The following is a 121,896-nucleotide window of genomic DNA, read 5'->3' on the forward strand; positions in this document are numbered from 1 at the left end:
ATGCTCAAAAATGCAAAATTGACTGGTATGATGGACACAGGATGGCCGAGCAGTGATAGTTGTACATTTCCATCACTCGTTGTGTTGATTTCATCATGTCCATTAGGTGATGTTTTTACACTATAGAATCATATTGCAAGTGCGCGCATTTGCAATATGTTTCAATGTGCATTTACCATATGAAATTTGACATGCTCAAAAATGCAAAATTGACTGGTCTGATGGACACAGGATGGCCGAGCAGTGATAGTTGTACATTTCCATCACTCGTTGTGTTGATTTCATCATGTCCATTAGGTGATGTTTTTCACTATAGAATCATATTGCAAGTGCGCGCGCATTTGCAATATGTTTCAATGTGCATTTACCATATGAAATTTGACATGCTCAAAAATGCAAAATTGACTGGTCTGATGGACACAGGATGGCCGAGCAGTGATAGTTGTACATTTCCATCACTCGTTGTGTTGATTTCATCATGTCCATTAGGTGATGTTTTTACACTATAGAATCATATTGCAAGTGCGCGCATTTGCAATATGTTTCAATGTGCATTTACCATATGAAATTTGACATGCTCAAAAATGCAAAATTGACTGGTCTGATGAACACAGGATGGCTGAGCAGTGATAGTTGTACATTTCCATCACCTGTTGTGTTGATTTCATCATGTCCATTTGTTTATGTTTTCTCACTTTTGCAAAGTCACTGTGCATTTGCAATATGGTTCAATGGGCAGGTACCATCACGAATTTGTCATGCTATAAAAATCCTGCAGGAATGTGAAATTGACTGGCCCGATGAACTCGGGATAGCTGGGCAGTGATTCTGGTTCATCTCCATGGCTCGTTAGGGTTGATTTCAGAATGTCACTTTTGGTGATGGTCCCTCTCCGTTTAAACATATTGCTAATGTACAAAAGTCAACTAGCAAGTCAGTGTCCATCAGTCAATTAGATGTCATTTTGACACCAAACTGATACCAATTGACACCAAACCCACTTTTTCCAACTCATTTAGAAGCCAACTATCATATATGTCAGAGCAGGCCCATAATTCACAGCGCCTTTAGTTTAAAACATAATAAAAACGTAAAACACATAGTTACGTTCTAGCTGCGGGTCCAGGTCAGACATTATGTGAAGGCCTATGTGAGGCGACCCCGAATCCCGAGTTTCGGCTCGATAGGTCCTTCGGTGCCCGAGTAAAACCCTAATTGGTGCTGAAAATCCACTTTTTTCCATGCCTTGCTATGGGGTCCTTGAATGAGCTATCGGACCGAAACGTTGGGGTCCGTCTCTATGGGCCGAGCCGGTTCCAATGCACCTAGTCTTGTGTCTCTGAGACTTTTCTAAATGTCGCCATTTTCGTAATGGTCAAAATGAATTGAAATCATTGCAAATGTACGAGGCTATTTCTCGGTCCGAGAACCTTCTAGAGCCACCTAACTCACCACGCACTATCGACCCGAGGTCTAGAACAGGTTTCTAAAGTTTCGGAACTCTAGGTCTGACGGTTCTTTTAGCTCGAACAAAGCTAACTATTGGAGGCACTGTCTGTCTCTACAACCCCCAATACGTCCCTCCTTCCAAGTTGTGTGTCTGTGTGATTTAGTTTTCCTTTGAAATTTTATGGGAAAAATGACTGATTTACAGTTCATGGGGGTTGCCTAATCACACATATGAAGTTTTGGACAGATCTGACTTTTTTAACCCCTCGAAACAGCCCCTGAGACACCAATTAAGGCACTTCCGGTTGGCACAGGAAGCTATAAGTCAACACATATCCTCACTGGGCTATGCTTTTACAGAATCCTGTGTTTTAAGTCCTTACGTTAAGAATTGACTGATTTACACAGGGTTGAATGCACTATGTCTATCAAACTGCAGGCAGGTAATGGAAAAACACTTTTAGGGTGATTTTAACCACTTCCGGTTGGTCCAGGAAGCCTAGAATCAACACAGGTAGACCTCATACTGGCCTGATGGACTGTTATCAAAGACAGGTTCATACGGCATTCATAACCCATATAGACTTCAGGTTGAATTTAGGGGTGCAGGCAATGTATTCCTATGGGGAGAGAAGTCAATGCAAACTATTTGAAGTAAACACCTTCTTTTAACTATTAAGGGTTAATGCCACACGGTCAACGTTAGGCTTGCACGGATCGGAAGGACCTTAGGAACGTACCTGAGGTCGAATTGTGCTTCTCACCCTAACGGTTCTCTCACTGTCACCCAAAAGCAAATGACGTTGTGGGGCAGGCTTCATTTTGGGCCTACTTTTCTAATGGTCGCTGCGCTCAGACCGAGCGAGCTACGGTCAAGCGGGATATCTCGTTGAACTCGGCACGGCCTAGACATTATGTTTATGCCATTGCCTGCTCTCTGTGTCTTTGAGAACCGCACTTTTCACTCCAGCCTTGCTGTGTGTGCGTGTGAGAGCTTTTCTTTGACATCTGTTGGGAGAAATGACTGATTTACAGTTCATGAGGGTTACCTAGTCACACATATGAAGTTTTGAAAAGATCTGACCTTTTTAACCCTTGGAAACTGCCACTGTGACATCATTAAAGGCACTTCCGGTTGGCACAGGAAGCTATAAGTAAACCCATGTCTTGATTGACATAGAAACTTACAGAATCCTGAGTTTTAAGTCCTTACGTTAAGAATTGACTGATTTACACAGGGTTGAATGCACTATGTCTATCAAACTGCAGGCAGGTAATGGAAAAACACTTTTAGGGTGATTTTAACCACTTCCGGTTGGTCCAGGAAGCCTAGAATCAACACAGGTAGACCTCATACTGGCCTGATGGACTGTTATCAAAGACAGGTTCATACGGCATTCATAACCCATATAGACTTCAGGTTGAATTTAGGGGTGCAGGCAATGTATTCCTATGGGGAGAGAAGTCAATGCAAACTATTTGAAGTAAACACCTTCTTTTAACTATTAAGGGTTAATGCCACACGGTCAACGTTAGGCTTGCACGGATCGGAAGGACCTTAGGAACGTACCTGAGGTCGAATTGTGCTTCTCACCCTAACGGTTCTCTCACTGTCACCCAAAAGCAAATGACGTTGTGGGGCAGGCTTCATTTTGGGCCTACTTTTCTAATGGTCGCTGCGCTCAGACCGAGCGAGCTACGGTCAAGCGGGATATCTCGTTGAACTCGGCACGGCCTAGAGATTATGTTTATGCCATTGCCTGCTCTCTGTGTCTTTGAGAACCGCACTTTTTCACTCCATCCTTGCTGTGTGTGCGTGTGAGAGCTTTTCTTTGACATCTGTTGGGAGAAATGACTGATTTACAGTTCATGAGGGTTACCTAGTCACACATATGAAGTTTTGAAAAGATCTGACCTTTTTAACCCTTGGAAACTGCCACTGTGACATCATTAAAGGCACTTCCGGTTGGCACAGGAAGCTATAAGTAAACCCATGTCTTGATTGACATAGAAACTTACAGAATCCTGAGTTTTAAGTCCTTACGTTAAGAATTGACTGATTTACACAGGGTTGAATGCACTATGTCTATCAAACTGCAGGCAGGTAATGGAAAAACACTTTTAGGGTGATTTTAACCACTTCCGGTTGGTCCAGGAAGCCTAGAATCAACACAGGTAGACCTCATACTGGCCTGATGGACTGTTACCAAAGACAGGTTCATACGGCATTCATAACCCATATAGACTTCAGGTTGAATTTAGGGGTGCAGGCAATGTATTCCTATGGGGAGAGAAATCAATGCAAACTATTTGAAGTAAACACCTTCTTTTAACTATTAAGGGTTAATGCCACACGGTCAACGTTAGGCTTGCACGGATCGGAAGGACCTTAGGAACGTACCTGAGGTCGAATTGTGCTTCTCACCCTAACGGTTCTCTCACTGTCACCCAAAAGCAAATGACGTTGTGGGGCAGGCTTCATTTTGGGCCTACTTTTCTAATGGTCGCTGCGCTCAGACCGAGCGAGCTACGGTCAAGCGGGATATCTCGTTGAACTCGGCACGGCCTAGACATTATGTTTATGCCATTGCCTGCTCTCTGTGTCTTTGAGAACCACACTTTTTCACTCCATCCTTGCTGTGTGCGTGTGAGAGCTTTTCTTTGACATCTGTTGGGAGAAATGACTGATTTACAGTTCATGAGGGTTACCTAGTCACACATATGAAGTTTTGAAAAGATCTGACCTTTTTAACCCTTGGAAACTGCCACTGTGACATCATTAAAGGCACTTCCGGTTGGCACAGGAAGCTATAAGTAAACCCATGTCCTCACTTGGCTATGAAACTTACAGAATCCTGAGTTTTAAGTCCTTACGTTAAGAATTGACTGATTTACACAGGGTTGAATGCACTATGTCTATCAAACTGCAGGCAGGTAATGGAAAAACACTTTTAGGGTGATTTTAACCACTTCCGGTTGGTCCAGGAAGCCTAGAATCAACACAGGTAGACCTCATACTGGCCTGATGGACTGTTACCAAAGACAGGTTCATACGGCATTCATAACCCATATAGACTTCAGGTTGAATTTAGGGGTAAAGGCAATGTATTCCTATGGGGAGAGAAATCAATGCAAACTATTTGAAGTAAACACCTTCTTTTAACTATTAAGGGTTAATGCCACACGGTCAAGGTTAGGCTTGCACGGATCGGAAGGACCTTAGGAACGTACCTGAGGTCGAATTGTGCTTCTCACCCTAACGGTTCTCTCACTGTCACCCAAAAGCAAATGACATTGAGGGCCAGGCTTCCTTTGCGCTTCTTTTTTTTCAAGGTCGCTGCACTCAGAGCGAGCTACGGTCAAGCGGGCGTCTCGTTGAACTCTGCACAGCCTGGAGACTATGGTGATGCCATTTTTTGTGTTGATTTCAGAATGCCATTTTGGTGATGGTCCCTCTCCGTTTAAACATATTGCTAATGTACAAAAGTCAACTAGCAAGTCAGTGTCCACCAGTCAATTAGATGTCATTCTGACACCAAACTGATACCAATTGACACCAAACCCACTTTTTCCAACTCATTTAGAAGCCAACTATCACATATGTCAGAGCAGGCCCATAATTCACAGCGCCATTAGTTTAAAACATAATAAAAACGTAAAACACATAGTTACGTTCTAGCTGCGGGTCCAGGTCAGACATTATGTGAAGGCCTATGTGAGGCGACCCCGAATCCCGAGTTTCGGCTCGATAGGTCCTTCGGTGCCCGAGTAAAACCCTAATTGGTGCTGAAAATCCACTTTTTCCATGCCTTGCTATGGGGTCCTTGAATGAGCTATCGGACCGAAACGTTGGGGTCCGTCTCTATGGGCCGAGCCGGTTCCAATGCACCTAGTCTTGTGTCTCTGAGACTTTTCTAAATGTCGCCATTTTCGTAATGGTCAAAATGAATTGAAATCATTGCAAATGTACGAGGCTATTTCTCGGTCCGAGAACCTTCTAGAGCCACCTAACTCACCACGCACTATCGACCCGAGGTCTAGAACAGGTTTCTAAAGTTTCGGAACTCTAGGTCTGACGGTTCTTTTTAGCTCGAACAAAGCTAACTATTGGAGGCACTGTCTGTCTCTACAACCCCCAATACGTCCCTCCTTCCAAGTTGTGTGTCTGTGTGATTTAGTTTTCCTTTGAAATTTTATGGGAAAAATGACTGATTTACAGTTCATGGGGGTTGCCTAATCACACATATGAAGTTTTGGACAGATCTGACTTTTTTAACCCCTCGAAACAGCCCCTGAGACACCAATTAAGGCACTTCCGGTTGTCACAGGAAGCTATAAGTCAACACATATCCTCACTGGGCTATGCTTTTACAGAATCCTGAGTTTTAAGTCCTTACGTTAAGAATTGACTGATTTACACAGGGTTGAATGCACTATGTCTATCAAACTGCAGGCAGGTAATGGAAAAACACTTTTAGGGTGATTTTAACCACTTCCGGTTGGTCCAGGAAGCTTAGAATCAACACAGGTAGACCTCATACTGGCCTGATGGACTGTTACCAAAGACAGGTTCATACGGCATTCATAACCCATATAGACTTCAGGTTGAATTTAGGGGTAAAGGCAATGTATTCCTATGGGGAGAGAAATCAATGCAAACTTTTGAAGTAAACACCATCTTTTAACTATTAAGGGTTAATGCCACACTGTCAACGTTAGGCTTGCACGGATCGGAAGGACCTTAGGAACATACCTGAGGTCGAATTGTGCTTCTCACCCTAACGGTTCTCTCACTGTCACCCAAAAGCAAATGACGTTGTGGGGCAGGCTTCATTTTGGGCCTACTTTTCTAATGGTCGCTGCGCTCAGACCGAGCGAGCTACGGTCAAGCGGGATATCTCGTTGAACTCGGCACGGCCTAGACATTATGTTTATGCCATTGCCTGCTCTCTGTGTCTTTAAGAACCACACTTTTTCACTCCATCCTTGCTGTGTGTGCGTGTGAGAGCTTTTCTTTGACATCTGCTGGGAGAAATGACTGATTTACAGTTCATGAGGGTTACCTAGTCACACATATGAAGTTTTGAAAAGATCTGACCTTTTTAACCCATGGAAACTGCCACTGTGACACCATTAAAGGCACTTCCGGTTGGCACAGGAAGCTATAAATAAACTCATATCATGATTGGGGTATGCCTTTACAGAATCCCGAGTTTTAAGTCTTTACGTTAAGAACTGAGTTATTTACGGAGGGTTTAGTGAGTGTGTGTTATTTCAGAAAATCATAGAAAATCACAGAAATCTCGCAGAGCTCCGCAGCACACTTTAAAAAGATTCGTAAGAACAACCTGCAACTGGATCTGTAACCGTTGAAAAAAAACACCTATCCGTGAACATCACCAAGGTGTCGTTGTACGATTTCTCTTAAATGACGATAGATAAATGGCTGGTTCTTTTTTATTGACACCGGAGGCTCCTTGACTTTGACGTGAAGTGGAAAAATAATTTCTCTATTTTCATTTTGGACCTTTAATCCCAGATAAATGGCCATAACTCAAAAACCGTTGAGGCCTAGACGCCATCTTGTTCGGGGCCAACTGCCCATTATGCCGCCCCTACGCTCACCGAGTTTCGGCTTCTAAATATTTTCAGTTTTCGAGATAAGGCCCCGTCGTGAATCGTGATGTTTTGTAGCAATAGCCATATGATTGCTTATGCCCTCTTGTGGGAATTTCCGGGACATGGGAAAAATGACATAAATCTTATTATTTTTGTAAACGGAAACCGAATGTCCGACAACGTTCATTTGATGACTTCCTGGTAGGTCCGGCCCTGCCGCTCGGCCCGACGCCGTCCGCGAATTTTACAAACGATTTCGGACGTCTAGTAAGGGACCGTACATTTGCAATATGGACTTTCTCACTAACCATACAGGTACTGCCGAATTCTTCCCTTATGTATGTTAGGACTACAAAAGAAGAAAGCCTGGCAATGTAATGTGTATAAAGCATTTGTTATGCTATTTGAGAAAATGCAACAACATCAGTAACATTTATTGCTGGGCATAGATAGTATTTCCTGTTCCAAAATCATTCCAAAAAATATACCTATGTGAACCTAGTTTTGTTAATAGCATAGCTAATCCACATCTCCATTTTGCACGTGTCCTTAGATATTTGCAAACATCTCATTAAGATATTGAATATTATTATTAAAACAAAGGGGTTATTCATAACACCTGGGCTGTGTTCATTAGGCCCCAACTGGAAGAAAACTGACTGAAACAAGAAGGAACGTTCTGGACTTGTCCAATAATGAACACTTGGTTTTGTGTTCCTGTTGCAAAACATTTTTGCTCCTGGTGTGCCCTAATGAATAAGACCTGTTGTGTTCAATTTAAAAAAAAATCTGTTGTGTGCTGTAATGATCACAACCCTTGACTGCCGTGGTCAATTCGTCATTTGCATTTCTGCACCCAATTCTGAATGAGAAGCATCCATTTACTCTCCTGTGTGGATTGTGGATTATCCCGTAAACATTCTGAAGGTGATATGCATAAGGCAAATGAACTACATATTTGAGAAACAATTTTCATTAAAACATTTTTTTAATGATGTTTTATTGTCACATACACCAGAATGATGATGATAGTATGATTATACATTTATGGTGGCGGTTATATTATGACTAACTCATATTCTTGGTGTCCTCCACATTATTCACGTCCTTTAGAACAAATTATTATTTACACTGACTTGCCAAAGCTTAGCATTAGACCATTGTTCCTCCCTCTAAGTGCTTTCAATACAAAATGTATACATTTCTACTGTGCCAATTATGGCCAGATAGTTATATTGTTAATACCGCAAAATGAAAAAAGAATGCTTCATAATTTTTCTGGTTGCGAAAGCATACCCGATACTTACTGCGACTTCTTATTTAAGTATAGTATAGTATATTTGGTGGACCGTTTTGTTTACACAGTACACAAATTACATAATCTAAATGAATGACTAGAACTGAAAATGCCCAAACTTAACATTGATCTAAACTGTACATCTCTTGTACCTGCTCTCTTCCCATATACAATCCACCAAGTCATTTGAGCCTGAGTAAAAATTAAAATAACATTTAAAAAAAGAAATATTCTATGGTATCCAGGATGCCAATTTCCATTGTCAGTAGTAACGATCTCCTTCGGAAAAATGTAAAATTTCTGCAACCCGTTCTTATCTTCCCCGGATGATCGTTCTTTGGCTGCTATGGGGCATAAGGTCCCAGAACTCGTGACAGAGGCACTGGCAGAAGCCATAGACCATGATCATGACGAGGCTTGCCGGGACCAGGCTTACCAGAAGGACCCCCAGGGTGGTCTTCTGCATGATGAGCAGGTAGACTCCCATGGGCAAGGAGCTGAAGTAGAGGAGCCCCAACACCCACACCAGCGCCCGGGCGGCGCAGTTCCACACCGCCCACCTCTGGGTGATGGAGGCCATGGAGTCCAGACTGGAGGAGTGGTAATCCCTACCCTGGATGGTGCCCACTCCAGGGGGGTGGGAGTGAAGTTGGTAGGGGTGGTGGTCCTGAGGGGATGGAGGCGGTTCCATGATGGTGATGACCATGTAGTTGGGTGAGCCGCGGATGGAGGAGTAGGTGTGGGTGGTGGTAGTGGTAGTGGAGGAGGATGGGGAGCCGCTGGGAGGGTTGCCCATGAGTGAGCTTAGGTGCCTGGGGCTGAGCAGTAGCTCGGTGGGGCCCTCATTGGGGTAGTGCAAGTTCCTCTGGTTCCGGGTCTGGAGGGTCAGCGCGGCCACCAAGTTGCAGTCATCTGGCAGGTTACCCACCGCCTCTCCCGGGAAACTAGTGACGAACCGGCAAAACGGGCACACCACAGCATTGGGTGGTGACTCGCCCAAGTCTAAGATCTTGGCCAGGCACTTGGCACACAGGCGGTGACAGCACTCGAGAACCTTAGGTCGCCGGCTGCCCAGGCTATATGGGCAGTAACAGATCATGCACTCCAGCTCCTCCGTGCTGAAGCCCTCCACTATCCCCCTTCCTCCATATTCTGTAACGTCCCCATCTCTCTCTCTCGCTCTCTTCTTTCTTTCTTTATTTCTGTCTGTCTCTGTCTGTGTCAGCTCCCCGCAGGATCAACGGAAGAAGATGACAGTCCAAAGCTTTTGGGGAAATTCAGCGTTGGAAGACATGACGAGAGGCGGCAGCAGCCTTCTGATGGCGACGACAGTAGCTCCACTCCGGAGGAGGTTTCAGGGTCATCCTGGTTGTCTGTGCAGCTCCTGTGGTGTGTGTGTGTGGGAAGCCTAGCGCGTTCTAGCCTCCGGGGTACGCGCCTCGGCTCAGTTTGGGGTAGGCCTAACTACGCGTCATGCGGGGCCAAAAACCTTTCATGCACCACAGAGAGAAAGAGAGCGAGAGAGAGATGGAGGGGAGAGAGGCCATCATTGAAAAAAAAGATTTGTGTTAACACAGCATTAGAACAGAAAAAACAGGGACAATGAACAACAAAGCAGGGCCTGTACAAACCAGGACTGGAATCTTCGAGCCCCAGCCTTTTGTTGCCAGTTTAAATTCAGTCCAATTAGTGGTGGGTTCTCTTTCGCTTTCTGGTACTGTGTCTGTTAATGGTCTCTGTGTGTGTCATGAAGAATCTTCCAAAGAGTTTTCGGTCTGAAGGAGATGACAGGATGTACTGATCAACTCAATGTTGATGATCATTTTTCTTGAAGTGAAGATAACATGGAGGAGGTGAAGATTTATGGGCCAGTAAAGACTTCTGTGATTGGGAGGGAAAATGGAGCATGTCATTGTTGGGGATAGTGATTTGGCAGTAAACTCTTGTGCTCTCTTTGAAAGAACTTCTAACAATGATGTTGGTCCGAATGCTGAAGAGAAAAGACAGTCAAAGATGTTATTTTCGGTTATTTAAAAAAAAATAAGTCATGGAAGTCTTTTCTAGCAGTAGACAACAAGAAATCTACAGGGGCAAACCAATTGGATCCTGGTCTGCTTAAGTGTGCAGCACCTAGCATTGTTGGCTCAAGAACCCACTTTAAAAAAAAAAATCTAACATTGTTATCAGGAAATATTCCAAAAGTATAGAAATCAGCTCTTGTGCTGCCGCTCCATAAGGGAGGGGGTAGTAGGGATCTTAGTAAGTATTGCCCCCATTCAAGGCTTTTTTTGTCTTGCTCAGATTTTTGAATCCTTGGTAAATGTACAACATTTTTTATCTGAGAAATGTATTTTGAATGTAAACCAATCAGGGTTTAGGCCTGGGAATAGTACTATTACTATAGTACTATGGTAAATAGCCCATCCAACCAACTACCTACCTCATTCCCATATTTGTTTTTTGTTGTTTATTTCTGCTCTTTTGCACACCAGTATTTCTACTTGCACATCTTCATCTGCACATCTATCACTCCAGTGTCAATTGCTATATTGTAATTACTTCGCCACTATGGCATATTTATTGCCTTACCTCCGTACTTCATTTGCACACACTGTATACAGACTTTCTATTGTTATTGACTGTATGTTTGTTTTACTACATGTGTAACTCTGTGTTGTTTTTGTCGCACTGCTTTGATTTATGTTGGCCAGGTCGCAGTTGTAAATGAGAACTTGTTCTCAACTTGCCTACCTGGTTAAATAAAGGTGTTCTCAACTTGCCTACCTGGTTAAATAAAGGTGTTCTCAACTAGCCTACCTGGTTAAATAAAGGTGTTCTCAACTTGCCTACCTGGTTTACATTTACATTACATTTAAGTCATTTAGCAGACGCTCTTATCCAGAGCGACTTACAAATTTAAATAAAGGTGTTCTCAACTGGCCTACCTGGTTAAATAAAGGTGAAATATTTTCTTTTGAATAAGTTGTCCTCGATAGGCGTGAGCTCTGGCGCCTGTTCATGGTTTCATGATTATCTTAGTGACAGAACTCAGGCCATAGTGATTGATTAAGTCCGCATTTACATTTACATTTAAGTCATTTAGCAGACGATTTCTGGAAGTACATAAAGGTGTTCTGCAGAGGTCGATACTCGGACATGTTCTTTTTAATATTTATAAATATCATATTTCAGGAAAGACCCATGTGCAGACTGTTGAAGTAACAATGTTTATTGCAACAACACAGGCAGGCAAATGACAGGTCAAGGCAGGCAGGGGTTGATAATCCAGAGTTGTGGGGCAAAGGCACAGGACACCAGGCAGGCTCAGAGTCAGGTCAGGCAGAGGTCAGTAATCCAGAGTAGAGGCAAAGGCATAGGACACCAGGCAGGCTCAGAGTCAGGTCAGGCAGAGGTCAGTAATCCAGAGTAGAGGCAAAGGCACAGGACACCAGGCAGGATCAGAGTCAGGACAGGCAAGGGTCAAAACCAAGAGGAAGAGAAAAAGTGAGACTGGGGAAAGCAGGAGCTGAGACAAGATGCTGGTTGACTTGAACAGACAAAACAAACTGGCAATAGACAGAGAACACAGGTATAAGTACCCAGGGGATAATGGGGAAGATGGGCGACACCTGGAGGGGGTGGAACAGACAAGACAAGACTACATTCAGTACGGTCGTTGTACAGGAAGTCCGATTTTGCAGTTGTACAGGAAGTCCTTACTGATTTAAAACTCATACTTAATACGGGTATGATAAATGTTGTTTCCAAGTTCTCGTACGATTGTCTAAGATGGATTACATCTTAACTTATTGGATGGTTCTTGCATAACAATGCCTAGGTATTTGGATTGACAATGATTTATTGTTCTTAAAACACGACTGAGCTTTTACTTTTTAAGAAAACATATAAACATATATTGTCTCTCTCTAGTCAGCGGGGAGCAAATTGTGCAGTCAACTTTTCTACCTGTTCTTGAATATGGTGATACTATTTGTCAAAGTGCAGCTGTCTCTACTCTTAAACCCTTGGATGCCGTTTTTCATACCTCCCTTAGTTTGATTACTCATCACTGTATTCTGTACCAAAAGATTGGCTGAACCTCTTTGAAGTCAAGTAGATCACATCACGTCAAGCAAATCCTGCTTCGCAAACTCCCGACTTGCTGAGTACACTGTTAAGATTTTAAATGAAAAGTTATCAAACCCGTAAATCAGCCTGTAACGTCCGTGCACCTTTAACAGTGGAGTGATTTACAATACACCTTCAAATTGGAGGAATTGGTGCCTCTAAGCGATTTCAGACGGTTGTCAGGGGACGTTTTTTACTGGAGAATTGTCTGTTTTTTATGATTGTGTTTAGCTTTTTGTGTCTTGTTGTGCACAATGTGTATATATGAATGTGTATTTGAATGTGTTTGTTGTATTTTGATTTTGTATTGTGGTGCTATACAGGGCTCATCTGGAAAAGAGACCTTTGTCTCAGCATTTACTCCCTTACAAGCCCTTAACCAACAATGCAGTTCAAGAAATAGAGTTAAGAAAATATTTACTAAATAAACTAAAGTAAAGAAAATGATAAAAAGTAACAAGAAAATAACAAGGCTATATAAATATATATATACAGTTGAAGTCAGTTTACATACACCTTTGTGAAATACATTTAAACTCAGTTTTCACAATTCCTGACATTTAATCCTAGTAAAAATTCCCTGTCTTGGGTCAGTTAGGATCACCACTTTATTTTAAGAATGTGAAATGTCAGAATAATAGTAGAGATAATGATTTATTTAAGCTTTTATTTCTTTCATCACAGTGTATATACACTCAATTAGTATTTGGTAGCATTACCTTTAAATTGTTTAACTTGGGTCAAACATTTCGGGTAGCCTTCCACAAGCTTCCCACAATAAGTTGAGTGAATTTTGGCCCATTCCTCCTGACAGAGCTTGTGTATCTGAGTCAGGTTTGTAGGCCTCCTTGCTCGCACACGCTTTTTCAGTTCTGCCCACACATTTTCTATAGGATTGAGGTCAGGGCTTTGTGATGGCCACTCCAATACCTTGACTTTGTTGTCCTAAAACCATTTTGCCATAACTCTGGAAGTATGCATGGGGTCATTGTCCATTTGGAAGACCCATTTGTGACCGAACTTTCCCGGTTTGCTTATTTCCTTATACAGCTGACTGAGTGCGGTCTTAGTGCCAGCATCTGTCTGTGGTGGTAAATAAACAGCCAGGAAAAGTATAGCTGAAAATTCTCTAGGCAAGTACTGTGGCCTGCAATTAATCACAATATACTCTACTTCAGGCGAGCAAAATCGAGAGACCTCCCTAGATTTCATGCACCAGCTGTTGTTTACAAATATGCACAGACCGTCCCTCCTTGTCTTACCGGAGCTGTTCTATAGCCGGAGCAGCATGTATTCGGCTAGCTGAATATCCATGTTGTCATTCAGCCACGATTCCGTGAAACATTGGATATTCCAGTTTTTGATGTCCCATTGGTAGGATATTCGTGATCGTACCTCATCTAGTATTGAATCTTAACCTTTTCCGGGTCCTGATCAGGCATCCGGGTCTTTGTCCTCTGTACCTGCATCGCTTCCTCTTGCAAATAACGGGGATGTCGGCGCCAGTCAGGTGTTTGTAGAATGTCTTGTGTGTCTTGCTTGTTGTAGAAAAAAACCTTTGTCTAATCCAAGGTGAGTGATCGCTGTCCTGATATCCAGATGCTTTGTTTTGCCGTAAGATACGGTTGCAGAAACATTATGAACAAAATAAGTTTTTAAAAAACGTGAAAACCCCCCGCACCATTGGTTGGGCACCCGTAAAACCGCTGCCATTTCTTCTGGCAACATTTTGCACAAGCTATACAGAGGGTGCTCTGGCAAGCAAATAGCAGAGACCTGAGGACATCGTCCAACCTAGAACTGAGACAGACCAGATACAACTTCAATTAGTACGGAGGTGTGAAGTGAGAGGTGTCGAAGCATGAGCCCAACAAATGGCAAGAGTCTCTCACAGCCTCTACCCCAAACAAATCCAGAGGCCTTTGAAGCCCTCTCTCGCTGTTCAAAGATCATCCACTGGCATTTTCTACAAGAAATTTGCCTCCAGAAATAAAGCTTCTCCCAAGTGGGTGTGACACCTACTCCCATTGCCTGCTGCACTGCTGCTTGGATTCCACCTGGCGATCTGTTCACCGTCTGCCCTGGTCTATCTCCCCTTGTCTGGTACAGGTACCCCCAAGCCGTTATAGATTTTTTTCTTGTGCATTTTGCTACCTGTGACCAACCGGCTCAAATCGGTCTTATGTAGCAAAGTCTGAAATGGTGTTTTTTTACATTGGATAAAAGTAGAGACTCAGAGCTACAAAATAAATTGTATATCATACTCTGCAATATGAGAGTATGCAGAGAGTTGAAAGTTGATATGCTTGTAAACTCACTTTTGAGAAAAGGGCCTTGTTTTGGCCACTGCAGTTATCACAATTCAGGTCCACACGTGTTTCCCCAACTGCGGTTGAAGGCCGAGCAATTGCCGTACCAGGCAGTGATGCAACCAGTCAGGATACTCTCGATGTTGCAGCTGTAGAACCTTTTGTTGTGGTATTCCTTCCCAGCAGACACCAAACAAGACACACTTGAGTGGAGTTAAAAAGTAGATGAGACATTGCTGCATAAGGTCAGGATAGTGCACCTGCAAACAACAAAATAACATTAAGATAAATTACAATTAACTGTCTCACCGTTGTCAGTCTTTACACAGCTCAGTGAAAGGCTTCTATATGAACTCAGCAAAAAAAGTAACGCTCCCCTTTTCAGAACCCTTTCTTTCAAAGATAATTCGTAAAAATCAAATAACTTCACAGATCTTCATTGTAAAGGGTTTATACACTGTTTCCCATGCTTGTTCAATGAACGATAAACCATTAATGAACATGCACCTGTGGAACGGTCGTTAAGACACCAACAGCTTACAGGAGGTAAGCAATTAAGGCACAGTTATGAAAACACTGAGGCCTGTACTCTGGAGCCTAGGGATCAGATTTCGCAGTGGCAGGTGTAACAATACCTGCACAGGGGTCCGACCATCAGATGCGGGACAGGTCTGGGGTGGTACACCAGGAATGTCAGTGCAGCATCTGAGAGAGGCTCGGACTGTTGAGATTCACTGGCAACAAGTCACCTTGTCATGGCGCTGACTGGCTATCTCGGATTTGAGTTTATGCTGCTACACCAAGGCCTGTACTCTACGGGGAAGACATCATCATCGGACTGAGATTGTTGTCTGCTGGCCTCATGTACAGGAAGTTCACCCTTCCTGCAGGCTCATCCTGACATGACAATGCCACCAGCCATACTGCTCGTTTTTGTGTGTGATTTCATGCAAGACAGGTATGTCAGTGTCCAACCATGGCAAGTGAAGAGCCTGGATCTCAATCCCATTGAGCACGTCTGGGACCTGTTAGATCGTAGGGTGGGAGCTAGGGCCATTCCCCCCAGAAATGTCCGGGAACTTGCAGGTGCCTTTGTGAGGAGTGAGGTAACATCTCACAGCAAGAACTGGTAAATTTGGTGCAGTCCATGAGGAGGAGATGCACTGCAGTACTTAATGCAGCTGGTGGCCACACCAGATACTGACTGTTACTTTTGATTTTGACCCCCCATTTGTTCAGGGACACATTAGTCCATTTCTGTTAGTCACATGTCTGTGTTATGTCTCAGTTGTTGATTCTTGTTATGTTCATATAAATATTTATCATGTTTAGTTTGCTAAAAATAAACGCAGTTGAGAGTGAAAGGACATTTCTTTTTTTGCTGAGTTATATATATATTTATTTATATTTGAGTGTATATCTATCTATCCATCTATGTCCTTAATCAGTGTAAAGGAGGAAATGTTGCTTACTTGTTGAGCAAAATCACCATGGTAATCCATCCTGATGTATTGCTTGCTGGTTCAGTAAGGGCCCCCAGAGACAACTGCAGGTCTTGACTGGTGGTCTTGCAGTCAGCAAACATCTTCTGGTAGACCGTCACTCTGAACAAGCAGGAGATTCTGTTCTTGCTTCTTCAGTTTGGCTGATATAACAACTTCTGTCAGATTGGCAGATCTGAAGACCTGATAATTGTTCTTCTGGCACTGCCAGCACAGGTCTGTCCTGAGCTTAGTGCTTGAGATGTGGGGCAGCAATTTTCTCCACAAATCCCTGAAGGAAGACAGCTCGACTACACGTACCTCTGGAAAATACAGAAAAAAATGTGAGATCAATAAAAGTTGTGCTAATCATGTTAGAGGTCAATTAAATAATCAAAACATGTTAATGCTTTACATACCAAGTGTTGTCATCGATTCCTTGTAGAAATGCCATACTGCTCCTTTTGTCACATGGGATGGCAGCAGCTTTCCACCAAAGTGTTTGTGTCCTGGGTGGTGTCCTGGTAATACTGTTGCATTATCCTCTGCGTAGTTGTTGATGAAGTTCACCACTCACTGGAAGTCCTCATGCTTCAGGCGTAACCTGTGCTTGCTTTGGCCAGCTCTCTTTTTGATGGGAGGCATTAGACCATTCCCCTTGTGTGACTAGTGGAGGAGAGTCAGGCGTGTTGTACTGATGCTGAAGGACAAATTCCAAATACACATATTTTAGTATTATTATAAAATAGATGTGAAATGGCATTCTGAGATAACATCAATACACACAGTTCATACACGTAATGTTAGCTAGCTAGCCAGCCATCTAACGTCAACTAACGTTAGTTAACAAACAGCAAGCTTTAACTTGGGGTCTTTGGTTTAGACATGTAACATTAAAGTTAGCTAGCAAAACAATGAATTATAATCCCAAGCCATAGAGTACTAGCAATACAAACAGATTGTCATTGCTAGCTAAAGTTAACCAAATCTATTGAGAGCAGTCGCAACATATTTACAGTTCTCCATGGCTAACGCTATATCTTTCAAACAAACTGCAGTAGAAAGGATTATCTACGAGTAACAAGCAGGTCACTTTATGGACACAAGGTGCTACACCGCAGACCAATCTGAATCATCTCTCAGCATGTCCAGCCGACTCATTATCTCAGCTAATCATGGCTAGTGGGAAGGTTCCTGACTTTTTCGTTGGCTAAACCAACTAGGCTGGTAATTTCACAACTTTATTTGTATTTACAGATGGCATAAAGGTTTGTTATTAAGGCACATGAAAGTTCTATTTGCCTCATGACTCCTGCATGCTTTGTGGACTATGAACTTTCTTGTTTATCCAACCGTGGGACAGACTATGTTTGTTCCCACACTCGGGACTCTGACTCTCTATTGGTTACACAGACTGTTTGTTCCCACCCTCGGGACTCTGACTCTCTATTGGTTACACAGACTTTAAGGAGCAGTTCTCTCTCTCTCTAACCCCAAGAAGTTCTGGAAAATGGTTAAAGACCTGGAGAATAAACCCTCCTCCTCACAGCTGCCCATGTCCCTTAATGTTAAGGATGTGGTTGTTACTGACAAGAAGCACATGGCTGAGCTCTTTAATCACCACTTCATTCAGTCAAGATTCCTATTTGACTCAGCCATGCCTCCTTGCCCGTCCAACATTTCCTCATCTCCCACCTGATGCTCCTCCCTCTTTTTCCCCTACAAAGTCTGGCTTCTTCATTCGCGTGATGATATGAGACCAGCCACCTGGACAGCTAATTAAACTGTTTCTGTCTGTATTAAAGCCCTGTTGTGGGGAAAAACTCATTCTGATTGGCTGGGCGTGGCTCCCAAGTGGGTGGCCTATGGCTGCGCCCTTGCCCAGTCATGTGAAATCCATAGATTAGCGCCTAATGAATTTATTTCAATTGACTGATTTGTTTATATGAACTGTAACTCAGTAAAATCGTTTATATATTTGTTGGGTATATTTGACTTTTGTCCCAGTCACTTTAGACCAATAGACCATAGTAGCCCCACTCAGCGCCGCCGGCAGGCTGTCGGTGACATTAATGACAGGACAACAACAACACAAACGTTCATGTTCCACGGCCAAGTCAGAAAGGCAATACGGGCACAACCTGGTAGCCAATCAGTTCAGTTCAGTCAGTCATCCTGATGAGCCCTTCCTAGCTATCTAATTTACGCTTGTGGCTAGAATCGCCCAGCAAGAATTTAAAAACTTGTCTGCCGAAGTTGGGAGTGTTCAGAATCATCCAGATTTTATCGGAGTAATTGTTCATCTTTTTTTAACCACAATGTAATGTTAGACATTAAGGCCTTAGTTATACCCAAATTTTTATCGCTGACAATCACAACAATAAAAAAAGGGATCGGTAGCTGTTACGTTCCCCAGTTTATGTGTTGTAGTTTGTATGTTTGCATGTGTTTATTTCAGGAAATGGCTTCCTGAAATCCCTCAAGCAGCTGATTGGTCGACTCCAGGGCTAATTGGAGAGCTGACCCCGCCCCCTCGTCAAGACAGCTGTCTCCAATTACCCATTCAATCTGAAGCTATATAAAAGCCAGTGTTCTGTTCAGGAGAGAGATTTTGCTGGAGGTAGATTTGCTAGAGGTTTTCTGGGAGGTCATTGCAGAGATTTTGCTAGAGAGATTTGCTAGAGTTTGAGGTAGGGATTGCTGAGAGAGATTTCGCTAGAGGTTGATTTTGCTGGGAGTTCATTGCCGGGGAAGTTGGTATGTTTTGTGAGTTTGTTGCTCAGATGGAGCTTATTTGATGTCCTTTTGTTTCTTAGTTTGTTTGTGAAATTGTTTAATATTCTGTTTCATTTGTTCCCAGGGGGAAAGGGGAAAGCACCTAGGGAGTGCTTAGGCAAGAGGCCCGCGGGCATACATATACCCGTAGCATATTCGCTGTCTTGGCACACTAGGTAAGACCTGGGCGGACCACCCCCTGTATTTTGGTTAGGGCACCAGGTGGTGTTAAATTAGGTAAGTAGTGGGTAGGCAGGTAAGAGAGAGGGGGGGCTTTGAGATTTACTTTATTTGCTTTGGTTCCGTCCAGCCCCTTTTCCCCATATTACCATGTGAAGGAATAAAGTCCTTGGAAACGGTACCACATTCTGCCTGTTGTCATTCTTACTTGCACCTACAGTCCATACCTTGTTCACTTCACGGAGAGTTTAGTTGTAGCAGGGTGTTGCGTTCCCTCTTCATAGAGGCGTGCGTAACAGTAGCGACGAGTAGACCGGCGACGCTGAGCGCCGAGCGCAGCCTGAACAGGGAGAGAGGAGTTACCTTCGGTAGAAGTCGTGACAAGGGTACTAGGGGGTAACTGCTTAGGAAACTAAACTATAAAGGGAAATGAATGGCCAAGGTAAAAATGTTTTTGGTTATTTCATGAAATTTTATTTTTATTTTTTAGAAAAGGTACCGGTGTAACTGCTCCCGGCGTGCCAGTTACTCTGGTAGGAGATTATGGCAAGGTTTCACACGTTTGTTAAAATCCATTCAATCATTTTTTATTTTGAAATTCTTTAGTAAGTAATACTTGAAAGCTAAGTGTAGTTGTCTTATTTTAATTTAATGATTTATTACACGTCACCATTAATATCCGCACTGTGAGGAGATTTGATGTAAACTCCCCCTTTTTAAATCATCATCACATTAATTTTATTTTTTGTTCCTTTTTTATATAATCCTTTTTATATAATCCATTATGTACAATTGCACTAAATATTTCTTGAATAATGCAATATTTTAAATTCCATCAGTCTTTAAATGACATTCAGGAGCAAAGGGTTTTCAATACTTTTTTTTTATGAAATAAAAACTATTAATTAGAATATAATTTAACTAATAACATTGGAATATACCATTTAAAAACAATAACTTTAACTAGCTCAGTGTAACATTGATGTGGCAACTCTCTTACTCTCTGCCATTAAACAATTCTAATTTGTACATAGGTCAAAAATAAAGCTATCCCCAGTAAACTCATGAGCCCACCTCCAGCACTGCTCACACCTAATCCAGTCCCCACTTGTGACTAAAAACCGGGGGAGAGAGGCCAATTGAAAAGCTCCCCCTTACAAACGTAGCTAGCTATCCAGCAGTATGACATAATGCTGTGTAAAATATCAAAACTGCTATAAAGTAACATGAACTGTAAAGCTATCAGTCAATAGTTGAAACATTTACAACTGCAATTCATTTACGTTATCTTTTTAATGTATTTTTACCTGTATTTTTACGATCTGGTTGTAAGGTTGCTAGCAGCTTATGCTAACTAGCTACTTATTGTCTTAATGACAGGTAGAAACACATTCATAACCATACCAACATATTACTACTTAACAAACAATTATCTAAATTTCTCTCTAAACAAGTGGATTATTTGTCTTAAGGCTTTCCTACTTGTATATTTAAAAAAAACATTCATTGGAATCTATCTTCAACTTTTTCAAAAGTTCCAAAAATGTAATAAACTTACCACAATAATTTGTTGAAATATACATTGTGATGACACAGAACATTGTTTGTTGAGCAAGAGCTGTGACGTGCGCAATAGTGCCGGATACCAATGGTCGCATAATGCTTGGACTGGAAACGGAGAGGAGAGTGGGTATGAGGTGATGTGCAGGGAGGAGGCAAGGGCCTGGTCAATAAAATCCCCCATGGCACTGGAATTCACTAGAGCTGTAGAAACAATAGACAAGGGACAGCCAGCTTGTGAAATCGTTACTAAAAAAGGTTTGTCGGAAAGTGATGATGGATTACTCACACCTAACCCAAGAGGCGGATGATCAAGGTGCCGTTCCTCTGCTCTCGTGGATTTCGGGTTGGGACGTACGGGACACCGGTGAAGCTAGTGCACCTCCTGGCCACAAAAGGGACAGAGCCCTAACTGTCTCCAACGGCATTGCTCAACCGCGGGGAGGTGCGTGGCCCCTACCTCCATGGGTTCTGACTCAGGAGGGAGAGAGGCGATGGGGCTGCCGATGCTCCCAAGGAAGGTCATCCAGCCGGATGGCAAGGAAGGTTATCCAGACGGATGGCAATCGCGATTAGTGTGTCCAAGGTTAGATTGTCGTCTCGGCACGCCAACTCCGTCTGGACCTCTTCGCAAAATCCTCTTCTGAATAGGGTGCAGAGCACCGGCTCATTCCATCCACTGGATGCTGCTCCTGTCCGCAGTGGTCTGGCCATACTGCCGTAGTTGGAGGAGGCGTTCACCCACCTCTCTGCCCTCCGGTGGATGGTCAACGGCCCTCCTGAACAGAGCCATGAACCCCTCATAGGAACCCAGCTTCTCCTCTCCTCTCTCCCAGGCAGCCATAGCCCAACCGTGGCAACATTGGACCTCTTGGTGGTGGGGGCTCCCATCTGATGAGTGAAATAGAGGGAGCACTGGAGTAGGAAGCCATGGCATTTGGATGGAGACTTGTCATATTTGTCCGGGAGGGACAAACGGGCATCGCTGACCTGGGCTGACTATTGGGGGATGGGCTGGAGTGCTGACTCGACTTGCGGTAGAGAATCCTCCACTTGTTGGAGGCGACGCCCCTCTGGGAATGTCGAGATGTTGAAGAACACGAAGGCTTTCATCCATAGCCGTCCCCAGTTGTGCTAGCTGGTCGTGGCGTAGGCGAAGTAGGTGTTCCTGTTCGCAACCATCTGGGAGATGTCCTAATAAACTGCTGCTTCCATTTGTTGAGGTAGTATTCTGTAACATCAATGCAGTGAGTCAGGAAGCAGGTGCAGTTAGTGAGTTTAATAATAATGGACACAGAACGATACAAAACAAGAGAAATAACAGACAAGGAAACATAACCAATACTACCTGATAACTGAAAACAAAAGAGGGCTAAATAATGGGTAAGTAATCAGGGAGTAATGAAGTCCTGGTGTGACTGATGAGACGCAGGTGTGTGTGAAGATGGGTTGCCAAGACCGGTTTTAGTAGACCGCCAACATTGAGTGCCGGAGAGGGGGAGCGGGAGTAGACATGACAGCTGTCGATTTGTAGTGCAAACTCTCCCCATTTAGCAGTGTAGACTATGTCGCAGTTCCATTCCATTACATTACACATAAAAGTCATTGGACAAAGGCATCTCCTGTACAGGGGAGTTTTGTTAAGAGCCCTGACACTCGATCTGATCATTAACGCGCATTGGTTGGGGTACCGTTTTGGAAGCATGAGGAGGTTTAGGGTTGGTTCGTGTTTCCACATGGCCATATCTCCATTGTTACAGGCATGTTTACAGAAGACAGACGGAAGATATATGGTCCACCTGTGCCAATTAGCTATCTAGCATGCTCCGAACACCTGTGTGTAATGTAAGAAGGCCTCCAGAAACCTGTTGTCACTGAAAAATACTGTCGGCTGCAACTGTGATAAAGCTGTGTATTTATGGATGGCTTCCCCCAAATAATTGACTAAGAAAAAAAGTTAAAACATACCAAATAATTTATCTTTGTCTCTGTGTTTAATAATTTTCCTTAGATTCAGCCTCTTGTGAATTGATCTCACCGGAGAAAGCATCCAAGTGAGCCTCCCTTAATAATAAAAAATAATACAATAATAGCCCATCAGCGTAGAGATAACCGAGTGAGCTCAACTGTGATTGGTCCTGGCAGACCAAAAAAATGGTGTCAAGGGAAGCCAATTTGGATTTGGCTTCACACCAATCACATCAAAAGCAAAACGTCATTGGTGAAAAAAAATACGTGAATCGTTGCGTCTCGTTGTGTTGTTGTCCTCTGGTGGCTAGCTAGCTAAAATGGTCCCTTTCCTAAATTAGACATGGATGGAGTTAGAGATTTGTGCCCCTGGCCTGAGAGGATGGAAGTTCAATATGTAGCTAGATGTAGCTTGTAAGCTAATGTTAACTAGCTAGCTAGATCATCTTTGCTCATGAAAGCGGGCAAGCATTTTAGCCAGGTAGCCAACAACAACTAAAAGCATGTATTGAGTCATAGACTGTTTCAGCAACTTGAAAGAGAATGGCATTGGAGTTGCTCTAGGGTGAGTCAGCATGTTTTTTTTTTTGTCTTCAATTTACACACACACACACACACACACACACACACACACACACACACACACACACACACAAAAATCAGAACCATGGACAGCCAAATAATTTTTAGCTTATGTTGATTGGACTAAATTGTTTTTGGTTTCTTTTAGTTGTCACTGTATTAGACTAAGCATAGGTCAGTTGAAATGGTGCCGGAATAGTGGAGGCAGCTCCTGTTTTCTTTGAGACGTGCGCTAAACCCTGTGGTTCTAAATCAATAGTTATTTAGTCGTCCGAAAATGTCGAAAACATGAACTTGCTTGACCATGCTGTAGGTCATGTAACTGTTTGTTACATGCGGTATGCTTTGTGGACATCACCAGACAGAGGTTGCTCTCTGGCTTTGTGATGAAATAAAGGCGTGGTTGAATTTATTCTGCCACTGTGTCTTCTTATGCCTTAGTCTCTGCCTTAGTCCTACATATCAAGGTGACATATGTACTAACAGGATTTATAGAGCAAACAACACATTTATTATAACACATACAGTAGCTTGTAATTTGGCTTTTTTTCTGGTTTTTGTCTTCCCCAGTGATTTTACCCACGCACTGCTACTGTGTACAGTAAGTGTATATTTTGCACTTGTGAAATTATTTTGATGTGATTTGAAAGTAAAGTGCTTTATGTTTCTAGAACCATATCGCAATTAAGAATCGATTCACGTAAAGATGGGAGTATTTGGCCGTTTCGGCTGCCAGATCCAGTCTACCTCTGAAAATAACATATACGGAAGGTCCTTGGACCTTAGGGAGAAACGTCCGCCTCCTTTTGAGTACATCTTGGGCTAGCTAACATCCAGATGGCTACTACCAATGTTAGAAGGTATGTAGTATCATGTAGGCTACTCTCCTACTGGAAATAAAAAATAACGTCAGACGGTACAAACTACAGATGGTGTCCGAATCCAGATGGTGACTGGATAAGTTGTTCCATCGAAATGAACATCACTTTATTTTTGGTAGCACTATGCTGTTGTTGTTGTCAGCTAACCAGCATAAACTATATGGGAAGGGTTTTTATCAGAACGACTTGACTGAACCGAATACATTCGGCTCCACACTTGACTCAGATGCGCGACATACGTCATCTGATTGGGCACCAGGCGAGTCCTTATAGCTTCTCTCCCACGTCAGAATCGGCACGAGGATGCTGCGGTAGTGGCGGCGCCGGAGGCTGCAGCCGTGAGTCTGGCCAGGGCTAGACACTCAGGTGGGGCGATGGCGGCGGCTGGGCACGAGGAAGAGCAGGCTGTTATAGCGGACTGTCGCATTTCAAACGTGATCAACTGGAATAAACCTTTTAGGACCACGACACTCTTTGCTGCCACCACTGCTGTGTACTGGTAAGCATGACGTGGTGGAAATGATGTGACCGTCGTTGAAAACGACCTATAGAAACCATTGAGTGCTTTTACAAATGGTTCTCCTCTATTATTATAGCATATCTATAACATTCTAATTGTGGTGAAATGTAGTGTATATTATAGCCTACAGTATCATGATTAACAAATAAGATATTTGATTTGGAATGAGTGCATATTGAATGCAATTGCAATATGATGCAATATCATGACTCCCGAGTGGCGCAGCGGTCTACGGCACTGCATATCAGTGCTAGATGCGTCACTACAGACCCTGGTTCAATTCCAGCCTGTATCACAACCGGCCGTGATTGGGAGTCCCATTGGGCGGCGCACAATTGGCCCAGCGTCGTTAGGGTTTGGCCATCGGTAGCCCGTCAGTGTAAATAAGAATTTGTTCTTAACTGACTTGAGTAGTTAAATAAAGGTTAAATAAAAAATGACCTGGCTGTGTATAATGACAAATTCATAATTTGTGTTGGATAGGGAGTGGGAACAACAACAAGATCGACTCTGTGCGTGTGCACGTGCGTGCCTATTAGTGTTATGCATTGAATAAGCAACTGTCCTTTCCCACTTATAAATTATTCTAAAATTAATTATGTCTGCAGGACATTTTATGCAATAATGCAAATGCTCAAGTCCTGTTTTGTTCCTCACAGTAGGCTGTTGCAAGGATTATGAACGTGTAAAGATTATAGCTGTGCTATTACCTTGGCCAAGCAAGTTTAACTCAACTTCAACAACACAAAAACAAGGCATGTTATGACTAGAACATGGGAACAGAAGAGAGAAAGTGAAAGAGAGGTTTCCATAGTCACGGTTTTACAGTGAAGGGCATTGAGTGGTATTGAATGCATATTGCCCTTACAAAAAAAGATTGCAGTTTTGAAACTGCGGTAAAAGTGCAATAACTGCAGTTGACTGTGGTATTTTGGATGAGGTAATTGCAGAATAACTGCTTTGTACTGCAATCTTTTTCCAGAAGGGTGATGATCATGTGTAATGCATTTCTCTCGCTCAGCCCAACATCAGGTTTAGACAACTAATCACTTCTCAATATCTAATTATCAAATTAAATGTATTTATCAAGCCCTTCTTACATCAGCTGATATCTCAAAGTGCTGTACAGAAACCCATCCTAAAACCCCAAACAGCAAGCAATGCAGGTGTAGAAGCATGGCGGCTAGGAAAAACTCTCTAGAAAGGCCAAAACCTAGGAAGAAACCTAGAGAGGAACCAGGCTATGAGGGGTGGCCAGTCCTCTTCTGGCTGTGCCGGGTGGAGATTATAACAGAACATGGCCAAGATGTTCAAATGTTCATAAATGACCAGCATGGTCAAATAATAATAATCCCAGTAGTTGTCGAGGGTGCAGCAAGTCAGCACCTCAGGAGTAAATGTCAGTTGGCTTTTCATAGCCGATCATTAAGAGTATCTCTACCGCTCCTGCTGTCTCTAGAGAGTTGAAAACAGCAGGTCTGGGACAGGTAGCAGGTCTGGGACAGGTAGCAGGTCTGGGACAGGTAGCAGGTCTGGGACAGGTAGCAGGTCTGGGACAGGTAGCACGTCCGGTGACCAGGTCAGGGTTCCATAGTCGCAGGCAGAACAGTTGAAACTGGAGCAGCAGCACGACCAGGTGGACTGGGGACAGCAAGGAGTCATCATACCAGGTAGTCCTGAGGCATGGTCCTAGGGCTCAGGTTCTCCGAGAGAGAGAGAGAATTAGAGAGAGCATACTTAAATTCACACAGGACACCGGATAAGACAGAAGTACTCCAGATATAACAAACTGACCCTAGCCCCCCGACACAAACTACTGCAGCATAAATACTGGAGGCTGAGACAGGAGGGGTCAGGAGACACTGTGGCCCCATCCGATGATACCCCCAGACAGGGCCAAACAGGAAGGATATAACCCCACACACTTTGCCAAAGCATAGCCCCAACACCACTAGAGGGGTATCTTCAACAATCAATTTACCATCCTGAGACAAGGCCGAGTTTAGCCCACAAAGATCTCCGCCACGGCATAACCCAAGGGGGGGCGCCAACCCAGACAGGAAGATCACGTCAGTGACTCAACCCACTCAAGTGACGCACCCCTCCTAGGGATGGCATGAAAGAGCACCAGTAAGCCAGTGACTCGGCCCCTGTAATAGGGTTAGAGGCAGAGAATCCCAGTGGAAAGAGGGGAACCGGCCAGACAGAGACAGCAAGGGCGGTTCGTTGCTCCAGAGCCTCTCCATTCACCTTCACACTCCTGGGCCAGACTACACTCAATCATATGACCCACTGAAGAGATGAGTCTTCAGTAAAGACTTAAAGGTTGAGACCGAGGGTAGGCAGACCATTCCATAAAAATTGAGCTCTATAGGAGAAAGCCCTGCCTCCAGCTGTTTGCTTAGAAATTCTAGGGACAATTAGGAGGCCTGCGTCTTGTGACCGTAGCGTACGTATGTACAGCAGGACCAAATCAGAGAGATTAGGTAGGAGCAAGCCCATGTAATGCTTTGTAGGTTAGCAGTAAAACCTTAAAATATGTTTGTCTGTTTCATTTTGTGACTTGGTTATTTGGTTAGTTAGCTGCAATCCTTAATGATTTGTTTAATTCTTCTCCATGTACAGTGCAAGCTCACAACAAGGCATCAGGATGAGAGATAAAAGAGAGATAATGACCCATGATGACATTGTTTATTTCTGATCCTCTAGGTTTGTGGCCCTCAGTTCCTATAGAGCGTACTGTCTTCTTGCCCTTTCCTTGGCTCTGATGGGGACAGTGCTGCTTGTTAAAGATGTGGCTCTCTCCAGATGTGTCTCTTTCTCTAAAGGTATGTAAGTGCATCGCTCAATATTTAAGGGATAAACACCGATGTTCTGTACATTACCTTGGAAATAATGGACAGAGCAGAATCCCTTTGCAGAGTTCATTTTTCCAAGGTAATGTATAGAACATCAGTGTTTATTTGTTTAAATGTTTAGTCATTTAGCCAGAGCGACTTACAGGAGCAATTAGGGTTAAGTGCCTTGCTCACAGGCATATTGATAGATTTTTCACCTTGTCGGCTCGGATTCAAACCAGCAACCTTTCAGTTACTGGCCCAATGCTATTAACTGCTAGGTTACCTGCTGGTATTATACAGAACTGAGGCGTTTATCCCTCTTATACCACAGCTGCCCCAAAAAATATATGAAAGCACACATTTAGTGATATAAATGCTTTTTTTTCCATTTATATTTTATTTTTTAGAAGCAAATTCATGCTTTCTCATCTTTTGGTTGCTAGAGACACGACCCAGTCGTTCATTCGATTAGTTCGGTATTTATGGATGCGACCCAGTCGTTCATCCCTTGCTTAGCTACACAGTCACGACCTCTGCAGCCAAAATAAAAGCAAAGTAGCTATTTACATTTACTCCATAGAAATGAGCTAATATTTCCCGATTTTTGCCTGGAATAGCTAGAAAAGTTTGCCTTTTCACCAGGACACTCGACACTGTTTATTACGAGGAAATCGCGTTGAATATCAAACACTAGACTAGAAGCTAGGTACATTTTTTTTTTGCTACCAAACAAGCTAATTAAAAAATAGCAGTTGCTGAGAACAGCTGGTCAAACTACAAACGTGGGAGGATTTGACAGCATAGCGAAACTTGCGTCATAACTGCAACAGATCCACACTTCAAGATTGTTTTGATCACGCAGACTGAGATATATTCCGGGCAGCGTTGACGAATTAACATTGACGAATTCACTGATACGGTGACTGAGTTTATCAGGATGTACCCACTGTGACTATTAAAACCTACCCTAACCAGAAACCGTGGATAGAAGGCAGCATTCGCGCAAACTGGAAAGCGAGAACCACCACATTTAATCACGGTAAGGTGACTGGGAATATGGCCGAATACAAACAGTGTAGTTATTCCTTCCGTAAGGCAATCAAACAGGCAAAACGTCAGCACAGAGACAAAGTGGAGTCGCAATTCTACGTCTCAGACACAAAACGTATGTCTACAGACAATCAGACTACAAAGGGAAAACAACACCTCCATTTCACTGATCCTCAACACTGGAGCCCCACATTGGTGTGAACACAGCCCCCTCCTGTACAGACGACACAACAGTAGTAGTTTGATTACCAACAATGATGAGACAGCCTACAGGGAGGAGGTGAGGGCTCTGTGAGTGTGGTGAGTGTGGTGCCAGGAAAACAATCTCTCACTCAACGTCAACAACACAAAAGGAGCTGATCGTGGACTTCAGGAAACAGCAGAGGGAGCAGGTGGAAAGCTTCATGTTCCTCGGCGTACACATCACTGACAAAAAGAAATGGTCCACCCACACAAACAGTGTAATGAAGAAGGCGTAACAGTGCCTCTTCAGCCTCAAGAGGCTAAAGAAATTTGACTTGGCACCTAAAACCCTCAGAAACTTTTACAGATGCACAATTGAGAGCATCCTGTAGGGCTGTATCACTACCTGGTATGGCAACTGCGCCGCCTGCAACCGCAGGGCTCTCCAGAGGTTGGTGTGGTCTGCCTAACGCATCACTGGAGGCAAACTACCTGCCCTCCAGGACACCTACAGTACCCAATGTCACAGGAAGGCCAAAAAGATCACTGAGGAGTGTCACTCTCCCATAAAGGCCTGATTGGTGGAGTGCTGCAGAGATGGTTGTCCTTCTGGAGGGTTCTCCCATCTCCACAGAGGAACTCTAGAGCTCTGTTATTAGTGACCATTGGCTTCTTGGTCATCTCCCTGACCAAGGCCCTTCTCCCCCAATTGCTCAGTTTGGCCAGGCGGCCAGCTCTAGGAAGAGTCTTGGTGGTTACAAACTTGTTTCATTTAAGAATCCATTTTACAATTCCTTCGACCTCATGGCTTGGTTTTTGCTCTGACATGCACGGTCAACTGTGGGACCTTATATAGACAGGTGTGTGCCTTTCCAAATCATGTCCAATCACTGGAATTTACCACAGGTGGACTCCAATCAAGTTGTAAAAACATCTCAAGGAAGATCAATGGAAACAGGATGCACCTGAGCTCAATTTCCAGTCTCATAGCAAAGGGTTTGAATACTTTAAAAAAAATGTCAACTGTTTTATTTATTCTACAATGTAGAAAATAGTAAAAAATAAAGAAAAACCCTTGAATGAGTAGGTGTGTCAACTTTTGACTGTTACTGTATGTGTATTGTGTGCCCCAATGAACACAGCCCAGAACCATTTCATTACTTGCATTTGGATTGATATGCATACAGTAACAGTCAACTGTTTTAGATTAAGGTTGTAAACGTACCAAAATGTGGAAAAAGTCAATGGGTCCAAATACTCTCCTAAGACATTGTATATACAGTACCAGTCAAACGTTTGGACACAGCTACTCATTCTGTAACGTCTGCTTCTAACTCACACACTCAAAACACGTAGATCCCCTGAACGCAGCTCACTTTCCAGCCCACTTTCCAGCTCACTCTCGAGAACACCTAGATCCCCTGAACGCAGTTCACTTTCCAGATCCCAATCACCTGAATTCTAATCACCTGTTCACACACCTGTATGTCATTATCACACACTATTTAGTTCAGTTTTTTGGCACCCCATCACTGTGAGATATTGTTTGTTTTGTGACACACAGCTTTCGGAACTCTGTTTTCCCGTGATTTTTCTCCTCCCGTGTATGATAGCTTTTGCCTGCCTCACTAACGACACCTTTAGCCTATTCCCTGCCTGTACTTTAGCCTATTGGATTTCCTATTACCCATCTGTTTCCTGATCTCCCGGACTACGTTTACTAGCCTTTCCCCTGCCTGTACTGTTTCCCTTTTGGACCCCCTGTGTATGACCTGTCTGCCCCTTGACCCAGCTACCTGCCTCCTCCTGTGGTCCTTTTCAATAAACACCTGCTGCGCCCTGCGCTTGAAACCAGTGCTCTGTCTCCTCTCGTGTTCATTACACATTCAAGTTTAAAAAAAATGTTTTACTATTTTCTACATTGTAGAATAATAGTGAAGACATCAACCCTATGAAATATCACACATGGAATCATGTAATAACCAAAAAGTACTTTATATTATTCAAAGTAGCCACCCTTTGCCTTGATGACAGCTTTGCACACTCTTGGCATTCTCTCAACCAGCTTCACCTGGAATGCTTTTCAACCGTCTGGAAGGAGTTCCCACACATGCTGAGCAGTTGTTGGCTGCTTTTTCCTTCACTCTGCGGTCCAACTCATCCCAAACCATCACAATTGGGTTGAGGTCGAGTGATTGTGGAGGCCAGGTTATTTGATGCAGCTCGATCACTCTCCTTCTTGGTCAAATAACCCTTACACAGCCTGGAGGTGTATTTTGGGTCAATGTCCTATTAAAAAAACAAATGATAGTCCCACTAAGCGCAAACCAGATTGGATGGCGTATCCCTGCAGAATGCTGTGGTAGCCACATGAAGACATGAAGGCCTGATTTACGCAGTCTCCTCTGAACAGTTGATGTTGAGATGTGTCTGTTACTTGAACTCTATGAAGCATTTATTTGGGCTGCAATCTGAGGTGCAGTTAACTCTAATGAACTTATCCTCTGCAGCAGAGGTAACTCTGGGTCTTCCTTTTCATGAGAGGCATTTTCAACAAGTTCTTGAAATGTTCCGGATTGACTGACCTTCATGTCTTCATGTCTTAAAGTAATGACGGACTGTTGTTTCTCTTTGCTTATTTGAGCTGTTCTTGCCATAATATGGACTTGGTATTTTACCAAATAGGGCTATCTTCTGTATACCACACCTACCTTGTCACAACCCAACTGATTGGCTCAAAAGCATTAAGAAGGAAAGAATAAACAAACAAAATAACTTAACAAAGCACACATGTTAATTTAAATGGATTCCAAGTGACGATGTCATGAAGCTGATTGAGAGAATGCCAAGGGTGTGCAAAGCTGTCATCAAGGCAAAGGGTGGCTACTTTGAAGAATCTCAAATATACAATATACAGTTGAAGTCGGAAATGTACATACACCTTAGCCAACTACATTTAAACTCAGTTTTCACAATTCCTGACATTTAAACCTAGTAAAAATTCCCTGTATTAGGTCAGTTAGGAGCAACACTTTATTTTAAGAATGAAATGTCAGAATAATAGTAGAGAGAATGATTTATTTGAGCTTTTATTTCTTTCATCACATTCCCAGTTTGGCAGAAGTTTACATATACACTCAATTAGTATTTGGTAGCCTTGGGTCAAATGTTTTGGGTAGCCTTCCACAACCTTCCCACAATAATTTGGGTTAATTGTGGCCCATTCCTCCTGACAGAGCTGGTGTAACTGAGTCAGGTTTGTAGGCCTCCTTGCTTGCACACACTTTTTCAATTCTGCCCACACATTTTCTCTAGGACTGAGGTCAGGGCTTTGTGATGGCCCCTCCAATACCTTGACTTTCTTGTCCTTAAGCCATTTTACCACCACTTTGGAAGTATGCTTGGGGTCATTGTTCATTTGGAAGACCCATTTGCGACCAAGCTTTAACTTCCTGACTGATGTCTTGAGATGTTGCTTCAATATATCCACATAATTTTCAATCCTCATGATGCCATCTATTTTGTGAAGTGCACCAGTCTCTCCTGCACCCCCGTGCTTCACGGTTGGGATGATGTTCTTCAGGTTGCAAGCCTAACCCTTTTTCCTCCAAACTTAGCGATGGTCATTATGGCTAAACAGTTCTATTTTTGTTTCATCAGACCAGAGGACATTTCTCCAAAAAGTACAATCTTTGTCTCCATGTGCAGTTGCAAACCGTAGTCTGTATTTTTTTATGGCGGTTTTGGAGCAGTGGTTTCTTCCTGGCTGAGCGGGATTTCAGGTTATGTCGATATAGGACTTAGGACTCGTTTTACTGTGGTTATAGATACTTTTGTACCTGTTTCCTCCAGCATCTTCACAAGATCCTTTGCTGTTCTGGGTTTGATTTGCACTTTTCGCACCAAAGTACGTTCATCTCTAGGAGACAGAACACATCTCCTTCCTGAGCGGTAGGACGGCTGCGTGGTCCAATGGTATTTATAATAGCGTACTATTGTTTGTACAGATGAACGTAGTACCTTCAGGCGTTTGGAAATTGCTCCCAAGGATGAGGTCTTGGCTGATTTCTTTTGATTTTCCCATGATGTCAAGCAAAGAGGCACTGAGTTTGAAGGTAGGCCTTGAAATACATCCACAGGTACACCTACAATTGACTCAAATGATGTCAATTAGCCTATTAGAAGCTTCTAAAGCCATGACATCGTTTTCTGGAATTTTCCAAGTTGTTTAAAGGCACAGTCAACTTAGTGTATGTACTTAGTGTATCTTCTGACCCACTGGAATTGTGATACAGTATCAAATAATCAAGTAATCTGTCTGTAAACAATTGTTGGAAAAATTACTTGTGTCACGCACAAAGTAGATGTCCTAACCGACTTGCCAAAACTATAGTTTGTTAACAAGAAATGTGTGGAGTCGTTGAAAATTGAGTCGTAATGACTCCAACCTAAGTGTATGTAAACGTCCGACTTCAACTGTATTTTAACCCTTATTTTGTCACTACATCATTCCATATGTGTTATTTCATAGTTTTTATGTCTTCACTATTATTCTACAATGTAGAAAATAGTAAAAAATAAAGAAAAACCCTTGAATGAGTAGGTGTGTCAACTTTTGACTGTTACTGTATGCGTATCAATCCAAATCCAAGTAATGAAATGGTAGTTCTGGGCTGTGTTCATTGGGGAACACAATTAAAATGTTTTAAAAAGGCAATGGAAACCAAAATGTTTTTTTTTTGTGTTTTTTTTGCCCATGTCGTTTCTGTTTGTCATTTTTTTTGCTGTTTGGGTGCATAATGAACATCACCGTGCTTTGTTTCAAGCTGCCTGTTGTTGCAAAACCCCAGTTCAGCTGGGAATAATAACAAAAGCAATAAGCCCCTGCTCCAGGGTGAAGTTTCCCCTAGGTACAGATCTTGGATTAGTTTCCTCTGCCCCAATCCTAACCTTAATCATTAGTTGGAAAAATGCTAAACTGGCAGAAGATCAGCATCTCGGGGCAACTTCACCCTACACTGTAAGCCCCTTGTCCAAAACAAGCCCCTTGTTACACCACGTTCTTGAATTATATTGACTACCGAGAAGCCCAGTACAATAAATGGTTATAACATCTACAAAAATGACAGAAATGCCCAGTGAAGCGGTCTATATTCAGAGCCACATTCCTGTAAAGCTTAGAGCGGATCTAATTTTAAATACTGTTGAATTAATATGGCTGCAGATTCACCTGCCTCACCTATAGCCCATTCTGGTGGCAAGCTGCTATAGACCACCAAGTGTTAACAGTCAGTATCTGGATAATGTGTGTGAAATGGTTCATAATGTATGTGATATATTTACTGGGTGATCTTAAAATTGACTGGCTTTCATCAAGCTGCCCACTCAAGAGAAAGTTACAAACAACAGGTGCCTGCAACCTGGTTCATGTTCTCAGTTAACATATCAGGGTAGTTACACACAGGAATGAAGTCATCACATTTTTAAAATGTTTTATTTTACCTTTATTTAACTAGGCTAGTCAGTTAAGAACAAATTCGTATCCCAATCACGGCCTGTTGTGATACAGCCTGGAATCGAACCAGGGTCTGTGGTGAAGCCTCTATCACTGAGATACAGTGCCTTAGACCGCTGCACCACTCATGTATTGATAACATCTTTACTAATGCTGCAGAAATCTGCTTTAATGCAGTGTCTCAATCCATTGGCTGTAGTGATCACAATATAGTAACCATATCTAGGAAAACCAGAGTTCTAAAAGCTGGGCCTAATATAGTGTATAAGAGGTCATACAATACGTTGTGTAGTGAGTCATATGTTGATAATGTAAAGAATATTTGCTTGTCTGTGGTGTGTAATCAGGAGCAACCAGATGCTGCATTTGACACACTTATTCCAGTTACTAATAAGTATGCACCAATTAAGGAAATTACTGTAAAAACTGTTAAATCCCTGTGGATTGATGAGGTACTAAAACACTGTATGAATGAGAGGGATGAGGCAAAAGGAATGGCAAATGAGTCTGGCTGCACAACCAATTGGCAAACATATTGCAAATTGAGAAATCATGTGACTGAACTGAATAAAAAGAAGAAACTATACTATGACACAAATGCAAAAGCTTTGGAGCACCTTAACATTTTGGGTAAAAAGGCAAACTCCGCTCCATAATTGATTGAATCAGATGGCTCATTTATCACAAACCCCACTGATATTACCAACTACTTTAATCATTTTTTAAATCTGCAATATTAGCCAATTTAGGCGTGATATGTCATCAACAAATGCCGACACTACACATCCAAGTATAACTGAACAAATTATGAAAGACAAGCATTATCATTTTGAATTTCTGGCTGTAATCCTGAATTCCTGGAATTCCTTTACTGGCTCAAATAGCTAACCAATCAGCCTGTTACCAACCCTTAGTAAAAAAGAAAATAAATTGTTTTTGACCAGATACAATGCTATTTTACAGTAAACAAATTGACAACAGACTTTCAGCATACTTATAGGGAAGGACATTCAACAAGCACGGCACTTACACAAATGACTGATGATTGGCTGTGAGTGATGCATGATAAAAAAATATTGTGGGAGCTGTTTTATTGGACTTCATTATGGCTTTTGACATTATCGATCATAGTCTGCTGCTGGAAAAACGTTTTTTTTTTTTATAGATTTATACCCCTGATATATTGTGGATAAAGAGTTACCTGTCTAACAGAACACAGAGGATGTTCTTTAATGGAATCCTCTCCAACATAATCCAACATAATCCAGGTAGAATCAGGAAATCCCCAGGGCAGCTGTCTAGACCCCTTACTGTGTTCCATTTTTACTAATGTCATGCCACTGGCTTTGAGTAAAGTGTCTATGTATGCGGGTGACTCAACACTATACATGTCAGCTTCTAAAGTGAGTGAAATTACTGCAACACTTAACATGAGCAGCAGTCCGTTTCAGAATGGGTGGCAAGGAATAAGTTAGTCCCAAATATTTATAAAACTAAATGCCTTGTATTTGCGACAAATCATTCACTAATCCCCAAACCTCAACTAAATTGTAATGAATAATGTAGAAATTGAGCAAGTTGTGGTGACTAAACTGCTTGGAGTAACCCTAGATTGTAAACTGTCATGGTCAAAACATGTTGATGCAACTATTATCTAAGCTGTGGAAAGTCTGTCCATTATAAAGCGCTACTCTGCCTTAACATTATCAACAAGGCAGGTCCTACAGGCCCTAGTTTTGTCACACTACTGTCCAGTCATGTGGTCAGGTGCAAAGAGGGAAAAAATTACATTTGTCTCAGAACAGGGCAACACGGCTGGCCCTTAAATGTATACTCGAGAGCTAACATTAATAATATGCATGTCAATCTCTCATGGCTCAAAGTGGAGGAGAGATGAAATTCATCACTACTTGTTTTTGTAAGAAGAATTGACATGCTGAATGCACCGAGCTGTCTGTTTTTAAACTACTAGCACACAGCTCGGACAAACCCCACAAGACATGTCACCAGAGGTCTCTTCACAATCCCCAAGTCCAGAGCAGAGTATGAGAGGCGCACAGTGCTACATGGAGCTCCACATCAGGAAACTGATGCAAGCAGTAAAATCAGATTTTTCCTTATGGAAAAGCGGGACTATGATGAGACACACACAGGCACAGACACACACTCTACACACACGTACACATGGATTTTGTATTGTAGATATGTGGGAGTATAGGGAAAACACTTAATGTGTTGTGAAAAATGTTATGAAATATAATGTCATGTAATATTTTAAATTGTATATAACTGCCTTAATGTTGCTGGACCCCAGGAAGAGTGATGGGGATCCTTCATAAATAGAAAAACTGCCACCAGGAAATGGAAGTGACTGTCTCACTCTGGGCTGCTTTGCAATCTGAATCCCAAATGGACCCCTTAACCATAGTCCCTAGCCAATCCCGTAGTTCTGAAAAGGTCAGAAAAGATAGAAGCAATATGGGTATTAAACCTTTTTCACAGCTGAGCGTTCTACTGTAGACGGCTCGAACAGGTAGCTGATAAACAGCCTATTGGACAGAACATGTTGACCAATAAAATGTCTGTTCTCTCACTTATAGGGGCCCACTTATGGAGCAGTATGACTGTAAGGTAGGAGCTCTGTTGCATTATCAACACTGTGTGTGTGTGTGTGTGTGTGTGTGTGTGTGTGTGTGTGTGTGTGTGTGTGTGTGTGTGTGTGTGTGTGTGTGTGTGTGTGTGTGTGTGTGTGTGTGTGTGTGTGTGTGTGTGTGTGTGTGTGTGTGTGTGTGTGTGTGTTCACAATATGGCTTGTATTGAATACTCCCCGTAAAGGGACACTTGATCTACTTCCCCAGAGTCAGATGAACTCATGGATACCATTTTTATGTCTGCGGTTTGAAGGAAATTGCTAACCAGCGCTAGTGCAATTGCTAACTAGCGTTAGTGCAATGACTGGAAGTCTATGGGCTTCCATTAAATGAGCTGACACTAGTTAGCATTGGCTCACAAAACTACTACCTTAATACTGGACACAGAGACATAAACATGGTATCCACAAGTTCATCTGACTCTGGGGAAGAAGATGAAGGGCCTCATTCCTTTTAATGTTCCCTGTGTGTGTCCGCATTCCGTTATATTTGCTCAGCTGTGAGACAAGGCACCTGACAGTGTTGTGTTCGAGACCATCTAAAGCTAGTCCAGTTCAAGACCATGATTGTAATTGTTTCATATCACCACCATAATAAGAGATCAAAATGTCCAGTATTTCTGTGTTCATATTTCAGAAGAACATATAGATTCTTTAGACGTTCTGAATGCTGAAAACATTATTACTCACCCAAACGGGTCTCTAAATAATAGATAAAAATACAAAATATGTAACAACTTCCTCGGTCTGACCTTACTAATAGTGAGCACTCAACTTTCCCCACTCTTTCCTACTAGCTGCATGGAGCAGGTTGATGTTTATTGGGATGAAGCTTGTCCTGGAGGCAGAGCTGAGCGATTTCCACTAGATGGGCCAGCGGCAAAGTCAAAATTGTCTATGTCGTAAAAATGTATGAAAACAAATATTTGCTTGGTCTTAATTTAAGGTTAGGGTTAAGGTTAGAATAAGGCATAAGGTTAGCAGTGTGGTCAAGGTTAGGTTTAAGGTTATGGTTAGCTTAAACATTTTGACTGTGTAGCTGTACCAGCTAGTGAGTACCCTGCAGAGCTGCCTCTTGTACATGTGTCATCCCAATAAATGCCACTAGCTGAGCAAGGAAATTCAGACTAGCGAATCAAGTTTTTTTTAGCTGTTTTGAAACTAAAGTAAAGTACAGTAATGTTATGAGTAAAGTAGAAAGCTCAGCGTTTAATAGGCAATGGTAATGTATCATGAAAGGAGTGTGGATATTTTGCCTGGCAAAGCAATTTTATGCGCTGACTGAAGTGGGACCTGATAATTATGAGGCTTCCATGTCTAGCCAAGATTCTCGAATCTTTGGTAAATAAGCAACTTTGCTCTTTTTTTATCTGAGCATGGTATTTTGAATATAAATCAATCTGGGTTTAGGCTAGGGCACAACACTATTACAGCAACCACATTAGTTGTTAATGATATTGTCAATGCTTTAGCATAATTGTGCTGCCTTGTTTGTGGACCTGTCCACAGCGTTCGATACTGCTGATCATGCTATTTGGCAGTTGTTGATGTGTGCAGAGGGTCCCTGTTTTGAGCCCAGGTAGGGGCGAGGAGAGGGACAGAAGCTAAACTATTAATGCTTTGTGGGAGGCAGTTGTTTATGTGCAGAGGGTCCCTGGTTCGAGGGCCAGGTAGGGGCGAGGAGAAGGACGGACAAGGAATGGGTGAGGAGAGGGACGGAAGACTGTTAACAGCTTAGCTACCTGGGCCCCTACCTGGGCTCGAACCAGAGACCCTCTGCACACATCGACAACTGCCTCCCACGAAGCATCGTTACCCATCGCTCCACAAAAGCCGCTTTTCATACCTCCCTTAGTTTGATTACTCATCACTGTATTCTTTACCAAAAGGTTGGCTGAACCTCTTTGAAGTAACATAAACCACATCATTAAACCACATCATTTTTGTTTACAAAGCCCTGCACCACAAGCTTCCACAAATCTTCACTGTTAAGATTTAAAATGACATGTTATCAAACCCGTTCACAGGGTTGGTTAACTCTGGAGACTCCTTTTGTGTCTAAAGAGTTATGTACGTTAGCCTTTAGTTTTGTTGTTTGGAATAATCTCCAAAATACATTTAGAATAGATGCGTTAGTGTATCTAGGGCAGTTCAGGCAGGGGAAAGATGATTTTTGTAATGAAGAATATGTTTGTTTTAGTTGACTGTGTTTTGTGTACATTTATGTTTGTCTGTGCAATATGTGTTGTGCTGTATTTTATTTGTTTAATATTGTATTTTATTTTGTATGTTTTTATCGAATTGAATATGGAGGTCGAGACCCTGGTCTCAATGGTGACTCCCTTATCTGGTCTTGGCTGGTCTCGGGAATAAATTACAAGTCCTCATTGTCCGAGACCAAGTCAAGAACGAGTCAAATGTATCTGAAACAAGACAAAGACACTCAATATGTGGTGTCCAGACGGTCTCAGTCTACAACAAGTACTACAACATTGACACCTGATGTTACTTTTTACAACAGGTCTTTGTTACTGGTGTTTGAGTTACAGTGATACACTTAAAGGACTCATGCTAGGAAAAATGCCACATGGGTCGTGTTCATTAGGCAGCAAACTGGGCACTTTGTGTTTCTCACAAAATTGACAATGAAGTATTCTAAAGCCAGTCTCACAATTCGCTAGAGAACAGGAGGGGAAACTTGGAGATTGAGGTTTTCTGTACTTTTACTCATTTTTGTCTCTCTGAGCTGGTTAGTTGTTACGAACAGGTTTCTCTGTATTAGATTCCTGGCATCCATCATGTGATATCACTGTAACATGGAGTTCACTGTCAGTCAGGACTAATATCCAATCACCAGGCCTTGGACATGACATCCAAAAGTTTGGGGTCACTTAGAAATGTCCTTGTTTTTGAAAGAAAAGCACATTTTTTGTCCATTAAAAAAAAACATCAAATTGATCAGAAATACAGTGTAGACATTGCTAATGTTGTAAATGACTATTGTAGCTGGAAACTGACGATTTATTATGGAATATCTACATAGGCATACAGCCCATTATCAGCAACCATCACTCCTGTGTTCCAATGGCACGTTGTGTTAGCTAATCAAGTTTATCATTTTAAAAGGCTAATTGATCATTAGAAAACCCTTTTAGAATTATGTTAGCACAGCTGAAAACTGTTGTATTGATTAAAGCATCAATTAAACTGGGCTTCTTTAGACTAGTTGAGGTATCTGGGGCATCAGCATTTGTGGGTTCGATTACAGATTCTTCTGAATCTCATCAGTCTATTCTTGTTCTGAGAAATGAAGGCTATTCCATGTGAGAAATTGCCAAGAAACTGAAGATCCGGTACAACACTGTGAACTACTCCCTTCACAGAACAGCGCAAACTGACTCTAACCAGAATAGAACGACAACAACTGAGCAAGAGGTTAAGTACATTAGTGTCTAGTTTGAGAAACAGACGCCTCACAAGTCCTCAACTGGCAGCTTCATTAAATATTACCCACAAAACACCAGTCTCAGTGTCAACAGTGAAGAGGCGACTCCTGGATGCTGGCCTTCAAGGCAGAGTTCCTCTGTCCAGTGGCAGTGTTCTTTTGCCCATATGGTTTTTTCTTTGCAACAGACAATAAGTCTGGCAACACAGCAGATTGGCAAACAAAATCACGTAACTAAACAAAAAGAAGAAACTATACTATGGAACAAAGATAAATTATATAAAGAATGATGGTAAAAAGCTGTGGAGTACCTTAAATTAGCTAATTCCTCTCCATCCTTCATTGAGGTTGATGGCTCATTCAAAACAGAACCCTTTGATATTGCCAACCACTTTAAAAAATTGTTGACAAGATTAGCAAAAGGATGCATGACATGCAAACAACAAATGCTGAGCCTTCGTATTCATGCATAATGGACCAAATAATGAAAGACAAGCACAGTAGATTTGAATTCTGCAAAGTTAGTGTGGAGAGGTGAAACATTATTGATCTATGAACAAATCACCCGGAACCGACAACCTGGATGGTAAATTACTGAGGTTGGTAGTGGAATACATTGCGACTCCTATTTGCCACATCTTCAATCTAAGCCTAGAAGACGTGTGCTCTCAGTGTGCCCTCAGGCCTGGAGGGAGGCAAAGGTCATTCTGCTGGTCAAAAATAGCAAAGCACCCTTTAATAGTTCAAACAGCAGACCAATCAGCCTGTTAGCAATCTTTTGGAAATTATCACATTAGACCAAATACAATGTTATTTTACAGAAAACAAATGATCATGAGCTTATAGTGAAGGGCATGCAACATGCTCAGCACTGACACAAATGACTGAAAGAAATTGATAATAAGAAGTTACAAGCGGTTTTGTTAGACTTCAGTGCAGCCTTTGATATCATTGATCATAACATATTGCTGAAATTGGGGATCCTTAATAATTACAAATACAAAAGAATGGACAGTTACCTTTGTCACGCCCTGATCTGTTTCACCTGTCTTTGTGATTGTCTCCGCCTCCCTCCAGGTGTCACACATTTTCCACATTATCCCCTGTGGATTTATGCTTGTGTTTGTCTGTTGCCAGTTGGTTTTGTTTCGTCAAGCCTTACCAGCGTTTTCCCCCTCAGTTCCTGTCTATTGATTCTTACCGTTTTGACCTTTTCTGCCCACCCTGAGCCTGCCTGACATCCTGTACCTTTGACCCACTACTCTGGATTATCAACCCCTGCCTGCCTTGACCTGTCATTTGCCTGCCCCTGTTGTTTCTTCAACACAGTCTGCATTTGAGTCTTACCTGAAACGTGATATACAGAGGCTTGTGAAAGTATTCACCCCCATTTTTCCTATTTTGTTGCCTTGCAACCTGGAATTAAAATATATTTTTTTGGGGGGGGTTTGTATCATTTGATTTACACAACATGCCTACCACTCTGAAGGTGCAACATTTTGTTTTACTGTGAAACAAACAAGAAATAAGACGAAAAAAACAGAACTTGAGAGTGCATAACTATTCACCCCCCCAAAGTCAATACTTTGTAGAGCATTCTTTTGTAGCAATTACAGCTGCAAGTCTCTTGTGGTATGTCTCTCTAAGCTTTGCACATCAAGTCACTGGGATTTTTGCCCATTCTTCAAGGCAAAACTGCTCCAGCTCCTTCAAGTTGGATTGGTTCGGCTGGTCTACAGCAATCTTTAAGTCATACCACAGATTCTCAATTGTATTGGGGTCTGGGCTTTGACTAGGCCATTCCAAGACATTTAAATGTTTCCCCTTAAACCACTTGAGTGTTGCTTTAGCAGTATGCTTAGGGTCATTGTCCTGCTGGAAGGTGAACCTCCGTCCTAATCTCAAATCTCTGGAGGACTGAAACAGGTTTCCCTCAAGAATTTCCCTGTATTAAGCACCATACATCATTCCTTCAATTCTGGCCAGTTTCCCAGTCCCTGCCGATGAAAAATATTCCCACAGCATAATGCTGCCACCACCATGCTTCACTGTGGGGATGAGGTTCTCGGGGTGATGAGAGGTGTTGGGTTTGCGCCAGACGTAGCGTTTTCCTTGATAGCCAAGAAAGCTACATTTTAGTCTCATCTTACCAGACTACCTTCCTCCATATGTTTGGGGAGTCTCCCACATCTCTTTTGGCGAACACCAAACGTGTTTGCTTATTTTTTTCTCTAAGCAATGGCTTTTATCTGGCCACTCTTCCATAAAGCCCAGCTCTGTGGAGTGTACGGCAGGTTTGTTGTGGTGCCATATTCTTTCCATTTTGTAATTATGGATTTAATGGTGCTCCGTGGGAAGTTCAAAGCTTCTGATATTTTTTTAGAACCCAACCCTGATCTGTATTTCTCCACATCTTTGTCCCTCACATGTTTGGAGAGCTCCTTGGTCTTCATGGTGCCGCTTGTTTGGTGGTGCCCCTTGCTTAGTCGTGTTGCAGACTCTGGAGCCTTGCAGAACAGGTGTGTGTATATATACTGAGATTACGTGACACTTAGATTGCGCACAGGTAGACTTTATTTAACTAATTATGTGACTTCTGAGGGTAATTGGTTGCACCAGATCTTATTTAGGAGCTTCATAGCAACGGGTGTGAATACCTATGCACACACCACTTTTCAGTTTTAAAATGTAAAAAAAAAAATTAAACAAATTTTTTTTTTCATTTCACTTCATCCACTTTTGACTATTTTATGTATGTCCATTACATTGAAGTCCAAATAAAAATCAATTTCAATTATAGGTTGTAATGCAACAAAATAGGAAAAACTCCAAGCGGGATGAATACTTTTACAAGGCACTGTTCCTATCCAATAGAACACCGAGGGGGTTCCTTAATGGAAGCCTCTCTAATGCAAATTCAGTTGAGTGTAGTGGGACCATTTTTGTTTTCTGTGTTTACTATTGACTGTCCAATGACCTTGACTAAAGCCTGTGTGTGCATGTACTCTGACGACTCAACAGTATTCACATTGGCTGAAACAGTCAAATAAATAACTGACATCATTAATATAGAGCTCTAGGTAGTTTTAGAACGAGTAACTAGCAATAGGCTGGTGCTAAATATCGCAAACTAAAAGCATAATTTTTGGGACAAATAACTTGCTCAACCGTAAACCTCATCTATCATCGATCTATTATTAAATAATGTGGCTATTGAGCAAGTTGAAGAGACTAAACTGCTGGTTGTCACCATAGATAGCAAGCTATCATAGTCAACTTATAGACTCAATGTTTACTAAAATGGGAAAAGGTCTGTCCATGATCCTTGCTTTCTTTCTTGATATCTCAGTCAACCATATAGGTCCTACAGGATAGAAAGACATACAGTACCAGTCAAAAGGTTGGACACACCTACTAATTCCAGGGTTTTTATTTATTTTTGACTATTTTCTACATTGTAGAATAGTAGTGAAGACATCAAAACTATGAAATAACACATATGGAATCATGTAGTAACCAAGAAAGTGTTAAACAATTCAAAATATATTTTCTAGTTGAGATTCTTCAAAGTAGCCTCCCTTTGCCTTGATGACAGCTTTGCACACTCTTGGCATTCTCTCAATCAGCTTCATGAGGTAGTCACTTGGAATGCATTTCAATTAACAGGTTACCTTGGTTAAAAGTTCATTTGTGGAATTTCTTTCCTTCTTAATGTTTTTGAGCTAATCAGGGGTGGTATACAGGAGATAGCCCTATTTGGTAAAAGACCAAGTCAATATAATGGCAAGAACAGCTCAAATAAGCCAAGAGAAACGACAATCCATCATTACTTTAAGACATGAAGGTCAGTCAATATGGAAAATGTAAGAACTCTGAAAGTTTCTTCAAGTGCAATCGCAAAAACCATCAAGCACTATGAAACTGGCTCTCATGAGGACCGCCACAGGAAAGACCCAGAGTTACATCTGCTGCAGAGGATAAGTTCATTAGAGTTAACTGCACCTCAGATTGCAGCCCAAATAAACGCTACAGAGTTCACGTAACAGACACATCTCAACATCAACTGTTCAGAGGAGGCTGCATGAATCAGGCCTTCATGTCTTCATGTGGCTACCACAGCATTCTGCAGGGATACGCCATCCAATCTGGTTTGCGCTTAGTGGGACTATCATTTGTTTTTCAACAGGAAAATGACCCAACACACCTCCAGGCTGTGTAAATGCTATTTGACCAAGAAGGAGAGTGCTGCTACAGATGACCTGGCCTCCACAATCACCCGACCTCAAACCAATTGAGATGGTTTGGATGAGTTGGACAGATTTCAGATTTCCAACATGTTTATCACTTGTAGCTGATTTGCTGGGGTTTTTAGTATTTTATGCCCAACAATTAAGATATATATTTTTAAATAATCTAAACCTCGGGGGCTAAATACCTTGCCAGTTGGAGCGCCCTGCTATAGGTAGTCTCGTATCTCAGTCTTCCCAACCCTGGCAGTCCTTTTAAATGTAGGTTGCGGCTTATCAAAAATCCAACGGTAGTATATCCCCACTCTTGGCTCATCTTTGCTCTAGAGCAGGGGTGTCAAACTCATTTCGCATCGTGGGCCACATACGGCCTAGGGAGATGTCAAGTGGGCCGGACCATTAAAATTATACCATACTCTGCTATAAATAACCAAAATATCATGTCTTTCCTTTGTTTTGGTGTAAAGAAGCACAAGAACATTAGGAAAATATTGAAATTTAATGAACTATCCTTTTACAAAACATTTCATGAAACACCTCATATTTCCTTAGACAAATGTGCAATTTACTTTTATCATTCACAAATATGCATTGCAACTGATCCCACTGATTGTACAAAGGCACAAAACTTTAATTGGTACTGAAAAATATAGTAATGCACTTTAAGATTAAATGAGACTTTTAAAGAAAGGAATTTTTAAACCACTTACACATACGCATATAAAATCTAAATGTAATCCCTGCGTACACCTTACAAACTAAGGAGAGTGATTTTAAATGTGTAATGAAGAAAGTGTTCGCCTGTCCTGTAAATCTGTAAACTTCATACATGAAACATACATACACATACAATACATACTGAAAATGTATGGAGTTGTATGAACAGTAGAATTCCATCACACAACTTTTGTTTTGAAGCTGCTGACTAACATTAAAGTGCACATTTTTTAAATCACCACAGTAAGGATTCATCTTCACAGAGCTGTATTCTTTCAATGCAAACAGTATCTAAGGCAGCATTTTAAAGGTGTTAGTCTAGTCTGGACTTGTATTTGTACCTGAAACTTGGCATCTTTTGGCCTGTACAAGTGCATCAACACCAGGTGTCATGTCCTGACTAGCTGTCACTTTCAGAATGTCATTTAAGTGCAGCCTTGAACGCATTTTTGTTTTATTGATATTCATCACTGAGACAATTTGTTCACAAAGGTAGGTTGTCCCAAACATGCACAAAATTTTAGCAGCCAGGGGTTAATTTGGGGTACCCTGGTAGTAGATACTGATAAAATCAGGGCAGGGTTGCCATTTGCCAGTTGCATCTCCCACAAAGTCAGCTTCAACTTAAATGCATGTATGTTGTCAGAAAACTGTGTGACAACTTTTTTGCGGCCTTGCAACATTTTGTTCAGATTGTTCAAGTGTTCAGTAATATCAACCAAGAATGCAAGGTCCCGTAGCCATTCCTGAGATTGTAATTCCAACACCGGTTTTCCTTTTTTCTCCATGAACTGTCCGATTTCCTCTCGTAGATCAAAGAAATGCCTCAGCACAGCGCCTCGGCTTAACCATCTCACTTTGGTATGGCAGGCTGTGGGTAAAGAAGTTTGTCAAACTGACGATGGTTCAGACCTCTGGACCGGATGAAATTTACAGTGCGAACAACCACCTCCATGACGTGGTCCATTTTCAACTTGCAACACAATGCCTCCTGGTGCAAAATACAGTGAAATGTCCAGAAACGATCTCCTCCATTAAGGGCTTGTACTTTGTCTTTGAACCGACACCTGCTTTCTTTCCGACCATGGATGGCGCGCCGTCTGTAGCCAGGCTGACAGCGCGGGACCAGTCCACTCCAACTCTGTCCAATGCAGCAAGGACAGAGCCGAAAATGTCCTCGGCTGTTGTGGTGTCCATCATTGGCACCAACTCAAGAAACTCTTCAGTAACAGTCAATGTCTCATCAACTCCTCGAATAAATATGGCCAGTTGGGCCACGTCTGTGATGTCAGTGCTATCGTCAATTGCCACGGAAAATGCAATAAATGACTTGACTCTCTGTTTCAATTGACTGTCTAAATCTGCCGATAGAAATCCTCTCTGCTATAGTATTCCTCGTCATGCTAATATTGGCAAAAGCTTGTCGCTTCTCGGGACATACAAGTTCAGCCGCCTTCATCATGCATCGTTTAACAAAGTCACCGTCGGAATAATGCTAATGCTATTTGCTAGCAATTAGGTAAAGCTGCTTCACTGACTTCTCGGCTCTGGATGAAAGTTGACTGCTGTTTCCTCAGACCCGCCAGCAATTCGTTAATCTTATCTCTTCTCAGTTGTCCTTGCAAGCCGTCATATTTTTCGCTGTGATGAGTCTCGTATGGCGATATTATATTCCTTCAATACCGAAACTTGTTGCAAACACACCAAGCACAAAGGTTTTCCGTGCATCTCTGTAAATAAATAGGACGTGGTCCATTTTTCTTTGAAAATTCTACACTCCTTATCTACTTTTCTCCGTTTGGATAACGACATTTTGGCTAATGAGGGTGTAGTGGAGAGGTAGAGACATTAACAATCTTAACAACGTCGTAACAAGCAGCAGATGGCGCATTGATACCGTCTGCTGTTTTCAGTCTGTCTCAGTGATGCGGCTTGTCTTAAAAAAAATATATATTAATTCCATGTCTTTTATGCATTTTTTTCCACTTTCAAATTATCCTGCGGGCCTGACCGAACCTCCTTGGGGGCCGGTTCCGGCCCGCGGGCCGTATGTTTGACACCCCTGCTCTAGAGACTCCTTGTGGCGGGCCGGGCGATGCAGGATGACTTCGTTGGTCAGTTGAACAATGTTTCCTCTGACACATTGGTGCAGCTGGCTCCCGGGTTAAGCGAGCGGGTGTTAAGAAGCACAGTTTGGCGGGTCATATTTCGAAGGATGCATGACTCGATCTTCACCTCTCCCGAGCCCATTGGGGAGTTGCAGCGATGAGACAAGATCATAATCATGAAATTGTGGAGAAAAAAGGGGGTAAGAATACATTTAAATAAATGTTCAAAAATTGGTTGTCCCTAACAGCCGAACTAGACGGTTGTGCATTGGCTATATAAATAAACGAGACAACTTGGCCTGCAGCATCACGTAAATTTGCACAAAGACGCATTTGGAGACTGAAGACCTCAATTGCAGTGAATGGGAAAGCCAGATATCATAATAGATACCCATGATGCTTTGCTTTGTTGGTATTCCAGAATCGCTTCATAATGGTGGGCTACTGGGCCGCCAAGGCTCTTGTCTCTAACTCCTGTCTGACATTTAGCTATTGTGTTGGTGTCATCTGCCGCTGTCCGTCAGACAAAGGTGCCTTGTGGGTAATTGTAAAGCGGGCTCCGGGTGTGGCGGGGCTTAGTTGGAGATTAGCCAGGTCAGAATGGCCGGTGACAGCTGTGGGCTGGGATGGAGAGGAGTAGGAAGAGAAGGAGGAAAATGATATTGTTGTCTGTGTGATCAACCTGGTCTCAAGGCAATTCATAGGATTTGGTTCCTAAATCTGCTCCCTTCATTTAGTATGATATACACTGAGGGGTGGTTTCACAGACACAGATTACGCCTAATCCTATTCTTAATTGCACTATTGAATTTGACTAACTGAAATGGCATTTCTCAGACACGGTTTAAAATAGTCTCAGATTTGCCCTAGTCTTGATTTAAAAAGTCAATTTCAAGAATGATCATTAGAGGGTTTTTAAAAAAATGCTATTTTAGATTTTCAGATGTAAAAAAAAAAAACAGTACAACCCCCAACCCCTCATTCTCCCACCCACCCATCCATCTGTCCATTTCCTCCCTCTCTCTGTCTCTCCCTCCCTCCCTCCCACCCTCCCTCCAAACCACCCACCCCTACGAAAGAAACAAACAAAAACACAGTCATAGAAACAAAAACAATGGAGAAAAAAAAGTTAAATAAAAATTATTTAGCATTTTCCTGATGCATGGTAGCATTCTGGTCTCGGGGAAGTACCCCAAAAATGGCAGTGACCGGGTTGGGGCTAACAGTTGTATTACACATATGTGAGAATGCCTCAAAAATGGGGTCCCAGAGGCCACTCAAAGATTGGCATGGCCAAAACATGTGTCCCACAGTCGCTGGACTCTGGTGGCATCTCAAACACTTTGGGGTCAACCTTATGCACGGCTGCGCAAAGGAAGGCGGATGAATGTTCTGTATTATGTCGTATAATCTGGAGGTTGTGCCCTTCAGATAAGGGTTAAGATCTAAGCACCTCTCGACTGGACACTTCGTAGGCTCGAGTGGAAATGTGAAGGACACTTTTTGTTTTGTTTAATTAACTTATAACCAGAGAATGTCCCAAAACCTTGTAGCATGTCCAAGCCAAGAGATAGGGTGTAGACTCCACAGGGTTAGAGATGTATAAAAGAGGACTGTCTGCATATAAGGACACCTTGTGAGTTATGTTGCCCCTTAATCCTCTCCTCCACCTGCTGGGCGATAGCAAGAGGTTCAATAGCCATATTAAAGGGGATAAACAGCCACCATGCCTAACACCCCTGTGGAGAGGGAAGTAACTGGAGGTAACATTGTTGGTGCAAACAGAAGCCACTTGGGAAGAGTACAAAATTTCAATCCAGGAAAGGAATGACTAAACCCAAATCTCTCTAGTACTGTAAATAGATATTCCCACTCATGGGAACATGCTCTGATTGATCAGATGCTCTGATTGTTTGGTGAAAAATGGTCAAATTCCGATTGGTGAAGCAGTCTCTCTTTCTAGAGTTCAGGAGTCGGAGAAGAGGCATATCTGTTGTCCACATCTCTGATAAGTGTTTGGTGCACTGTTTGTTGTCATAGGCTGTGTATGAAATATTTTGGCCCCTTAGATATGCTTTTAACGAATCCCACACAGTAGAGTGAGACACATCAGGGGTGCAGTTGATCTGTAAAAACACATCAATGTGAGTTGAAATGTATTTTTTAAAGGCACTACAGGATAGTAGTAGTGGGTCAAGTCACCACGATAGAGCTCTATCCAGGGCTCTACTGAGAAACAGACGCCTCACAAGTCCTAAACATGGCAGCTTCATTAAATAGTACCCGCAAAACACCCGTCTCAACGTCAACAGTGAAGAGGTGACTCCGGGATGCTGGCCTTCTATGCAGAGTTGCAAAGAAAAAGCCATATCTCAGACTGGCCAATAAAAAGAAAAGATTGAGATGGGCAAAAGAACACAGACACAGGACAGGGAAACTCTGCCTAGAAGGCCAGCATCCCGGAGTCGCCTCTTAGCTTTTAACATTGAGACTGGTGTTTTGCAGGTACTATTTAATGAAGCTGCCAGTTGAGGACTTGTGCGGTGTCTGTTTCTCAAACTAGACAAACTAGACACTCTAATGTACTTGCCCTCTTGCTCAGTTGTGCACCGGGGCCTCCTACTCCTCTTTCCTCTATTCTGGTTAGAGCCAGTTTGCGCTGTTCTGTGAAGGGAGCTGGTCATTTTGAGCCTGTAATCAAACCTACAAATGCTGATGCCCCCAGATACTCAACTAGTCTTCTTGGCTCAGGGGGTTGCTGTATCCTGTGGTGATCAAAACTGAACTCACTCCTGTTACCTCTGCAACCGTCCCCAACTATACGGGAATCTTTTCTTCCCCAACTCTCTCCCCTGTGTGCTGCCAGAATGGGACTTGTACAGCTGGTGAGCAATCAGCCATTGATTACTCACAAACTCCCAATCAGCCCCAATTAGTCCTGGCCGGAGAGTCCATCAAGACCTGGCACAGCCAGCAGATGGAGCCATCACCTCGTGATGTATACTCCGTCTGTCATCAGTCCTCGACAAGTCTACCCCTGGTGGCTGACCTGCTGTATGCCACAAAATACATTCACAAACATATTATTAAAAATATGTGTGTATGTGTGTGTGTATATATATATGCGCGTGTGTATATGTATATGCATGTGTATTTATACTTACAGTCATGTGTGCATATATATGGGTATGTGTACCCTGTTGCACCATGCTCTACCAACTGAGCTACAGAAGGACATGTATATGCATGTGTATTTATATATATATATGTGTGTGTGTGTGTGTGTGTGTATGTATGTATATGTGTGTGTGTGTGTGTATATATATATATATATATATATATATATATATATATATATATATATATATATATATACACACACACATTGGGGCAAAAAAGTATTTAGTCAGCCACCAATTGTGCAAGTTCTCCCACTTAAAAAGATGAGAGAGGCCTGTAATTTTCATCATAGGTACACTTCAACTATGACAGACAAAATGAGAAATAAAATCCAGAAAATCACATTGTAAGATTTTGAATGAATTTATTTGCAAATTATGGTGGAAAATAAGTATTTGGTCACCTACAAACAAGCAAGATTTCTGGCTCTCACAGACCTGTAACTTCTTCTTTAAGAGGCTCCTCTGTCCTCCACTCATTACCTGTATTAATGGCACCTGTTTGAACTTGTTATCAGTATAAAAGACACCTGTCAAAATTGTAGACCTGCACCAGGCTGGGAAGACTGAATCTGCAATAGGTAAGTAATAGGTAAAACAGACTTTTCCCCATCGCTACATCCTCTCGAAGGCCCTTATGCTAGTTTGCTAGTCCCGGCCTGCTAACTGTCTGAATCGCCATGTCCCCAGCCAGCCCAACCACTCACTGGATCCATCACTTGGCTACGCATGCCTCTCCCAAATATCAATATGCCTTGTCTATTACTGTCTTGGTTAGTGCTTAAATCAAATCAAATCAAATGTATTTATATAGCCCTTCGTACATCAGCTGATATCTCAAAATGCTGTACAGACACCCAGCCTAAAACCCCAAACAGCAAGCAATGCAGGTGTAGAAGCACGGTGGCTAGGAAAAACTCCCTAGAAAGGCCAAAACCTAGGAAGAAACCTAGAGAGGAACCAGGCTATGTGCGGTGGCCAGTCCTCTTCTGGCTGTGCCGGGTGGAGATTATAACAGAACATGGCCAAGATGTTCAAATGTTCATAAATGACCAGTCCAATAATAATAAGGCAGAACAGTTGAAACTGGAGCAGCAGCACGGTCAGGTGGACTGGGGACAGCAAGGAGTCATCATGTCAGGTAGTCCTGGGGCATGGTCCTAGGGCTCAGGTCCTCAGAGAGAGAGAAAGAAAGAGAGAAAGAGAGAATTAGAGAGAGCACACTTAACACCGAATAGGACAGAAGTACTCCAGATATAACAAACTGACCCTAGCTCCCCGACACATAAACTACTGCAGCATAAATACTGGAGGCTGAGACAGGAGGGGTCAGGAGACACTGTGGCCCCATCCGAGGACACCCCTGGACAGGGCCAAACAGGAAGGATATAACCCCACCCACTTTGCCAAAGCAAAAGTGATTACTGTCTTATTTCACTGTAGAGCCTCTAGCCCTGCTCAATATGCCTTAACCAACTATGTTGTTCCACCTCCTACATATGCGATGACATCACCTGGTTTAAACGTTTCTAGAGACTATATCTCTCTCATCATTACTCAATGTCTAGGTTTACCTCCAATGTACTCTCTTCCTACCATACCTTTGTCTGTACATTATGCCTTGAATCTATGCTATCATGCCCAGAAACCTGCTCCCTTTACTGTTTCTGAACGTGCTACACGGCCAGTTCTTATAGTCTTTAGCCGCACCTTTATCCTCCTTCTCCTCTGTTTCTCTGGTGAAAAAAAAAACACTTCAGCGAACAGGCCTTTCTAATCGACCTGGCTGGCGTATCCTGGAATGACAATGACCTCATCATGGTCAGTAGAGGGTGCCTGGTTATTCTTTAAAAGTGCCTTCCTCACCATCTTAAATAGGCATGCTTCATTCAAAACATTTAGAAACAGGAATAGATATAGCCCTTGGTTCACTCCAGACCTGTCTGCCCTTGACCAGCACAAAAACATCCTGTGGCGTTCTGCATTAGCATCGAATTGCCACCGTGATATGCAACTTTTCAGGGAAGTTAGGAACCAATATACCCAGACAGTTAGGAGAACTAAGGCTAGCTTTTTCAAACAGCAATTTGCATCCTGTAGCACAAACTCAAAAAATGTTCTGGGACACTGTAAAGTCCATGGAGAATAAGAGCACCTCCTCCCAGCTGCCCACTTGCTCGGTCCTCATTGTGGTTTTACAGACGTGTTTAATACGTCTTATTTATAAACTTTTGTAATATTTATGAAATGTATATTGTTATATTTGGTAGCACTTATTTGTTTTTCCTTCGCCTCCAACCCCTTTCGATGCGTGGAACGGATGTGGGAGGGGCTAGGTCTACATAAGGGCGCAATTTTTTTTTAAACTCACAAAAGCTCTGAGGAAGGGCGTGAGGCCGATACGTAAAGCTTATTAAAGATCAGTGATACTATCAAGAGCAGTGTGCGGGTTCCTTTTTCCTTCTACTTTGAAGAATCTAAAATCTAATATATTTTGATTTGTTTAGCACTTTTTCTGGATATTTTTGATTTTTGGTTACTACATATGTGTTATTTCATAGTTTTGAAATCTACACTATTATTCTACAACGTACAAATAATAATCAAAATAAAGGAAAACCCTTGAATGAGTAAGTGTGTCCAAACTCTTGACTGGTACTGTGTATATTGTAGCCCAGTGGTGGATTAGGTAAGTTCTTGGTTCAAGACCAGGGATGGAAGCAATACTGTTTACACCCCTATGACTAAATCTCTGTTGGTCAATTTCTTCAACAGATGATCGGGTCTATATAATTATCAAAAATATATTGGTAATGGAAAGGAAACACAGATTATTTGTTTAAGTATTAAAATATTCCTTTATTAATACAATTGTAGACAGAAGTTATATAATAGCTCTCCCCAGGTTCTGCAAAATGTCTAAGACATCCTGTAACTCATATAGCCTCTCCCAGTCCTCCTTGAGTGAGCTTTCCTGGTAACAACATTTTAATAAATAAAACTTCCTCCTAACAGCAGCAAACATCTTATCAGCGATTAAAAGCTCAGAAGTGGGTTTGACCGAACCTTGACCTTTCATCAGTATAGTCATAAGGTGAACGAGTCTAAGCATTTTCTGACAGGAGGCTGTTTTCATCAGGCCTGCGGTAGCCTTGTGTTCTCAGGGAAACTGTCTTATTCACATTGGGGCCCAGACAGGAGGAGTATGAGCTTAGGCGGTTTCATCCTTCTGATAGTGTCTGAAGGGGACAACACTCAAAACAGGTGTTACCACACACACACACAGGTCTCCTGAGAGGAGACCTTACAGTTTATCATAACACAATTGATTAACCCTTTAAATGGTATGAGGCCTTGGTTTAACCCTCTTCATCTCCTAATTTAAAACTTCTACTAAAGTGGTCCAAGTAGTCTCTTAAGGTTTCCTCTAGAATCAGCTGTACCTAACATCAACCAGTAGGACACAGAACACAATAGTGGTTCTGGGGCAGCTCTTATTGCACGTTTTTACACCACCAACTACTTTGTGGCAAGGTGCTGTTTATCAGTAGCCCCGCTTACTTCCCTCCTCCATCCAAATAGTTGCTGCCAATCAGCTTTATCTATATTGATCACAAGACTCTATGCTCAAGGACTTCCAGGTACTAAGATATTGGAGGCTTGAGGGAGCATGGGAAAAAGGCACTAGAATAGCCCACCCCTTATGGGCTAAAATAGCCCATAGTACTTCATAGAATGATAGGAGCCTATCGTTTTTTTTTTTATGTCTCATCCAACTGGGCTCACTAAAATACAATAGTAATTCTATGTTCAGTGAACATTTACATTACATTTACATTACATTTACATTACATTACATTTACATTTACATTACATTTACATTTACATTACATTACATTTACATTACATTACATTTACATTACATTACATTTACATTACATTTACATTTACATTTAAGTCATTTAGCAGACGCTCTTATCCAGAGCGACTTACAAATTGGTGCATTCACCTTATGACATCCATGAACAGAAATATAAACGCAACATGTAAAAATGTCTAAGATTTTACTGAGTTACAGTTCATATAAGGAAATCAGTCAATTGAAATAAATTCATTAGGCCCTAATCTATGGATTTCCCATGACAGGGAATACAGATATGCATCTGTTGGTCACAGATCAAATAAAATATATATTTTTTTAAAGGTAGTGGCGTGGATTAGAAAGCCAGTCAGTATCAGGTGTGACCATCATTTGCCTCATGCAGCACGACACATCTCCTTTGCATAGAGTTGATCAAAATCAAATCAAATCAAATGTATTTATATAGCCCTTCGTACATCAGCTGATATCTCAAAGTGCTGTACAGAAACCCAGCCTAAAACCCCAAACAGCAAACAATGCAGGTGATCAGGCTGTTGATTGTGGCGTGTGGAATGTTATCCCACTGCTCTTCAATGGTGGTATACGTCGATCCAGAGCATCACAAACATGATCAATGGATGACATGTCTGGGTCTGGGTAAGAACTGGGACTTTTTCACCTTCCAGAATTGTGTACAGACCCTCACGACATGGTGCCATGCATTATCATGCTGTAACATAAGGTGATGGCGGTGGATGAATGGGTCTTAGGATCTTCTTCTTCTTCTCTGTGCATTCAAATTGCCATCGATAAAATGCAATTGTGTTCGTGTCCATAGCTTATGCCTGCCAATACGATAACCCCACCGCCACCATGGGGGAACTCTGTTCACAACATTGACATCAGCAAACCGCTCGCCCACAACGAAGCCATACACGCTGTCGGCCATCTGTACCGTTGGAACTGGGATTAATCTGTGAAGAACACACGTCTCCAGCGTGCCAATGGCCATTGAAGGTGGTCATTTGCCCACTGAAGTCGGTTACAATGCCGAACTGCAGTCAGGTCAAGATCCTGGTGAGGACGACGAGAATGCAGATGAGCTTCCCTGACACAGTTACTGACAGTTTGTACAGAAATGATTTGGTTGTGTACACTCACAGTTTCATCAGCTGTCCGGGTGGCTCTTCTCAGCACGTGAAGAAGCCTGATGTGGAGGTACTGGACTGGCGTGATTACACGTGGTCTGCGCGTCTGAGGCCGATTGGACTTACTGCCAAATTCTCGAAAATGCTGTTGGCTTATGGTAGAGAAATTAACATTAAATTATTTGTCAACAGCTCTGGTGGACATTCCTGCAGTCAACATGTCAATTGCTTGCTCCCTCAACTTGAGACATCTGTGGCATTGTGTTGTGACAAAACTGCACATTTTAGAGTGGCCTTTTATTGTCCCCAGCACAAGGTGCACCTGTATAATGATCATGCTGTTTAATCAGCTTCTTGATATGCCACACCTGGATCGATTATCTTGGCAAATGAGAAATGCTCACTAAGAGGGAAACAAATTTGTGCACAACATTTGCTTTATGTGCATATGGAACATTTCTGGGATATTTTATTTCAGCTCACGAAACATGGGACCAACACTTTGCATGTTGCGTTTATAGACTGCTCAAAAAATAAAGGGAACACTTAAACAACACAATGTAACTCAAAGTCAATCACACTTCCGTGAAATCAAACTGTCCACATAGAAAGCAACACTGATTGACAATAAATGTCACATGCTGTTGTGCAGCTGGAATAGACAACAGGTGGAAATTATAGGCAATTAGCAAGACACCCCCAATAAAGGAGTGGTTCTGCAGATGGTGACCACAGACCACTTCTCAGTTCCTATGCTTCCTGGCTGATGTTTTGGTCACTTTTGAATGCTGGCGGTGCTTTCACTCTAGTGGTAGCATGAGACGGAGTCTACAACCCACACAAGTGGCTCAGGTAGTGCAGCTCATCCAGGATGGCACATCAATGCAAGCTGTGGCAAGAAGGTTTGCTGTGTCTGTCAGCGTAGTGTCCAGAGCATGGAGTCGCTACCAGGAGACAGGCCAGTACATCAGGAGACGTGGAGGAGGCCGTAGGAGGGCCACAACCCAGCAGCAGGACCGCTACCTCCACCTTTGTGCAAGGAGAAGCAGGAGGAGCACTGCCAGAGCCCTGCAAAATGACCTCCAGCAGGCCACAAATGTGCATGTGTCTCAAACGGTCAGAAACAGACTCCATGAGGGTGGTATGAGGGCCCGACGTCCACAGGTGGGGGTTGTGCTTACAGCCCAACACCGTGCAGGACGTTTGGCATTTGCCAGAGAACACCAAGATTGGCAAATTCGCCACTCGCGCCCTGTGCTCTTCACAGATGAAAGCAGTTTCACACTGAGCACATGTGACAGACATGACAGAGTCTGGAGACGCCGTGGAGAACGTTCTGCTGCCTGCAACATCCTCCAGCATGACCGGTTTGGCATTGGGTCAGTCATGGTGTGGAATTTCTTTGGGGGGGCCGCACAGCCCTCCATGTGCTCGCCAGAGGTAGCCTGACTGCCATTAGGTACCGAGATGAGATCCTCAGACCCCTTGTGAGACCATATGCTGGTGCAGTTGGCTCTGGGTTCCTCCTAATTCAAGACAATGCTAGACCTCATGTGGCTGGAGTGTGTCAGCAGTTCCTGCAAGAGGAAGGCATTGATGCTATGGACTGGCCCGTCCGTTCCCCAGACCTGAATCCAATTGAGCACATCTGGGACATCATGTCTCGCTCCATCCACCAACGCCATGTTGCACCACAGACTGCCCAGGAGTTGGCGGATGCTTTAGTCCAGGTCTGGGAGGAGATCCCTCAGGAGACCATCCGCCACCTCATCAGGAGCATGCCCAGGCGTTGTAGGGAGGTCATACAGGCACGTGGAGGCCACACACACTACTGAGCCTCATTTTGACTTGTTTTAAGGACATGACATCAAACTTGGATCAGCCTGTAGTGTGGTTTTCCACTTTAATTTTGAGCGTGACTCCAAATCCAGACCTCCATGGGTTGATAAATTTGATTTCCATTGATAATTTTTGTGTGATTTTGTTGTCAGCACATTCAACTATGTAAAGAAAAAAAGTATTTAATAAGAATATTTCATTCATTCAGATCTAGGATGTGTTATTTTAGTGTTCCCTTTATTTTTTTGAGCAGTGTATTTTTTTCAGTATAATGTAAGTAGTTTTGAATACATAGGGAAAAAGCATACAACACACACACGCACACACATACCCATCTTAATTGTCCATGTTTCCTATCCATGTAAATTCCATCAATTCAATTCAAATTCCATGTCAATGTCTATGTTGTAATTCAGATTTAATTAAATTCTTCTCAATTCCTATGTTAGTTATAAAAAAAATATTTAAAAAATATGTGGATAATTCAATATTATCCCTAACAATTCCACAAATTCCAATTCCCACTTTCAATTCGTTATGGCTATCGGGCTGATCATATGAGTGTTCAGACAGCCCAGCTATACATAACTTCAAGTTGAAATGATTTACAACAAATCCTGAAGTTTATTTTGATACTAAACCCATTATGATATGAATTGAATTGAATTCCAAATATATGTATTTTTTTTTACAATTCCAATATTAATTCCAGTTCAATAACTAGAAGATTGTTGCAAATCGAATTGAATTCCATGTAAAATATGCACTTCATAAGTGAATTCAAGAATTTTGTTTGAATTTAGGGTTGTGAACAAGTGTTGCTCAATTGGTAGAGAACAGTGCTTGGCCACGCTAGGGTTGTCGATTCAATTCCCATGGGAGACCAATATGAAGACATATGCACTCACTACTGTATGTCGCTCTGGATAGTGTCTACAAAATGATTGGAATTGATTCCAACCCTGATTGAACAAATTCTGATTTACAATGACGGGCCTACCAAGATGCAAAAGGCCTTCTGCTGGGTGGACGGGGGCTGGGATATAACGTTTAAATGTAGGACAAAACACACATTAATTAACATTCTATGAGTATTATGTGTAACTTTGATAGATATCAGTTGAAAAAAGTATAAATATTACTGTGTTGGGTTCATGGCTGCTGTGCATGCCGGTGTGTTGAGGAATGCTGTCGTTCTGAAGTCAGGGCAGCTGTCAAAATGACAGGCCAGAGATTACCTGGTCCATGGGCTGCACGTGCTGAGGAAATACCTCCACTCCCAGAAATACCCTGATCCATGGGCTGCACGTGCTGAGGAAATAGACAAAAATACCTCCACTCCCAGAAATACCCTGATCCATGGGCTGCACGTGCTGAGGAAATAGACAAAAATACCTCCACTCCCAGAAATACCCTGATCCATGGGCTGCACGTGCTGAGGAAATAGACAAAAATACCTCCACTCCCAGAAATACCCTGATCCATGGGCTGCACGTGCTGAGGAAATAGACAAAATACCTCCACTCCCAGAAATACCCTGATCCATGGGCTGCACGTGCTGAGGAAATAGACAAAAATACCTCCACTCCCAGAAATACCCTGATCCATGGGCTGCACGTGCTGAGGAAATAGACAAAAATACCCCCACTCCCAGAAATACCCTAATCCATGGGCTGCACGTGCTGAGGAAATACCTCCAGAAATACCCAGAATTACTTTCACAGCTTTACCTTAGACAAACACAAACAAGCATTTCTTTGTGAGTCTACACCTGTTTTTTTACGAAGCACGTGACAAATAACATTTGATTTGATGTTTCTTAATGGTCCTATATACATCATGTTCTCTGCACACACACATATTTGAAATCACCCATTCATTGAATCGTGTTTACGCAACATTTCTCAACACCTATTTTTGTCAGTCTTTGTGTGTGTGTATACGCAACATTTCAAATCACCCAGTTACGTCAACAATTCAAGTCTTCAATTCAAATCAACATGTAAAACTGGATCGGAGTCATAATGAGAAGGTATCTATAGCGAGCTGTTGCTGTCAAGGAATATGACTTGGATGTGTAGTTATTATGTGTTTGAATCATAACACCTGTTACGATCATAAATCTGCTTTGAGATATAGGACACACATGTTGTTTGTTCCCACGACAACTGTGATGTTTGTGGGGTTGTGAAATCTGATATGGCATGCAGTGTGTGTGCGTGTGCGTGTGCGTGTGCGTGTGTGTGTGTGTGTGTGCGTGTGCGTGTGTGCGTGCGTGCGTGCGTGCGTGACAGAGAGAGGGAGAAACAGAGAGTTTATTTGATTCTGTGTTACAGGAACTGATCCTATGACAGCAGTTACTTTGAATCCTCACAAGCAGCCAGTCAGGGCAGAAGACTAGCAGGGGGGTGTGCTTCTGAAGGAACCCTGTCATTGGACCAAAAAATACTCGTCATGAGTGCTTCGTCACAGTCAAAGGATTTGCATAAGTCATGTGGATATAAACATCTATAATAAATTGTTGACGTTCTTAAAGTGCTTTGAATGCAACTAGAATGTTTTTCTGTTTGTCTAATATATTTGTTAAAACATGGTGAAATGTAGCATAAATTGTGGCATAAATACAATGCAACACAATCAGGGTTGGGTTGGTTACGATATAAATGTAATCCATTAACAGTTACTAGTTACCAAAATTGTAATCAGTAATGTAACTTTTGAATTACCCAAACTCAGTAAATTGATTACGTTCAGATTACTTTCCCCTTAAGCGGCATTAGAAGAAGACAAAACATTTATATGACCAATAGAATGACATCTATTGTAGGCGCAAATAGCTAAATGAGAGAGCAGCAGTGTGATTCACCTCAATGACCTATGTAGATATCAACAATAAATTAGATTCCCACCCGTAGGCTACACCACTATGAAAAGCCGTTTTAACATTTTAATTAATTGATTGATTTATATTAGTACTTAAATGTTTTACATCAGTAATTACATTTTCGTTAGCAATCATTCACATTTTTATATCCCAAAAGTATTTATCGATATTAAAAATTATATGAAAATATGTTATCCACTATGGAAACAGCTTTCTATAGTGGATATTTTGACCATTTGATCAGTGCATTTTTATATATCAATAATTCCCCATAGAATTAAATGGAGAAGCACATTTTTTACGACGATAATTCAATGTACTATATAAATATAAAATAACTGTTGCTATGCAGATATCAAAGTGTGGATATCAAATATCAATTCTTCAAATTTTGATATCATGGACTCTTTTTATATCAAATATTAGAATTATTGATATCAATAATTCATTTTTTATATAAAGCAATTCATTATCGATATGAATAATTCCAATTTTTTATTTATTTTATTTTACTCCTTTTTCTCCCCAATTTCGTGGTATCCAGTAGTTTTAGTAGCTACTATCTTGTCTCATCACTACAACTCCCGTACGGGCTCGGGAGAGACGAAGGTTGAAAGTCATGCGTCCTCCGATATACAACCCAACCAAACCGCGCTGCTTCTTAACACAGCGCACAGCCAACCCGGAAGCCAGCCGCACGGAGGAAACACCGTGCGCCTGGCAACCTTGGTTAGCGCGCACTGCGCCCGGCCCGCCACAGGAGTCGCTGGTGCGATAAGACAAGGAACCCAGAGTCTGATGTCCCAGCTGGCGCTGCAGTACAGTGCCCTTAACCACTGCGCCACCCGGGAGGCCCTATATTTCACATTTTTACATTAAAAAAACATTATTGTTATCAATAATTCCAATATCAAAAGTAGTCCTTGATATCAACATTTGAATAATTGATATAGATAAAATTATTTATCTATTTATCTTTAGCTAATTCAATTTCTATATCTATATTTCTATAATTTCTTTCTATATCATGAATTAGAATTTTTGTTGTCGATAATGTACTTTTTTTTATGTCAATAGTTGTCTAATTCTGGATATATTAGCATATATTAATCATTATTAACACTGAAAACCTATCAGCTTCAAGTGCCTTGAATGTCAAAGAAGTATCACGTCTTCCTGTCAGTGGGAACGGAACACACACCTTACACAGTCTTCACATTTTGCTGCCTTAATTTAATCTAAAAAGGGATTACATTGGATTTCTTCCCTACCGATCTACACAACATACTCCACAACTTCTCTCAACAATTACAGTTGTGAATAATTTTGAATAATTTTCTACCGACACAAGTCTTAGGGAAATATACAGTGCATTGGGAAAGTAGTCAGACCCCTTGACTTTTTACACATTTTGTTGCATTATTCTAAAATGTAATAAATAAATGTTTTTCCTCACTCCATAATGACAAAGCGAAACCCTGTTTTTAGAAATGTTTGCAAATCTATAAAAAAAAAACTATTCAGACCCTGAGCTCAACTCAAAATTGAGCTCAGGTGCAGCCTGCTTCCATTGATCATCCTTGAGATGTTCCTACAACTTGATTGGAGTTCACTTGTGGTAAATTCAATTGATTGGACATGATTTAGAAAGGCACACACCTGTCTATATAAGGTCCCTCGTTTGACAGTGTATGTCAGAGCAAAAACCAATCCATGAGGTCGAGAAGAGGACAGGATTGTTTCGAAGGCACAGATCTGGGGAAGGGTACCAAAACATTTCTGCAGCATTGAAAGTTCCCAAGAACACATTGGCCTCCATCATTCTTAAATGGTTTGGAACCAACTAGACTCTTCCTAGAGCTGGCCGCCCGGCCAAACTGAGCAATCGGGGGAGAAAGGCCTTGGTCAGGGTGGTGCACTTATTGATATAAAAAATTTAATAGATACATTTCCATTTTAGCGTTTATTCAAGTTGGATAATCTTTGGATGCCGACAGCAGTCGCACCATTTGAAGACATTGCTTGGACTGTGGCCTACAAAAGCCAATTCATGCTCTTTCCCGTTTTTACGTGATCCATCAAACGCACTTGGGTGTGTCATGGGTGTGTCATTAAAGTGCTCTCTGACTTGTGGTCAGACTAGCTCAGGCAGAACAAACGTAAACCCTTTTTCAATGCTGATTTGAATGTCAAAAACAAACAGAAAACAGAAAGGTGTCAACGATTGTTTCGCAAATATCCTTTCTGAATTTACCAGTAATCCTAGAAGTAATCTAGTTGTTCAAAAGTATCTGTAATCTGATTTCAATTTTTTTTTGCTGGTAACGTTACTGATTACAGTTAGTCACAGAACTCAGCCCCATCAATGCTCCTCAACTTAAAATATCCTTAATTAACATGATAAAAAAAAAAGGCCGAAACTACCTAAACAATCATTATCGTGTTTGCGTAACTTTGCAACATAATGTTTACTCCACTACGGCTAAATAAAGACTGTAACTGAACTGTTGTTAGCAGGGGAGAGCTAGCTAGCATTTGCGCAACTTCTGAGTAGTTTACACCGGATATCGCGACAACATTCGACAAAGACAACAATGACATGTGCTTTTGCTTTCTACTTCTGAACCCCCCCTCCCACATACACACTCACAAAAAAAACACACACACACTCAAAGATATCTGATAAACAGATTGTGCCCCCCCCCCCCCAACTTTACAGAGGGGGGCAGTGACACTGACATAGAGGGGCAGCTCCCACCCTGTCACTGGTGTATTCGTACCCCCCCACCCATGCACCCACCACCCTGCCCCAACCTCTCTGTCCTCTTGATAGTTGCCTGATGGAATGCTGTGTGACCTGTGTTATTTTTAGATGGGCCTGGTTGAAATAGTCAAGCTCAGGCTTCATTGAAGATAAACACTAGCTGGTCTCGCGCTGTGTGGCACGTCAACTGTGTCTTGACTTGACCTGAACGATTTGTAGAGCTTTGCTGTGACAGACAAGTACTTATATCCAGAACCACGTCTTCTTCGGGACTACCTTAATATCGTAACAGAACCAAACGAGAGCTCCTAAGATGTCTCCTGAAGACCGTGGGGCAGGAATGAGGTACATGACTATGTCTTTTTGTTTTTGACTTCTTTTGAGTGTGTGATAAGAGAAAGTGAGAGACACTGACAGTCTAACAAATGGTTAAAAGGAGTTTTGAATACGGCTTTCTGTTCATAGTGCCTTAAGAAAAACACCACTTGACTTATTCCACATATTGTTCTGACATTACTACTTTCTGAAGGCACTGTATGTCAATTTTTTTTTTTAAAAGCAGTCTTCTAGATAAGGTGCTACACTCCTCGTGTTAGGTAATTGGTTGTGATTATATTGGGTGCCATGCCTTAAGTTTTCCCTCAAGTTTAAGCGACAGGATAATGGTGTCCATAGTGCTAAGAGTCAGAGGTATACAATTCACTCTAGTTTTCTCCGCTCAAAACCCAACATGGCAAATAAACTTCTCATCGGGGGATTTCAAAATATAATTAAGCTCTGTAAACAGAATGAAAGGTGTCATCATCGGTGCATTAAATATCAGTGATATCGACAGAGCCACGTGGGTGCTGTGTGGCTCAGTTGGTAGCGCATGGCACTTGCAGCGCCAGGGTTGTGGGTTTGATTCCCACGGAGGACACCTATTAAATATGACACAAAAGTATTGCACTCACTACTCTTAAGTCGCTCTGGATAAGAGTGTCTGCTAAAAGACTCAAATGTTTAATTTGGGCTTGGGCTTGGGCTCTCTGGTTTAGACGTGCATGATGACTCTTTTGAAATGGAGGTTTAAGGCAACTGGTCAAGACTTTGCCTTGGGGTTTTGAATAGCGGCCAATTTCATTTTTTTAAAAGTTATTGCGGAGGGTCTTTGGCATAAAGGTATAAGTTGCATCTGAAGTGTTCTCTTGTATGTCGACTGGTAAACATAGTTACTCCCTCTGTATATCCCTCGGAAATATGTGGATGCTCTGGATTCTTTGTCCGCCATTCCTCACATTGTTTGGCCGTTTGTTAAATATCATTTTGAAGGTGCCGTCGCTGGACTCATTACATGTAGCTCCCCATGTTGTTGTGGAGATCACCAATAGGTTGAAATGACATGTCTGCCTAACAACTGCTTTGGATGCCCCTCCCCTGCTCTCTCGATAGGATTGTTGTCATGGAATGATCCCCGAGGTTTTCCCAGATGAGTTGGGGATAACAGAGCAACGTGTCTGTTGGCTTTGGATGCTGTTAAAGATAGGAAAGGACTCATTTTACAGAAGCCTGAGTGAAGTACAAAAGGTATTTCATATCAGGAGTATGTGTGGCATAATGTCAATTAACTCAGGAAATACTGTTGTTAGTCTCAAGATAAAGATTGCAGTAATCACGTAGAATAATGCAGTATTAGCATAGTCAGGGTTACAATCTTCCAGTCATCATTCACTGGGTCGGATACCAAAGTGTAGGATACCAAAGGCAGACAAAGGTAGATAGAGCCAATGCCATTTAGTAGCAGTGGAGAAAAAGATACTGAGGTACAAGGACATGACATTAAGGGCTTTTATAGGCTCAGAGAGATCACGCAGGGTTGAGCCAGTGTCTTTTAAATGTTTTGCTCCACGTTGAATGGAGTGCCAGGATTTTCTAGGACTTTCCCCTGAAGGGGTTTACCCATGACAGTCAATACCACTGTCCCACAGAAGTTTCGTTTGGTCTGTCCCTTTTGGTCTACCGAGGAAGATACGATCACTGCATTACAGTACAAAAGCTGGATACCGTAATACAGTGTGTATTGCCTCGTGAGCGGCGCATTGTATCCTTTGAGTTGACCAATGTTTTGACAATGTCTTGTGGGTGTTAACTTGGAACCAGTCTTTCTCCCTTGGGTTTCCCTTAGGAGTGTTTTCCCAAAAGGAATTTGCCCGGTACCAGAACGCTTGACAAAAGTGTTTACCAGTAGACCACATCCCATACTAGGGCACTGTACTTAAGCAGTTCTAAGGAGCAGGGCAGTTTTACAGGAAATGGTGAAACCTTTATCAGGATTCATTGCCTCACAGACAAGCGTTCCGTCATATGTGCGGCCGTTACGGTTTCCCTGGAAACCTGTCTCCCTGGGAAGCACGTGCCTGGAATGTGAGAGGGGAATAGCAATCTGACCTTTCTTGACAGAGGTATATGTCAGACATGGCGTAAATTTGGTGGGGGGCTGGGGGTGGAGTTCAGGAGATACCCTACCCTGGCCTGTTGCTCTTTTCCTGGTTGATGAGTGAGAGGGGTCTGGAGTAGGGCTGGGCGATATGGCCAAAATATAATATCACTATACTTTTTAAAAATGTCGGCATTTCCTCCACTCATTTGAGGTCATTTCCACACTGCCACGTAGGGCTGCACGATATGGTCAAACAATCTAGGCCTTATTTTTTTACTAAATGTTGCAATTGTGATTTTAGAGCAAAACACTTGGGTGAACTGTTGGAATCATGGAAATAGAATGATTATTCTAATTCTATACTTAGAATATAATAGTGGGCGCTTTGAATACAGTGCTGTTTGCCACGACAATGAAGGAAAATGCCAGGAGAAGTTATTGTGACAGGGTAGGAACCAAAGTGTTAATAAGTGTTTCCTAGTGGACCCTATATTCTTTATCTTAGCTACTTCATGTAGCTAACATAATGATGCTTTGCGTATTCCTCTTTGATTTAGAAGATACTGTTGCACAGACAACATGCTGATTTAGGTCTACACCATCACTGGTATTATCAGGCTGGATAGCTAGCTACGTTTGCTCTGACCTAGTACATTTATTAGCTAGCTAGCTAGCCAGCTAACCAGCAATTAGCATTAGCGGCTAACACGATTTAGGCCCAACTTGCTAAGAAAAGACAAACTAGCTGTTTTTTTTTTCAGATGTAAGAAACACAAACTAATAGTGTCATTACAGACCGCTAGAACATTAGTTGTTTTATATATATATATATATATATATTTTTATACTCCGTAAGTGACAGGGGGCGGGGCTAGGTCTGTGTGGAAAGCGGCATGGAGAGAACTGCGAGAGATGACTCAAGTAGCGGAGTAAACTATAAAACTATTACAAACGGCGTATAACATTTAACAATCCAAACATTCAAATACCGTTATAAAAGGTCATGTAAAAACTCAAACCGGTCCGTGCATCAATACCGGTAAAATACGGTATACCACCCAGCCCTAGAATGGAGCTTAAGGGGGAAGCAGGCAAAGGGGTGCATTAAGGTGGATATTTGAAATATCTCTGCAACCAAAACAAATGAGAAAGGGACAGCTGTGTGGGGGTGGAAGGTGGGTTTGGGAGAGCGGATAACGAGCTGGGAAAGGACACTGCTCAAATAAACTTCAGTTAATAGATGTCCTCAGCCTGCCAAGGAATCCTGTGTTGCGCTGACTTTGAAAGCCTTTGAAAGCCTTTTCCTTGAGAGCTGAGGTCCAGCAATGCCAATTCTCCAACATCTGTCAAACGCTCCCACGACAAACAAAGAGAGATTTTCTGAACGGCATGCTGGGTAATGTAGTTTTATCTATAATCTTTCACCTGCTCTATGCCTTGGAATTGCCTTGAAGCGAATAAAGTGTGATACAGTTGTCAGGCTTTCCAGCGTCACATGGGGGATTTCATTACGAGCGGCTCGTAGAGCCCGACCTACTTTCCTGTCGTTAGAAAATGTCAGATTAAAGGGGTGGAGATTTGTAAAGAGTTAGGTAGTGTTCAGTAACCGCATCTGTCAACGCGATTAGTGTTTAAGGGCACGGTGTTAGGGTTCTTGGGGTCATAGCACTTTAGTACCTATTGCCTATCCACTATCCTACTCCTTGAGCAAGGACACCTCGAGAGATGGAGAGACCATTCAAGAGAGTAGACCATGCAAATCCTGGTAAACCCAAACAGATATACAGTGCCTTCAGAAAGTATTCACACCCTTTGACTTTTTCAAAATGCGGTTGTGTTACAAAGTGGGACTAAAAAGGATTTCATTGTCATTTTTTTGTCAACGATCTACACGAAATACTATAATGTCAAAGTGGAAGAGAAATACACATGCGCCCGAACACAACAGGTATAAAACACGTGTAGGTAGACCTTACAGTGAAATGCTTACTTACAGGCCCTTAAACAACAATGAAGTTTTAAGAAAAATAAGTGTCAAGTCAAAAAAATAGATAAGTCAAAAATAATCATTAAAAAGCACAATAGCGAGGCTATATACAGGGGGTACCAGTACAGTGTCAATGTGCGGGGGCACCGGTTAGTTGAGGTAATTGAGGTAATATGTACTTGTAGGTAGTGTTAAAGTAACAATGCATGGATAATATACAGAGAGTAGCAGCAGCATAAACGAGGGGGGTGCAAATAGTCTGGCTAGCCATTTGACTAGCTTTTCAGGTGTCTTATGGCTTGGGGGTAGAAGCTGTTAAGAAGCCTTTTGGACCTAGACTTGGTGCTCCGGTACCGCTTGCCGTGCGGTAGCAGAGAGAACAGTCTATGACTAGGGTGGCTGGAGTCTGACAATTTTTAAGGCCTTCCTCTGACACCGCCTGGTATAGAGGTTCTGGATGGCAGGAAGCTTGGCCCCGGTGATGTATTCGGCCTTACCCACTACCCTCTGTAGTGCCTTGCGGTCAAAGGCTGAGAAGTTGCCATACCAGGCAGTGATGCACCTGTCCAACTTTTTGAGGATCTGAGGACCCATGTCAAATAATTTCAGTCTCCTGAGGGGGAATAGGCTTTGTCGTGCCCTCTTCACGACTTCTTGACATCTCAACCTGCTCCACTACAGCCCCGTCGATGAGAATGGGGGCGTCCTCCTTCTCCTGTAGTCCACAATCATCTCCTTTGTCTTGATCACATTGAGGGAGAGGTTGTTGTCCTGGTACCACATGGATAGGTCTCTGACCTCCTCCCTATAGGCTGTCTCATCGTTGTTGGTGATCAGGCCTACCACTGTTGTGTCGTCTGCAAACTTAATGATGGTGTTGGAGTCGTGCCCGGCCATGCAGTCATGAGTGAACAGGGAGTACAGGATGGGACTGAGCACGCACCCCTGAGGGGCCGCCGTGTTGAGGATCAGCGTGGCGGATGTGTTTGTTTCCTACCCTTACCACCTGGGGGAGGCCCGTCAGGAAGTCCTGGATCCAGTTGCAGAGGGAGGTGTTTAGTCCCAGGGTCCTTAGCTTATTGATGAGCTATGAGGGCACTATGGTGTTGAATGCTGAGCTGTAGTCAATGAACAGCATTCTTACATAGTTAATGAACAGCATTCTTTTATCCAGGTGGGAAAGGGCAGTGTGGAGTGCATCATCTGTGGATCTGTTGGGGCCTTTCAAATAACTTTATGGCTACAGACGTGAGTGCTACGGGTCGGTAGTCATTTTACTCACATCGGCTACGGAAAGCGTGAGTGTGAACAGCTGAAGCTCTCATGCATGTTTAAATGTTACTTGCCTTGAAGCGTGCATAGAAGTAGTTTAGCTCATCTGGTGGGCTCGTTTCACTGGGCAGCTCTCGGCTGTGCTTCCCTTTGTAGTCTGTAATGGTTTGCAAGCCCTGCCACATCCGACGAGCGTCAGAGCCAGTGTAGTACAACTTGATCTTAGTCCTGTTGCCTGTTTGATGGTTCATCGGAAGGCATAGCGGTATTTCTTATAAACTTTCAGGTTAGGGTCCCTCTCTAGCCTTTAGCTCAGTGCGGATGCTGCCTGTAATCCATGGCTTCTGATTGGGGTATGTACGTACAGTCACTGTGGGGACGACATCATCAATGCGCTTATTGATGAAGCCAATGACTAATGTGGTTTACTCCTCAATGCCATCGGAGGAATCCCGGAACATATTCCAGTCTGTGCTAGCAAAGCAGTCCCGTAGCTTAGCATCTGCTTCATCTGACCACCTTTTTATTGATCAAGTCACTGGTGCTTCCTGCTTTAATTTTTGCTTGTAAGCAGGAATCAGGAGGATATAATTATGGTCAGATTTGCCAAATGGAGGGTGAGGGAGAGATTTGTATGTGTCTCTGTGTGTGGAGTATAGGTGGTCCAGAGTTCTTTTTCCTCTGGTTGCACATTTAACATGCTGATAGAAATTTGGTAAAACAAATTTAAGTTTCGCTGCATCAAGGTCCCCGCCTACTAGGAGCGCCGCCTCTGGGTGAGCGTTGTATGCTGTCATGTTAAGATTTCCCTTCACTGGAACTAAGGGGCCTAGCCCGAACTATGGAAAACAGCCCCAGACCATTATTCCTCCTCCACCAAACTTTACAGTTGACACTATGCATTGGGGCAGGTAGCGTTCTCCTGGCATCCACCAAACCCAGATTCTTCCTTCGGACCTCCAGATAGTGAAGCGTGATTTATCACTCAGGAGAATGCGTTTCCACTGCTCCAGAGTCCAATGGTGGCGAGCTTTACACCACTCTAGCTGATTCTTGGCATTGTTCATGGGGATCTTAGGCTTGTGTGCGACTGCTCAGCCATAGAAACCCATTTCATGAAGGTTCCATCGGACAGTTATTGTGCTGACGTTGCTTCCAGAGGCAGTTTGGAACTCGGTAGTGAGTGTTGGAACCGAGGACAGAGTATTCTTCTGGAACAACAACGGCTGAGCCGGGAAGTAATAGGCCACACAAGTTCACAGAACGGGACCGCCGAGTGCTAAAGCGCGCAACGCGTACAAATTCTGTCCTCAGTTGCAACACTCACTACCAAGTTCCAAACTGCCTCTGGAAGCAACGTCAGCACAAGAACTGTTCGTCGAGAGCTTCATGAAATGGGTTTCCATGGTGAAGTAGCCACACAAAAGCCTAAGATCACCAGGTGCAATGCCAAGCGTTGGCTGTAGTGGTGTAGAGCTCGACCCCATTCGAAACGCATTCTCTGGAGTGATGAATCACACTACAGCAATCTAATTTTATTGGTCACATACCCATGGTTAGCAGATGTTAATGCAAGTGTAGCGAAATTCTTCAGCTTCTAGTTCCGACAGTGCAGTAATATGTCCTGGAGGGTAGGTAGTTTGCCCCCGGTGATGTGTTGTGCAGACCGCACCACCCCCTGGAGAGCCTTGCGGTTGATGGCGGTGCAGTTGCCGTACCATGCAGTGATACAGGCCGACAGGATGATCTCAATTGTGCATCTGTAAAAGTTTGAGGGTTTTAGGTGACAAGCCAAATTGATTTAACCTCCTGTGTGGGTGAACCATTTCAGTTTGTCCGTGATGTGTACGCCGAGGAACTTAAAATTTTCCACCTTCTCCACTACTGTCCCGTGATGTGGATTGGGGGGTGCTCCCTCTGCTGTTTTCTGAAGTCCACGATCATCTCCTTTGTTGATGTTGAGTACGAGGTTGTTTTCCTGACACCCTACTCTGAGTGCCCTCGACTCCTCCCTGTCTCGTCGTTATTGGTAATCGAGCCCACTAGTGTTGTGTCGTCTGCAAACTTGATGATTGAGTTGGAGGCGTGCATGGCCGCGCCGTCAGGGGTGAACAGGGAGTACAGGAGGGGGCTGAGCATGCACCCTTGTGGGGCCCCAGTGTTGAGGATCAGCGAAGGGGAAATTTTGTTTCCTACCTTCACCACCTGGGGGCAGCCCGTTAGAAAGTCCAGGACCCAATTGCACAGGGCGGGGTTGGGATCCAGGGCCTCAAGCTTAATGATGAGTTTGGAGGTTACTATGGTGTTAAATGCTGAGCTGTAGTCAATGAACAGCATTCTTACATAGGTATTCCTCTTGTCCAGATGAGATTGTGCAGTGTGGTGGCGATTGCATCGTCTGTGGACCTGTTGGGGTGGTATGCAAACTGAAGTGGGTCCGTAAACACACCAGCCAGCTGGTATGCGCATGCTCTGAGGGCGTGGCTAGGGATGCCGTCTGGGCCAGCAGCCTTGCAAGGGTTAACACATTTAAATGTCTTACTCACGTCGGCCACGGAGAAGGAGGGGTGGGCCGGCAGTCCTTGGTAGCGTCGGTGGCCATGTATTATCCTCAAAGTGGGCAAAGAATGTGTTTTAGTTTGTCTGGAAGCAAGACGTCGGTGTCCGTGACGTGGCTGTTTTCTTTTGTAGTCCGTAATTGTCTGTAGACCCTGCCACATACGTCTCGTGTCTGAGCCATTGAATTGCGACCCCACTTTGTCCCTATGCCAACATTTCGCTTGTTTGATTGACTTGGGAGGGAATAACTATACTGTTTATATTCCAATTCATCTTTCCATGGTTGAATGCGGTGCTTTGCGTTTTCAGTTGTGTGAATACCGCCATATATCCGTGGTTTCTGGTCAGGGTAGGTTTTAATGGTCACAGTGGGTACAACTTCTCCAATCCACTTCCTTTTAAACTCACTCATCTAGTCAGCATATAATTCAATGTTATTCTCTGAGGCTTCCCGGAACATTTCCCAGTCGGCATGATCAAAACAATCTTGAAGCGTGGATTCCGATTGGTCAGACCAGTGTTGAATGGTTCTAGTCACGAGTACATCCTGTTTGAGCTTCTGCCTGTAGGAGCAAAATGGAGTCGTAATCGGATTTGCTGAAGGGAGAGTGGGGGAGGGCCTTTTATGCATTGCAGAAGTTAGAGTAGCAGTGTATTTCCTGCGCTCATGCTACAGTCAATGTGCTGAATGAATTTAGGTAGCCTTGTTCTCAAATTAGCCTTGTTAAAATCCCCAGCTACAATAAATGCAGCCTCCAGGATATATGGTTTCCAGTTTACATAGAGTGAAGTTCCTTGAGGGCCGTCGTGGTATCTGCTTGGGGGGATATACTCGACTGTGATGATGATCGAAGAGAATTCTCTTGGGAGATCATGTGCATTTCATTGTAAGGAATTCTAGGTCAGGTGAATAAAATACTTGAGTTCCTGTATGTTGTTATGATTACACCATGAGTGGTTAATCGTGAAGCATACACCCTCGCCCTTCTTCTTCCCAGAGGGATGTTTATTTCTATCGGTGCGACGCATGAAGAAACCCTGTGGCTGTACCGACTCTGACAACATATCCCGAGAGAGCCATGTTTCCGTGAAACAGAATTACAATCTCTGTCTCTCGAAGGCTACTCTTGCCCTAATTTCGTCCATCTTGTTGTCTAGAGACTGGACATTAGCGAGTAATATACTTAGAAGTGGTGAGTGGTGTGCACGCCTCCGAAGTCTGACCAGGAGGCCACTCCATCTACCCCTTCTGCGGCGACGTTGTTTGGGTTGGCCTCTGGGGTTAGATCTAATATCCTGGGTGGTACAAAGGATCCGTTTCGGGAAAGTCGTATTCCTGGTCGTAATGTAAGTTGATGTCACTCTTATATCCAATAGTTCTTTCCGGCTGTATGTAATAACACTTAAGATTTTCTGGGCTAACAATGTAAGAAATAATACATAAAAACAATCAAATACATGATTTCCTAAGGACTCTAAGGACTCGAAGCGAGCCGACCATCTCTGTTGGCGCCATCTCAGTTGGCGCCATCTAATTGACACCATCTGGCATTCTGACAGACAAATCTTGGTTTGGCGGATGCCAGGAGAACACTGCCTGCCCCAATGCATAGTGCCAACTGTAAAGTTTGGTGGAGGAGGAATATTGGTCTGGGACTGTTTTTCATGGTTTGGGTTAGGCCCCTTAGTTCCAGTGAAGGGAAATCGTAACGCTACAGCATACAATCACATTCTAGACCAGTGTTTCCCAACCGGGGGTACGGGTACCCCTAGGGGTACGTGGGCAGTCCCCAGTTGGTTTGTGGAAAGATTTTCAAAAATTTTAAGGAAAAATATTACCCCACAAAAAATATATTAAATTTAATTCAATTTGAATAGGCAGAAAAACATTTACTGAGGTCACTGGTGTGAAATCTCTAGTGTGACATCTCTAGTTATTTTATAGGCCTAGTTTTTTTACTTTACTTTTGGGGTGTGAGCAATGCTCTGTCTATCTGGCCTCTGGGTGATCGCCTGCCCGTTGGCTCAATGTTTGATCCTCTGCTCATGCCAAGCGCACGTGATCCTTTGCTCCATGCACTAGTGTGCCTGCTGCGGTTATCCTCACAGAAACTATGATGCTGATGAACTTAAGTCTGTACCATTGTCATATAACACTGTGCCGTAGGGACGATGACAATGGGCGCTGATATTATTTATCAACTGGTGAAAAAACGATAATAATTCCGGCCCATTTTCTCTGCAGTTTGACGAATCGACTGATGTCAGTGGGGAAGCCCAGTTGATTGCTTTTGTGCAATACAAAGACATTTCGGAAATGAATGAGCACATTCTGTTCTGCAAGAAGCTAACGGGGAGAACTACAGGTGAGGTTGTGTTTCACGTTATTGACAGCTTTTTCTCAGAGAACTATCTGGATTGGAAATCCTGTTTTCCTGTGTGCACGGATCATGCTGTATCAATGCCTGGGAGAGTGAAATTATGAAATGCCCACCTAAAGAAGGTAAATCCCACTCTATCATTCACAGAGAGGCATTGGCTAGCAAGAGAAGGAGTCCTGAGTTACATGATGTTTTGAAGGACAAAGCGACAGTGATTCACTTTATCAAGTCCAGGCTTCTGAATCACCGATTGTTTGAAAGGCTCTGTGATGACAGCGGGACTGAGCACAAGCAGCTACGGCTTCACACCGATGTCCGTTGGCTATCCAGAGGGAAATGCTAGCGGCTTTTTGAGCTGCGTGGGGAAGTAAGTGATTTTCCGTCTGAGCAGTCACGCCCCCTTGTGTCTGTGTTTGAGGACGTAGACTGGAGATCCTGCCTTGCCAATCTTGCTGATGTGTTAAGCGAACTCTGCAAGGTAGACACACGAATCCTAAAAATGTTTGACAAAGTGTGTTGATTCAATGAAGAAGTTTAAACTCTGGGAGAGGAAATGTGAAGATGGGGAAGTAAGTTGTTTTCAGAAGCTTTACACCTCTTTTAACAGGTGATGTTGACAATAGTGCAAATAGTAAGCTCCCATTTACCTAAACTCAACAGTGAGTTCAACTCCAAATTCCCTGACATTGAAACCAAGTCTGCCAAACTTGACTGTGTGCGTCAACCACCTTTTTATCAAATTTACAGCAAATCTAGGAATCACGCCGGTTGCAAACTGTTCTAGACGATTCTGTGCTTCCAACTTTGTGGCAACAGTTTGGGGAAGGCTGTTTCCTGTTTCAGCATGACAAGACTCCCGTGTACAACGTGAGGTCCATACAGAAATGGTTTGTCGAGATCGGTGTGGAAGAATTTGACTAGCCTGCACAGAGCCTTGACCACAACCCCAGCATGAATTGGAACGACTACTGCGAACCAGGCCTAATCGCCCAACATCAGTGCCTGACCATACTAATGCTCTTGCGGCTGAACGGAAGCATGTCCCAGCAGCAATGTTCCAACATCTAGTGGAAAGTCTTCCCAGAATAGTAGAGTCTGTTAAAGCAGCAAAGGGGAAACCAACTCTATATTAATGCCCATGATTTTGGAATGAGATGTTCAACGAGCAGGTCTCCACATGGTTTAATACTTATTGTAAGAAGACATTTCAGATTTTCTTTTTTAATACATTTGTAAACATTTAAAAAAAAACATAATTCCACTTTGACATCATTGGGCATTGTGTGTAGGCAAGTCACACAACAAAATCCTTTTTAAATTCAGACTAACACAACAAAATGTGCAAAAGGTCAAGGGGTGTGAATACTTTCTGATACGGATCATAACACATTTATTCATGTGACTTACAGTTTATAAAATGTGTCTAATTAAAGTTTCCCTTTAAGTTATCTGCATTTGATGCTCTACACCACGATTGCCTCTTTGCTATGTTTATGGCCCTATCTGGTTCAAGACTACCCACTTTTAAATTAAGGCGGGAGCCTCAAAGCAGTGTTAAGTGGCAAGGATGATTTATTTTTAAAAAATCACCTTTTATTTATACACTTAAGTGCATTAAGAACAAATTCTTATTTACAATGACGACCTGTCAAAAGAGAATCTGCCTGTCCTGGGGCGCAACCAGATCTTGATGGTGACTGTAAGTAATTTCACACTGCCAGTGTCCAGGACAGCTGCTTTCACAAGACATGTGGCCTCCGCCAAACACTTTAAACTAACATTTTGCCATTGTTATTTAATCTGACAAGCCCCTGTCTGACACCCCCCAATTCTAGCTGTCCAACACTGACCCCGTTGAAAGTTGACCCACAGATATAGTCCCTTTGTCACTGTCCTTATGCACCAGCAGGTGGTATCACCAGAGAGTACCTTCAGTGTGTATGCTGACTATGTGCAGGGTCAGTGGTGCATGCCAATACCAGTGTCATGCCAAAATTGACTGTATCCCACAAGTTAGATAGCTCTCTCCATGGTGACCATGGTGCTTGCCTACGGAGCTGTGAGGGGAACGGCACCTCAGTACCTCCAGGCTCTGATCAGGCCCTACACCCAAACAAGGGCACTGCGTTCATCCACCTCTGGCCTGCTCGCCTCCCTACCACTGAGGAAGTACAGTTCCTGCTCAGCCCAGTCAAAACTGTTCGCTGCTCTGGCCCCCAATGGTGGAACAAACTCCCTCACGACGCCAGGACAGCGGAGTCAATCACCACCTTCCGGAGACACCTGAAACCCCACCTCTTTAAGGAATACCTAGGATAGGATAAGTAATCCTTCTCACCCCCCTAAAAGATTTAGATGCACAATTGTAAAGTGGCTGTTCCACTGGATGTCATAAGGTGAATGCACCAATTTGTAAGTCGCTCTGGATAAGAGCGTCTGCTAAATGACTTAAATGTAAATGTAATACTAAAATAGCATACTCTGAGTTGTCCTGATGTTAGGTCCTGATGAGAAAAAGGGGGTAAAAAGAGTCATCCTTATGTTAGGTCCTGGTGTGGCTATGCCATATGGCTGTGGGCTACACTAATTCATTTAGCAGACAAGATTTGCTTATAATTCCGTGGCATTATTTTATAGTATGAAAAAATACAATTGAACAAAGCTGAATAAAATATAAATATGTTCTCCACAATTTGAGGGAGTGTGCACGTGCTGCTATTATGTGTTGAGCGGTTAACAAAGATATAGGTCCTCCTATATGCTGAATTTAGTTATTTATGCAACTTTAGTAGTTCTACAAACGTTGGGCTATATGTTTTGATTTGTAATACATTGTAAGGCTGCATGATGAGACTCTAATGATGATTTGAAAAAAGTCACTTGAAATACATGAGCCCTGCTTATTTTTTTGCATAAGCTGTACACACTCTAATCGTCTCTCATTCACAATTTGACAAGCACTTAACAATGCCTCGAATTTCACGTCGGCATCCCCTTTGTGGCCGTAATGCGCCCTAAAAAAATCCCATGCCTTTTGATGCCCGGAGTGCTGCTTTGTGCCCTTCTCCCTGAGTGTGCTCCGCAATCCGAAGCATTTCGCACTCACATGGCTCTCTATCATGTGATCGGGTCTTTCTCACAGGCTACAAGTGAAGACACACATACGGGACGCAATTTGCGCGCATCCTTATCCCATTCTGAGGTGCATATTGAAGATACTGGAAGAACGTTCCACATTCCACATCGTCAACCAACAAGACGAGTAGACCTAACGAACAACGAAACCACTAGCCTATGTCAATCTACTATCCCCCATAGTACATAATTCGACTCATTCTATTCTGTGCGAGAAATAAATATTCCAAACATAGTCTGGGACAGTTGTGGGATGCGATAGATCCCAAATTAATACAACCACTAGCATCAAAACGTTTTTAAGCAATGTGGCTGATGCATCAGAACGTTTATCTTAAAATGTTGATAAACTATTAGGTTATTTCTTCACATTATAAGCGCAGCGATGCACACATGGTAAAATGCTATAAACGCGAATGTTCCATTAGCAGAAAACACCATTATCAAAAGTGACCGCAAATGCAATCCTTTATTATTTAGTATATGTAAAGACAAGATAAATAAAGAATAGTCTCATGGGTGACAATATTAGCTTTACCACCGGCATCACACGTGCTTTTATTATGAAGGTGCATTTTTATGCTGAAAACTTGAAACTCACACACTGCCAGGCTCTATACCCCTTGCAAAGTGGATGAATGTGCTTAATTTTAAGAAGTTATTTGGCCACTTTATTAAAACATATAGGCCTATGGGCGAGGCTACATGAGGTGTGCTATGATTTGAAAAAGTCGCAAAACTGTAGCTCAGTTGGTAGAGCATGGCGCTTGTAACGCCAGGGTAGTGTGTTCGATTCCCGGGACCACCCATACGTAGAATGTATGCACACATGACTGTAAGTCGCTTTGGATAAAAGTGTCTGCTAAATGGCATATATTATTATTATTATATTAAAAAGGCATTGTTTCTTATGCTTAGGCATCATTCACAAGTGATAATATATCATTCACAAGTGATAAGCTAATATTGTCACCCATTAGACTATTATTTATTTGTCTTGTCTTTACATGTACTAAATAATAAATGTATGAAATTTGTTTTGATTTAGAATGGACCATTATCATGCACCTGTCTTGAAACGGGGCCAGGGGGAAAATACATGTCATCTATGCACTTAAATAGCGAATGGAGGATGCTTTTCCGCGTGGCTCATTTTCATGCTAGTCAGGCAGGCTATACTCCTGTTGTAAAGAGAAGCAATTTGTTTAATATGAGGAAAGTTGAGAAATAAATATAGCAGACCAAGCCTATAGAAAGATGATGGGATCCTCGTTTTCTCCCGCAATTACAACGCCTGTAGAAATGTTTCGCAACATGAATTCACCGGCTCTCATGAAGTGTTTGATTTAGATTTTTGATTCCATTTGCATTGATGAGTACCAGGCAGGTAGCAAGTTTTGTAGGTTACTAATGACCATCAGCATCATCAGAGCTTGGAGAAGCCTAATTACCGTGGAATTTGATTGCCTTCATTGACTGCCTTCATTCCGGTGTGGCCGGTAATACGGTCACCACAACAGCCCTACTTACTTCCCCGATGTTTTTATGCGACAAAAACAAACAGATAAGTTTGCTCTCCTGCTCATCCCCTTCCCCAACTCTCTCTACTCAAGCATTATTCATTTTGTTACACACCAAAGAAGTACTCACCTTTACCTTCACTGGTGTATTCAACCCTCTAGGCACTGAACCAAACTAATTTACAGAGCAGCGAGAATGTTAATGGCTCATTTCCTGTAACAACTACAGCAATTTGTGTATATTCTTCAGCAATGTGTGTTATAAGGTGGTGATTATTTGACTGAAGTTTAAAGGGGTAATCAGCCCAATGTATGATATGTACACATTGATTCTTTAAGCTCATGAGCGTTAGTTCAACTGTCGTACCCCGTCAGAACATTGTTTTAGCTTGTTTTACTCTGTTTCTGTTAACTAAATAAATGTAAACAAACACTATATAGCATCAAAATATGATTAAAACTATACATTTTATATGGATGGTCAGTCCTTGCATCCATAGCTCCGTCTATGAATTTGAGAGTGGTTACATTTCTCAAGCTCCATCCCTCAGCTTTTTTACTGGAACAGGAGCGGGGAAAACACTGTTATTGTTTCAACTGTTTCAACATAAATAGCAGCAAAGGCCGATTTGGACTACATCTCATGGTGAATTACAAAGCAGCTAGCACGCTAACAGCTAATTTCCAATAACAATGCTGGTTTTCAAATCACGGTAACAACTGACCCTGCAAATGACCCTTGAAGTGTAAGGTTGACATTTTCATGGTGCAAAAGAGCAAAGACCAAACTCAATCTTTGCTCTTATGCACCATGACAATGTCTCTGTCAGACTTCGAGGGTCATTTGTTACCAGTGTTGTTACCTGAAGTGATCCATTAGCATGCTAGCTGCTTTGTAAAATACCCTGAAACATATTACAAATTGGCCTGCTATTTATGTTGAGCTGGAACCAATGGGGGTTACCCTAGTTTCTGTCTGTTTCTGCGAGTCCGCGCTGTCCACCATTTACATTCTGACAGATACCAAGGCCCCCAGCTCCATATCCTAGCATGTCGTAGCAGGAAAGCATGTGACTGTAGGGCCTATAAAGTCACCTTTGATGACATGTACATTTTAGTCATTTAGCAGACGCTCTTATCCAAAGTGACTTACAGTAGCAATTAGGGTTAAGTGCCTTGCTCAGGGGCACATCAACTGTTTTGTCCCCCACGTCGTCAGCTCGGGGAGATTCGAACCAGTGACCTTTTTGTTACTGGCCCAATGCTCTTAACCACTAAGTTACTTGCCGCCCATACCTTATAGTATATACTAGAGCATGTGACGATCTAATGATAGCCCAAATGGAGTATGATACAGTTCTCATGTTGGGGTGCTAACCTTCCCGTTTACAACTGTTTCTAGAAGGGGTGCTCATATGACCCACATGCTACTGATTCAACTCTGTGATGTTGGTTTGATACATTTCTATGACTGTGCCAACAACTAATATAATATATGGTACTGACATGCTACAAAACTCCTGATACCAGATTTGTCTTTTTTTAATGTTATTTTACTCATCCTTTATTTAACCAGGGAAGTCGCAGGATGGTTTTACCACATTGCTAGCAGGAGAAAAGAGGCTGTGCTTGATCATTCTAATTCTCTCTGACTCTAGCTGGGAGATCATTGATGCGGGCCAGGACAGCAGATCTGGAGCTGGGCTACAGGTCACAGACTCCTGGACGAGCTTCAAGCTCTTTCTGCAGGAGACCTCCTCCTTCAAGCAGCAGAATCCAGGCAAGGTGAGGCAAATGTGGTTTGTAATGCCTGATGCATTATTTTTATATGACTGGATATTCAGTATTAGCCTCTAATCCAAATTGAAAAGTATGATTTGATAAACTCAATTTACCTCGATTATTTTCGATGCAGCCCCGACTCCTGCATTGTATGTCTCGTTCTAAATCAATTATAAAACTTGAGTCCCTTCTCTCCTCATCCTTGCAGCAATGTTTTTATCTTGTTATATCAGTCACCGACAGTCACTCAATTAGCCATGTCAGCTAACAATTTTTAGCGAGCTAGCTAAACTTGTAGTAATCATGGCCAAATACTGACCTGGCACTCAGGGCACGTGCCCAAGGGCCCCAACCTCCAGGGGACCCACATTGATTTTGTTAGTCCTTCTTACTCAGCTCTTACCAAATCTTGCTTAGGGCCCCCAAAAAGCTGAAGCCGGCCCTGGTTGCAACCTAATAAATGTTGCTCTCTTTCCTTCTTCCCCATCTTAGTTTTGCTTGCTGGTCTGCAGTTTGTGCACCTTTTTGGCTGTCTTAGGACGCTACATTCCAGGTGTTCTCATCTTATATGTTTTAGGTAAGTTGTTGGGATCACCATCTTTGGACAACTAGCCAATATGTAAGGCACAAAATAATCTGGAGAATGTGTTGATTCAAACTGATGTTTGAGATTATGAAATGTCTTTATAGTGGAATGTTACAACTTGTGAACCCAGCTTTAGGAAGAAGTTGACATTCAATAAATTGTCCTCCTCCAATTCTGCTGAACTATGGTGGTTAACATTTGACATGCAGTATCTTTGCTTCATCCTATGATATTGATTCACTATTTTAAAGGATTAATTTATTACTGCTGATTTATCATTCACTTGAAGTATGCAAGTGAAGTGCTTTGTCCAATGGCTTACTAATGACTCCAAAAACAAAATATTCAGCTCTCTAAATACCTCGGAGGATACACGCTAGTGTGGTGGAATATTCTAATCAGGTAAGAGAGACTTTGTAATTTCTTCAAACAATCGTATTTTTTTCAATATTAATTAATTATTGCAATAATGAGGCTGGTCGACCCAACACCTTTGAGTATTGGACCTAGAGTCTAACCTTTACAGACAATGCTGTTTCTTATATACACTAAGAATGCTTAGTCATGGCTGGTTCCAACTCTCCCATGCAGATTGGGGGGCACCATAAACCACTTTGGATTTATCATCTGCACCCGGTGCCGTTTCCCAGATGCAAGAATGATTAGACACTATCAATTATGTTCTACTCCCCCAGGCTATCCGTGTCTCGGTTACACCCACCACATCTTATCTACGGAATGCCAGCTGTAGGTTTTTAGGATCCTCTCAGTTCACAAAGACATTTGACGAGAAAGTACTCATCAAAGCTATTCAATGCATAAACAGTAAAACATAATCTTGTAATATGTCTTTCACATTAGCCTCTTTCAAAGAATTTAATGGTAATTCCAAATGGCCTCGCCCAGAGGTTGTGTAAGGAGGTTCCTATCCTAGTTTCCCCTACAGTTTCAGAATTTTCCAGGATTGACATGGTATTGTGGATCCCTGGAAATGCTGTCCTTCCGTCAGTCTCACGCCGCCTCCAATTGCGCCAGTTTAATTCCCCGCCGTCAGTAGTTCCACACACTTGCTACGTGCGACATATATGCATGTAAATGGCTCCTACTAGGGCTGTGGCGGTCATGAAATTTCATCAGCCGGTGATTGTCAAGCAAATAACTGCCGGCCTCATGGTAATTGATCGTTAATTAACATAAATGCATTTACCATCTCCTGTCTTCCACGCATAGCCTACAAGCCACTGATGCAGACCTTTGGAACACCTACATTTTAAAAAGTCTAATAAATCCATGTAATACATATATGCCAGTTAGGCTCTAAACCTGTTGTAAAGCTGATTTAATGTGCATAATTCTAAGACGTTATTTGGCCACTCTAGTTGTGAAACAAACCTTATAAAAACATATCGGCCTGTGGACTAGGCTACATGAGATGTGCGACTATAATTTAGAAAATTGTTTTAAAAAAGGCATATGTTTTTTTTTGCCTTACTGCACACCAGCTGGGCATCATTCACAAGTGATAATATATCATTCACAAGTGAAAGGCTAATATTGTCACCCATCAGACTATCCTTGATTTAATCTTGCCTTTACATATACTAAATAAAATATGTGTGAAATTAGTTTTGATTTAGAATGGACGATTATCATGCACTTAAATAGCGAATGGAAGACACTTTTCCATGGTTCATTTTCATGCCAGCCAGGTAGGCTAATATTGTACTCCTGTTATAAAGACAAGCAATGTGCTTAATATTAGGAAAGTTGAGAAATAAATAAAGTAGGCCTAGCCTATAGATAGCTGATGGGATACTCTCCTTTTTAATAGAGGCCATCACTCTGTTTTCTCACGCAATTGCATAGCCTACAGGAATGTTGCGCAGCATGAGCTCATGGGCTCTTATGAAGTGTTTGTTTAGATTTTTGATACATTTGCATTGATGTCAGAATGATTAGAGGGACAATAGAGTGCTGAGTACCAGGCAGTTAGGAAGTTTTGTAGGCTACTAATGACCATCAGCAGCATCAGAGCTGGTAGAAGCCTAATAACAGTGATAAAGCGGTCATGTGGAATTTGATTGCCACCATGACTCGTGACTGCCGTTGTGGCTGTAATCCGATCTCCATAACAGCCCAAGCTCCTCCATCTGTTAACTATGTCGCCCCCATATCCCCCCCCACCCCCCGGTCTCCCTCTATTATTAGTGCTGGGAGTCTTCCTGTGGCCACTGATGACAGCGCATGACTTTGGGTTGTGGATGAAGCCAGTTCTGCAGAAGCTGGACTTCGGACTGGAAAGATTCCTTCAGAAAATCAGAGAGAATCATGGTGACTAACCACTCCAAGATCGCTCACACCCACACACCCATGCACACACAATAATAACAGGTCCACAGATGGTTTATTCTGTGTTTTCTGTTTCAGAAAAGAGACTCCTTCTGGCACAAGCTGACCGGGAGAGTATTGAAGCCGATCTGTCCTCCCTTTTCCCCAAGGTTGGTTCATCCGTTGCTGTAATCTAATTAGACATTTGTTGACAATCATTGAAATTCAATGCTCATGATCTATATCTGGGTTTCGCAATAGTGGGGTTAGTTAGTTGAAAAGGGAGGAAGAAGGAAGGAACCATTTTTGAACTGGGAAGGTTCTACCAGATCATGTCCAATAAGAACACAGATGTCAAAACATTTGGCTATGGGGTGCCCTACTGATCATGATCCAGATGATCTAGCCACAAAAAAACTCTGGTCCCTAGTTATGACCTCGTCACCTGACTCTGGGCCCTAATTATGACCATGTGACCTGACAAGGAAAAGGGACTACAATTTTACCAGGCCAGGTTCAGAAGGGCACATCGTAGCAAATGTTGTACAAAGGAAAAGTACATACAGTGGTTGCTCCACCAAAAGTTTTGTGATTATGCTGCGGCACATTGTAATTTGTTTACACCACGGGACTTAGAAGTAATTTGTGGTTTAGTACGGTACCCTGCATCACCACTTCAATGCTCCAGACCAGCACAAGGGGGAGTTAGAGCACTGATTATGCTTTTGGGTCCTACTGTGTCTCTAACTGACAATGAATGGGCACATAAACCTAAATAGAAACTGATAATTGTTCACAACTTCAGTATTACTTTCAAAAACTGTTGTTGCACTAGGTTTTTATTATTTTATTTTGTTATGACTATTTTGTTCTTACTCTAGTAGTGTAGTCCACTCACGACCGGTCACGTTGTACAGCACCTAAGTGGCGCAACAGTCTAAGACACTCTACAGATGCTGGTTCAATACCCGTGCTGACCTTGACTGGGAGACCCATGAGATGACTAGGTTTTTGGTTTCTCTCCCTCTAAAAACATAAATAAATCATTCTAAATAACAAACTGGCTTTACTTACAAATTAGTAACAATGTCTCACCCCATGTTCAAGAATGGCCTTTTTCTCGCTCATTTTACATGATTTAAAAATGAATGATCTCCAAAATATTTTTAAACAAAGCTATTATTATTATTAATTTAGAATAATATAAAAGCCCGTTGGATATTCTCACAGATATATTATTAACCCTGTTATTAGCAGGACAATATATATTGGTCATATTGGTAATGGCTCCCGAGTGGCACACTGAAAGCGCAAGGTTCAAGGCACAAGGGCAGGGGGCATGGGGTGGGCCATTGCACTAATAATGGCTCTGACTAGGGAAACGTTCCCGCTGTTCTTCGTGCCAGTTTGCACGTTCAAACGAAAACAATGTAACTAATAATGGCATCTTTATGCTTTCGTTAATAAAATAATGATAAAAATACTCTTTCAAAATGCCAATGTTTATTTAGTTATGGATCAATAACAAATTACTATGGGAATAAATGTCACGGAATTACAGAAATATTGGAACAAAGTAGGATAATGAAGGTAAGCAAATAGTTTCTTACTGGAAAACACTTTTTCAAATACACACAGTCACGTTGTACAGCGCCATTATGGCTATTAGCAGGTAACTGGACAATAGACTTTTCTAGAAGGAGGGTAGGGGGAGAATTCTATCGTCAAATATATTTCTTCAGTTACATTGGCTGTGTCTCAACTGGCCGTGATTGGTTGCAATCTTTATTCAGATTACAATTGCTCAATTTCATTTTTTTTAAATGAAATAACCTCAAATATCGTTATATATTATCAAGTTGATGGCACGGTCATATAACGGCACCTACATAAAGCTGAGTGGCTCAATCTCATGGCTTTGGATCAAAATAAATAAGTACTAACATTCTTTCTGATAGTTTTTAATAAAGAAATGTTTTGCTTATCCTTACTTTGACACCATGTACAGTATTATAACAGGCCATTATGGGCTATTAGCAGGACAATATACCTTTACCAACACCTCTCTGTATTTTGATACTTTGTGCATGGGGCCTCCCCAGTGGCGCAGCTGTCTAAATCACCGCATCGCAATGCAAAATGCGTTTCTACAGATTGGTTTTAAATTAGAATCCTCCAATCCTCTATATGTAATTATTGGGGGAGAGTCACGTCATATTATATACTGTAGACCTACCGTAGGCAACATGAGTCTCACTAGTGTTGCGTAACATGCTGTTAAAGGTGGTGTAGGTCTTGCTTATTTAAAGAGCATATTGAAGTTAGAAACAATAGAATTTGAAGCAATAGCCTACAACTATTTCAGCACCGTTTCACTCTGCTCTGAGCCAAGCATTGGGACTGGTCTTGATAAATCAATGAGATTTTTATTTTGACTGAATCTCCTTTTGGGTATTGGTTAGACTACAATTGTGGTGTAGAAATGTTATGCTCTTAGTGTAACCTTTATTTAACTAAGCAAGTCAGTTAAGGACTAATTCTTATTTACAAGGACAGCCAACTCCTTCCTCCCCATCGGGGAATTGAAAACCGGTCTCCCGCGTGCCCGCATGACACGGGATTCTTTAGCTAAATAGCCAAGTACTCCCGACCATCACGTTGTACAGCACCATATTTTCTGTTTCATCCTAACGGAAACCCAGAGGGTTTTTCGTTTTAAATGGAATAGAAACACCATAATATTAATAAAATGAATTAAGCAAAATGTCTTAATCAGTCCCATATACTATGTTCTTACAAAAAAAGGTTTTAAATTCTCTAGTACAGCCACTATTGAAGGCTACCAAATGCTTTTCAAAGATGCCCTCTGGTGGTCAAACCAGCACGAACTAGCATTAATGGTACCAGTGGTTGGCACTTAAATAACATGCCATAGAATTCTACGGAACCACGCAAGCTGTGCTGCAGTATGCTGCAACTTTTAAAGGACAAACCACTGTACTGTATGTATCTTATTTGACTGTTCAGGAAGTAACTTTCTGTTTCCAAAAACAAATGTCCTACGAACATTACCCAGACAAAAAAGTAGGGTCCTAATAATGTTACTGTTTCTTGCAACAGTTGGACTCCACAGTTTGTAAGGAGATGTCGATATCGGATACAGAGGCCTCTGATGTAACGTGGACAGACAACGGAACGTTTAACCTGTCTGAGGGACATACGCCCCAGACTGAGAACTCAGATGGTGAGTGTTACTGTGTGTGTGTGTGTATTCCATTGTGAGTACATATGCAATATTCCAAACATTTAGGATCAAGTGCCGTGACAAGTATTTTCAATTGTGTGATCGCTTTTGTCAACTCAAAATGTCACCCTATAATACAAAGTAACTGTAATTCACATTAACAACATGGTTGTTTTTATTTTTCCTGTAGACCTAGACAGAGAAGAACTATTCATAGGGGGCCTCCCGGAATTCCCCTCCTTGGACAACGGCACCAATGGGGAGGACGATGACGACCTGAGCATCGGCCTACCCACACCCCCTCCCCAACCCCAGCACAGCAGAGCCAAGGGGGGGTCCGTGCCCCCGCTCCAGGGGGACCCTTCCACCCAGGCCATGGAGTTTGTCCACAAGATGGCGGGCAATGTCATTGCAGCCGCTGCCACCGCTGTCATTCAGGAGAGGCTGGAGGCCGCCATCGGTAGCACCATACCCACAGACCCCCACCCCAGGTCCCTGCTGTTCCCCAACCCCACGACACTGCTGCCCCTGGACCTGGCAGAGGAGTCGTCATCGGACAGCGATGTGGAGGAATTTGAGCTGCTGGACCAGTCCGAGCTGGAGCAGCTGGAAGGGGAGCTGGGCCTTGGGGCGAGCGCAGGAGTGGCGGCCAAAGAGCCCAAAAAATCATTGTCTTCTTCCAGTGGCTTCTTTTCAAAACTCCTGGGCCGCCATTGATTAGAGCAGGGGTGTCAGGAGGATGTGGTGCAGTTCTAGTATGGGGTTAGAGGATAGAGGGCACATGGAAACAGAGAGAGGCCTTGTTTGGGGGGTGGGGAGGATAGGGGTGCAGAGACTGGGGGTTTGGCGAAACAATATGGTGTTGCATTCTTTTTCCAGTTGTACTAATAATGAATATTCCGGCATTACATGATCGATATGTTCGAGAGCGAAAGGAAGGGAGTGTTCAGCAAGCATGATGCTATATGGAGCTGTGGAGTTGTCAGGGGGCTGTGTCAGTGTTGGTGTGGTGAGATTGTAACTTTTATTTAACGATTTTCACATCATCAACCTGTAGTAAAGTTATGGGTAGGAATGGAATGTGGTGGTGTTTCTGATTTGCTGCCAAAAGGACAAGATTTGTGTTTTGTTGGTTAATTTCTTCAACAGATGATCAGGTCTATATAATTATCAAACATACATTAGTAATGGAAAGGAAACACAGACTTTTTGTTTAAGTATTAAAATACTAATTTCAGTAATACAATTGTAGGCAGAAATTGATGCAGAGTACAGTATATGATAGTTCTCCCCAAGTTCTGCAAAGTGTCTAAGAGATCCTGTAACTCATCGCCTCCCCAATCCCCCTTACATAACTTTCCCTAGCAACAACATTTTAATAAATCTAACCTCCCCTCTGACAGCAGGAACCATCTTATCAGCAAGTAAAATCTCAGATGTGGATTTGACCAAAATCACAAGTATAGAGTCATAACAAGGTGAACGAGTCTAAGCATCTTCTGAGAAGGGACTGGTTTCATCAGGTCTGTGGCAGCCTTGTGTTCTCAGAGAACCAGATAACACAGGTCTGTGGCAGCCTTGTGTTCTCAGAGAACCAGATAACACAGGTCTGTGGCAGCCTTGTGTTCTCAGAGAACCAGATAACACAGGTCTGTGGCAGCCTTGTGTTCTCAGAGAACCAGATAACACAGGTCTGTGGCAGCCTTGTGTTCTCAGAGAACCAGATAACACAGGTCTGTGGCAGCCTTGTGTTCTCAGAGAACCAGATAACATAGGTCTGTGGCAGCCTTGTGTTCTCAGAGAACCAGATAACCACGGTGGGATCCAGACAGGAAGAGTCTGGAGTCTGACACTTCTGATAGTGTCTGAAGGGCACAACACTCAAAACAGATGTTAACACACACACACACACACACAGGTCTCCTGAGGAGACCTTACAATTTATCATAACATAATTTAATGAAACCCTATAAAAGGTATGAGGCCTTGGTTTAACCTTCTTTAGTTTCAAGATTCATACACTGGCCGATTGGGCCCATTCAACTCCATCACCCATTAATCTACAGTACAGCTTAATTCGACCAGACCTACGACAACGCTGACAATCATCTGTGCTAACAATGGAACCAATTGTACAAACCCATACTGTTTGTGCATATTGGTTCTTACTGAAGCACAAGTAAGGTAACAAATCCTGTAGTTAACTGGAACATGCAACGATGGGATGACAGATAATAGTAAAATTATATTTTGTATATTTTTTTTTTCTTTTCGTTTTTTTTTTAAATTTTGTATATTGTTCACGGAGTCATAATATAGGTGAGGGACTTCACATTTTCGACATGCAGTAGGTCTCACGATATTATGCTAATTATTATGCTAATTATTATGCTAATCTTTTGACCTTTAACGGATGTTCAGTAACACTTTTCTAAAAAAGAGATATTCCTCTCAAATCTAACATAAAACCTTATATTTTGAGTGGAACATCCTTTTAAAGTTCATTGTCTGTCGCACACCAGAAATAACATGCACAAGCACTTACAATAAACTATTCCGGAAAAGGACATGGGGGGAACAGAGGGTTAAATACACAACATGTAATGATGGAATTGAAAACAGGTGTGTGGGAAGACAAGACAAAACAAATGGAAAACGAAAAGTGGATTGATGATGGCTAGAAGCCCGGCGACGCCAAACGCCGAACAGGGAGAGGAACCAACTTTGGTGGAAGTCGTGATAGTGGCTGACATATGACTGACACAAGAATGTTGTAATTTCTCTTTGAAAATTTTGTGACAAACCATTTATAAGTTCATTGGGCACTGACTTTTTTTTCCTGTCAATGTTTCCTTGTCTGGTGACTTTGTCAGGACAAAGTAATTGAACTGAAATAGCACTTGATTCATTCTGCTTGTGAATGGTTCATCAGTCACAAACTAGTGTTATGTCAGTGTTATGACAGAATCCATGTCAGTCAGGTAGCAGTATTATAAAGCTGTTATAGCTCTCTATACTTCAAGCAAAGTGTTGCTCCACATTTTATTTGTACTTGTACCTTATTATTTGACAATGCAACTAGGCACTTTGGACATAATCACTTAGTAGTGACCGTTTTAAACTTCATGCAAACAGAATGTAAGATCTCTTTCGTTGGACATGAAAGATTCACCATAACAACTTGCACGGTACATGATTGAGGTTGTCTGTCGATCGCAAAGAGGTCATTTAGAAAATTCACCCCAAAATGTTTAGGTGGGGATATGCACCTGCAAGTTGCCATTGTTACTGTGTAATTTGTTTTAAGTTAATGTTCGCCTTCTTGAGTAAAGTTGAAGGGCTAACTGAGCTCAATATGTCATAAGGAATTGACCAGGCCCACAAATTGGGGAAAACAAACATTGTTTCCTATTGACCCCCATTGTAAAAGAGCCAACTTCGTCATAGATTTTTTTGTTGTGCCGAAAAGCTGTAACCAGGTCAAAAATCCCGACCTACGGTTCGCAATGCTCCCATGTAGGAAAATAGAGCCTGGGAGAAGAGCCCTTTGGCTTCAGGCTATTCGGCATCAGAGAGTGGGAAATTGTGGGGACCCGGTGTCAAAGTAGGCTACACGTACCTATGTGTGTGGAAAACATTTAATGACAGATAAAGACATTATTTAACTTGATTAGTATAGTCTGTTTGTAGCTACTTGTAGCTGTATAGTCCATTTGCTTGCGTTTTTGGTATTGGCTAGCTTAATGTTTCGGTCGTAGCTAGCTAGCACTCACTCTCACGTGGCTGCTAGCACCATAATGAAAAGGGGCATGAAGGAATTCCTATAATATGACCTTCTAAGTAGTGAGAATGCTCGGGAGCAGGCAATGTTAAAAATGAATCTTTAGACGTACTTTTCTGAAATGTAGTTTTGTAATTGACTTAAGACAAGCAGACAACAAGAGAAAGGTCAAGTTGTTGCTGTGAGCCAATGGGGTAACCTAGGTAACCACCATTTTTTTTTGTTGCCAACAGGCAGGCTGGGCCTGCTGCAGTTCTATCTAATACCGACTGGGACTATCCAAACAAAATAATAAAAGTTATCAGACCAGGCTTGTGTTTCCGATGATTGACAAGGGTAGGAGGTACATCCTGGGGGAAAATATATTTCATATTGCGCAACACTTAATTGATTATTGAATATGCCAATAATAAACCCCTGTGCTAAAAACAAGATTGACAACATGTAATAACCATTAATTCTTGATTCTCCATCATTATAGCCTGCCTTTTTCTAAATATATGCTATGACTGTCAAGACAAATATATGCATTTTACACCACGGATAATGAACATATAGCATATAATCGGGAGTTTAAACAAGCCATTTATTGATTAACAATAGCCATGAGTTATTATGCATTCTGTTCGCTATCATGTCAAATCATGGCAGTATGTGATTGCCTTACAGTGACAAATCCACTGAACTGTGTCTTTAAACTGCTCAATAGTTTCCTCACATTAGAAAGATCATCTTACACACTTGTGAGTTGTTAGTTATTTGTCTGAAGTGAAGCATAATCAAAATGTAGTTGTATGTAAATGATCAAGAATATTATTAATAAAGTGTGAAAATGTAACACCTTGTGATTTCTCTTGTGTGTGTGAATTCTCCTCAGAACAAGCCACACATTTCTATAAACTTGTATTTGTGTTTTTTGTCAAGTACACTAAAATGCTTAGCTTGCAAGCCATTCACAACAATGCAGTAGTCAATATCAAAATACTAACAAAAAAATAATAATAATAAATAAATATATATATACAGTACCAGTCAAAAGTTTGGACACACCTACTCATTCCAGGGTTTCTTTATTTGTACTATGTTCAACATTGTAGAATAATAGTGAAGATGTCAAAACTATGAAATAACACATATGGAATCATGTAGTAACCAAAACGGTGTTAAACAAATTAAAATATATATTTTTTTAGGTTCTTCAAAGTAGCCACCCTTTGCCTTGATGACAGCTTTGCACATTCTTGGCATTCTCTCAACTAACTTCATGAGGTAGTCACCTGGAATGTAGTATTTCAATTAACAGGTGTGCCTTGTTAATTTGTGGAATTTCTTTCCTTCTTAATGTGTTTGAGCTAATCAGTTCTGTTGTGACAAGGTAGGGGTAGTATACAGAATATAGCCTTATTTGGTAAAAGACCAAGTCCATATTATGGCAAGAACAGCTCAAATAAGCAAAGATAAATGACAGTCCATTATTACTTTAAGACATGAAGGTCAGTCAATCTGGAAAATGTTAAGAACTTTGCAAGTTTTTTCAAGTGCAGTCGCAAAAACCATCAATGATGAAACTGGCTATCATGAGGACCACCACTGGAAAGAAAGGCCCAGAGTTACCTTTGCTGAAGAATAAGTTCATTAAGAGTTAACTGCACCTCAGATTGCAGCCCAAATAAATGCTTCACAGAGTTCAAGTAACAGACACATCTCAATATCAACTGTTCAGAGGAGACTGCGTGAATCAGGCCTTCATTGTCGAATTGCTGCAAAGAAACCACTACTAAAGGACAACATTAAGAAGAAGAGACAAGCTTGGGCCAAGAAACACAAGCAATGGACATTAGACTGGTGGAAATCTGTCCTTTGGTCTGATGAGACAAATTTGAGATTTTTGGTTCCAACCGCCGTGTCTTTGAGACGCAGAGTAGGTCAACGGATGATCTCTACATGTGTGGTTCCCACCGTTATACGGTGCCTAGTGCAAGTCCCTCCCCCCATAGTCTTCACATTTTGATGCCTTAAAATGAAATCTAAAAAGGGATTGAATTTGATTTTCCCCCCACAGATCTACACAACCTAGTCCACATTTTCAAAGTGAAAGAAAATGTATAGAACATTTTCTGAATTAGTAACAATAATTTCAAAAAACAAAATGTCTTGACACCCCTGAATTAATAATTGGTGGAAGCACATTTGGCAGTCATTACAGCTGTGAATAATTTTGAATACTTTTCTAACAACTTTAACAACCCTTAGTGCAACATATATCCATTGTTTTTGTCAAAATTGCTCAGTGAAAATGGTTGGGAATCATTGAAGGACAGCAATTTTCAAGCAAAAGTCAGGACTGAGACTGGACCACTCAAGAACACTCAACTCCTCTTGGAAAGCCATTCTGTTGTGTCTTTGGCATTAACATTTGCGTAATTGTACCGCTGAAAAATAAAACTATATCACAGGGTTAGGTTTTCAGAAGATTGACGCGGGCTATCCTCTAACTTTTTACCTGGGCTTTGCACCTTTCATATTTTGTTATCCTGACAAACCCCCCAGTCCCTGCCAGTGACAAGCATACCGATAACATGATGCTGCCACCACAATGCTCGAAAATACAGAAGGGTTCACTCTGTGTTGGGTTGCATTGGATTTGACCCAAACCTGTCATTTTTAATTAAGGCCAAAAGTATATTAATTTTCTGGGTTGTCTTGCTTAACAGATTTCTTGCAAATAGAAAGGATTATTTTAACACAGGCTTCTTTTCACTTTGTCATACATGCCCAACCAATATCCCAAATAAACCGCTTGGTGGCAGTGTAGTTTTGAATTTAGCAAAGGAGCTTTAAAAATGTCATGAAGTAGCAGAGTTCATGAAGAAAACACAGCACGTGATTAGGATCGTGAAAAGCAACACTAACTAGCCTGGCTCCTATCCACATGAAGACTTCTGGTTTTTGGATTTTGCCTTCAAAATAAAAGTTGGCGTGTAAAACGCTGTATGTAGGATATGAAATCAGTATTTTCTTGTAGCTTTGCATAGTGCATAATGTTACAATTATGTAACAAATTAAAATTATAACTACATGGGGGGGGGAAATATGAAATAAAGACTATACTTTATATAAGATAAATAATATTTTAAGGCGGAGCACATTGAGAAACGGCTGGAGCTGAAGTGAATGAAGTAAATGAATGTCAAGAACATAATAATAGCCTATTGGTAAAAATCTATATAAATATATAATTCAAATAAATAAATAAATCATTATTTATCGGACCAAGAAGGCCATTTGCTAATGTTGATTTGAACCCTACATGATAACAAATACACATTGCTTTCATTGTAGGGGGCAAATCTGGTGTTTTAGATAGAATTCAAGCTATAGTAGATCAAATTCAGACAGGAACTATTATTTTAGTAGGCAACCTAATTCAAACATTCGATAAGATTGACAGACGTAGCAAAGAAAATGACAAAGTTAAGGAGCCTCCAAAGAGGCTGAAAAATGTAATCCCTACAAATAATTTACAGGACACCTGGAGGTTACTATTCCCAACTACAAAAGACGACTATTTTGTTTTATCAAAGTAAAAAAAACTATGAGAACTGACTACCTTTTTATTTTAGAAAAATTCACTCAACAATTTACTAGGTTAAAAAACTCCGTGACATAGTGATATTGAATTATTATTAATTACACCAACAGAAAATTCACTTAGCGCAGAATATGGAGAATTAACAGAGCGCATCTTCAAGACCCGAAATGTATTAACTATACAGTTTACGTCGAAAGTTTACATACATTTAGGTTGGAGTCATTAAAACTTGTTTTTCAACCCTCCACACATTTCTTGTTAACAAACTATAGTTTTGGCAAGTCAGTTAGGACATCTACTTTGTGCATGACACAAGTAATTTTTCCAACAATTGTTTAAAGACCGATTATTTCACTAATAATTCACTGTATCACAATTATAGTGGGTCAGAGGTTAACATACACTAAGTTGACTGTGCCTTTAAACAGCTTTGAAAATTATGTCACGGCTTTAGAAGCTTCCGATAGGCTAATTGACATCACTTGAGTCCATTGGAGGTCAATTGGAGTTGTACCTGTGGATGTATTTCAAGGCCTACCTTCAAACTCAGTGCCTCTTTGCTTGACATCATGGGGAAAATCAAATGAAATCAGCCAAGACCAAAATTGAAGACCTCCACAAGTCTAGTTCAACGTTGGAAGCAGGTATCACATTCATCTGTACAAACAATAGTACACAAGTATAAACACCATGGGACCATGTAGCCGTCACACCACTCACGATGGAGACGCATTTTGTCGCCTAGAGATGAACGTACTTTGGTGCGAAAAGTGCAAATCAATCCCAGAACAACAGGTACAAAAGTATCTATACCCACAGTAAAATGAGTCCTACAATCGACATAACCTTCAAAGCCGCTCAGCAAGGAAGAAGCCACTGCAATCAAGGCAAAAGGAGAGACCCAGATGCAGACACAGGAGGCAGATGGTTGGAGTCTTACAATGTTTATTAATCCAAAGGGGTAGGCAAGAGAATGGTCGTGGACATTGATGAAAGAAATAAAATCTGAAATAAATCATTCCCTCTACTAATATTCGGACATTTCACATTCTTAAAATAAAGAGGCGATCCTAACTGACCTAAAACAGATTTGAAAATTATGGTGGAAAAAAAGTATTTGGTCAATAACAAAAGTTTATCTCAATACTTTGTTCTATACCCTTTGTTGGCAATGACAGAGGTCAAACGTTTTCTGTAAGTCTTCACAGGGTTTTCACACACTGTTGCTGGTATTTTGGCCCATTCCTCCATGCAGATCTCCTCTAGAGCAGTGATGTTTTGGGGCTGTTGCTGGGCAACATGGACTTTCAACTCCCTCCAAAGATGTTCTATGGGGTTGAGATCTGGAGACTGGTTAGGCCACTCCAGGACCTTGAAATGCTTCTTACAAAGCCACTCCTTTGTTGCCCGGGCGGTGTGTTTGGGATCATTGTCATGCTGAAAGACCCAGCCACATTTCATCTTCAATGCCCTTGCTGATGGAAGGAGGTTTTCACTCAAAATCTCACGATACATGGCCCCATTTATTCTTTCCTTTACATGGATCAGTCGTCCTGGTCCCTTTGCAGAAAAACAGCCTGAAACATGATGTTTCCACCCCCATGCTTCACAGTAGGTATGGTGTTCTTTGGATGCAACTCAGCATTCTTTGTCCTCCAAACACGACGAGTTGAGTTTTTACCAAAAAGTTTCTCCCAATCTTCTTCTGGATCATCCAAATACTCTCTAGCAAACTTCAGATGGGCCTGGACATGTACTGGCTTAAGCAGGGGGACACGTCTGGCACTGCAGTATTTAAGTCCCTGGCGGCGTAGTGTGTTACTGATGGTAGGCTTTGTTACTTTGGTCCCAGCTCTCTGCAGGTCATTGACTAGGTCCCCCGTGTGGTTCTGGGATTTTTGCTCACCGTTCTTGTGATCATTTTGACTCCACGGGGTGAGATCTTGTGTGGAGCCCCAGATCGAGCGATATTATCAGTGGTCTTGTATGTCTTCCATTTCCTAATAATTGCTCCCACAGTTGATTTCTTCAAACCAAGCTGCTTACCTATTGCAGATTCAGTCTTCCCAGCCTGGTGCAGGTCTACAATTTTGTTTCTGGTGTTCTTTGACAGCTCTTTGGTCTTGGCCATAGTGGAGTTTGGAGTGTGACTGTTTGAGGTTGTGGACAGGTGTATTTTATACTGATAACAATTTCAAACAGGTGCCATTAATACAGGTAACGAGTGGAGGACAGAGGAGCCTCTTAAAGAAGAATTTACAGGTCTGTGAGAGCCAGAAATCTTGCTTGTTTGTTGGTGACCAAATACTTATTTTCCACCATAATTTGCAAATAAATTCATTAAAAATCCTACAATGTGATTTTCTGGATTTTTTTTTCTCATTTTGTCTGTCATAGTTGAAGTGTTCCTATGATGAAAATTACAGGCCTCTCTCAACTTTTTAAGTGGGAGAACTTGCACAATTGGTGGCTGACTAAATAATGTTTTGCCCCACTGTATCATTTGGAATGCTTTTAAGGCGTACATCAGGGGAATGATAATCTAATGCTCGGCAAAAGTTAAATCTCAGTTACAAATTAAAATGAAAGAAAAATAAATCAAGATCTTAGAATAAATCTTACAAGCTACAGAAAATAATAAAATGTCAGAACTTAAGTAGGAATATGATATTTTACTTTTGAAGAGAGACAACAACTAGGTTAAACTCAAATAAAGCATACTACTTAATGGCAAATAAACCTGGTAAACATCTCACCGAACTCACAAAACTAATACATGTCAAACCACTTATAATTTTAAAAGATAAAGATACGTTCATTAGAAACAACAATGAAAAAAACAGCAAAAAACTTACAATTTTAAAAGGTTCTACAAAAATCTATATAAATCAGAGTTAAATAATAGCTGATCCTACTACTGCATTGTCGGAACTAGAAGCACAAGCATTACGCTACACTCGCATTAACATCTGCTAACCATGTGTATGTGACAAATAAATGTGATTTGATTGGATTTGATTTGATACAGCCTTCTGAGACTCAACAACCCTGAAGCAATATTCAGGAGACTAAACAAAATACCTAAAAACAGGGATCACCCAAAAATAATGATTATTAAAACCTTTGCGTTGAGAAAAGCAACAGGAATGGACAGTTTTCCCATAGAATTCATTTTGGGACAAAGTAGCACCCCTATTTACACTAATGACAACACACATCACTACATTCAGTGCTTCCTAGTTCCATGTATAAAGCAGTTATTTCAGTTATATTAAAACCAGGAAAATCTGGAGAGTCCCCTGCTGATTACAGACCCATAAGTTGAATAAATTGTGACAATAAAATGATAGCAAAGTTCATAAGCAATAGAATGGCAAAAGGCTTACCAGACTTGATTCATACCAATCAAACAAGGTTTGTAAAAAAATAAGACACTTACAAATTCAAGAACATGTTTCAGTTTAATATGCAGAAAAACAATATAAAATTTCATCAATAATGTCTGTTGATGCCGAAAAGGCTTTCAACCGTCTTGAATGGCCTTTTCTATTCAAAACGTTGGAAGCTTTCAACTTTCCATCTGAAATAATACATTGGGGTACAAGACAGGGATGTCCTCTCTCCCCCTCCTTTTTGCAGTGGCAATTGAACCGCTTGCAGAAAAAATTAGACAGGACCCAAATGTAACAGGTATCAGTATAGGTAAACATGAATATAAACTAAACTTACTTGCAGATGATCTCCTGATATACCTGACAAATAAAGAAAACTCAATGTCCCTCTTGCTAAAAATATTTGAAGAATACTCGTGGAAATGAACGTGGAAAAAAACTAAATAATGCCAATAGGAAAAATAAAAATAATAACTCATGGTCTACAGCAATCCTTTAAGTCGGCCACATAAAAATATAAAATACTTAGGATGCTTAATAAGTGACAATAAACAACTTTAGGCAGATAACTATCCTATTACTCAACAATATGAAAGCATGCATTTTATAGGTAGAATAAACTTCAGAATGGCATGGTTCCGTGCTTCTACACCTGCATTGCTTGCTGTTTGGGGTTTTAGGCTGGGTTTCTGTACAGCACTTTGAGATATCAGCTGATGTACGAAGGGCTATATAAATACATTCGATTTGATTTGATTTGATTTCCAACGTTTTTATATTTACTCTCGGTAATAGCAAAGACAATCTTTAAAAAAGTGTACTCAGTCATAACAGACTTTATGTGGTCTAGCAAAATTCATAGAATAAAAAGGAACGTTTTACATCTTGCTAAATCTGAGGGTGGTTTTAATCTTACAGCCTTGGAATTGTATCAACTTGCTTTTACTTGTGACATCTTGTTAAATGCATTAGAGGAACAATGGTACATGTTGAAGATGTGCATGTGCATCCCCAGAATATTTTTATCTGTCTATTTTCAAAGGATAAAGCTAAGAACATTGACAACTTCATAGTTAAGAACACTAAAACAATATGGAAGAAAATACATATATTCTACAAGAACCAATAAATTGGTCTACATGGAAAACTAAAAGCATAGAAACCATAAATGACAATGTAATAGGAAATTGATTTATTTCCATTACAGAATTAAAAAGCAATTTTGGACTGCCTAATGTAGATATTTTCAAATACATGCAACTTAAAAGTTTAATATCACAAAATCTTGAGGGAATCCTATTTGGAGTCAGAAAGGGATATTCACATGATAAGTAAGATATAGAAAACCTTGTAGATAGCACATCCAACTGAAAATCTCCTAGAAAAAAATATTGGAACCAAGACTTTAAAAAACGGATATTGGGAATGTTGAAACATAACTAAGTTAGCAGTATAAACAAATGTATTGAATTGATTATACAAGAGACAAAATTCACTAATTCCAAAGCACAACAAAATCTCCAAATATGTGGCATATTAGTCATTGCAAGACCACACTCATAAATAGAAAACGTTACTTCCTACCTGTCTCAAATAAACTGGGGTTGAAAATACTCAGTTGGGATTCTACTAACCAAATATGTTCCGTTTTTCAGGGGAGCTGTGCCGAACAGCTTGCTGGTTATTACTCTGTCTATATTGCGATGCCTACATTTATTCCTGCATGTTATATTAATCCCAAAACAATAAATGAATTTACTTTTTATGTTGAATTTCAGCTGGAGAAACAAAACACCGTAACACATTTTTTTTGCTTACCCTAGTGTGAAATAAAACCCCATTCCATATATGACTTTGAAATCAAAAGCTCTATGAAAACTGAATCTGATGAGCAGAATGTAGGTGGAGAGGTTTTACATCAAAATAAGCGAGGATACACTGAATTGGGTTTTGTCTGATGAGGCAAATTTTGGAGGGTTCAGGCACACCAATTGACAACAGACTTGCAGCACACTTATAAGGGAAGGGTTAATTCAACAAGCACAGCACGTACACAAATGGCTGAGAGAAAATGATGATAAAAAGATTGTGGGGGCTGTTTTGTTAGACTACAGTGCAGCTTGTGATATTATCGCTCATAGTCTGCTGCTGGAAAAACATATGTGTAATGGTTTGATACCCCTGCTATATTGTCGATAAAGAGTTGCATGTCTAACATAAAACAGAGGGTGTTCTTTAATAGAAGCCTCTCCAACATAATTCAGGTAGAATCAGGAATTCCCCAGGGCATCTGTTTAGGCCCTTTCATTTTTTTCAATCATTACTAATGACATGCCACTGGCTTTGAGTAAAGCCCATGTCTATGTATGCGGATGACTCAATACTATACATGTCTGTTACAACAGAGACCAAAATGACTGAAACACTTAACAAAGACATGTAGTTAGTTTCAGAAAGGGTGGCTAGGAATACATTTGTCCCGAAAAAATAAATAAAATTAAAAGCATTGTATTTGGGACAAATCATTCACTAAACCTTAAATATTGTAATGAATAATGTGGAAAGCTGGCAAGTTGTGGTGATTCAACTTCTTGGAGTAACCCTGGATTGTACTGTCATGGTCAAAACATATTGATACAACAGTAGTTAAGATGGGGAGAAGTTTGTCCATAATAAAGTGATGCTCTGCCTTCATAGCAACACTATCAACAAGGCAGGTCCTACAGGCTCTAGTTTTATCACACCTGGACTACTGTTCAGTCGTGTGCTCAAATTCCACAAAGAGGGACTTAGGAAAATTGCAATTGGCTCAGAACAGGGCAGCACGGCTGGCCCTTAGATGTACACAGAGAGCAAACATTAATAATATGCATTTCCACCTCTCCTGGCTCAAAGTGGAGGAGAGATTGACTTCATCACTACATGTATTTTTGAGAGGTATGTTGAATGCACTGTCTGTCTAAACTACTGGCACACAGCTCGGACACCCATGCATCCCACGAGACATGCCGGTCTCTTCACAGTACCCAAGTCCAGAACAGACTATGGGAGGCGCGCAGTAAAAGACCAGAAACACTCTGTTTAATTCAGTTACCTATGAAATGACACCATATATGGATCCTACAGACCCTACTGAGTATTCCCTACAATACTTTTACTGTGCACTTACAATCATTTTTGCTCTATAAGCCAATATACATTATATTCAGGGTCTCCCAAGTGGCGCAGCAGTCTAAGGCACTGCACGCCAATTCCAGGCTGTATCACAACCGGCTGTGATTGGAAGTCCATGTAATTGGCCCAGTATCATCTGGGTAAGGGTTTGGCTGGGGTAGGCCATCATTGTAAATAATAATTTGTTCTTAACTGACTTGCCTAATTAAATAAAGGTTAATAAATATACAAATATTTCATATATAGTGATTTGCATTGTGGGCATTTATTTGACCTGGGAACATGTTGTAAAACCCAAATGTAATACAAATGTCACTTAAATATGAATCAGTGTTAATGTTTAGACATTATGTTGAATTTATCATGAATAAATACAGGGTTTTGAAAAGTTTCTACTGTTACGTGGATGACTTTTATTTTGAAAATGTCCGAAATTCCATGACCTGGAAATACTTTTGTAAGTGTCGCTGAAACCCACGTGTGGAGGAAGACAAGTTTGCAGTCGATTGCATAAACACGTAGTTAGCTTCCAAATTTTCTTCGAGGAGGGCTTTGAATTGGTACGTGAACTGTGATTTTATTTGTCAAGTGTGTAAATTGTTTGTGATATCCTTTCTCGCTAGAAGTTAACTGAAGTGTCAGACATCAAGCTTATTAGTGGCCAAATAGCTAGCTACCGGTTAGCCTAGCATTAGCACGTCATTGCTCACGTATAAATATGATTTCGCTAATGCTATCAAGCCAATGCCTTGCTGGCTGCGCTTGCCTAGTCAAAATATGTTCCATGACGTTATAAAAATGATATTGTCACCTGTAGCAAATCACATTTTTAATTGTCACATGCTTCGTAAACAGGTGTGGAATAACAGTGAAATTCGTACGGGCCCGTCTCTACTAGTAACGTTAGCTAGCTAGTCAGCTAGAAAGGTGTAATTAAACGTTACACCGATTTGTTTTTCACGAGAGATATATCTGGTTGGCAACGTCCTGTTCATCCTACCAATACAAATACAAAAGTGTACATGCAGTGATAGCTGTTTGTATTCATGAAGCATAGCTAGCTCGTAAGCTACCACTGCATGTATAGCTAGGTCTGTAGCTAACGTTAAACCTTACATTTGGGACTAACTACATACTTTTTGGTTCTCAGGTTGACTTTAGAATGAATATTCCCATTAACTACGACGACGAACCTGCCCCCACAAAACTTCATGGTAAGTGGAAATATAGAGGTAACGTTAGTCTCGTATAGTCCAAAAGATGAATATATATATCTGCAATGGTTACTATTGGTCAATTGTCATTTCAATCAATTATATAAAGCCATTGATTCTTGAAGAATAGTAACTATAGGGGGGGGGGGCACTGTCGGCTAATCTTCTAGTTTATCTTTCCAGCCACAACCATGTCCTCGTATACCTGCATCAGCTGTCGCGTGGCCTTCGCAGATGGTGAGGTTCAGCGTGCCCACTACAAAACCGACTGGCACCGTTACAACCTGAAACGCAAAGTTGCCGACATGCCCCCTGTGACTGCAGAGAACTTCCAGGAGCGTGTGCTGGCGCAACGGGCCGCCACCGAACAACAGGTGACTGGCGCCACTGTCAGTGAGGGCTGCACCACGTGCAACAAGAAGTTTTCCAGCTCCAATGCCTACCAGAACCACCTGCAGTCCCACAAGCACCAGCAGGCAGAGAAGCAGGCCTTGCTGGCAGCCCGGAAGAAAGTGGAGATGATGAATGAGAAAAACCTGGAGAAGGGTCTTGGGGACGACGGCAAGGTGGACCACAATGCCAAGAACGAAGCGCTGCAACAGGCCCTAAAGCCGCCGCAACGGCCCAATCCGGAAAAGGCCCAGGCTTCAGGAGTGGAGAGGCCAGCAGTGGACAAGGCCAAGCCGGAGAAACCGCCCAGGCTGCAATGGTTTGAGGGGCAAGCGAAGAAGATGGAGGGAGAGGAATTGGCCACAGCAGAGGAAGGTATGATGTCTGACTCAAGTAGGCCTGAATTAACTTGTGTAGGATCTATCTGGATTGCATGAAGAGGTGGCCAAGAATGTGTCGACTTCTGTGAAGATGATTGTGATATCAAAACGCCATCCCTATTTGTCAGCGTTGCTGTGGTTGTCTTGGGTCTTCTGTCTTCTGTCTGTCTCCATTGTCACTCAGTCAGTTTCTTTATTTCAGAAGAGTGGGAGGATGTGGATGGCGACAATGACATGGATGATGATGACTTCGAGGAAGATGCTGACGAAACCATGGAGCACGAGGAAGGGGATGGTGCTGCTTCGGCTTCCCCCCACCACGCCGTTCTACCAGGGGCCATCCCACCCACGGACTGTTTGTTCTGCCCCCACCACTCTCACTCACTCCTCAAAAACCTGGCTCACATGACAAAAGTGCACAGCTTCTTCCTGCCCGACCTGGAATTTCTAATCAACCTCAAGGGACTAATTTGCTACCTGGGTGAGTGGAAGTCCATAAGTGTCATCGGGTCCTCCATTGTTCTACCAAGAGTGGCTGAATATCTTTACACCGTTCTCTTGCTCGATGGTTCATGCACCTTGTTTTGAAAGCATGTCCTTCTGTAGCTGTAGCACAGTTGGTAGAGCATGGCGCTTGTAACGCCAGGGTAGTGGGTTCGATTCCCGGGACCACCCATACGTAGAATGTATGCACACATGACTGTAAGTCGCTTTAGATAAAAGCGTCTGCTAAATGGCATTTATTATTATTATTATTATTATTATATTATGTCCTTTTCTATAATCATGTCTTGCCTAGGGAAAATAACCTGTAGCTAGGGTCTAAGAGTTTTTCCTCTTCCGGTTTTTAGACGTGAAACTGAATGTTTTTCTGACCGCGTATTCTTTGTCTTCAAAGAGCAGCTTGGTTGAACCCCCTAGCAACAAAAAAATGAACACCTGTTGTCTTTCTTGACATTTATTATTTTAGCCAGAGAGTCATGCCAATAAACAGCAATTACACTATACATGCTGTATCATGTCCGGCTGTGATTGGGAGTCCCATAGGGCGGCGCACAATTGGCCCAGCATCGTCTGGGTTTGGCCGGGGAACGCTTTCATTGTAAATCAAATTTTATTTTTAACTGACTTGCCTAGTTAAATCAAATAAAAATGTCTATATACACATCAATTACACAATGCATGAAAAGCAAACACGATTGTATGAAACAAATGCTTTCTTCAGTAAAAAGGCCCTCTAACAGCTCCCTGAATTGCCCTCGAGGCATCAACTACGCAAACTTTAAGGCGTTTGAGATCATTTCATATGCCGTCCAAAAAAAATAAAAGCAGATTTACTGTGGTGATTGAAGGGAAGAGTTGGCCTTCCCTGAGACTGGGTCTGGTAACTTACACGTCTGAAGGTAAACAACGAGGTAAGGTATGGCGGGTGTTTATGCCATACCTTATTGTTAAGCTTCAGGAGGGGTTGATTTATCTACCTTAGTTGAATGCACTGAGTGTAAGTTGCTCTGGATAAGAATGTCTGCCAAATGTTTTTCATTTACATTTAGGTCAATCTAAACCTGAATCGGAGGAGTCTCTTGCGTCATTTCTCTGCTATTGAAAGCTCGCTCATAAATCTTAAACATACTCTTGTTCTTTGTGTTGCAGGAGAGAAAGTGGGCGCTGGTAAGGTGTGTCTGTGGTGTAACGAGAAAGGCCGCTCCTTTTACTCCACTGAGGCAGTACAGGGCCACATGACCGACAAAAGCCACTGCAAGCTCTTCACCGACGGAGATGCATCGCTGGAGTTTGCCGACTTCTACGACTTCAGGTAGATGTCAAATACCAGGGCTCCTATAGTCTAACCTTTTTCACGCTACTGAGCTGAACCAAGCTGTACTGTGCTTGCCTGGTTCCAGCACTGTAGTTGGACAATATGAAGAAGAAAAATCAGAGCCAGCACAGAATTCAACTATGCACCGTAGTAGGAAAGGGGGTCTTCTGCCCCTCACTTTTTTTTTTATCTTTGATTGTAATTATATATTAGCAATTTCTCAAGCGGCCATTTTGTGAAATGTTGTTTGCAGGACAAGTTATCCTGACCAGAAAGAGGGAGAAGATGCTGAGATGGAGGATGATGAAGAGTTGCCGGACGGGAAGAACATCGACTACGATGATGATACGCTGGAGCTCACCCTTCCCTCAGGTGAAGTCAAATTATTTTCACATGCTTCGTTAAACATCAGGTGTGGACTAACAGTGACATGCTTACTCACGGGCCCTTCCCATCAATGCAGAATAATAAAAAGATGAACACAGGGAATGAATAGGCAATGATGGCTTGGCTATATACAGTGCATTAGGAAAGTATTCAGACCCCTTGACCTTTCTCCACATTTTGTCACATTAAAGCCTTATTCTAAAATGGATTAAATCCTCTTTTTCCTTCAATCTACACACACTACCCCATGACAAAACAAAGTTTTTAAAATAAAATATCACAAGTATTTAGACCCTTTACTCAGTACTTTGTTGAAGCACCTTTGGCAGCAATTACAACCTTGAGTCTTCTTGGGTATGGTGCTACAAGCACACCTGTATTTGTGGAGTCTGATGAAACCCAAGATTGAACTCTTTGCCCTGAATGCCAAGCGTCACATCTGAATGAAACCTGGCACATCCCTACGGTGAAGCATGGTGGTGGCGGCAGCATGCTGTGGCAATGTTTTTTTTTATCGTCATTCACTGGGAAACTAGTCAGGATTGTGGGAAAGATTAAAGGAGCAAAGGACAGATCTTTGATAACCTGCTCAGGACCTCAGACTGGGACGAAGGTTCACCTTTCAACAGGACAACGACCCTAAGCACACAGCCAGGACAACGCAGGAGTGGCTTCAGGACAAGTCTCTGAATGTCCTTGAGTGTCCCTGCCAGAGCCCGGACTTGAACCCGATCGAACATCTCTGGAGACCTGAAAATATCTTAATCCAACCCGACAGAGTTTGAGAGGATCTGCAGAGAAGAATGGGAGGAACTCTCCAAATTACAAGTGTGGTGTCACACTCAAGAATACTCGAGTGTAATCGCTGCCAAAGGTGCTTCAACAAAGTACTGAGTAAAGGGGCAGAATACCTTATGTAAATGTGATATTTCCGTTTAAAAAAAATATACGTTTAAAAATGTCTAAACCTGTTTTTGCTTCAGTATGGGTTATTGTGTGTAGCTTGAGGAGGGGGGGTTGTTTTATTCATTTTAGAATAAGGCTGTAACAATGTGGATAAAGTCAAGGGGTCTGAATGTTTTCCTAATGCAGTGTGTGTAGGGGATACTGAATGTTTTCCTAATGCAGTGTGTGTAGGGGATACTGAATGCCATTTGTTGAGTTCGGAAATTTACCAGCAAATGTTTACGAGACAAATGAACCGTTTTCATGCTTGTCTGAAGGAAAAATTGTACTGGCTCTGGAGTAGCATACGTTGAGTCTGGAGTCGCTAGGGCAACTGTCCTTCTCGGTAAAGATGGGGGAAGAGCAGATGGGCTGAGAACAGAGGAGATTAAAAAAAACACAAATCAAGATTGCAGCTAAACAGAACTAAACCAAAGGTCTTTGACTTCTCAAACAGGTAACACTATGATTCCCCGTCAATTTATTAATTCAGCCACTTAACATAGACGGCAAGTTAAACTTAGCAGTCGCGTTAATTAACACAGAGTTGACGCAGGGGAAAGAACTCATAACAATTATCTTGCTGCGTTTTGTAAATGCAGATTTTCAATGCTTAATGTAATTTCTCCTCTGCATCAGGCTAATTTTGTGCTTCAGTTGCACATCTAAGCTGGGACAAGAATTCACGAACGGGCATTCTATCAGCAGACAGCGCTGACTTACGTGTAGTTACTTTTCTACGGTACTTTTCCAAGATTAACTAGCAAAACATTAGGCAATGTAACTGGCTACTATCTTTCTAAACTCAGGACCTTGTCTTATAAAGATTTTAAAAAATCCAAATAACTTCACAGATCTTCATTGTAAAGGGTTTAAACACTGTTTCCCATGCTTGTTCAATGAAGCATTAATTAATGAACATGCACATGTGGAACGGCCGTTAAGACACTAACAGCTTACAGACGGTAGGCAATTAAGGTCACTGTTATGAAAACTTAGGACACTAAAGAGACCTTTCTACTGACTCTGAAAAACACCAAAAGAAAGACGCCCAGGGTCCCTGCTCATCTGCGTGAACGTGCCTTAACCTCATGCCTCCTTGCAGCATGCCTATCTGCAGTCCTATGGTGGTCTGCTTGAAATATGTTGGCATTACAGACTGGGTCAGGGAGTAGTTTGAAATGTCTCTGAAGACACTTCCCAGCTGGTCAGAGCATGCGCTAGTACGCAGCCTGGTAGTATGCAGCCCGGCAACTAGGAGTGCCACCTCTTGTTGAGCATTTTCTTGTTTGCTTAGTGTGCAGTCTTAGTGCCAGCATCGGTTTGTGGTAAATGGACAGCTACGAAAAATCTAGATCAACGCTCTTGCTAAATAGTACGGCCTACAGATTATCATGAAGTATTCAAACTCAGGAAACACTGTGATGAATGTCTTGTAAATTTTGATTTCTGCTATCTGACCAAATATACGCAAATTATGAACTGCCATTTGTCTTGAATCCCTCTTAACATCTCTTTAGAATTAGATGGGCTGTCCTCAACTCCCTTTTAGACCAGAGGTTTGCAATCTTATGCGCAAAGGGCCGGTGTATGTGCAGGCCACAGCCGTAACGTGCCATATTAAACTAATCATCGCGTCCAACTAATACATATTTTCTTATCGCTGTTTTTCCTCAGGTGCTAAGATTGGCCACCGCTCTCTGATGCGATACTACAAGCAGCGTTTCGGCGCACCCAGGACTGTGGCGTTGGCCCACAACAGGAACGCAGTGGGTCGGGTACTCAGACAGTACAAGGCCCTGGGCTGGGGTGGCGACATGGGTAAGGGTCAACACTACACATCAACCATGATCCATGCAGGGTTGCCTCCTACACATTCACTACTGAACTCTCTACTTGAGTGAACCTATACATTACTTAACACGTGCATAGAGAAATGAACAGGCCAGTCTATACATTAATTGAGCTTAATTTACAGATAATCCTGAGTTCACAATTTGATTTAGAGATGAACCAATCGTCTTTATTTAAACTCTCATTCAATACTTCAGTGTATACCTTTTTTGTTCTACCCTGATGGAAACCAATGCGGTTTTGAGACTTCAATTTTCCACAATTAAAAATATCTTCCATTTTTATTTTAAATCCCCCATGTGACTATTTTGAAGGTGTTTGACCAAGGACGGTAATGGAGCATGTGACCACAGCAGTAACATGCGAAAAGCTTGATACAATGAATTGACCAAACCCCATTCACCATTCATTGCTTGTTTTCTGTCTAGGTAAAAACTCTTTCCATCAGAACCAGAAGGACATGAAGTTTGTCCAGAAGATGAAGTCAAGGTGGATGCTGAAGATAGGCATGGGAAACAACTCTAACAAACAGACCCACTTCAGGCTCCAAGTCATGTTCTAGTCCCTTGACCCAAAATGCAGCGTTAGATCCCCATATACATGACTCTCATATCATTGGACAGTCCCTAAACCTCTTACGGCTAATGTCTTTTGCATGGTTCAAAGATGTCTGTTGTAAACATTCAGCACTCGTTATATCTGCTGCATATCGCAAAGGACTTCACCATGACATAATTTTCAGAGCCGTTAATATTTACTGGATATGTCCTATTTTATTCATGATCCGAGGTCCTATACAAAATACTGAGTTACTGTTTTGTATTTTGACCAATGGCTGTATATTTCACATCATGAAATTCTGACTTGAATAATTTTCTGTCTAATTCATGCTGTCATTCCAGCAAGTAATTGTTTATAAAATACAATTGAGGTTGAGTAATAAACATTAAGGAATTGTTATGTTTCACATTTGACAAATTTAACTGATTCCATTGGTAAATATGACAATTTTATGCCCATTTGGCTATTGAGTTTATGGGTATTTATTTGTGCAAAGCACAAATAGAGGGATCTGTCACTTTGGACAGGTTTTTGCCAGCAAAATGAATCAAACATATTGTTGCAAATTCAGGAGGAAGCCATGTCCGTGATTATAACCCAGGTCCAGTGACTGTCCAGCCAACACCTTAACTGTTTCGGCAGGAGGTCTCAAACTCTTAACACCTAGCTACCTTGTTAAGGTCGCTACAACATTTTTAGAAGTCAAATTGGAAAATATAATTTGCTTCCTGAACTTGCAGTCTAAGGACAAGGAGAAACTGCATTCCACACTAGTTGTGTTTAATACACAGAGCAAAAATAGAAAAGCAATGTACAGTGTTGGTTTCATGTGCTGAAATAAAAGATCCCAGAAATGTTCCATATACATTTTTTTTTTGTATTTCTCAAATTTTGTGCACAAATTTGTTTACATCCCTGTTGGTGATGAGTTGTTGCCAGATAATTTAATGTTAATTTCTCTACCATAAGCCGCCTCAAGTCATTTTTAGAGAATTTGGCAGTACACCAACGCAGAGGTGCTGATGTCAATGTTGTGAACAGTGCCCCATGTTGGCGATCAGATTATGGTATGAGCAGGCATAAGCTACAGACAGCGAACGCAGTTATATTTCAGCATTGGCAATTTAAATGCAAAGATACCGTGACACGATCCTGTGCCATCACCTCATGTTTCATGGCACAAAGGATCTGTACACAATTCTTGGAAGCTGAAAATGTAACTCAGTGAAATCTTTTGAAATAGTTTCCTGTTAAGTTTTATATTTTTGTTCAGTGTATAATGTTATTCAGATGCCCTAGAAAATAAAGGCTAATTTCCTTGAATCATTCAACGTCACATTACCATAGGCCCATTGTATTTTCACAACGAAATTAGCCTGTTTTTTTGTTTGAGCTATTATACGTTAAATCACTTGATTTCCAATGAAATAATATAGAAAATATTCCAGGAATCCTATGTTACATAATATATGGATGAGGAATTGATCTATGAACTGTGTTATTCCACAGAATTGCTTAAGATAACCAAACAGAAAATGGTAGAGAGGGTTTTGGAGCCATCGAATGAGTCCTGGTCTCAGATCGGAAACATAATCACCTCTTCAAATGGCAGGACAAAGACCTCGTCATCAGTCCACGCAGCACTGAAACCTGTGTCTGACTTCACTAATGTTCTCTCTGGTGACAGTTACTGGGGGGCAGAGGCGGGGTTACTGCTGTGACTGAGGGAGATGATGACTCGAACAATGCAGCCACCACCTGCCAAGAAAGTGAAATTAGGGGATCTCCAGAAGTGAAGGCCCTATACCACTGCCCCTACAGTATACCCCTCAGAGTCTGTGCAGACACTGAACTAACTCGCTACCTGCAGGAACAGCCAGATAATCCCCGGACCTGGAGACTCGCTATCCATTGTCAAAGCTGGCACGTAGATACATATGTATTTGTGCCACGAGCACTGCACCAGAGTGAATGTTCAGCATTGCGGGGAACAGTGTTACCCATGTCCGCTCATGAGATAGATGATGCGTAGTTTACATTTTACCAGCCGACTCCATTTGCTATAAAATAGCTTTTTTTATTTGTTTTATAATATAAAGTATGTTTGGTTTTATTATATACCTATAGATCTGTTAATATTTGCTCTTACCTATTTATGTTGCTGCTTTTAGTGGTCATTTATTGTAGAAGAGCTAGCCTTCGTTTGACGTGTGGACTTCAATACAATGCATGTTTTTGATGCTTTATAAATAGCCCAATAACAAGAGTCCCATAGGCGTCATGTCCAGAAGGCGAGTAAATATAATTATATTGCAAAAAATATATAGCCTAATTAGCCTACTCCTGTCTATACAGACATATATACATTTAAAATAGGCTACTTAACCAAAAAGCATGATTTGGAGGATCAGAGGATCATTAAAAAAAAAAGCTGTGGATTGTTTTTAAGTCGCATAGCTTGTCGGAAGGCAGTGGGCGCGTCACATAGGCTACCAAATAGATGATTGTTGAGTTGAGAATAGAGTACCACAGTATGAGTCATAATACCCATAAAACCTTGCGGTCAAACAGGGAAATGGTTCCAATTTTTACGAAACAGGTGTGACAAAACTGGCCCAGCTCTTGAGACAAAAATTGTGACATATCATGCATTCTGCCACCACTTCAAATGATCCAATCAAATATCTAGCTAATACAATTACAATACATTAAATGAATAATAAACATAACTAAGGCTTTTTATCTACAGTTAAAATAGAGGACTATCAGATAGTCCCACAAGAGCCCTGAAAAGTGAACCTGACTACCTGGATCGGATCAAAGCCAAGAACGCACACTGACAAGGTTCAGAACTAATTTCACAGTTGGTTAGTAAACAAGATAGCTCGTCGAAAGCTACAACTGTCATTGTTACAACTGCTAGCTACAATTGCCATGTTATCTTATTATTGACTCCAATTGTCACTGAATTGAACTACAAACGTTAAGCTTTTGTCAATGCAAACATTATAACATCGTTAGCTACTGGTAACTAAAGTTAGCTAGCTAGCCTAGCTAGCTAAAGTCCTAGCTAAACTCAGCAAAAAAAGAAATGGCCCCTTTTCAGGACTCTGTCTTTCAAAGACAATTTGTAAAAATCCAAATAACTACACAGATCTTCATTGTAAAGGGTTTAAACACTGTTTCCCATGCTTGTTCAAGGAACCATAAACAATTAATGAACATGCACCTGTGGAATGGTCATTAAGACACTAACAGCTTACAGACGGTAGGCAATTAAGGTCACGGTTATGAAAACTTAGGACACTATAAAGAGACCTTTCTACTGACTCTGAAAAACACCAAAATAAAGACACCCATGGCCCCTACTCATCTGCGTGAACCTGCCTTGAGATTTTTTTTCCCACCTTTATTTAACACGCCTGACTCTCCTCCACTAGTCACACAAGGAGAATGGTCTAATGCCTCCCATCAAAAAGAGAGCTGGCCAAAGCACAGGTTACACCTGAAGCATGAGGACTTCCAGTGAGTGGTGAACTTCATCAACAACTATGCAGAGGATAATGCAATAGTGTTACCAGGACGCCACCCAGGACACAAACACTTTGGTGGAAAGCTGCTGCCATCTCATGATGACAAAAGCAGCAGTGTGGCGTCTCTACAAGGAATCAATGACAACACTTGGTATGTAAAGCACAAACAACACGTTTTGATTATTTAATTGACCTCCAACACGATTGGCACCACTTTTATTGATCTCACATTATTTCTGTCTCTGGGGGCCCATACTGAACCAGAAACAGTCAGGACCTTCACTTCCTGATCACAGGCCACACCAAGGCCACACCAAGTTTGCTTCAGAAAGACCAGTGAACACTTTGTCTGAGATTGCTGGTGTTGTGAATGACAGCGCTGACGGGTCAACATTCCACAGCTGGTTGGACTGGAGGGTGACACTGCGATGGTGGAAAGCTATGGCTGGCAACAATGCCTGACTCCGTACTTCAGGCTACTGCCACAGATCAAGCAGTACCAGCACTTAAATAATTTTCATTGCATTGTATGGGGTTATTCTTCGTATCTACTCTTGGGAGGTGAATTGATGTTGTGCAAGTTTGTAATGTCTTCAGATTTTTTTTGTTATTCACAGTTTTACAGCTTCGTTGCTCTGGAGCCTGGTGTTGTTGGCGCCAAGGAGCGTTCGGACTGTCTGTACTAGGTTTCAGCTGCTGCGCAACACCTTCCTCCCATAGCTGGTCTGCCTGTACAAGCACCACCTGGACTGGACACAGCTAGACAAACGTATATTTTTGAGGGACTTTTGCGACAGAGGCTATGGACATCACATGCCCTGCACCAAAGTCAAGGGCAGGACAGAAACAGGCTCTCCGAATGCAGATTCCCTTGTTTGTGTGTGGTTCGGACAGACCAGTCAACAGCACTATCTGCAGTGCCTCTATTCAAATGACTCTCGCCACACACGCCATACTTTACTGCTACCATTTGTTTTATCCTGCTACTCAGCCACTTTACCCCTGATGGTATGCATATAACTACCTCATCTATCACTGATATCGTTATTGATATTGTTCTTGTACATACTGTATATTGTTTTATTTATATTGACACTATTTCTGATATTGCTTCTATGCAAGAAACCATATGGCTGTACCTTTTACACCTTCTGTAGAGACCCATCCACTTAGCAAGACTTAGAAAAATATTGATATATAAAATTAATTTTGATATGTGTGGTCATAACATGATTTTGTGACATACCACAACAATATCATGTGACTGTATCAAGTGTCCACCTCATAAATATATGGCGCATGCATCTGTTTATGTACTGTTCATGTGCACCTGTGTAACAGTATATAAAGTATGCCAATGTATTGGTGTGAAGGCAGTGGTGTAAAAATACTTTAAAGTACTAAATTCTTTTTGGGGGTATCTATACATTACTTTACTATTTATATTTTTGGGAACTTTAACTTTACTACATTCTGAAAGAAAATAATGTATTTTTTACTCCAAACATTTTCCCTGACACCCTAAAGTACTTGTTAAATTTTATCAAGAGAACATCCCTGGTCATCTCCACTGCATCTGATTTGGCAGACTCACTAAATACAAATGTTTCATTTATAAATGATGTCTGAGTGTTAGCCGCTGGCTATCTGTCAATAAAAAAAATTGAGCCGTCTGGTTTAATATAATGAATTTGACATGATTTATGCTTTTACTCAAATATGACAATTTAGTACTTTTTCCACCCCTGGATGTGGCTGGGGGTTATATAACTTCTTTCATATGATCCATCAATTTAGACAAGTGTTTCTAGAGAAAGTGTCATCTAATATTTATAACGTGTTTTTGATCTGGACACTTTGAACGGGTGTAGACAAAGGAGAACTCTCCAGTAGGTACCAGAACATTCAAAGGCCCCTTTTCTCAAAAGTGAGTTTACAAGTTTATCAACTTTCAAAGCAGAATTACTTTCCCATTGTGTCTCAACTGTAGTGTATGGTAGACCATTTTTGAAGCTCTGAGTCTCTACTTTTATCTAAGGTAAAAAAAAAAAAAAATTTTTTTTGCTACATAAGACCGATTTGAGCCAGTCAGTCACAAACAACCACATCTTTCCATTGTATTCCCGGGACGTTTGATAAGCTACAACGGGGAACAGAGCCAGGGACTTCATCTTAGTAAACGTCTTAGTAAGCGTCAACAACACTCCAGCTGCCACGAAGTCTTCTCTATATTCATGCTGATCTCCATTTTCTCTTTGTGTTGACCGTTTCTACTGGTATTCAGGGTCTTCTTCACGTGAGGGATCAGCGGCAGTATGTATATTTAGACACTACCCAGTTAGCATGCAACGGTGAAGAGAGGGGGTTGCTCTCTCAGCTGTCCCTCAACATGTTGATCATTTAGGTGGCAAGCATAGTAACAGTTATCAGGCACGATTCCATTTTCTCTCTATCCCAATGACAAGCCTTCTTCAGTACAGGCAACAGAAATTCATTTTACACAATAAATCTCTTCCTAACAAATGTACTGGGCAGGCAGAGGAGTACAGGATTCCGTGTCTCCGTTTGCCCTCTCCCTACTCCAAGTCCATGGGAAAAGTCAAACATTCTTCATAGGGAATTCCAGACGTTCCAACTGTGTGCATTGTTTTCTTTGATGGGGAGACAGACAGGGCAGACATGTTCAACACTGAGACTGCAGAATTGTAAGTTTATTACCTAAAATGTCAATAAAAAGGGGTTTGGGTTGACAAGGTGGTCAATTTTAGCATTTGACAGGTTGTTTTTGGTTCTTCATCATTTTCTTCACTTGTCTCTTCCGTTTTTACCTCTATGATTGGTAGCCACCTCCTCTTCCAAATGGGTTGTTCACCTGAATGCCCACAGGTGGGGACGGCCACTCTCCTTGGGCTTCTCCTGCTCCTGGACAGTGTCTTGAAAAATGCCCTACCTTCCCACAGTTATAGCCACTCCAGTCTCGCCCTCTGTCATCTCCAGCAGGAGCCCCAAAAAATGCTGCCTGGGTCTGTCTGATGCAGATTACTTGGGATACACCGTGGGAAATGCAAAAATACGCCCACAGGCCAAGGCAAAGGCAATTCGGGACTGGCCTCGGCCCCAGACGAAGCGGGACGTCCTAGCCTTCTTGGGGATAACGGGATATTATCGCCGTTTCATGCAACCATTGTCACCCCCCTCACAAACCTCATCAAGAAAAACCTGCCAAACCGTGTAGCATGGAAGGACAAGACAGAAGACGCCTTCCAGTTTCTAAAAGATAGCCTGTGCTCTGATCCCAGTCCTGCAGGTTAATGACTTTTTCCAAGAGTTCATTGTGCAGGGCTGGGATATGGGGCTCGGGGCCATCCTAGCTCAGGGTGAAGCTGAAGCCGAGAGGCATATTCTCTTCATAAGTAGGAAGCTCAGTGATCGGTGAACAGAGATATGCTACCGTAGAGCAAGAGGCCATTAAGTGGGCCCTTGATTATCTCCGGTACTACGTACTCGGGCGTAGGTTTGCCCTCGTTACTGACCACGCTCCCCTCACGTGAATGGTAAGAGAAACAATAACAACAGAATAGCCAGACGGTTTCTTGCATTTCAACCCGTACTCTTTCCATGTCATCCAGGGGGCTGGATGGAGGAACGGGAATGCAGACGCGCTGTCCCGACGCTACTTTGATGGCATGTCTGGCACCCGGCCCTCTGGTCCGGTCCTGAGGGGGGAGGTAATGTGGAAGTACCACCAGAGGGCAGGCTGGTTCCACGGATAGTAGCCCAGCCCGGCATGTGAGTCAAGGTGATCAGAGGCAATTATGCACAGCTGACGGTACTAATGATCTATTCTCTTTCCCCTACAAGAGAGAGGAGGGAACCGGTAGTGAGGGGGACTGGAGGAAGAGAAGAGTGTTTGCTTCTACAAAGGAGAGGACGTACCTTTCGGAAGGGAGAAGAGGACAAACTACCTCTTGGGAATGACCACCACGGATCCGGACCACCACCCGAGCTCTATCCACGAACAGATATTTAAGGCGGTGACACACACGTGATTTATGCTATTAGTATGAAGATACTCGCCTTTGTGTTCCTTGTTCTTGTAAAGAAGAAGATTTGTGTTTTCCCTGTGAGATCATCCTTGATTGTGTTGGCGGGTTTGAGAAAGACATCCCTCAATAGAGAACTTTGTTCAATTAAGAACCTGCTCCTGACTCATTTATTCCACCTTTCCGCTATCGGAGCAACCTCAAACGACTTGGTCCGCTCACACTATATTGTACTGAAAAAATTCAGTTACAAACGATTTTGTCCTCCAATAGCCTTTCCAATATCCCTGTCCATGTGGAAATCTCCAAATATTGCTATTTCTGTTTCTTTAATATTTTTGATCTCTTCAGGGCACGGTGATGATAGTTTGTAGGGTGATTTCCTTTACGGTCCATTAAGGTCTCCCACCACAATGATTTGATCGTTTGTGTGTTGCCTGTAAATTCATTAAATTGGTATATATATTTTCCAAGAAGTCTGGATAATCCTGATTTCGACCATATAGATTAATGAGCCAAATCTGTTTTTCATCCACTTTGATTTTCAAAAGGATCCATCTTCCCTGCGAATCATTTGTAAATTAACATCACACATTTTGAGTTCCATTGTCTACTACAAAAAATATGAATCACCGCATTCCTTCGTCCACGCAGATCTAAGGCTGTATAGTGAGTTTCCTGTAAACAGTATATGCTATATTCCATTTATTTTAACCACGTAAAGACTGGTCTTTTCTTATCTGCTAAATAATTATACCTGCCTTACCATAACTAGAAAATATTCACAGTCTAAATTTAACATAATTGGTGCTTGTAAAGTTACTGCAATAAATAGTTATTTAAATAGTTTCTGTCTAGATGTCTCACTTGGTCAGTATTGGTCACCGCCTTCCAAAGTGTGTTGCATTATGGGGATCAATATTGACCAATTTGAGCTTCCATGACGACTGAATTCCACCAAAACCATCTGATTAAAGGCCATGAAAGATTTGACTTCAGTCGACTGTACATTTCTGCAGTTGCTCTTCACTAACTTCATGCCTGCATTGGCTGAGGCTCTATTATCAACAATTAATTAGTGGGTTTTTGTTTGAACGTGAAAGAAACCAACTTTGCGCGATTCATATATACAGTGGATAAATTAATGTGATATTTGAGACCAATTGATAATATATGCAACAAAAAAAGAGAAGGTAGTAACTCAACATAATGGTATATACAGTTGAAGTCAAGTTTACATACACTTGGGTTGAAGTCATTAAAACGTGTTTTTTACTCCACAAATTTCTTGTTAAACAAACAATAGTTTTGGTAAGTCGGTTAGGACATCTTACCGTTTTGACACAAATGTTTCCAACAATTGTTTACAGACTTATACTTATACAGACTTGTTTATACACTTATAATTCACTGTATCACAATTCCAGTGGGGCAGAAGTTTACATACACTAAGTTGACTGTGCCTTTAAACAGAAAATTCCATAAAATGATGTCATGGCTTTAGAAGCTTCTGATAGGCTAATGGCCTTCATTTGAGTCCATTGGAGGTGTACCTGTGGATGTACTTCAAGGCCTACCTTCAAACTCAGAAATCAGCCAAGACCTCAGAAAAAAATTGTAGACCTCAACAAGTCTGGTTCATCCTTGGGAGCAATTTCCAAACGCCCGAAGGTACCACGTTCATCTGTACAAACAATAGCACGCTATTATAAATACCATTGGACCACGCAGCCGTTATACCGCTCAGGATGGAGACACATTGTTTCTGAGAGATTAACGTACTTTGGTGCGAAAAGTGCAAATCAATCCCAGAACAACAGCAAAAGACCTTGTGAAGATGCTGGAGGAAACAGATACAAAAGTATCTATATCCACAGTAAAACAAGTCCTATATCGACATAACCAAAAAAAATGCTCAGCAAGGAAGACGCCACTGCTCCAAAACTGCCATAGCAAAAGCCAGACTACGGTTTGCAACTGCACATGGAGACAAAGATTGTACTTTTTGTAGAAATGTCCTCTGGTCTGATGAAACAAAAATAGAACTGTTTGGCCATAATGACCATCTTTGTGTTTGGAGGAAAAAGGGGGAGAAGAACACCATCCTAACCGTGAAGCATGGGGGTGGCAGCGTCATGTTGTGGGGGTGCTTCACTGCAGGAGGGGTTGGTGCACTTCACAAAATAGATGGCGTCATGAGGAGGGAAAATTCTGTGGAAATATTCAAGCAACATCGCAAGAAATCAGTCAGGAATTTAAAGCTTGGTCGCAAATGGGTCTTCCAAATGGACAATGACTTCCAAAGTTGTGGCAAAATGGCTTAAGGACAACAAAGTCAAGGTATTGAAGTGGTCATCACAAAGCCCTGACCTCAATCCCATAGAAAATTTCTGGGCAGAACTGTAAAAGCGTGTGGGAACAAGGAGGCCTACAAACTTGACTCAGTTACTTACACCAGTTCTGTCAGGAGGAATGGGCCAAAAATCACCCAATTTATTGTGGGAAGCTTGTGGAAGGCTACCAGAAATGTTTGACCCAAGTTAAACAATTTAAAGGCAGTGCTACCAGATACTAATTGAGTGTATGTAAACTTCTGACCCACTGGGAATGTGATGAAAGAAATAAATGCTGAAATAAATCATTCTCTCTACTATTATTCTGACATTTCACATTCTTAAAATAAAGTGGTGATCCTAACTTTATACAAGGATTAAAGGAATTGTGAAAAACTGAGTTTAAATGTATTTGGCTATGGTGTATGTAAACTTCCCAATCTCACTTTGAATCTTGACTGGGAGAACCATCTAAAGATAGGACCAGTCGCCAGGCCAGATAGGTCCAGTCGCCAGGCCAGATAGGTGCAGTCGCCAGGCCAGATAGGTCCAGTCGCCAGGCCAGATAGGTCCAGTCGCCAGGCCAGATAGGTCCAGTCGCCAGGCCAGATAGGTCCAGTCGCCAGGCCAGATAGGTGCAGTCGCCAGGCCAGATAGGTCCAGTCGCCAGGCCAGATAGGTCCAGTCGCCAGGCCAGATAGGTCCAGTCGCCAGGCCAGATAGGTCCAGTCGCCAGGCCAGATAGGTCCAGTCGCCAGGCCAGATAGGTGCAGTCGCCAGGCCAGATAGGTCCAGTCGCCAGGCCAGATAGGTCCAGTCGCCAGGCCAGATAGGTCCAGTCGCCAGGCCAGATAGGTCCAGTCGCCAGGCCAGATAGGTGCAGTCGCCAGGCCAGATAGGTCCAGTCGCCAGGCCAGATAGGTGCAGTCGCCAGGCCAGATAGGTCCAGTCGCCAGGCCAGATAGGTGCAGTCGCCAGGCCAGATAGGTGCAGTCGCCAGTTGATAGGTCCAGTTGCCAGGCCAGATAGGTCCAGTCGCCAGGCCAGATAGGTGCAGTCGCCAGGCCAGATAGGTCCAGTCGCCAGGCCAGATAGGTCCAGTCGCCAGGCCAGATAGGTCCAGTCGCCAGGCCAGATAGGTCCAGTCGCCAGGCCAGATAGGTCCAGTCGCCAGGCCAGATAGGTGCAGTCGCCAGGCCAGATAGGTCCAGTCGCCAGGCCAGATAGGTGCAGTCGCCAGGCCAGATAGGTGCAGTCGCCAGTTGATAGGTCCAGTCGCCAGGCCAGATAGGTCCAGTCGCCAGGCCAGATAGGTGCAGTCGCCAGGCCAGATAGGTCCAGTCGCCAGGCCAGATAGGTCCAGTCGCCAGGCCAGATAGGTGCAGTCGCCAGCCCAGATAGGTCCAGTCGCCAGGCCAGATAGGTGCAGTCTGCCGGGCAGTTAGTACCAGATGGCCGGCCATATTGGACCAGTAGGCTGGCTGGCCAGATAGGGTCTGGGAACTCTTGAGAGAATTTGAAAAGTGCCGCAGAACTGCTTCAAATTGATATCTTTAACAGAGTAGCCAATAGATCAGCCTGCCAGATAAGACAAGCTTACTGGCCAGATAGGGTTAGCACTGTCTTAGGCATCTCACAGTATGGCCATTGCAATTTATTGCCCTGGCCACATCTGCAGTCCTCATGCCTCCTTGTAGCATGCCTAAGTCACGTTCACGCAGATGAGCAGGGACCTTGGGCATCTTTCTTTTGGTGTTTTTCAGAGTCAGTAGAAAGGCCTCTTTAGTGTCCTAACTTTTAACTTTTCATAACTGTGACCGTAATTTCCTACCGTCTCTAAGCTGTTAGTGTCTTAACGACCGTTCCACAGGTGCATGTTCGTTAATTGTTTATGGTTCATTGAAGCATGGAAAACAGTGTTTAAACCCTTTACAATGAAGATCTGTAAAGTTATTTGGATTTTTACGAATTATCTTTGAAAGACAGGGTCCTGAAAAAGGGCCGTTTTTTTTTTGCTGAGTTAAGTACCAGTCGGTTAGCCAAATTGAAACAGTCAACCGGCCGGCCAGAATGGGCCAGTCGGCCGGCCAGTTGGACCAGTCGGCCAGATAAGGTTGACCCGCAGGTCATTTAGTACCAGTCGGCCTGCCAGATAGGACAAGTCGGCCGGCCAGATAGGTACATTCGGCCAGCCAGACAGATGGATCTAGTTAGCCGGCCAGATAGTTCCGGTTGGCTGGCCAGATAGGACCAGTTTTCCGGCCACATAGGTTCAGTCGGCCAGCTGGCCAGATAGGTCAGAGGAGACAATGTTTGGGCAAGGAACTTGATCGGTCCGGGCTGACCAGACCAATCTGGCCGGCTGAAGCTACACTACATTTACAAAAGTATGTGGCCACCCCTTCAAATGAGTGAATTTGGCTATTTCAGCCACACCCGATGCTGACAGGTGTATAAAATCGAGCATATTGGCAGTAGAATGGCCTTACCGAAGTGCTCAGTGACTTTCACTGTGAAACTTGAAGTGTTGTTATTGTGAAGTGGAAACGTCTAGGTAGGCCACACAAGCTTACAGAACGGGACCGCTGAGTGCTGAAGTGCACAGCGCGTAAAAAATGATCTGTCCTCGGTTTTGCAACACTTACTACCGTGGTCTAAACTTCCACTGGAACCAACGTCAGCACAATAACTGTTTGTCAGGAGCTTAATGAAATGAGTGTCTATGGCAGAGCAGTCGCACACAGCCTAAGACCACCATGCGCAATGCCAAGCTTTGTCTGGAGTGGTGTAAAGCTCGACGCCATTGGCCTCTGGAGCAGTGGAAACGCTTCACCATTTGGCAGTCCAATGGACTGTTACGTTCCCCAGTTTCTGTGTTGTGGGTTTGCATGTGTGTGTATTTCAGGACGGCTTCCTGGATTCCAAGCAGCAGATTGGTCGGCCCCATTGCAGATTGGCGCTCTGACCCCTCGTCAGGGGAAACAGCTGGCTCATCAATTACCGACTCCTTCTGCAGCTTGAAAAGCCAGTGTTTCTTAGGAGAGAGCTTCTTTGTATGTGCTGTGTTGGTTGTTGGTCCGAAAGTGTTGTTGTAAAGTATTTCCGCTCCTGCAGAGGTATGTGTATGCCGTAGGACTTAGTGTTTAAAACAAATTGTTCACTGAGTTTGGTGAATTATTCCCGTTTAATTTGTTCCCGGGGGGAAGGCACGTTGGGAGTGTTTAGGCAAGAGGCCTGTGAGCATACATAACGGGCATACATAACCCACACTAGGTAAGACCTGGGCGGACCAACCCCTGTATTTTGGTTAGCGTGCCAGGTGGTCCTAACAATAGATACGTTGTGGGTAGGTAAGGTAGGAGAGGGGCCTCGTTAACATCTACTTTCTTTGTTTTGGTTCAGCCCCTTTTCCCCACTTTACTGTTTGAAGGAAATACATTTCCTGTAAACGGTAACTTTTCTCAGCCTCTGTCGTCCTTCTCCGCACCTACAAACACATACCTCTTTCACTCCGCAGGGTGTTGCGTTCCCTCCACCAAGAGGCATACGTACACAGACACATCTGGGTTTGGTGGATGCCAGGAGAACGGTACCTGCCCCAATTCATAGTAAAGTCAAATGTAAACCATGGCGGAGGAGGAATGATCTTCTGGGGCTGGTTTACATGGTTCGCGCCAGGCCCCTTAGTTCCAGTGAAGGGAAATCTTAATACTACAGCATCCAATGACATGATTCTGTGATTTTAACTTTGTGGCAACAGTTTGGGGAAGGACCTTTCCTGGTTCAGCATAACAATGGCCCTGTGCACAAAGCGAGCTCCATACAGAATTGGTTTGTTGAGATCGGTGTGGAAGAACTTGACCGGCCTGCACAGAGCCCTGACCTCCACCCAAATGTGTATGATGGGAACGCCGACTGCTAGCTATGACAAACATCAATGCCCGACCTCACTAATGCTCTTGTGGCTGAATGGAAACAAGTACCCACAGCAATGTTCCAACATCCAGCCTTCCCAGAAGAGTAGCAGGAAGTTGAAATTGGGCATGCTATTTATCCAAAAGTGAGAATTCTGCTCCCTAGCTCCAAGAGCAGGATCCCATCAGAT

The 121,896-nt window shown here is 42.1% G+C and overlaps 3 protein-coding genes across 10 annotated transcripts; 2 read left to right on the forward strand and 1 right to left on the reverse strand.

The window, feature by feature from the left end:
• Nucleotides 1-8,056: 8,056 nt before the first annotated feature.
• On the reverse strand, nt 8,057-13,962 carry rnf182 (ring finger protein 182). The gene is made up of 2 exons (XM_035799306.2): nt 13,957-13,962; nt 8,057-9,581 (listed from the first exon to the last, which is right to left on the reverse strand). Exons 1-2 carry the CDS (start codon nt 13,960-13,962, stop codon nt 8,679-8,681), a joined length of 909 nt encoding a protein of 302 aa, XP_035655199.2. The 3' UTR covers nt 8,057-8,678.
• Nucleotides 13,963-24,510: 10,548 nt separating this feature from the next.
• On the forward strand, nt 24,511-91,019 carry retreg1 (reticulophagy regulator 1). 7 transcript variants are annotated; one of them, XM_052477328.1, is made up of 10 exons: nt 24,511-24,728; nt 27,459-27,577; nt 36,938-36,968; nt 80,112-80,238; nt 80,728-80,812; nt 83,030-83,152; nt 83,249-83,319; nt 86,270-86,393; nt 86,584-88,126; nt 88,169-91,019. In XM_052477328.1, exons 1-9 carry the CDS (start codon nt 24,604-24,606, stop codon nt 87,108-87,110), a joined length of 1,332 nt encoding a protein of 443 aa, XP_052333288.1. In that variant the 5' UTR covers nt 24,511-24,603; the 3' UTR covers nt 87,111-88,126; nt 88,169-91,019. The 7 variants fall into 7 exon arrangements, with proteins under 7 accessions (XP_052333288.1, XP_052333289.1, XP_052333290.1 ...); XM_052477329.1 differs by having other exon boundaries at nt 86,584-88,084; XM_052477330.1 differs by having other exon boundaries at nt 86,584-88,042.
• Nucleotides 91,020-100,745: 9,726 nt separating this feature from the next.
• znf622 (zinc finger protein 622) lies at nt 100,746-108,745 on the forward strand. 2 transcript variants are annotated; one of them, XM_035800601.2, is made up of 8 exons: nt 100,746-100,892; nt 101,483-101,546; nt 101,730-102,311; nt 102,519-102,797; nt 103,970-104,132; nt 104,389-104,507; nt 107,145-107,288; nt 107,750-108,745. In XM_035800601.2, the coding sequence occupies exons 2-8, from the start codon at nt 101,495-101,497 to the stop codon at nt 107,881-107,883; spliced, it is 1,473 nt and encodes a 490-aa protein (XP_035656494.1). In that variant the 5' UTR covers nt 100,746-100,892; nt 101,483-101,494; the 3' UTR covers nt 107,884-108,745. The 2 variants fall into 2 exon arrangements, with proteins under 2 accessions (XP_035656494.1, XP_035656496.1); XM_035800603.2 differs by having other exon boundaries at nt 102,522-102,797.
• Nucleotides 108,746-121,896: the final 13,151 nt, after the last annotated feature.

The sequence above is a fragment of the Oncorhynchus keta genome, chromosome 23 (assembly GCF_023373465.1).
Source record: "Oncorhynchus keta strain PuntledgeMale-10-30-2019 chromosome 23, Oket_V2, whole genome shotgun sequence".
NCBI classification, from domain to species: Eukaryota; Metazoa; Chordata; class Actinopteri; order Salmoniformes; family Salmonidae; genus Oncorhynchus; species Oncorhynchus keta.

Coding starts and splice junctions, on each gene's coding strand:
- znf622 (XM_035800601.2), top strand. CDS start 101,495: ATGAATATTCCCATTAACTACGACGACGAACCTGCCCCCACAAAACTT. Junction 102,798..103,969: donor GGGACTAATTTGCTACCTGG/GTGAGTGGAAGT, acceptor TTTGTGTTGCAG/GAGAGAAAGTGGGCGCTGGT. Junction 104,133..104,388: donor GCCGACTTCTACGACTTCAG/GTAGATGTCAAA, acceptor TGTTGTTTGCAG/GACAAGTTATCCTGACCAGA.
- retreg1 (XM_052477328.1), top strand. CDS start 24,604: ATGGCGGCGGCTGGGCACGAGGAAGAGCAGGCTGTTATAGCGGACTGT. Junction 36,969..80,111: donor TGGAGCAGTATGACTGTAAG/GTAGGAGCTCTG, acceptor CTCTGACTCTAG/CTGGGAGATCATTGATGCGG. Junction 86,394..86,583: donor CCAGACTGAGAACTCAGATG/GTGAGTGTTACT, acceptor TTTTTCCTGTAG/ACCTAGACAGAGAAGAACTA.